Raw genomic sequence first — 120,799 nt, 5'->3', positions numbered from 1 at the left:
AGACTTGACGGTGAAAACGCTAAAGGGTAGTTGAACGCTCCTCAGTGAAAGCGGAGATTGGTGACCAATGACCGTACGTCTTGGCTAATTAAAGATCATAGAAACGAAAAGGATTGAACTTAGAAAGTGACTACTTTCATCACATTATAGCTAGCGTTTATCAATATTATCCGCAGGGTTATCAAAGTGGAGGGGGGTGAATAGGGGTATGCAAATCCGACGATCCGCTACGATTTGATAACCAATCCGTCAGTCCGTTAAAAAAAATTGTTAAATCCGAATCCGTTCGCTACTTACCTCGTAAAAAGGTGAAAAACACACTTTGAGCTGTTGTGTGTTAGCTAGGCAATGGCTTTCCCATCGAGCGAATTGCAATCGGTGGGGTACAGTGTCACGGATAAGGCTCGGGGGGACTCCCATATGAAAACAAACGGGGATGCCCGTCGGAAATTTTAAATTTAACCCCTAAAGGAGACCATCTGGGCGTGGCTTAAGCAAATTTTGACCCCTAAAGGAGACCGCTCATGTTCATGCATTGTCTCTTTGGCACTTGGTAAAATAGAAAACTAGTTAATGTTGAGGTAATACGGTAAACAAAACAAGTTAAAAATAAAATTTTACTTATGTTTCTCTTCGCGTAATTCTGTATTTCTTCGCGGAACCCTAAACGAGAACTTGGCGGCTTAAAATATTGGCGCTTTGCCTGGAACACAGTAAGCGAGACCAAAATCCTAAATTTACACCCCTAAGCGAGACGACGAGCATCCCCGTCTGTTTCATATGGGAGTCCCCCCCCCCCCCGAGGATAAGGGCGCGAACACAGCAGACGTCGCTGTGCGTTACTATTTCCCTGATGCGTGACCTGCAGAGTCTCGTCCGCGACAAAAAAAATACACATACTCAGAAAACAACGCATTTCTCACGATCGTTCAGATCCACAATCCGAACTTCCTCACAAGCAAAATCCAAAATCCGGACCTAAAAAAATTGACAAAACCGCAAAGCGTTGCAATTTCAGAATCCGCAAATCCGTTAAAATTTTGCTCTAAATCCTAAATCCGGGCAAAATAATTCTCAGAATCCGCCGATCCGTTAGCCTACTCACCCCCCTCAAAGTGGCAACACAGCTTTCGTTCTTGCATAACTAAACATCGAACGTTTCACTGTATATTTCGTTACATGGTTTCGAAGACCTCTCGCTTATTATAACCCTTGAGAGAATTCGTCTGACTCTTATTATCAATCATCGTGAATCTTAACTGCTTTCCATCGCTTTTGCTTAACTCATGTACAAAAGAGAAGAGGAGTTGTTCTCCATGTCAGCCACAACTCCACGGCCAACAACTAAACCCCCTTTTGATTGAAGCTCTACTGGTCAAAGATCATTTTAGTACACACAAGCACGTGCAGCAACTAAGTGGGTAATACTCGTATTTCTCTGTAATTCTCAAAATCGTGATCCCATTTCAGACCGAAAGATTGAGACATATTTCTTCCTACAAAAATATCTCAAATAGATTTCCCAGTGAATAACGAAAAAGCTCGATAATTAGAAGACTAAAATCATGTCTCCCTTTTCGCTTGCACGCATGCGCATATAAGTTCTTAGTTCCATTTAACCCCTCTCCCTTTTGTTGCTTTTTTTGAAATCATCGACATTTTTAGGTGTACAAAGGCTATGAAATGGCCCAGAATATAGAGGAATCCGCATGAAACATCTCCGAAGAGAAAAATACGGTGACTCGCGGTCCATCTGTTTCTCAAGTGTTTTTTTTTTTTTTGTTTGTTTTTATTTTTATGTTTTTGTTTTTGGCTGTTTTGTCAGGGAGATTCTAGCGTAAAAACAATAAGTCACTTTAATTTTGGACTGACTCACGAAACATGTTATAAATGTTTCTTTTCTTAAATATTATGTAAAATATTATTTCGCCGAATACTGCAGTAGTTTGAGGTTTTTTCTATCTTTTCCTTCATAGTGAACGACATATCATACCATACTTCATTTTACGTATGATGCACGATCCTCGCAGTAGATAGCGCTATTTATGCAATAGCGAAAATCAGACCTGAAAAAAATCAGGCCTGTACGGGACTCGAACCACTGACCTCTGCGATACTAGTGCAGCGCTCTACCAATTGAGCTAACAAGCCAACTGGGAGCAGGCCGTTAAGTTGATTCGTAATAAACCCGTGAAATTGATAAATCAGATACAATGAATATATGAAGTTCATATATTTTGAACGGCGGTATTAGATACGATACTAGTGCAGCGCTCTACCAATTGAGCTAACAAGCCAACTGGGAGCAGGCCGTTAAGTTGATTCGTAAATACCGCCGTTCAAAATATATGAACTTCATATATTCATTGTATCTGATACTTCATTTTGTTATACTATCAACAATTTTATCTTTTTCCCAGCCTGTGATAATGTTGACAGACACATTAGTCATTTTCCAGGATCGAGGCAGTCACGTCAGCGCCGAAATACTTGTTTCGGCAAAGCTACAACCTCGGACAAAACCTGTTGAGACACCTTACAAAAATACCTATTTTTGCACTCACCCAGACAAAAATGCTTACCGTCGCAAAATTCAAAGATTGTTTCCCCCCCCCCTCCCCTATTGCAATTTTGTTTGCGGTGACACAAGAAATGCATGCTTGAGTTGTTAAGCCTCAACAACATGGTACAAGGGGTGGGGAGTGGGGCAAGTTTGTTCCTTTTGGAAGCGATTGTTGCATGGCGGGAAATTAAAAATTACATTGAAATGTCTCAACAGTTTTGTCCGGGGTTGTAGTTTAAAGTCGCGTTACTACAGAAACCGACAAGAAACTGTGGTTACGCCAGCAAAACAGATAAACTGATAGGAATACTCAAAAAGGTGCAAACTAGCACGCAGTTAACCTGTGGGAAGAGTTGCGAGTGCGTCCCACGTGCTTCAAGGGATATCTGCGGGAGTCCAGCCGACCCTCCTCGTTTCCTTCTAGGGGTCGACAAGGATCTTTTTCATGCCAAAATCCACGCAGACTTCGAGAAGCCTAGCAGGATTCTGTGATCCAGTGCAAATAAAAGCGTACTCGCAGCTCAGACTAAAATGCATCCCGTGGAATAAATCGAGTGCCACCGCCCACCGTCCCAAAAATTGAAGAGACCAAGAACCTTTGTTTCCTCCTTATTAAAATGCAGCACATTTTAGAATAAACTAAATAATTAAGGCACCTGATTGGTTCTTACCTCTGATCTTTAGGAGAACAGACGCATAGATAATTTCCTCACTAAAAACCTTTTACTTTTCGCAACTGGTCTGTATAGTAATAGATCAAAGAAGACGTCAAAATATGTTAAGAACATCAGTTCATACAACATTTGTACGTCGTATATGACTTTAAATATCTTATGTTAAATATCTTATGTTAAATATCCTATGTTAAATATCTTCCCAAAAGAAAGTACAATAAACAAAGGTGGGTGCAATCTGTAGCCTTTACAAATCCTTTACTTTTTTTCTGTTGCTTTTTTTTTCTTCCTTCTTATTTGATGACATCTACAAGTATACTCGCATTTTGCCGATTTCATTTTGTTAATGAACAGAGTTGTAAAATAGCCTACGTGTAGCCGTATTCTCACTCAGAGGAGAAACGAAAGGAAGGGAATGACGTTCCCTCCCTTCCGTTTCTCTAAGGGGGGGAGGGTAAGGTTGCCCTAAGGCTAGCGCGAAAAAGAAGGGGTGCGCCAGCAGAGGTTTCATTAACGTTTTCTCTAATCAGCTGTCGACGGCGAAAAAGGCGGCTGTGCCGTAAGGCAAAACCCAATCACCAGAGCCTGCTCGCAGACCAAACAGACGGTAAGAGGTCTCACAGGCAGCAGTAGGCCAGCGGTAACCATATGGTATGAAAACCCCTGGGTGCAGGAATTGAACTCACCCACACAGAGCATCTGTTGTTCATTTAGGTGTTGTTGGTATTGTTTCTTTTTTTTTTGTTTTTTTGTTTTTGTTTTTTCATTCCTCTTAATGAAATGAAAAAGCATCTTCGTAAAAAGAAAAACCTATTCGGCATTCTCTGGCGGAAGGACGTCCCTTTAAGTAATGGAAAGATTTTATTGCTAGTGTTGCACACCGCTTTAATCGCACGAAATAACTAAAACAACAAACGGTAACGTTCTCCTCGACTGTCGTTTTCACCGCCTTGTTTTTCTCGTACGATCCTTTTCTTTTTTTTAATCCCATAATAATCACCTGGGCTAGTCCCAGTTACTCTCGTCCTGGTTGCTACACACTCCCCCCCACGAAAAAAATGTCGTCTCGACATTACAGAAGGTATACAAAATAAAACACGACAAGTCATCCTGGTCATAACTTGGGGGAGGGGGGGGTGTTAGTTTCCCGACTTCAAACTGCATACAGCTCAATCATCCGGAGTGCTTGTTGAGTTTCTGTTTGACAACGATAAGGGAACTAGTAAGAATTCGACACAGTTCTGTGCGCCTAAGATTAATATGTGGAGCGATCAGATGCGACAATAGCAGTGTTCAGTGCTGGTGTATCCATACGGGCTGTGGTATATACTGCAACTGCGGGATACACGGGATTTATGGGGTGTGGTAAGGTATGAGGCAATGGCCGATGGTCTGGTAAGGAGATGTAACTGGGGGGGCCTTAGATTGAAGTTGCTACTGGCTGTAGACGTGTATACTCTGGTTCTCCCATTTGACTGTAGGTTAAAGTCACCGGAGGTCGCCACTCCCTTCGTGGTCGCGTAGCCGCTCCTGGGTGGTCCTCCGAATCTGATTTGTCACTTACTGCGGGGTCGATATCAGGTGAATCGTGGTCACCTGAATTTGGCGCCGACGGGCCCCTACTATCTGCATGAGGGTCAGATTGCTCGCTGGAGGGGTTATCTGACCCTTCGGTATAGCCTTCACTATTGAATTTATCTTGGGGGTGTATGACCGGGATTTCTGATATTATTTCCTCAGGGGACGCCGTCTCGTAGGGGGTCAGGTGGCACGACGTGCCAATTAGGTATTCATCATCAGAGCTCTGCCCATTGTCTGCAGGTGGGGGTGTCGATTGAGATCTCAGTTGCGTGCTTCTGGGCAAATTTCGCGGGCGAGTTGAAAGGGATAAGGCATCACACGGAAGGAGCAGGTTACTATGCAGTACTCGCTGTTTTCCACGGGTATGTTCCGGTTTTACTCTATAGACTGTACTATCAGATATGTGTTCATCAACTACGTATATCTGCTCTTCCCAGTATGAGCGAAGCTTTCCAGTTCCTCCTCTTTCGGACAGGTTTCTAACGAGGACGCGATCACCAGGGCGCAGGACCGCAGCAGAAGCCTTTCTGTCATAATACGCTTTACTTCTGGTTGACAATTTCGTAGTATTCCTTGAGGCAATGTCATAGGCCTGTTTCATGCTTGCTTGCTAGGTCTTCACATAGTCTGGGTAGTCACCGTGATGAAGGCTATCATCCAATTCGAACAGCAAATCAATCGGTAATCGCGGAGAACGGCCAAACATCAGATAAAATGGAGAAAACCCAGTGGTTTCGTGTCGTGTGCAGTTGTAAGCATGGATGAGCTTGTTCAAGGAGTCTTTCCAGTTCGCTTTCTTTTCCTCTGGGAGGGTCCTTAGCATCGAGAGTAAGGTGCGGTTCATGCATTCTACCTGGCCGTTACCCTGGGGACGGTATGGAGTGGTTCGTGAACTAGAAACTCCACTAAGACGCTCGAGGTTGTGGAACAATTTGTTGTCGAACTCACCACCTTGGTCATGATGTATTCGCGCTGGGAAACCAAACCTCGGGATAAACTCATTGTATATCTTCTCAGCAGCCGTACGGGCCTTTTTGTTGCGTGTTGCATAGGCCTGGGCGTATTTGGTAAAGTTATCGACGATCAGTAGCACGTATTCATATCCGCCTTTGCTCTTGTCCAAATGTAGGAAATCTACGGAAATCACTTCAAATGGTGCTGAGGTCGTCAGGGGGTGCATTGGCGCTTTAGTGAGTGTGTTTGGTTTTTTTTTTTACATATGATGCACGATCCTCGCAGTAGATAGCGCTAATTAAGCAATAGCGAAAATCAGACCTGAAAAAAATCAGGCCTGTACGGGATTCGAACCACTGACCTCTGCGATACTAGTGCAGCGCTCTACCAATTGAGCTAACAAGTCAACTGGGAGCAGGCCGTTAAGTTGATTCGTAATAAACCCATGAAAGTGATAAATGAGATACAATGAAATATATGAAGTTCATATATTTTGTACTGCGGTATTAGATACATATGATGCACGATCCTCGCAGTAGATAGCGCTATTTAAGCAATAGCGAAAATCAGACCTGAAAAAAATCAGGCCTGTACGGGATTCGAACCACTGACCTCTGCGATACTAGTGCAGCGCTCTACCAATTGAGCTAACAAGCCAACTGGGAGCAGGCCGTTAAGTTGATTCGTAATAAACCCGTGAAAGTGATAAATCAGATACAATGAAATATATGAAGTTCATATATTTTGAACTGCGGTATTAGATACGTATGATGCACGATCCTCGCAGTAGATAGCGCTATTTGAGCAATAGCGAAAATCAGACCTGAAAAAAATCAGGCCTGTACGGGATTCGAACCACTGACCTCTGCTATACTAGTGCAGCGCTCTACCAATTGAGCTAACAAACCAACTGGGAGCAGGCCGTTAAGTTGATTCGTAATAAACCCGTGAAAGTGATAAATCAGATACAATGAAATATATGAAGTTCATATATTTTGTACTCACTTGTACGCACTGAATTTGGTGATGGTATTGTTTGGTGAATGAAGATGCATGAAAATTGGAGCGAAAACCCAATTTTTCCAATTTTTGTTGATATATCCAAATTATTTCGTTACTCCCACCGACGCAGCCCCAAACAGTTTCTTTCGAAACTATCAGCCTTTATTCATTTGTATTTTGATTGCTGGGACTACTAACTTTTGTCTTAGCATTTTTCAATCCACAGCATTCAGAACAGCGGACCATGCCAAGCCTCAAGAAACTCACAAAGGAGCTACGCCAGGAAATCGTAAGTTATCTTTTCCCTTTTCCCCCTATTAGTAAAGATCTAGCATTCACCAAACAATACCATCACCAAATTCAGTGCGCCCAAAATTCTTTTTCACGTAACATCATGAGAATCACCATTAGAGCTATGTGCCAAAAACGTAATCACCTCACCGAACAAATCCTACATTTCCGCTCTGAACTTTCCAAAATCTGTCCAGCAGTTTTAGTACAATCTATCCGCGCCAAAATTCAGGAAACTAAGTTTACATGGGAAGGAAACTATGTTTACATGGGAAGAGGGTGCCCCTAGGGGATAGGGTTACCCTACTTGGTAGGGTTGAAGATACCGAGCGTTTACATGGTAATTTGAAACCCTAGGGGCGAGGGCTGACACTATAGCCAGGTCACCCAGCAAGGAAAACAACAAAATGACGGCGGGAGACAAAGTTTTGGCGGTTAATTCGATTCTTACGGCACTCGCTTCTTTAGTTCCTTCTTTTCAACTTTGCGCTTTGTTGTTGATATCTCTAATGGCTGAAAGACAGCGTTTACAACTGGCTAGCCAGCACATTTCAGCCCAATATAACATTGCTATGAATGACTGGACATAGCTCTACCCCTAGGGATAGCCCTAGGTTTTGCGTTTACATGGGCTAATGGCGGCAAAACTCGTCCCTACACAGTAGGGTCACGCTACCTTTCAGGTAGGGTAACCCTACCCCTAGGGTCATCCTACCTCACATGTAAACACGCAGTATAATTACAATAGAGAAGGGTCACCCTACTAGCTAGGGTAACCCTACTATGTAGGGGCACCCTCACTCATGTAAACAGGCCCTTATTCGAAACTTTTCAATCATTTGAACCAAATTAAGGCCCAAAAACTTGACCAACTTATCGGTCCCCAAATCGCTAACCACTCGTCACCAGAAAACCTCAAAACTGTAGTTACCATTCCAGAAAACCTCTCACTTTCCGATTCAGAAAAAATCCGTCCTCAGTAAGGGCTTAAATTTCGTTCCCATTTCTAAAACAACGGACGAATTCTCAATTAAACAAGACGTAGAAAAAATTCCTTCGCCGCGTTCAATTAAAAGCCTTTTTTCACAACAAAGAGGATGATTCTAACACCTCGAACAAAGACACTTAGAAAAGTCTAAATGGACTCCCCCAGAGGGCCAATTCGCATCATTAGACTTTTTTATCAAAAAATGCCGCCACCATATCAACAAACTCAATTTCAAACGTATTACCAAATTTTCTAATCTCTCTTCTGAAGAGTGGTCGGTTCTAAAAAGTCTTAGAAAACGCAAAGACATAGTTATCAAAGCGGCCGATAAGGGCGGCTCAGTCGTTGTTTGGCGCACCGACCTCTACCAAAAAGAAGCTTTGCGGCAACTTTCTGACACCTCTTATTATCAAAAGATCGACAAAGACCTCACTGCCAGCAATCAAAACTCCGTCAAGAATACGATCAACCAACTCATAACTAAACAAGAATTGCCGGCCACAGCAAAAAATCTCATCATAACCACTCCTAGAACTTCTCGTATTTACTTTTTACCTAAAATTCACAAACCTAACAACCCGGGTCGGCCCATTGTCTCGGCTTGCAGTTGCCCTACCGAACTTATCTCCAGCTATCTAGACAAAATTATGGCTCCCATCGTCAAAACTTTACCATCATATATTAAAGACAGTCAACACGCTCTTCAAATTTTTCGAGACTTTAATTTCCTTGGCCAAAACAAACTTCTTTTCATCATGGATATTACGTCTCTTTACACTGTCATTTCTAATGGCGAAGGCCTTCTGGCCCTTAAACATTTTTTTGATCAACGTACTGTTAAGGAACCTAAATCTGAAACGCTACTACGCTTAGCCGAACTAGTGCTCACACTCAATTGCTTTTTATTCGGAAACAACTTCTTCAAACAAACCAATGGTGTAGCCATGGGCACCAAAATGGGACCTAGCTATGCCAATCTTTTTGTAGGTTTTGTCGAACATCAATTTTTCAGCCAATACAACGGGTCCAAACCTGAACTCTACGGTCGCTACATCGACGACTGTATCGGCGCTACCTCCTCTACCAGAGAGGAGCTCACTAAATTCATAACCGCAGTCAATTCTTTTCACCCGGCTCTGAAATATACTTGGGGAAATTTCTGACAATTCTTTATCCTTTTTGGACGTCAAAGTTTCAATTGAAGGTAACCGTTTATGCACTAGTGGGTATTACAAACCTACAGACGCATAATTACTTGTTATATTCGTCTTCGCATCCATCTCACGTTAAGAATTCCATTCCTTTTTCTCAGTTTCTAAGACTTCGTCGTTTATGTAGTGATGACTCTGATTTCCACCACAAATCAGAGTCAATGTGCCAGTTCTTCGATAAACGTGGTTACCCTGTTTCCGTCGTTCAAGCGGGTTATCACCGCGCTCAACTTATTGATCGACATTCAGCACTACAAACGTCGCATAAGGAAGATTCCGACCGCATTCCATTCACTCTCACGTTTCACCCTCACAAACACTCAGTTAAATCCATCATTCTTAAAAACTTTAAATTACTTCAAAACGATCCAGAGACAAGCACTATCTTTTCGCAGCCTCCGCTCATTTCATTCAAACGCGACAAAAGCATAGGCAATTTTTTGGTCAGAAGTTCTTTTCAGACTAATGACCAACCAGGCACTTTTAAATGCGCTCGTGCACGATGCAAAACGTGTCCTTTCATTCACAGCACTGATAAAATATCGGGACCTAAACGATCCATTAAGATCACCGATCACTTCACGTGCACCTCCGCCAATGTAATCTATTGCATAACTTGCACTTATTACAAAAAGATATACATCGGCGAAACAGGCAGAAGACTAGGTGACCGATTCCGAGAACACCTTCGAGACGTGGAAAGGAATGACAAGGACACATCGAAACCAGTCGCTAGACATTTTAATTTACCTAATCATTCTAAGCAACACATGGCAATCTGCGGTCTTTCCTTGCACTTAGGTGGCACGGAAAGCCGTAAAAATCTTGAACAAAAGCTCATCTTTCAAACCGGTAGTCTAAATCCCACAGGGATCAACGAACGCTTTTCATTCCACTAATTTATTCATGTTTTTCTCGTTGCCATGCTCCCACCAATAACGTAGCTCCATTTTCTGCCTTTAAAAGCACACACAACTCACAATTCCTCTATTCGCTCCGACGAAGGGCTAACGCTCGAAACGTCAGCTTTTGTAATCATTACGGTGGCTAATTTACCATTTCAACTTTGTTGATATATCCAAATTATAATGATCAAGTATATCGAAAATGCAAATTCAAAATATTTTGGCTATTTTTGTTTTCCGACGGCATTATTTTCGTAACGCGCTGAGAGGTTGCTTGACACGCACAGATACCGACATTTCCAACGCTTTCCATGCATAAGCATACCAGTAGACATTTCGTAAAGATGGGCGATTTTGAATGTGTGTTCTTTTCGGCAATATTCTAAGAAAGAACGTAACCTTTCTGCTCGAGACAAGAGCGTCAGATCTATTTTATTGTGAAGAATTGTTCTTGCAGCACAAAAGAGTACTTGCATGGTTTGAATATATCAACAAAACTGAAATGGTAAATCGGCCACCGTAACGATTACAAAAGCTGACGTTTCGAGCGTTAGCCCTTCGTCGGAGCGATATATTGTTATTGTTGATATATCCAAATTATTTCGTTACCCCCTCCGACGCAGCCCCAAACAGTTTCACGTATCACGTGACCCTCCCAGGCACGCCGGATTGCCCTACTTCAAGGGCAAATTCTTCACCTAAACTGTAAACATCACACACTTTTATTTTCGTAATTGCTTAGATCATCAATTGTCCAAGCTGGAAAAACCATTGAAATGAATCAAAACATGGCCGCTTGTTTGCTTTTTCCCGCTATTTTAGGGGTATTCTCCGTTATTTCGCAAAATGGTGAAAATTGTCAGGTTTGATTGATGGCTCACAAATACAAAAGCAGACAATGATATATTTTTATGTGTGTACATAAAGATCTAGGTTTCTACTTTCACTTAACGAAATATTTTTTGTTGGCTTGAGATTTTGGAGAAACACCAGCATCATGAATTCACTACATTTTTGGCACGGATTTTTGCGCTTTTTTTGAGAAAAACTTAAAACTAGTATAGCTCCCTAAAAAAATTAGTATCTGGATAAACCGTTTGGTCTAGATTGTAGGCTCATTGTGGGCAACAAATGAGCCAAATTTGAGCGAATTCAGTGGGGGTTCGTGTAGACTCGTCTGCATGGTTTTCAGGTGGACACGTTCTTAAGTGTCTATGTTTTTAACTATAAGCTAATGGAGGACACTAAAAGATTTATAAGTCAAATACATTTACATATCTAGATAATAGTTATTTACAGTAGATAATTAGAAAGATTATAAATTTATTTAGTTAAGCTTTAAATTTCAACAAGAGTCGAAAGGTCGACTTTTCTTCTGTTCTTCTTGAACGAATTTAGAGTTTCTATCGTTCTTAGGTGTCTTGGTAACTTCGACCAATTGAGAGGTCCCATATATTGAATAGAATTCCTTTCGAATCTTAGCAGTTCGAAGTCACTGTTCCGTAAGTTGTACTGAGTTTTCTTTATATTAAATAAGTCAGAAATATTCTCGGGTACGAGACTGTGCTTAACTTTAAACTTTTAAGTGTCTTGCAGGCGCCGATTGTACAACGTCGGTAGTTTGGCGCGACTTAGCAGTTCTTGATAGGACGCTGATCTAGTTTTGTACACCGCCTTCAGTGCTCGCTTCTGAATCTGCTCAAGCTTTCTCGGATCCGACGCATTACAAAAGTGCCATACTAGATGACAGTAGGTTAGATGGGGCAGAATTGAAGACCTGTAAAGTGATAGTTTAGCATTACAGGGTATCAAATTGCGTAGCTGCACTAGGAACCCTACTTTTTGACTGGCCTTAGAGCATAGATCACTGATATGACTAGTAAAACTCAATTTTTCATCGATTTGAACCCCTAAAAGCCGTATTTCCCCCATTCTCTCGATAGTATGACCGTCAACAGAAAAATTTTGATTATCGTTGTCTTTGTCAACATTTCTCGGGTTGATCGTTAATAGCTGGAACTTTTCTGGGTTGGTTGAGAGATAGTTGTTCTTGTACCAGGATAGAGCTTTCTCTCCATGGATCTTGATACTTTGCGTGACAACGTCATGCTTCTTCCCCATAACATACATCTGATGGTCGTCGGCATGCATGCTCAAATTAGCATTATTTATATGGAATGACATCATCTTGGAACAAATTCCACAGAAGGGGGCCAAAGGACGAGCCTTGCGGGCAGCCAAGCACCATCCTTTTCCAGTCACTTGTCACTCCTCTTATTTTCACTCTATTGAGCCTATTGTCAAAGTATGATCTAAGAAGGTTGAGAGAATTTTGTCCAATGCCATAGGCCTCGAGTTTTTTTTACGATTAGAGAATGGCTAAGATAGTCAAAGGCTTTACTCAAGTCAGTAGACAGTATGTACACCAGTTCCTTTCTGTCAACAGCTGATTTCCAGTCTTCCACGAGTCTAAGTAGAGTGGTCTGACAGCTACGATGTCTACTATACGCTGTCATTCTCTGATAGAGAGTTGGATCATAGTGCCCGGTGATTTGCTTACTGAGCATATGCTCAAATGTCTTATTTACGGTAACAAGGGACATGATGGGACGATAGTTCTTCGCCAGCTGTCTGTCACCTTTTTTAAACACTGGCGCCCACTCTCCCATTTTCCACGCACAAGGCCATCGCCCCAGCTCGATACAGCTGTTGTAGAGAGTCATTAGCGTTGGGGTAATTCCACAGGCCGCGTTCTTAAGGAGTTTAGGCGGTGCTCTTTTAAGTTCTATGTTCTCTGGCGTTCGGTTCTTCGCAAACAGTATGGCGTGTTTCCTTTTATTCCTTATCGCCTTTTTCCAAGTTGAGGTCATGTAGGGTACGTCCTTTTCACACGTTTTCTTTTGATAGGGGCGTGTGCGTTCACACTTATCGTCTACATCAGTGAATATTTCACCCACATGCCACGGTGCTTCTAGAAGTTCGTGGTTGAGCTGTTCAAAATCAGTGTTTCTCGTCTGCCTGTAGGTAGTTACCTTCGTTCTGCGCTTATGAACTTTCTCTTTCATTTCTCCATATGCCATACAGTGATCACTTAGTCCTGGATCGTACGTTGCACTTTTTACAAAAAGTTCTGGGGTATTTGAGAGCAGAACATCGAGAAGCGTTTGTGAGTGAACTGATATTCTTGTTGGTTTTGTTATCAAGCACTCCAAGTTGTTAAGTTCTTGAAGATCAGTTAGAATCCTTCCTTCAGCACTGTCAGGTCGTAACCTGTCCGTGTTTAGATCACCAACAATGACGATTGTTTGTTTTTGAAAACATAGCCACTGACGGATGTCGTTGATTTCTTCCTCTACTTTTTGAAGATATTTGTCCTCGGGTGGCATTTTTCTGCCTTTCCTAGACGGTCTAGGCGGCCTATAGACAGCAAGTAATGCTATATCAGTTCTCCCTATCCTGGATTCGACAGCGACAGCCTCAAGCGTTTTGTATGCTCTCGGTAGTGTTAATTTCTTTCATGGAATATGGACCACTGACGAGTCGACAACTTTAGAAGTTTACGGAAACGACCGTATATCGGATAATCAACGGTTTATTGATATAACTATTCGATCTGAAATCAACAAATTTCACAACAGTTATTTGTGGTATTCACTTACGTTGAGATCCCTAACAAATAAATAAAGAATTACCGTAGAAAACTCAAACCAAACCTACTACTGTGGCGGGTTTCCATAAACTATGAACTACTGAACTGAAACTGCGGCTTGAATTACCGAACTCGGTGAACTTAAACTCCTGTATCTGGTAAGCGGCTGATTCACATTTTTTCTAAACGTGCTATAACTAGACAGGAAACTAAAACCAATCAAAGTGTAAATTGTTCCTAAGTGTCAATCAAAGTTTGCCTATTGTCCGTTAATAATTAATTCCGTTGAGGGAACAGAATAACAGAGGAGAAATAGACAATGAGTCCTCCGCCACCTTTTACTCTGTCTTTCCGATACATGTGATATCCGTTTAGGGTAAATTGGCTATTAGGATACGAACTATCGATCTTAGTCTCGGATATTACCAGGATGTACACATTCAAACACATTCTTTCGTTTTCGTCGAAGATACGTATATATAGGGCATTTATCATGCCTCACTTTACTTATTGTAGTTCTGTTTGGAATAGCTGTCTCAAAGAAGATAGTGACCGGTTAGAGAGATTACATGAGAGGGCCCTTAGATACGTGTTAATGACTTTTCCAACGGATATGATAGTCTATGTTATAAGATTGGTTACTCATCAAGTTGTAGACGGAAACAAGAGATGCTTTTAATCATTTTTAAAGCCCTCTATAACAATATGCCTCAGTATATTCAATCTTTATTTCAAGTAAGAGAAAATAAGAAAAATATTAATTATCAACTTCTTACATTGCTGCTAAGGCTTGGAATGCATTACCCGATAAGCTAAGATTAATGGCTGAATTTGGCCCTTTCAGGAATGAGATAAGAAATCTAAGTAATTTGTAATTTTATATCACCATCATTTATATCATCATTTATATTTAGGCTTATATAATTTTTAAACTCTGTAATTTATATTCATACATTTTTCTCGGTATATTAACATCTCTATTGCTAGAGGCCTAACAAGCCTCATTTGCATCCGAGTTTAAATAAAGTCATCATCATCATCATCATCATCATGTGAGCTTTTATCCAACTACAGACCCATATCACTACTTTCAGTCTTCAACAGAATCTTCGAATAAATGATGTATACTTGCTTGAAATCATTTCTTGAAAAGTTCAGTATTCTTTATGATTCACAATACGGTTTTCATGAAAAGCGGTCCACTTAACATGCTTTTTCGGAAATTACCAATCGAATTCAAACTAATATGGACAGAAAGCTTTACACCTGTGGAATATTTATTGATTTACAAAAAGCTTTTGATACAGTCGACCACTCAATACTTTTAAAGAAACTTGAACATTATGGTATACGAGGGATTGTGAATGACTGGTTTGCCTCCTACCTTACTAGTCGTAAACAAATAACTGAAATTGGCTCCTTGAATATATCTAGGAAAGCGACAGTATTATCTGGGGTCCCCCAAGGATCAGTCCTAGGAAAATACAATACAATACTTTATTATTAATTCTCCCCATGGGGTTTTTCAGAATTAATTTACAATGTGTATATATAATATAAATAAAACTAATGGTACAAATACAACAACTTACACGCACTTGATATAGAAATAACTTAGGGTTACTACTACTAAAAATAACAATCATCACAGCTAACACTACAAAATATTCTATAGTTATATATTAAGATGCCAGTACCCTATTTCTTCACTAATTCTGCCTTTGCATGCTTTTTAAATGATCTTAGTGATTGAGCAGTTCTAGTGTTGTTACTGAGGCTATCCCACGCGTTTGCTGCTCTATAAAAGAAACCACGCTGGGCAGCCGCTGTTCGGCAGTTTGGCAAGTTTAGATCTTCACTATTGCGGAGATTGTAAGCGTGAAAAGTTGATCGCTTCCCTGTTTTACAGCTAATATATGCCGGTACTAAATTGTTAATACATTTATACATCATTGTCACGTCACGCGGTCGAAGTTGCTCCTCTATAGTTAGCCAGCCAAGAGCTTTCAAGGCCGGTGTAATCTGATCGTATTTCCTTGTGTCGGTTAGTATACGGGCGGCAAAATTCTGCATAAGTTGTAGTTTATGGATAGTCTGTTTGTAAGTACCAGACCATACAATAGAACAATAGAATAGCTGACTAACACGATAGAGTTAATCATTATGTAAAGAACTTCTTTGGAGAACAGGTGGCGAACCCTACTTATTTTACACAAACTAGATAGCAAAGATGACGATAATGATGAGATGTGATTATTGAATGTTAAGCCAGAGTCCAGGGTAACACCCAGGTCTTTGGCGGAAGAGACAGGGTATAGTTGCTGTCCAAGAAAGGGTACAGTGACGTCAGGTAGCTTTGATACAAGCTGCCGCGTTCCAAAGAGCACAACTTTAGTTTTATCCGGGTTTATAAGCAGGTAATTTGCGCAACACCAGCCAGCAATACTTTCAAGATCCTCGGCGACTTGTTTTAGACAAGAGTGGATATCTTTAGACGCTCACAATAAGTAGATCTTAGTGTCGTCTAGATAGGATTCGATGTTACTGAACTTAGTTACCGTTGGAAGGTCATTCACAGAGAGTGTAAACAGCATCGGGCCTAAGATGGACCCTTGAGGTACCCCATGAGTTATCGTGAGGGGATCCGACAATGATGTTCCCATTCGAGCACACTGCCGTCTATCTGACAGGTAGCTCTTGAACCAGTGGAGTGCCTTCCCTGAGGTGCCGAGCAGTTGGAGTTTGCTGAGCAGGGTAGAATGAGAGAGACTATCGAAAGCTGTACTCAAGTCTATTAGGACCGTTGCAGTTATTTGCTGGTTCAGTATCCATCGCTCTAAAGATGTCGTCCGTTACTAATGAGCTCAGCGTTTCCGTTGAGTGCAGAAATCGGTTTCCACTTTGATGTTTGGTCAATCGATAATGCAATGTCAAGTAATCATTGAACTGACGCATGGCAATTCTCTCCGCTACCTTAGAGAGGACTGGCAGTAGTGAGATGGCACGGTTGTTACTCGCCACCTCATGATCACCCTCTTTTGGGTGTGGGACTACTTCACCCTTTTTCCACGCTAACGGAAACACGGAACTTGAGAAAGAGTAGTTTATTAGGTCAGTCAGCATTGGAAGAATGTGCTCGAGGCAGTCCTTAACCGCCGAAATGGGAACTTTATCGAAGCCCGGTGCCTTATTGGTAGGCATGTCTAAGACGACTTTTCGCACATCGTCAGACGTGACTGACTGGAAAGCGAAGTATCCTTCCTCATCCCTTTGGGCCTGTTGTGAAGTCAGCGTGGCCTGCTGCGTGGGTTTGTTGTACTGTAGGCCGTAATTGTTGGCCAGTTATATGGACTTCTTGGCTGCTTGTTGTCCAATCTGGGCCTCTGCTCTTCCTTGTTTATATAAATGATATTTGTAACAGCTGTAACCGTATAAAGTTTTATCTATTCGCAGACGATACGAATCTTTTATATGCAGATAAAAACTTAAAATCCCAGGAATCTACAGTAAACGATCAGCTCTGTAAGCTTTATGACAGGTTAATAGTAAACAAATTATCTCTAAACATTAAAAACTCTAATTACGTTATTTTTCGACCAAGACAAAAAATGTCAAATAGGAAGTTAATTTAAAAATATTCAATCATCATAACAACAACAACAATTTAACATTTATATAGCGCAAACTACTATATAGATAATCAGTCGCGCTTTACAATCAGTTAAGGTGAGATCGGACGTCAGAATTTATCAGGCGCACTATGCAGCCACTTCAGTCCATGTATTGATCTCACCTTCCCTCCCCAATTCACCCTAGATTAGACACTACACAAAGATAGACCACAACACCGGGCACTACGTGCCCTACTCTTTTCCAAGAGTGCGTGGGTTCTTTAACGTCCTACAATTTTTATCACATATAAGGGTTTGAGAGACGGGACCTCCATTTATCGTCCCTATCCGAGAAGACTATAGAGTCTAACCATCTGCAGATATTATTACAAAGGCAGCACTTTCCTCTCAGTTATTTAAAGACCCTGAGTGTTGGTCCGGCCGGAGTCGAACTCTCGACCTCCCGCACAACAGTCCAGCGCTATACCAATAGAGCTAACCGGGAGGCGGTTAGACCAACTCTTACACGTCTTTGGAACGTAAAATTATGCTAAATATTTAGGCGTGCTTATCGATGAGAACATCTCCTGGAAACAACATATTTTACACATCGCCTCTAAAATAAGCACAATGACTGGTATTATTGCTAGGCTAAAACATCTCGTACCACTTAATACTTTACAACATATATACAGATCAATGATTCAACCATATTTATTGTATGGTAGAACAGCGTGGGGCCGAGCAGACAAAACTCACAGAAACAAAATCCTATGTCCTCAGAAATGTGCCCTTCGCCTCATGTTCTTCTGGGATTATAAAACTCACGCAGTACCCTTCTTCATTTCTTCCAGTCTACTACCTCTAGATCTTCTTTACTTCAAGTCAGTTGCCATCTTAATGCATGATGTCTCAAATAACACATCGCCACCTCAAATAAGCAATTTATTTGATTATCAACATAATATTCACTTACACAACACAAGATCATCAACAAGAGGCAGCATTTTTCTTGGATACTCTAGATTAGACAAGCAAAACATGTGTTTTTCAAGAAACGGTGTTAGAATCTGGAATAACCTTTCTGATGAAATTCGCCGGTCAAATGCCGAAAGCGAAATTTAAACACAACATTCACAATATGCTCCTACAGAAACTCTCGGAAGCAATTGAGTATATTGATCTACAGGACTTGAATAGGCCGTAGAAATTGAACTAATCTGCGTTATCCTTCCAGCTTCTAATGTAATCTGTTTAATTCTCCTGTGAATCTTTGTCTTTCCCATATGTTATATTAGTCAATATTTAATTATTATCATTATTCTGTTCTCCCTTGTTATTCTTTTGTATCTCAATAAACTCTGTTTTCTTGATTTCATTATCTGAAATTAGTATTGTAATTAGTTCTGAAATTAGTATTGTAACTATTCCTACTTAATTCTTAGTTCTGTAAGCCTATTATAATGTATTGTATGATAATAATTAATTCTACTTAGTATTGTAATTGTAATTCCACTTGTATAATTTGTATGTTAATACGTAATTTAATGCGTCAACCATTGCTCGCCTCGAATAGCTGTAGCTAACTGGGAGCAGTGGTACTTCATGTTTTGTAATTTGTCAATTTTTCTTAATAATAATAATAATAATAATAATAATAATAATAATAATAATAATAATAAACACGCTACACCAATAATCAAATCATGGCAAGGAGGAATATCTAATAACGTGGACGGAACAGGGACGGAAATTGATCCTGGCTGAGGTGAGTTTAGGCTCGATTAGCAGCCGCTGTTCGGGAACTGAGGCCCGCACTCCATACCGAACCCCCTTCTCGGGGAGGAACGAAAAAGACCAGACTCGAGAAAGTGGCGGAAATCGGGCCTAAGGTGAGTGTCGTATGTAGAAAAGAATATCGAAAAACTGACTCAAGCAGAAAATTCAAGCTTTTATAAAATTATGACGTTAAAAATGTTTACACCCTAGCATCATCTTGCATATTATCTCCGGTTGTTACTTATGACATTTCCTATGGTACCTTAAAAGAGAAATTAGATAAAAATCAAGAGTTTTCCGAGTTAAAGATCATTTCCTTAATTTCTATGACTTTCTGTTTGATTTTGCATCAATACCTTTTCTAATGAGAAATTAGCTGTTAGTCACCCTCAAGGGCTAATGGGTTCATTTAAAAAGCTGAAATTGAATCTGCCACTTGACCAGAAAAAAACTCATTACTAAACAGGTAGATACAAAGCCTTTACCGAAAGGCAGGTATATCCAATATTATTAAAAACTAGATCATTGGATAATGCAATTCAAGACTTTTTATTGGCTTAGCCATTATGGTATATCAGCCAATATACCATAATCTACAAATATGGCAAGCGTACATGTCAGCTTAAAATTAAAAGGAAGCTAAAAATTTAATAAAATTTAATAAAATTTAATAACTTAATTTAACGTTTTTCATAAAACAATTATTCCACTTGCTCTTGTTGGATATGAGATGATTATAGCTAACGAGGCGCTACGCGCCTCGTTGGCTATCTATCATCTCATATCCAACGCGCGCTAGTGGAATAATTGTTAATTCGACAAGAGAGATCGAAGACCTCTCCACAATTGCACTTAAAGATTATCATTCCAACTAAAACAAAAGATTCCCATCTTTGACTGAAACAACACGGGTAAACATAAGAAACAAAGATCTACTCAATCTACCGTCTCCTCAATGTTAATTCTTTACATTGATTTTAGATTTGTGAGTGAATCTCAGTTCAATGCGGTCCAGATTAAATAATGTTTAAGGGAAGTGGTGTCCCTCTGTAAACGAAAAACAATGTAGTTCGTCTCGGTGCATCAAAATAAATATTAAGAATTGTCATTCAAATTGATCATCTATGATCCTATGAAGCTCTCTGCAACTGAAAACTTAAAAATTTATTCATATTTTCCTTGTCCACAAGAATGTCCAAGAATGCCTCATCTTAACTATTTTCTGGCAACAATTTGTCCATGGTCTTTCCGGCTATGCAGCAACCTCATAGAGATTAAAAAAATTTCTCCTGCTCGAAAAATCTTCACGAAAATGAGCTCTCGTCTGTATAGAGATTTGTACACAAAGAAATGGTTATCTACTGTATCTCCAAGTAGACGAAAACCATAAACACTTAAGCCGACGGACAATTTAAATAGATTGTCGAGACACAATTACACAACTGTCGTTGTTGCACCTGATATCTTGATTAACTTTTACCATGTCTATTTTTATATCTACACTTTCCTCTAGTCAATGAAGCAGGTCATTGTAGTCGATATATTTATGTGAATCAGACAAGAATCTGCTCGTGTGTAATGACAAAACCTACCCCCATGTGTATATGAAACCAGTATTCTTTTATCAGTAAAAGTGTGGTAATAAAAACAATTTCTCTCGGCCGGAGGCGAACGCAAAGGGATCTGGGAGACTGATTCTCTCCGCCGAGAGAACAAAAAATGAGCCTTTCGCTTTTAAACCTATTTTTTATCCAGCTATGAGCAAACCTTTGCAGGCACCTCTCCCAACAGCTGGGCTTCAAATTTAGCCACAACAACAATTTTGAAGAGGGACAAATATTTACAATAGTACAAAGATCTATTTAAGACTTGTCTGAAAGGGATATTTAACTTAGTGAGCATAAAGCCTCTGGGGTTCCACCAGAAATCCCATTTGCTGGCATAATTTTATAATTTTGGAATTGGAAAATCACGTACAAGCTACCAGTGGCTGCAACATTGTCGCATTTTCTGTCCCAGTCTCTTTCAAGTTGTGATCATTTTCCATCATAGTTGGAGCATCGCTTGTTTTACGAACAGTCGTAGACGAGCCACGCTTTGCCGGCTGACGTCCAAATAAAGTACATCTGAGAGCTCTCCTGTACGAGGGAAGCCTCCACGCGTAGATAAAAATATCCAGGGCCACTTTGATGAAAAGCATTAGATCACTGATTCGTAGACCGATGTGAATGTTAACATTTTCCACCGAGGTTCTTGGTTTCTTGAAGAGATAAATGTACAGGGCAGTATTGTGCAGCGAAGCAGACACTAACAAGATGGCTGTAAGATAAAATGTCATGATGGTAAACTGGCGTTCATTGTTTCTTCTCTTGTAGGAATTTGCTCTCCTGAGGGACTGGTTCACGGAAGCTGCTCTGCGGAGAGTATTTCTTCGTTGGAGATGCCGGTTAAAGGACGTGTATAATAGTACCTGAACAACGATTAAGATAATAGAGAACAGAGAAGGGTGTAGGACAAGGTCTACCAATAAAAATGTGTTCAATTCTATCCCCGTAAACTGCAGCATACAAAAACCCGTGATGTAAACGCTGCTGACAACAAGGGAGCAGAGAACTCGATTTCTGGACACCAAGGTCTTGAATTTGTGTGGGTAGGTGACCGCTATATATTGACATACAGAAAGGGCGAGAACTACGAAAAATGAAACACTGATCGCTATAGTAGAAATAATTCCGCCAATCCTTTGAATTAACTCATAAACTGCACCAGGCCTTGCGTTGAGGTTGGAGAAACCAACTACGTAAAAAATTGCAAAAAAAGGCTCGACAGTCAACCCCACGAGCAGGTCGGATATCGCGAGACCCACGATAAAGGATGTCATCGGGGTGCGAAAACACCGCAGAGGATCTTTGTAGATCGCTGTTAGTAGAAGAGCGTTGGATATCACTGTTATAGGCGACAAGATGCATAATATGACGGCAAGAGCAAGTTCTACTTGTCTGTATAGGCGCACCTCTGGGGAAATGTCAGATAAAATATTTTCACTTACATTTTCAAATACGTTCGTATGCGAACCATTCATGACTGCTAAGCAGTTCAGTCCAGATAAACCTCAAATATGACAAAATTAACTCAAAATCCTTGGCTGTAGCTGAAGATCCAATCACTGTCGAAAAATAACCTTGTTCATTTGAGAGGGCTTAGATAAGCACAATACATTTTCCGCCAAAATATTTAGTTCACCTGCCATGTGAGTCACACAATGTCAGCCAATACTTATCAAATGGCCTGCAGGGTTTTTATATTACAACAGAGCTGAATAATTATTTCCTCTGTCTGATCTCCGTGGCACAATTAACTTTGATGGCTCCGGCGAGAGAAGTATATTCCCCCAAAAAAATTAAATTGACAAACTTCGCTTCACTAAATATCGTCGATCACAGTGCGTTGGCAGGTGCTCTGACGTAGAGAACGAACACAATATGTAGATGTAGAGAGCATGACTTAAGTCTTGCACTGGAAGCTATGATGTAGGTGTTCAGCAAGTCCGGTCAATTTTCTTAAATACAGCTCGTCTCTTCACTGGAGTCTACAAAAAATTAAAGAGGAAATATCAAGTCTTTGGCTGAAGTTAAAATAAAACGATAGTTATTTGCTATTACACAACGGTCACGCGTTCCTCTTCTCAAAGGAAGGGGTCGATGATGTTTAATATGAGCAGATAACACGTTAGGTATATAAACAATGTCGCTCCGATAAACTCGTTTTATTCGCATAAAAATGATTTATGCTACACGTTTACTCGAACTATAACTCGTTTAGAACTTATTGTTATAATGTACGTGAAGTATACACACTGATTATGCGGTGATTTAAGAAGGAAGGGCATTAAATACTGTCTCCATTGGTAGCTGCATCCACGCGTTCGAAAATTTGAGACCTTTTGAAATTGAAATATAGGAGACGAAGTTCGGGGAATACTTACAACTTCCGTTTCAGAGAGAATTGAAAATCAAGATGTTTTCTACCCGCTTGAGATGTCGATGAGGTGATTGAGATGTAGTTTGAAAAGAAATAAGTACGTATTGGGCTTTTCCTACGTGATCAAGCTTTGTATATAAAAGTCTGCTGAGGAAGTTAAACGAACAATGTGACGTAAACGTAAAGTTTACTTAGCAGTCGCTTATAAATCTCCCCCTCACCTACCCCGCAGGAACGAAAAAGTCTTGGTTCACGACCACTCAAGTCTTTCAACGAAATGAAGGGATAAACATCAATTTTGAAAAGATTGGTTAACAGCGAAAAAGGCTCCAGTGGTGGTTCACTATTCATATGTGAGAAGAAAGCACAGAGTCTTGAATGGTAATGAATTAAATTTTTCTGTCAATGAAGGCGGTGGCAGCGCTCTTTATCACAATAGTGAAGAATACAGCCTATGACAGGTGCCATCACGAGTGCAAATTTCAAAGGTTCCCTGATATCTTTATACTTAATTGTGCTGAAACTTTGTTTTTTTTTTTTTACCAAGGCTTCGGCAAATCATAGCATTGTCGGATTTATCGATGGTGTTCCCATTTACCTCGAAATTTTAGATAGCCGCACTTCTTTATCTCAAATATTCTACGAAACTATTAAATTACGCCGAAGGAAAGTTAAAATTTTCTCTGAGCGTTAACGATTAGAGATCGATTTGTTGTCATAGCACCAGCCACACTGTAAATTTTTCACGTTCCATTTTTTTTCCTCAATAAGGTGGTTGTTTCGAGTTCGTTCATTTTACTTTCGAAAGGTTTCCTGCTATTTTCGTTTCCGATTGACTTTGGTAAAACTGCCATTCTACGTTTGTAAATAACTTCTAAGAAAAATTTCTGTCCACTGTATGACAAAACAAACAAAGATTCCCAAATTACTTGCCTAACATGATTAAGAACAGTGTTAAGGGCATGCGAAATTTACCCTCGTTCATACATGTCAGCGGGTTAAGCGTCACTTCTCCGGCTGCAAATAGACGTGTTTGAGATGAAAGCGACGTCGACGTCTTTTAATGTTTGTTGCGTTAATCGGGCACTGTTTGCCATGAAACAAGGTATTTGAACTGAGAGCCCAGCTAAAATAACTCACCACTGATTACAAAGACTGAGAAACCGACGTGAAAAAGACGGATCTCTCCTTCTGAACATCCATAAACTTATATCAGCGGGGATTTCGTTTTTCGTCGCAAACAGTCATATTTATTTTTAAGGCTTAAGGACCTCATAATTTATTCGAGCCGGAATAGATCATTTACCGAAAGCAATATCTAAGTAATTTTGCAAGCGGAAACTGTTTGTCATTCGGCAAAATAAAGTACAGAAAAAGCTTTCAAGTAGTTTCTTATTTCAGATCTACTACATGCAATGTCAAGTCTGTGCGCAAAACGAAATGAAAATCAGTAAACCATACTGGATTCAACGCATTTGGTATCTTTTTGTCGAAAAAAATTTAAGGGAAAAGCGTGACTTCTATTGAACAATTGTGGCATTTGAGGTTCACAGTATGAAAACCGAGAGCTGTCGTAGCGTAGAGGGCTTCAGCGAGGGAAAGGAAATAAGTGTATTCTATCTCTGCAGTTATTTTTGAATTTTTTTCCCCTTTACTCAATTTTTTTTTGTTTCGGCCATTTCTCCGTCCAGTGCTATCCCTTGCAGTGTTGCTCTTCATCCCTATGCTCTCCTGTTTTTCCCCTTCTTTATTTTCCCTTTTACTAGATTTAGTGTGTTTTGTTAGGAGGGAAAGATCGTTTGTTGTGGGAGAGGGGGTTGGGGTTAGCGCAAATGGAGAGGGGGTCATACCATTTCATGGATTATACGTACACATGTATTTAGTTACAAATTAAGGCTGTTTCGATCTGGAGCAGTTAATTGACATAATTTGGGACGATTTCGCGTTCACTGTGTAGTTGATGAAAAATATAAAAAGTTGATTATTTTCTTTGAACTTTTTCTTCCACAGATAGAACGAATATTTATCAATTTTCCTCTGGAGTGTTGCTGAATGGGTCTAGAAGTTCATCTCGACTGTCCGTGGCTTCGCAGACATCTACCACTTTTCATTAACAGTGAGATGAAGCTAATGATATGAATAACAGTCTTTTGAGGGCCGCGAGACTCGCTTTTTCACCAAATGACGCAGCAGGGTAATCATGTCATCATCGAAGGTAAATAACACTTGCTGAACACCTCCGAGCTGGCCGATAAAAAAACATAAGTTCAGTAACAAACACATAACAAGGGTACGATAGCTTTCAGTGTTGGGCAGAGTTTCTCAATAAATATAATCGAGGGTTTTTAGTAGGACCGGAATTGAAATAAAAATATAAACATTGGTAGCTCTCGAATCCTCATACGAAGCCTCTGTCTTGCTTCGATATGACAACTAAGACGTGGAAATTGCCTTCAAATCAGGGAAAAATTAAAATGGTCCTTAGCCCGTTCACGTAGAGCAAAAAAAAAAAAAAGCAAGAGCTAATCTGACGAGGAAACGAAGCCACTGATGGAAAAGATTAGCAATGATTATGAAAGAGCGCAGTGCATTAGCGTGAACAAGAGCGAAGCTGAAGGAAAGTTAAAAGCACATGTTAAATTTATCAAATAGAAAAAAAAAAGAACATATTTAGGCGCAGCAATTTTCTAAATTTTTTACAAGATACAAGCACTAATATCGCTTCTTGATCAAAAGGGGTCAAATTTTAGCAAAACTCTTACGTTTCTTGATAAGCAAATGTCGCAGCTTTTCCTTGGAACGTATTTTCTCTAAGTAATGCATTTCCCGTGAACCATCGACTAGTGACAACTTAAACGAAGTCAATGTGTAAACTGCTTTTTCACCTACTTCAGTTCCTATTCTGACGAGACTTATGTGTCAAGAAACTGTCATTCAACTGCACTTAGGAGAGATATCAACAGATCATTTGACAACAGAGGAGTGCATTAATCCATTTGGTCACATAGGCTTGCATCGTTGTTCAATGCGTGGTGTCAAACTTTATGGGACACAATTATCTGCTACGTCCATGTTAAGCCAAACCAATTTGTCGGCAAATGGCAAAATACGAAAAGAAGTTTTATTTTGACTTCGGCTCATGAATCGAATATTCATTCATCCCACGCACTATCGACAGAGAGAAAAAAGATTTGTTAATTGTGAAAGAAGATCAAGGCAGCGTCTTCTTGGTAGGTGATAATAAATCACCTACCGCGAAATGAAAATTACAGTTCGGAATTTTCAAACTGAAATAATATTCAATTCTGAACTATTATTTATAACAAAAGCACTGTATGCGTCATAAACATAGCGAAAACGTTCACTCCTGATGGTTAATTTAGATTTCTACATTGAGGTTAGTTTATGGACCTAATGCTGTTTCGGCAATTATTGTTTGCGATTTTTTTTTTCCATAAATTCAAATTCTGCATCAACTCAAATTGTGGCTCGGTCAAACGAACAATCATTTCTTGCCTGATAAAACAATTGTGAATTTAGCTTAAATAGAAAACTGCCGAAATAGTACCCAGCTGCACCTGGTTCATGTTTATCACGAAATGGAGAAAAGGAAAGATTTGGACTTCGTTTTCTAATCGGGTGTCACTTGTCACTATGAACTCCCTACGCGAATCATTAAGATTCTTGTTCCCGCAAAATTAAGCGAACATCGTCATACTGGAATCAAAGACTTTTTCGAGTGTGACAAAAAAATACAAACACTGAAAAAAAAAATACAAACGCAAGAAGTATCAAACTCGAGGGACCTTCGGTTTAGTTTGGAAGTTGACAAGTTGATAATGTTCAAAAGAGGAACTGCTTACATTAGAGTCAAAATCATTCTTTTTTTCTGGATACTTATTGATTCAAGCTCCCACGCTGGGCAAAGTTTATAGTCATATTCTGAAAGTAAAAGCTTACTTAAAAGATCACCATTAGAGTTTCTAAACTTAGTAAAGCTGAAAAACAAACTGTAAACATTACATGAATAGCAACCTAAAGTTTCCTTACCTCACCTGTTATCGTTGTTGAATAAGAAACATCAGATGATAGCCGCTAGATTTGCACTGTGTACTTTTAGCTACAATTCCTTTCATTTATAGTTCATGCTACAGCACAGTATTAATACAAAGACAGAACATCAAAAGGACACATGGTAACACCTCCCAGAATACAGACTAACGGCGTGTGCTTCGAAAAACTTTGCTTTGCAATCAATACACTGGCGAGCTTTTAGGAAAGAAAGCATCGGAAATGTCTCGAGCATACCTAAATGACAGAAAGACATCATTTATTCGTGGTAAACATGTCATTCATCGACAACCGCTGTGCCTTGATCACATTTGATTCATATCAAAAACGACCACATGCTAAAATCAGAGCATTTTTTACTCCCGGTAATAAAAACTAATAGCACGAAAGATAATTAAGCAAATTTGTCTGTTTAAAAAGCATCATTTTTGCCACCGTCTTGAATGCAGTTTTTACTATCTGCAAGTTACCACAGCAACAACACATAAGAATGGTTCTGAGTCTATTCTGACGCAAAAAAATTTCAAATGACTTAAAAAACTTTATATTATGGAGCCCCTTTATCATCATGCTGCTCCAATATGTTTTTTTTTTCTTTCCTGAAATTCAAATAAAGGCCGTCTCCATTGTGGATTTCTTCTAATAATATTCAATTTTCTGTGGTGGTATCTTGTAAGATAAAAAAAGAATTAGTTTCCTTAAGAAAAGTCAATCTGCCGAACTCTTTAGATTTGAATACAAGATTTTAACTGTATATATCATTTATCAGCATTCGGAAACGCGGCTGATGAACATACTGTCTACGGAACTCATTAGTTTGTACGAAAGCTTATCTCCACATAAAACTAATTGCTTCGAAGACATTACATAAATCATAAAGACGTTTTAATTAAAAAATGTTTGGAACAGCCTACGTGCCTAAATGTTTAAAATGTAAACTTCCCAACACATTAAATTTGGTAAAACCAGTAGTTCTTATGATGGTCCTCTAAAACTACAAATTCAAATAGCAAAAATACAAAGATAAAATACAATTAAAAATTCATTAAAAATTTCTCCTCGTAGTAAAATTATCAATTCTGGAGTTCCGATCTATATATATCTTGTATAGTTGATTTCTAAATTTATAACTGAAGGGGAGTGAGACGCTAGTACCGTCTTGGTTGTTCCATAGTCTAGTGTCACTTGCAAGAATTGAACGTTTGCTGGTCTTGGTGCTAAAAAAGGCGTGGAAAAGTCCTTATTAGTTGTTTCGTGTGTGTGTGATAATGTCAGGAAATTTCCCAAGGATAATATTATACATAATACACAGTGTCCTTTGCTCTATTATATCACTAATGGGGATCCAACCTAACCAACTGTTCTTTTAGTGCCTGCGTTTAAAATTACCTTAGCACAACGTTTTTTAATTCTGAAGAGCCTTCGTAAATTATCAATCTTAGTATTTCCCCACACTGAACAACAATATTCGAAAATTAGTTTAATTAAAGCGTTGTATAGCAAATTCCTAAGTGATAAATTTAGGTACTTTTTGTCTCTTTCAAGAAGACTTACCCTAAAATTTAATTTAGTGATCATGCAATCTATATGGCTATTCCAATAACAATTAACAATTGATAATAAGCAGCTTTTCGTGGACGGCTCTTCGATTTCAGTGCCTCGCAACGAAAGGTTAAGCGATGGGTTTGTGCAGTAGGAAAGTTTTTGCTTGGTTCCAACAAGTAGCTGCTTTGTTTTCTTTGCGTTTGGGACCATCTTGTTTAGCGAGAACCAGTGATCCGCTTTGTTGAAACTTCCCTGAAGTCCGTGCTGGATAAGCAAAGAATTAGAACTAGCCATCCAAATTGCAATCAGGTATTGCAAGTGGAAGGTCATCGGTGTATAACAAGAAAAGGATGGTACCCAAAAGGATGGTACCAAAAGGATGGTACCCAAAAGGATGGTACCCAAAAGGATGGTACCCAAAAGGATGGTACCCAAAAGGATGGTACCCAAAAGGATGGTACCCAAAAGGATGGTACCCAAAATAGAACCTTGTCGAACGCCTCTAGTAATTGGTGGTACGTCAGACAGCGATCCCATTGATACAACATCGCTGTGTTCAATCGTCTAGGTAAGACTCAAACCAACGCAGAGATTTATTATCAATGTGGCACATATTGACTTTTGATAAAAGAAAGTTGTGATCTACCAGATCAAAAGCTTTACTATTGTCCTGCAGTTCCTCGCCGACACGTTCTTTCGAGTCCATAGCTTGAGCCAGTTGTCAGTAAGACTCAAAAGTGCTGTTTCACGAGAATGATAACGTCGATATGCTGAATGTTTACTTTGTAAGAGCGTATTAGATGTTGAGTAATCAAGGTGCGATCGCGCAACATGCCTCTCCTGAGGTTTAGATATTACAGGCAATATGGAAATGAGACAATAGTTGCTTTATCATGGATTGAGTCGTTCTTGTGGAAGTGAGTCAGCTTCGCTCTCTTAAAGTTGTCGGGGAAAGAACCACTTGCAGTACTAGCACTGTAGATGTGGGTAAGAGAAGGAGCGATAGCATTCAAAGCTTGCTTTGAGAGTTTAATTCCAATTCCCTCAAGTCCTGTGGCTTTATTATCAGGAGTGTTCTTGGGATCTTCAACCACCTGTTTCACGCTAATTGGCGGGGTGTGGAATACGGTTGAATTATTGATGCGACTTTACGAAATCAGTGAGTCGATGATTTTGTTTGTTAGTATCCACTAATGGGATAACCGTATCTGCTTTTTGTTGGATATTGGTAAAATGTTTATTGAAGGTGTTGGCCATTCCCTTAGGATAAAAAATACTTTATCTTCCGCCTCAATGAATGAAAAATTGGAGGGTGCAGATTTAGTTGGAGCAATCCTTTTGAGAGTTTTTGAGAGTTTCCTTGGATTATTCATATTTTTGGAGATCTCCTACCTCACATAAGCCATCTCGGCCTTGGCAATTGTCTTTACCACTTAGCTATGTAATCTTTTGTACATTATACCTGCGAGAATGTTTGATTTGGCACGTACTTTGAACTGGTCTCTAAGGTGCAAAAGCTATAAGATGTCATTGTTCATCCACGGCAATAGAAACTTATGTTTTACTCTTTTCTCGACAATGGGGGCGTGTCGATTCATCACATCGTTGAAAATCCATTCCCAAGTGTCGAGCTTTTCATCTCAACACCTACAACTTCCTCTCTAAGAAGCGAAAGATGTTATTCTTCTAGTGTCTCTTGGAGGGTAAATAATCGGTTTCTGTTCGGTAACGTAAAATTCGGAGCGGTTATTACATTGTGTAAAAAAGGAAGTTAGACTCAATTATTGGTCAAAGGATGTAAATATAGAGCGTTTTCACTCACGTGACCAAATTTCTTTATCGTCATGGTAACCGACTTCATCCGCCATGTTGGTGTTCCATGATAATCAGCTCTGAGTATTGTGACAGGAAACATTTGGAGCACATTTTACGGTTTTGAGAAGACAATCGTGTAATATTTATATTTTCGTTATCACAGTTCTTTGCCTTGTCATTAGCTGTGGGAACAAAACAGGGAAGAAGTGGTCTAACGTCGATAAAGTAATGTTTTTTCGTGTCCCACGTGTTCAGTATAGTCAAGGAGAGTACAACGAAGAACTTACTTCTGAGCGAAGAAGAATGTGGATCTGTGCGATAAGTAGAGATGACTTAACTGATGATATTTAAGAACGCGATAGGGTCTGCAGCCGGCACTTCGTTTCAGAAGAAGCTGCGAAAGATTGGGATCGATTCAACGTAGATTGGGTCCCTACCCTCCATCTTGAGCATTCAAGTATGCAGGTCCATTGCATCGGGCAACTATTTTATTTTCACTGTAATAAAGTGGGTATTCTTTCTCTCCAAAAATTTTTTAACTGTAGATGTACCTTAAGCAGTCTAAAATTTAGGAAACATTTTCAATACACCAGATTTTAAAGACTGATATAAATGGTTTCTCATTTTAGGGATATCAAATTGCATTGTTTCAGGGTGTATACCATAGGCAAGGCAGGAAGCAAAGGTGGCAGCAAATACTCCACAGTCACTGCTATTTGTCTGTTGTTGCACAGGGACAACTTGAAGTGCTAGTAAAATTTGAACGTCCAACAAGATTGAGTACCTGCTCTTGTACTTCATTTAGAATAATGTTATGATACAAACTGTCATACAGGTTGACAGTGCCATCTTCGCACCCAGCTGAGCTTACACATACCCAATGGGCATTGCCAGTATGCAGAATCTGAATAAATTCCCCAATAACCTGACTAAGTTTCTAAATATACAATGAAATATATGAAGTTCATATATTTTGAACTGCGGTATTAGATACATATGATGCACGATCCTCGCAGTAGATAGCGCTATTCAAGCAATAGCGAAAATCAGACCTGAAAAAAATCAGGCCTGTACGGGATTCGAACCACTGACCTCTGCGATACTAGTGCAGCGCTCTACCAATTGAGCTAACCAGCCAACTGGGAGCAGGCCGTTGAGTTGATTCGTATAACGATCTCTACTGCGAGGATCGTGCATCATACGTATCTAATACCGCATTTCAAAAGATATGAACTTCATATATTTCGTTGTATACTTATCACTTTCACGGGTTTATTACGAATCAACTCAACGGCCTGCTCCCAGTTGGCTTGTTAGCTCAATTGGTAAGAGCGCTGCACTAGTATCGCAGAGGTCAGTGGTTCGAATCCCGTACAGGCCTGATTTTTTTCAGGTCTGATTTTCGCTATTGCTTAAATAGCGCTATCTACTGTGAGGATCGTGCATAATATGTATCTAATACCGCAGTTCAAAATATATGAGCTTCATATATTTCATTGTATATTTATCACTTTCACGGGTTTATTACGAATCAACTCAACGACCCGCTCCCAGTTGGCTTGTTAGCTCAATTGGTAGAGCACTGCACTAGTATCGCAGAGGTCAGTGGTTCGAATCCCGTACAGGCCTGATTTTTTTTTTTTTTTTTTTTTTTTCAGGTTTGATTTTCGCTATTGCTTAAATAGCGCTATCTACTGCAAGGATCGTGCATCATACGTATCTAATACCGCAGTTCAAAAGATATGAACTTCATATATTTCATTGTACTGATTTATCACTTTCACGGGTTTATTACGAATCAACTTAACGGCCTGCTCCCAGTTGGCTTGTTAGCTCAATTGGTAAGAGCGCTGCACTAGTATCGCAGAGGTCAGTGGTTCGAATCCCGTACAGGCCTGATTTTTTTTTTTTTTTTTTTTTTTCAGGTCTGATTTTCGATATTGCTTAAATAGCGCTATCTACTGCGAGGATCGTGCATCATACGTATCTAATACCGCAGTTCAAAAGATATGAACTTCATATATTTTATTGTACTGATTTATCACTTTCACGGGTTTATTACGAATCAACTTAACGGCCTCCTCCCAGTTGGCTTGTTAGCTCAATTGGTAAGAGCGCTGCACTAGTATCGCAGAGGTCAGTGGTTCGAATCCCGTACAGGCCTGATTTTTTTCAGGTCTGATTTTCGCTATTGCTTAAATAGCGCTATCTACTGCGAGGATCGTGCATCATACGTAAGTGCCCATTTAATCAGCGGGCGGCATAATAATTTGCATATCTTGAACTAGTCGGTTGTGATTGGTCGGCAGATAAAGTTTTTAGAATACATGAGATTTCAGCCGCTGTCAATCAAACGGTTGGATGCGTAAAGTAAATCTCAAGGTGACATAAAGCGAACAATAGCAATAATTAACAATAACCACGCTCTTAACAAGGCGTTTAGCAAATTCATTTGCAGCGAATTCTTAGACAGACTGACAGCTCCCGTGAGTCAAAATGTTATCGGACTGAGCTCTGTTCTGCTGTAAACCACGCAGGAAGTGGCTGGAGCACGAAAGAAGTGTAGGGAAAAAAAAAACGAGACGTATTCGATTGTTTCTCCCCACTTGTTGAGTGCTCTAGCCGCTTCCAAAGTACAGTCAAGCCTTCTCTATCTGTTTTAGAATAAAAACTTCGTTAAATTGCCCACGCATGATTTTTAAGTTTCAAAACAAACTTTATTTCCAGGGCGAACAAGTGTTTCATCAGCATGCTCTATAATCTCATAGAGCATGTCCTTTCAACCAGTAACAACGCGCGTTACATCCGAACTTTATTATAAAATGTACTTTGGCTAGTCTATCTGCAAAAACTGGTTTCAAGACTTTCTTACCTCCTTCACCGGTTAGAGACACATTTGTGGAAGCGGGACCGATTCCTTTAACGTTAAATGCACTCACTGACACTTCATACCCATGATAAGGAAATAAATCGTGGAATCCAATTGAGAAAACTGTTTCAATTAGCATCAAGTTGGCGATGATATTCTGCTGATTCTGGTCCTTGAGAAACACGCGATATCCTCTGGTGACACCATTTCTACAGAACGGATCAACATTCTTCCACTCTACTAAAAGGGATGTGCTGTTTATCACGGTGACAGTTAGATTATCAGGCAATGCCGATGGCACTGTAAAACATAAAATCTGCTTAAAACTGGTCTAAGACCCCAGCATTCAACTGGCGTGTCACGTGACACGCTTGTCACCATGAGGAGCACAAGTGACTAAAGATTTCCAAACTTTGCTAAAAACAAGAGAACAAAGCTGATAAATCTGTACCTGTAAGTATGAAACAAATCACTTAAATGTAAAGCTAGTGACTTCGAAATGTTTACCCTTCTCCCTTTCTCATAAAACCAACCACAAACGTGAAATTCTATTTTACAGAAACCAGGAAGGTTGTCTATTGAAAAAAAAAAAGATGGCTTTGATCATTCTGTGTGTAAAAGTCAGAACTTGTCTGAAAAATAACAATATCACAGACAGAGTAAAGAAAATGAGACGTTAATAGAATGGAATGGACACAGTAGTAAATAGTAGAACAGTAACGGATAAACTTAGTAAATTCGGAAAAAGCCGTTGGTTATCTGACGATATTAAAGGATTCGAATGAATCTCATACCGTTTTAAAATGCTAGAAGGTGAAGATATTGACTTGGAATTATCAAACGTGCAATAGTGTATAACTGCTCACCGTCTTCATCTGTCCTTACGTATCTATCGTTTGTGGTTCCCGATCCACCATTCGTCGTACCAGCTACCTGAAGTTTGTACAACCCATATGCTTTCAACCCAGTAATAGTAAAGTTATCTGCATCAAGTCCAAGATCGCGCGATTTTTTATTTTTCGACCCCGGTTGTTCAGACCAAAGTACCCGGTAACCAGTCAATACACCGACATAGCTATTAGGTGGGATACTGTGAAGCCAGGACACAAACAGACTGTTTGAACTCAAGTTGAAGGCGTTGGTTATGTTCGGTCCTACACTTGGAGCTATGAAATGAAACAATGAATCGATAGTAACCGTGGCAGATCACGTAATTCTAAGAAGAAAGGTCTAAAGATACTCACGGTTACTTGATACCTTGCAAAGTATTCAAAATAACTCAGAGGGAACTTTCAAAATAACAAGAAAAGCTGTCAATAAGAATATTTCATTTTTGTCGGGTACCTGCACACTTGGCTCGACCTGGTCGAGTTTGACTAATGGTCGTGGGTCGTGGGTCGTGGGTACAAGTCGTGGGTCGTGGGTGTGGGTGTGGGTAAAAGTCGTGGGTGTGGTTAATACTTAATAATAAAAATAACCATTTAAAATATTAAATATAATAATACATAAATTTTATACAACCCTGTCATTCATTAATTTAACTGTTCTTTCTTCTAGTTATTTTATTTTGTTTATTCAATTTACCCTACTTTACGTCTATTTTTATCTGTTATCTCACTGTCAATGAAATTAGTTTCATTTTCGCGACGGGAAGAGAGATAAATCTTGTAATTACATTAAATTAGTTTCACAACACGATAATTCCGGATCTGTCACCAGCGCGATCGCCGACGAGCGTCCATTGGTCGGCTACTCTGGGATTTGATTTTTCCCTTTTTCTGCTTTTTAGGGTTGTTGTCAAGGGAAATCCAAAGGACATTCTTTTGTTCTCTTGCGGTTTTCAAGCCCCAGACGATAAAACCTTCCCGAGGTAATTTACTTGGGGAAAAATCGGTCACACTTGCAAATTTGAGTTTCCCTAAGACAAAACCCTGTAGTGTGACAACAGCTGATATCGCGTTTACGATCCTCCACTGTCGAGTTACCAGTCTGGCAGAGGTTATGTGTGTGCCTTTTGAGTCAGTCGACTTGTGCACAATCAGTTTTTCTTTGTGTATACAGTGTGTAATTACCAGATTTATCTCTCATTCTTTTGTCATTGATGTTGTCAGACGAGATCTCGGAATTTCTGTTCCTTGGCCCCTGACTTTAGCCGCAAATATAGAATTCACGAGCGCTGTCGCAATTTTAACGTTATAGTACTTCTACTATATGAAATCATTTTTGGTACAATCGTACAAAGCAGCTCAGGTGTCTCGTTAAAACAGACCTCGAAAACGCAGAACGCAGACCGCAGATCGCAGACCGCAGACCGCAGACCGCACAGCTCGAAAAACGTGTACACAGTGTGTAATTACAAGATTTATCTCTCTTTCCTTTATTATCAAACAAGATCTCGGAATGCGTCGCGAAACTGAAACTAATTTCATTTACAGTGAGATAACAGATAAAAATAGACGTAAAGTAGGGTAAATTGAATAAACAAAATAAAATAACTAGAAGAAAGAACAGTTGAATTAATGAATGACAGGGTTGTATAAAATTTATGTATTATTATATTTAATATTTGAAATGTTTATTTTTATTATTAAGTATTAACCACACCCACGACTTTTACCCACACCCACACCCACGACCCACGACTTGTACCCACGACCCACGACCCACGACCCACGACCATTAGTCAAACTCGACCTGGTCATATCTATCATCTAACTCGGATCATTCAACGATTCAAGATGTCATTGCCTAATTTTAAACGGAGAGAGACTGGCACTAATGAAATCCTATCCGGACGGAAGCAGACATCCTTTGACATTCATGAATACACAGAACAAGATTGGTAAGAAAGATCCAACAGGATCTTAATGCCATTAACAATCCACTCAAAATTAAACAATTTTATTTCGTATTTGGTCATCTCGCACGAGTTAACAGAAGTCCATCATTCACGAAAGTAATGAGAGATACTTTTCACCTGTAAGAATAGTCGGTTTGCGGTCAATTCGCCACTACAACAAACTCACCACAACAAAACTCGCCACTACTCAAAGTGAAATCACCACCGGTGACGATTTGACTAAAACGTTATGTGTGAGATTTACATCAAATGAGGGCGAAGATGTAGTAGTATATTGCGAAAAGGGAAAGGTGTGGCGTCTCGGTAATGGAACGCTAAAAGAAATAAAGTATGTCAGTTGATATCATGAAGATTATGATCAGTTTGCGAACGGAGAAACCAGAGTGATATTCGCTGTGTGATTTTCGCCAAGTGATTCCCGCCGATATGATTGAAATCGTATGAAACTTACATCCTAAAAATGCTAAGAGGTCGAAGTACATTGCGAAATTAAAAGCGCGTACAAATGCAGCGAAATTTCTGGCGTCCTTTCTTTGTTTGATAAATCCTTTGTTTTAATTACTTAACGAAAGCAGCCGTCAGATGGAACATCGATGACATGCTCTATATTATTTTAATTAATTCTGTTTGATCCGTTTGCCCTTCAGGGACTCTTAGTGGACGCCAAGTCGCTTTCTGCCGAATTTTACTGTGTTTCCAAGCACTCTTAACTTCGCAACATAAAAACTAAAAGATAGATAAGCTTCAAGATCAATCATTAGATCTGATTGCGTATCGTGTTCATATGAACGATACTCGTGTTAAGGCCCACGTCGGCATTCTTTGTGCTTGAAACGAAAGATTTACCAAACGAAGAAAGGACGTTAAAGTCTGTTTGAGTAAACTTCGTTATATTCGTAGGCGCTTTTTATTCCGCAACATACTTCGACTTCTTAGCATTTATATGATGTAAGTTTCATACGATATCATTCATATCGGCGGAAATCACTTAGCGAAAATCACTCAGCGAGTATCACTCTGGTTTCGCTTTTCGCAAACTGATCATAATCTTCGTAATGGCGACATGTTTTATTTCGTTTAACGTTCCATTATTGAGACGCCGAATAGTCAGAACATTTCCATTACTTAATGTCTAAATGCCCGAACGTCTTCTTTTATAGCGAAGCGTTAAGGATATCATCGCACAAATGAGAAAGATGAGCGATGAAAGTCACTAAACACAGTAAGCTCCGACACTCTTTTTTGTATATTTATCAATAGGGAAAGCCTTCTGTCAATCTATAGAATAGGTATTGCTCAGTGGAAAGACCTGAACAATGTTCAGCAGGTGTGACAGTTTTTTGTAATGTTGACGTGATGTTGATATGTTGACCAGCAGAAAAGACGCACGAAAAGAAACTGTGAGCGAAATAAAAAAGCCTATGGAACAGGGCTGAGAGAGGTTCCAAGTAAGAATGAAATGATTTACAATTACAATTACAGTTTATCACTTATAGAGCGCTATTTACAATGACAGATCAACAGCGCTTTACAATCAATCCTAACCCGCCCATCCCACCCCAGGGGAGGACATCCATCACACAGTAATCTCGTGCGTGAGAAATTAACGTCTCCTACCCTTAACCCTGTAGGAGACGGGACCTCCATTTATTCGTCCCTATCCGAGAAGACTAGAATATCTAACCATTTCTTGATGTTATAGAAAGGAAGCATATTCTTCTCAATTATTTTAAGACCTTAAGTGTTGGTCCGGCCGGGGCTCGAACCCTCGACCTCCCGCACAACAGTCCAGCGCTCTATCCATTAAGCTAAAAAAATTAAAATTAAAAGAATTTGTATAGCTCTCACCTGACTCTGCAGTTTGTAAAATGTTTACTTTAGTGCCAAGTCTGTAGCCGAGAAAGCTGAGTGGAAAGACGCGAACACTGTAATTTGTGAAGGGCTCGAGGTACCTGAGGTCCACATACAAAACTGTGTTGACAGATTTACGTTGCGTTGCAGATTTCCATGAGAAACTGCCCAATTTGCGACCAATCACTGTATAGCCATACAGCAGTCCAGCAGAGTCATATGGAAGGTGATTCAAAGAAATTCAAAGGAATTCTCCTCCTCCTCCAACTGAAGTGATCGTTGGAACTGAACAGAAATCTGTTCAGAGAAAAATGCCTCAGTCTGTACTTGACGACAACTTTTACATATTTGTTGCGAGCGAGGTTTATGGAACATCCATATTTCTCTCCCACTCAGGCAAAAACTTTTCTAAACATCAGAAACATGTTAAAAATTTCAAGTTGTCCTTTGTCCAATAGACGAAGTAAGAATTTGTCTTTTTCACTCCAGCTATCGTTCTAACAAGCTCTCAAGAAGGGGAAGAAGGAGAACCAAATTAATTTTTAAAGGCTTCCGGAAGGGATGACTATTAGAAGAAGCCGCTTTTTAGGGTAAAGGGGACAGTAAAAAAGTTTCTTATGGTCAAAATGAGAATACTAAGTGTACTTTCCATGGAATTGTCACTCAAGGGAGAAGTTAATCGTGCGTCGTGGTTTTCAAAAAAGGAAACCAAATTGCTTTTTTACTAGAAAATTGTTTTAGGTATTTTTGGGGTATTTTTACGGTATATCGTAAAATAAGGCAGCCGTTTCCTTGCGAATTGTTAAAGAAGTCGTGAAAGTTACGAGAAAAAAACTTGAACAAGATATTTTCCCAAGGCTTCTTCTGAAATAGGAATTCAGTTTCTTTGTCCCACGCTCGTGATATATAAAGCCTGGTTCACACATAATCGCAGAAGATCGCGGACGATCGCAGGCGATCGCTGAAACCACTCAACCGAAGATCGAGAATCGCAGCGATCTGTGACAACCGAGTCCATGGTTTACCATTCAGTGGCAATTCAATGTAACTCCAGTCAACCAACATAAACGCAAAGGACGCTGAACTTTTGATAGGTGTTAACATTCTGCTTCTGTTGTCTTTACTTAAACGGAGAATCGCTGCCAGATCAAAGAAGAAACATCGCTTCTTGGTGCATTAATTCTTAAGAAAGAGAGAATTCTTTGCTAAAGCGACTAAACAAACAATCGTATTTTCTAATTTCGTCCATAGACTGTTCCGTATCAATTTCACCTTCCATCTTGTCAAAACACACGCACGTGTAAAAGTTGATAAACAACTGGTTGTCATGGTATCATGCCGCTTGCATAGCATTTTTGGACGCATTCCAATTGCATGATCGCAGAACTTTGTTGACATATGATCGCACTCGATCGCACGAGTAGAACATGGTTCTATTCTTGCGATCGCCTGCGAACGCGATCGCAGAGCTGTTCCCCTATAATCGCAGGCGATCGCTGGCGATCGATTGCGATCGCCTGCAATCATATGTGAACCAGGATATAGGATCTAAAAATGTTCCTAAAATGGCAAAAAAATTCAATATTAATTTCCTTGAGGTGATCAACAACAATATGGGTAGCCTCGAGCAATTTATCAGTCAATACGTCGACCGATAGTCGATCAGAATTCTTGTCGAATGTCGACCGACCGAATCATCTTGAGTGATCGTTAGCCGACGTCTCGTTCGAGTGTCGGTCGCTCACTGATCGACATCAGCCAATTACCGACGGTTTTCCAATCAATCGAGGCATCTTTAAGTCCACATAATCAGTGGTGGCTGAAGCAGCCTTTGAATCATTTTCTGACTTACATTCATCCGTGGCGGAGCAGCTGAGAATCTCTATTCTTGAATTTAACACAGTTCCATTCTCAAAGGTTTCCTGTGACTGCAATAGGGTTTGCCATTCGCTTCTGTAGAAATTGAAGCTCATTTTCGCCGTTACTTTGCCATCACTTAGTTGCCTGCCAATTAAGAAACTACTCTGTTTAGCTTACTAATGAATAAAAGGGGTAAGGTTCTAAAGAAACTGTGGTGCTAGGTCGGTGGGGTACACAACGTAATTTGGTTTTATCAACTAAGTTGATAATGTAAATTGGCCACCGTAAAGAGTTTAAAAGCTTTAAGGTGGCCAATTTACATTTACATGAATTTCTAGTATTTCTAGCATGTCTAAAACAATCCTGGAGACAAAAGCTTTTGTTTCAGGTGTGAATTTACCAAGAGAAGTTTGATACAGGGTGACACTGAAAGGCTCCCGACGTAATGGGAGGTGAGCGGTTCATTTCAGTCCTGAATATGAAACTAACGTCATACAAAGCATCCAGGTATGGCGTTCAATTTCTTTAGACTAAGCTTACCTGAGGCCAGACACGTTAGCTCCTAAAATAATTCCTTTGACAGAGTTGTTCAAGTTGGTCATCTAATGAAGAAAAAGTCACTTAATTTATCATTTTGGCACAGTCAGTTCCTTGGGTGACCTTGAGTTCACAAAATCTTACTCCATAACACTTCGATTATTTAATTTTTGAGATTCTACAGAAATCTCTTTCGCTTTTAGGTGGATAATGCATTTTTTTTGTGTGTAAGTTTGTAGTCATTTATTTTGTCCTTTATTACCTCCTCGTTAGCGCTCTTTTGTTAGGTTTGTTGACGTTTTTCTTTGTCAGTTACACCTTTTCTGCACGTTTCTCAGTCATACTTCACGTAATTTCGCAACCCTATCGCCTTTTTAAGCCAGCTTACGTTAGGTCGCGCTAGGCGCAGTTCTCTGTTCTCCGAAGTCTTCTTCACCTGAAAAGTTGTTCGCTATTGCAGTTAGATATCAGGCGTTATCAGTGTGAGTACTTTTCCGCTTCGTTTCGTTTCTACTCATTTTTGTTTGTAATCTGTTGATCTTACTCAACTTTACTTTACTTTTATTGATGTTTTGAGTTTCGACCTGCTGCTGTATGTTAGCTGTGTAAATAAAAATTCTGAGTTGAAAAGATAACGGTTTCGCTGTTACAGGTAGCTACGAAAAACTGTCAGATTAAAGCCTAATCTTCGACGCTTCTTTACTAAGCTTCGTTAGAAATTTCAAGTACCCTTTCTCAGTAGGGAAATATTTCACTTTTTTCTCATTCGTTTCGATCAATTTCGAATGTTGTGCGGAATTCTGCGAAGTTGCAAAGTGCTTCAGACATTACGGCGATGGTTGATCCTTGCCCACGTTCACTGTGTCGTGACTCCTTATCTCAGAAAATGTTACCACATGCCACATGAGCTCTTCTAGGAGTAACTCAGTTACTGGTTATTTTCTCGTTCAATAAAATGGTTAAAGCGTTATCAGTCACTGGAGATACTACTCTGAGTAAAAATTAATAGCAGATAGAAGAAGCACACCTGCTCTGTAAATTCTTCGATCAAGTGCTCGTGTTCGTCCGACTCCGTATCTGATAAACTTGGCTCCCATGGTAGGTCCAGAAGAACAACGTTAAAGTCCACAACGATAGGAATACGACTATTATCTGAAAAATTTCAATGGAAGATAAAAATACACCACTGCAGAAGTCAGAAGTTTATGAAGAACGTCAATACGTCTGACAAGGGAACACAACAAGACAAGATATCTACTAAAAACGATCGAAAAAATGATTCGATGAAAGTCCGAATGGTAACTCGAAGTTGAACTGTAGAAAAACTGTGCTTTTATGACGCTTTAAAAAAATGGTAATCGAGGTATAATAGCTCACAAAAAAGGTGCAGGCCAAATTAATCCTTTTCTTTCCTTTCCTATTCGTCACATAATTTCCAGAGTGCATTGGTTTTTTGTCACATGGTTGTTGCTGTAAAGAGAAAATGTATCAATCTAAATCAAATAATATGCATTCAATCTGTCACCGTGTGACAGTGGATTGAAAATAAGATAAGGGTTTACCTTGGATGTGGCGCCAAGGAGCATTAAGCTTGCTATTTGAGGGCCTTTTATTCCAAATTGCCAGAACGTCCATTTCGACAGACAATAAAAGTGATTGTGTCGATGATCCAAGAGATATTGTTTGGCGGGGTGGCCTTCTGTCTCTAAGTTCCAAATCGCAACCTTTTTGGAGATCTGATTTAGAGGCATCGTTAAAAACTTTAAGGCCACTATCAGACGAAGCAGGATCCTTCCAACTAAAGGCCACATGGGTCCATACATTTCGCCTGTACCACGTTAGGGTGCCCTTACAAACGAAGTTATCACTTACAACAACTATCTCAAAATATTTTGTCCGCATTCCAACGGCAAATCCTATATAATCCGTAATTTGTTCAAGAGGTTGTGTGACGATGTTTCCAAATAGAAACGAGTAATGGTTAAAACAAGATTCTGGTCCAGTTACTTTGATTAAAAAAGAAACTGAAAAACCTGTAGTGCACCGCGTTGGATTACCAGGACACTCGATTGCCAAATCCGGATTCAGGTTGATTTCACTGGTTCCAGTGACAAAGACTCCAGTGCCCGCGGGTGATCGCATGTTTTTAAGGCCGCCAGGGACTTGTGACGTGATATTGGCAGGCTGACAGGTGATGTTGTCGACTATTTCCGGATAATCTAACTCCCAGAAGTGATTTGCATCCTCAACTGAAAAGGGAATAATATTCTGGAAAAATTGATGGTACCAAAATTTGTTTTAAATTAACCCAATGTTACTTATTTCAAGAGATAATGATAACTATTGTTAAAAGGTTAAAAAATAAAACAACAACAAAAACAATAACAGTTCAACAGCTATCCCACCGTTTCCGCGTGACACCTCAGATATGAGATAAAAGGGGAAAAGCGTACGGTTAGATGCCACTTTTTCGGGTATTAAGCTGGTTTGTAAAAAGTTGTACATCACTTTCTTGCAATTTGATTTGTTACGTTAGACAAAGCTTGAAATCTGTTTGGTTCTTGTGCATGAGAAAAGGTTTCTCATTGGCTGGGAAAATGATGCGAGTTGAAGTAAAAAATGGTGCGATTCATAAATAAATCGCACCAATGAGAGCCAAGTTGATTGCAAAGATCACCGGTTTTTATCAAAATGGATGTAATAATCGCTAACAGATATAATATAATACGTATGATGCACGATCCTCGCAGTAGAGAGCGCTATTTATGCAATAGCGAAAATCAGACCTGAAAAAAAAATCAGGTCTGTACGGGATTCGAACCCCTGACCTCTGCGATACTAGTGCAGCGCTCTACCAATTGAGCTAACAAGCCAACTGGAGCAGGCCGTTAAGTTGATTCGTTATAAACCCGTGATGATAAATCAGATCTAATGAATATATGAAGTTCATTTATTCATCACATCTGATTTATCATCACGGGTTTATTACGAATCAACTTAACGGCCTGCTCCAGTTGGCTTGTTAGCTCAATTGGTAGAGCGCTGCACTAGTATCGCAGAGGTCAGTGGTTCGAGTCCCGTACAGACCTGATTTTTTTTTTTCAGGTCTGATTTTCGCTATTGCATAAATAGCGCTCTCTACTGCGAGGATCGTGCATCATACGTATCTATAACCGCAGTTCAAAATATATGAACTTCATATATTCTATCACATATAATATTGAAAGGAGAAATTCCTTTTGATCAATTTGGAGAGTGGAGGGGTTACGATATTCACATCGGGATGTTTTGTCTTGTACTTTTCTACTGGAAAGACTGATTTAATAATTCCAAGATAATGAAACGAAGAAGAAGTTGGAGTAGAGGAAGACTGAGAAAATTACCTTCGACTTCAAATTGCAATTTAAAACAATTTAGCAATTCTGTTTTATCACTTCATGGCTACTTACAATCTGAAACTACAATGGAATTGTTGGGAGAAATTCCTTTTTTGTCACTCCAGGAAGTGAAAGGATCCATGAAAAAGCATATGAATGCATGTACATGTATAGGGATAAGTGCAGAGGGCTCGTATCATTTGGGAATCAAAATATGATACAGCAAAGCTGTTAGCAAAGTTACAAGCACAGCTGTGAAAAAAAATTTAAAGCATCCTAGGGCTAACCCTTTTACTCCCAGAAGTGATTAACCTGTATCTTCTCCTCATGATGTATAAACGTTATCTAACAAACAGGTGATGAGAATACTTGAACTTATCAGGTAGAATTGTTTGTCTTAATCTAACACTGAAGTCTTGTAACTTTCCTACAAGGAAATGTGAAGCTACATGTAAAGGGGGAGGGATTAATAAATCACACAATGGAAGACAATTGAAGCCAAGTCTTGCATTGTGATTGCACTTGTAGAAGACAGAGTGAGTTGACTTTCATCATTTCATTTTTCAGGTTTTTGTTCAAGACAGTAGTGGGTGTGATTTTGCTCTTTTACTTTACATGTGTGATAATAATGTATTCCTCATCAGAAGCAAGGCAGCTTATGATTTATTTACATCCTTGTAAGTACATATACACAGTAATGTAAGGGAAAATTTTATAAAGGAAGTTGATTAAAAACTATTTTCATCGGTGATTTGAAATATGTAATGTATATGATGAAGATGTTGGTTGTTCACAACTTGTTCAGTTGTATGCACAGGGAGGAATTCTTTCAAGCAATATCAAGGCCATTAATTCTTGAGGCTTGGGAATGACAAAACAAAAGCACCAAGTGACTTCATTGCTTGTGTGTAATCTCGCACCTGCGCACAAGAAGTCCCCTCTAGAGATTGGACCTACGTTTTACATAATCCGGCAAGAAAGAAACAGCATCGTAACTTTCTTTAATTTTTTCATTATTTCTTACCACTCCTTTTTATTCCTTCTGGTTGGTTCTTTCTTTTTTTTGTAGCTGTTGTCGTCTTTTTCCTTTTCATTAAACAAATTATACTCGATTCAAAGATTAAGTCTCTTTTGTCGAAGATCTCTGACTCAGAAGACTAATATGGATGAAAGGAGCGAGAAATTCTTTACAGAGCAGAAGGCTCTCAAAGTCACTTTTGGACAAACGTTGGAGCTGAGACGAGTGCTAACTGGTCTCTGGGTTAGTTAAGGAACAAATGAAGACTAACGGGGATCTTTTATTTCAGAGCATACTTCCCAACGACTGAACTTAAAAAGAGTTGTTGTAATACGGCCAGACCACTTGTCAACTTTGAGTGCTTTGTTGAAACAATCTTAAAACTTAATAAATGTTCTCTTCGCAATAAGTATGAGGAAACTCAAATTCAGTGATATGTCATTGTTAACAAGACTAAGAGATAAAGAATGACTCGTATTTCGTCCATTCAGAAAGCTGGATGAGGTTTTTTCAGGAGAATAGATCGCTCCGCTTCAAAGCGTCGGAATTATTCTTTCAAAAGATCTAACTAACGAGGTTGCGCAAAGATTCACCGATCAACATTGCGTAAAGAACATACCGTTCGATGCCAATGTACGAGGCAGAAAAATTGTGTAGATACTTGCACACACCTGACGAAAGAAGAAAATGAAGGGGTTTAAAAACAAAACTTTGTGGTTATAAGCCTAAAATTGAACATCCCAAACACTTACCAACGACCTAAGAATAATCATATTTTCCGTTTCAAATTCTTTTATGGGAAGAATGCTGAAATAGATTACAGAACGCTTAGTATCGTTTTCATTCACTCTAGGTCCAAGGAGGGAATCCATTGTGCCATTAAGATAATTAGTATCCTGTAGTGAATAATTAGTTACGCCATTATTTTTAATTTGTTGTGCCGCTGTGTATTGTTATTCATAAAGAAAATATTTTGAAGACCTCTTGGTTTTAGCATAAAAAGTTCTCTCTAGTGTAAACAGGTTTGCCTTTTCTCTTTATAGTCGGCGCAAAGAGTGAAGTTGTTAAGTAAAATAATTTGGAGAAATGATGATTAGGCATTATCAACCTCTACTTAATTTTTAGTGTTTCAGATAACTATTACTTATAGTCATTTTAATATTCATTTCGTTATTCCAAGACAAAAAGGAGAATTTTTTTCTCTGCAAAATCTGAAACTGAATGTGCCCAATTATACCCCACAATACACTTACCAACAATCATAAGTTGCTTGGAGAATAATTCTCTTTTCTAACAATGGAAGAGAAATTCACAGAAAGAAAGAAATGCACCGGCTAGAACAGTTGAAAATAGGCTTTTTTATCTGGATCAATTATTTTCTATTTTTTTTTTTTTTTTTATTATTTAATCAGAAAATTTGTCTTAACAAGGCAAAGATGCGAGAATCACAGAGAAAAGAAAAAGGTTGCTAGGAACCAAAGGTTCGCTCTCATCTCCATTATTGGGGATCTAGATAAAGGTTAAGCTTTCTTCTTTCCAGAGTTAAATATCAAATTTACTTTCTCTGCTGGAACATCTTAACGCCATGAAAGAAGTCACTCGACTATGGAATATCATGACTTAATGGTACACTACTGAAAAAGTGATGTGCTGCTCAGGAAACGAAGAACAATTATTCAATGTACTCAGAGACTTCGGTACTCCGTGATCTACAATCTTAAACGAAAACGTTGCCAGTTACGTAAGCAACTCGTGATTAGCCTATTCTTTTGTATTCTAATTCCTTCATTAGTCAGCCAAAGGCAACTTTCTACCGCATACAGGCAAACCAACACACCACATTCAACCGATTAACAGAATAGGGTATTGATAAAATGACCCTGTGGCTGTTTTACGACAGTTTCTTGAACCCCTGAAATGTTTCTGGTAGAAAACTGCGATGTTCTCTCAACAAAGTTACTAAAAGATAAGACAAAAAAACCGTGAAACCAAAAACAATTCAACTGGCGTTCTACTAATTGTTTGTTTTGATTTAGAACTAACCTAGATCCAATGGGGTACAAACATCTCATGAACTTGAAGAGCCATTTTAACAAGTGTTCCTTCTAGCTCATGGTTTCTTAATATAAATACTTAACAAATGTATTCAACGTTGGCGTACTTTTCTGTGGAAAAAGATCGAGGATGATGTCTAATGTGGTAAACGAGTGTGTCACTGATGTACTTACCACACTTTAGCGCCTTCTGTGATGTGTAATACGAGACTGACGCAGGTTAACATGAAATTTGACATTATCTTTGCTTTGTTCCTCAATCGTTTATCGGACCCAGTCAGTTCAGATGGGAAAAGAAACTCTTAACCATTTCGTTTTTCATTTTTTATTCTCCATAATCTCCTTTGATCTCAGCGCCTATCACTTAGTAGACATGGTTAAAAAATAGGAAATTTAGCGATGGACATTCCACTGTTTCCGGAACGAATTGGAATATGAAAAGTTGGTTTTTGCGGAGGGAGGAAAACCGGACGACCCGGAGAAAAATCCTCGGAGCAAGGACGAGAACCAACAACAAACTCAACCCACATGTGACGCCAGGTCCGGAAATCAAAACCGAGCCACAGTGGTGGGAGGCGAGCGCTCTCGTCACTGCACCATCTCTACTCCCCGAAAAATGATCTAGTCAGACTTGTCCTTTCCAGTTGCGGTAACGCTACTGCTCACGCATTCGGCAGATAAGGAGATGAGTGAAACAGAGAAAGTTTGACCGCGTCAAAACCTTCGCGTTCGTTAATAACTTTCTTCGCTACATCCCCTTTCTAAGAACGCAGGCAACATTAAATTCAGAATAATTTTTGTGCAAGAAATAGCACGTTTATTTTAAAAATGATTCTAACTACTCAATTGACATCAGGATTTAAAAGTTTACATCCATTTTAAACGACTACCAACAGTGGTAATCTAACATTAATATGAACATGTCTATTAGCCATTTAATAATCTTCTTGTAACACTTTTTTCACTTCAATGTTACCGCTTCCCTCACTGTTTTGCCCTCGCGTCCATTTTTTAAGGCAATTCGCCCCTTAAAATCACGTGTCTTCAGACATCTAACTCGTATCCTGATCTGTGCATCAGTTGGTCCTGACGAATTCCCTGAAAAAGAAATTAAAAAAATCTTAAAAATGATGAAGAAAGAAAAAAAAAGAAATTTACACCAAAAAAATGATATAGTGATACAGAAGTTTACAAGACAAATAAAATAACAAAATATAATAACAAAACAAAGCGAAACGTTTCAATTCAGGTCACCACATTATCTATTTAAAACAAACTGAGGATTCGTCAAAGAGGAAGATTTTTAAGACATCAAGGATATGAAAGAGTTCTTTGATCCATGTCCCAAGAAACAACGTGTACATCGCACATCAAAGCCAGGAAGATTTTCAGAACACTCTTATAAAAACTGCGCTTCTAATTGGAACCGGTTCTATTTCTTTTCTTTCTTTTTTCACGGTGTACAAACCCACGGGCCGAGACGTACATTTGCTAGATTTCGGCGAGTCGTTACAACTCCCAGTAGATTTTTTGGATTTTAAACAATTTAGAATACTAGTGAAGCACAGAGAAAACGTCTGTGCAATGGGTGAAATAAAATAGTTAAAGTAAATTAGACACACGAAAACTTTCTCTAGAAGCAAGCTTGCGGCTTGTATAAATTTCTGGGGAATACCAGGTGAAAAGCTGAAACAACAATTTGTAATATTGAGTTATCGGTACACAGAATAGTCCTTTTTACAGTTGTGGGCTTCGTGGCCAAGTCTTTGAACAGGAGTGAGGCTCAGGGTGACTTTGTTATGATAGAGATGTTGCTGCTTTTCAAATGCAAATTACTTTGTTATCATGCTGAGTAGATACAGGTCTCTATCACAACAGGGTCACCCTTAGCCTCACTCCTGTTCAAAGGCTTGGCCACCAAGCCCACAACTGTAAAAGGGACTATTACATTTTTTGGGAGAAATTTTTCTCCAAACAAGACAAGAAAAAATTCGTATTGATTCTCCTTCGATGTACGTTTTATTTTCACTCCAAGAAATAAACAATAAGCGATAATGCAGTCATTCAGAGGAAAACTCAAGAAAACTATTGTACCTCAACTGTTACCTAAACAAAACTCCACTGTTTGAAAGGCCATAGATAAAAATTGCTAGTTTCACGAGCGCAAGAGTTCCGAGTGTTCACTTAAAAAAAAAAAAGTATTCACCTCAAGATCCCCGGCAGCTTTTGTGATTGGTAGATCATCTTGTGACCATAATGTCCATCTAATTCAATGAATTTGATAGGACCTGCATCAGCTGGCCGCGAGACCTTAGCACTTTCATACAACTAGATCATAGGAAAAACACAAAAATAAATTCAACATTTTACATAACAATAGTGACAACTCTAAATGTTTAGTTTACTTACGCCTATAGGTTCTTAAGAATGCAAAGTCCTTGGCGTATTCCGCCGCAAGTGTTAATGTGCTGGTAAGGGTTACTGTGTTGCCTTAAGGCTAACTCCAAGGGTGAGGGGAATACGTATGAAGTAAAATGAAGAACTGTTACACAAGGTCAACAAACAGCTGGAGGGTGGACAGGCCTAATAATCAGAAACATGAGCAATTCTCCTATTTACCTTAAATGATCTAATGCGCTTAAAAACATGAAAAACAAAGGCGTGCGCACCAAAACCGGTTTGACTGGAGGCAAGACCGGCTTGAGTAGCCCGGAGTTTTGAGCTTTCCGCATTTCAAAGCAACAACAGGATGTCGGTAGAGCCTTTTCCCTTGGAGGGTTAAAAAGAAGAAAAGAAGAAAAGAAGAAAAGGCTCTGCTCGCAGGGTATGAGTTCAGTTTCTCACTCTGGTAAATCCTGTCTCCATTGCTTACCTTTTTTCCTAGTTCAAACGATATGATCTCATCACTTCTATCATGAAGGATTAATATCGGACAATAGACGTCTGCTAACCTAGACAACAAAACAAAAAGATACACTAAATTGTTTGAACCTGGGATTACACGTGATAATGTAGTCTGATCGTTCGGCTGAGTGAAGTCCTGAGGTCTATTGTCGATAGTGGTGACTCCCAAAGGAGCACAGTACAATGAATCTGCAGTAAGGAAAAGCAGAATGACAACTCTATTGACACAAGATTAATTTTGAATAAGACTCAGAGTTCCATTTTAGATCAATATCCTCCGACCACGTAGCAGTATACTTAAACAGGTTTGCAACAAACAATTTTTTTGATTCATAGTTTCGATCAAGAATTTATTTATATAACTGTCGACATGTTTAAGTTCCTACATTATAGGAGGGTATTGCTGAAGCGAATAGTGTGTAAATGATCAACTTTGCATTTTGTCGGTCGCCTAAAACGACAAAAAGGCGCATTACAACATACGTATGCTCGCGTAAACCACTGCACGCGGATTGCAGTTTATACTGTACGCGCGAGTACACGCGATTGAAGCGCGCGTAATTCCATCTACTGTAATTACTGCAGTACATGCAAGCGATACTGTGTGTCGCTAAATTAGAATACAGTATTCGCATTAGCAATGAATGTGCAACAGCGTATCTCTAAGGGATAGTAGTGTGGCTATTACCATTCTGAACGAGGTAACCTAAGAATTACCCACCTCTTATCAGTGCGAAATACTTCTTTGACTTCATCTAGCACGGTCTCATTAAAATATGGAAGGAATCTGAAAGGCTACCATGAAAAAAGTTTTATTTACCAGCACTTGATCAAAAACAAAAAAGGGCAAAAATATTATCCATCTTGATTTTCTCCTCTATCCGAAAAGACTTTGGGGACAATAGAGAAAAATGTAAGATGTCGCTTGAGCCTGATGATTCCTTGCTCAATACCTTACACAAGCAATGACAATATAAATAACGCCTTGTAATCAAAGACCATTTAGAACAAAGATGATGACAAAATAATACTATATCATCCGCCATAATAATATCTTCTTTTTCTAACACACAAACGGCTGTGCATTTCCAAAGATCATTTTCCAGAGACATCCATATTTAAATAAAGGGGGTAAGTTTCTAAAGACGCCGTGGTGCTGCGTCAGTGAGGGTGTGACAATATAATTTGGTTTTATCAACTGAGTTGATAATGTGAATTTGCCACCATAGGAGAGTTTCTAGAGTTGTTGCGAGCGCGAGACCTTTATCAGAGCAAATGTTAAGACAGAAGAGAATGAAACAATGACTAAAATTGTCATAGGTGTTACGGGATGGGAAGAACCACTCAAGTGATGAGCACTGCAATGCACAAAAACACTTGCATTCCTCCTTAAAGGCCACCTAAATAACCCTTACGCTCCCAAGATCTCCTTATCGATCCTCCCACACACTGCCTCTCAAACATTTGTTATAATTTTACCGCTTGAGAATTTGGTGTCAAATTAACAAATTCCATCGCTGACATTTCCTTTTTTTTTTCATCACCTTTCTGCTCAAATTGTATTTTATAATCCAATTAGGAAATTACTGTTTGGTCTTTTTAGGGAGGGAAAAGGTTCAACAGTGCACTTAATTCCAGACAAACCCTCAGCCCTTGTATGGCACAAATGGCCACGAAAACTTCAGGCACGCTTTTTCACTTTTGCCAGAGGTTTCAAAACTTACTATAGTTATTGGATGGTGGACTGCTCCATCCCAAATATTGTTAAAAGGTGCTTCAAGAATGACTCCTAATGGTGGAGAACCTGTAAGAAACAACACCTTATATTGTATATTGTATACTGTACCATTGTGTACTATATATTCTCAGCAGTGTTATTCCACCTTTATATATACTATACATAATTATATACTATAATCAACGTTTTGTCCATGTCAGTGAAACTCTATCATTGTAGGAACTTCTTGCATCAGCTCATAACATGACTTTTTTGTGTGTTCAAAATCACATACATGGCTAAAGGTAAAGAATCTGATCCTACCAACGTGTCGGCCAACGCATCGGCCGACAGTTGACCTACAGTCGGTAGACTGTCGACCAACTGTTGGCCGACGCGTTGGTAGGATCGGATCTCCTTAATCTGCTTGTGCATGGGAACTTCACTCTGAAACTTAAACAGTCCAAAATACTGTAAGTAAATCTTAACACTGCGGGAATGTGGTCCTTCTTTCCAGGAAATCAAGATTAATACACCTGTAGATTTTGTGACTGCACAAGAGAACAGATTCTAAAGGGAAGTCCCTTGCAAAGAATGAAGGCTGCTTTATATTTAAAATCAAGGATCCCCGTGACATAGGGTATTAACATGGCATAAACTCTACGCTTTTCCACCAGTTACAGTGTTTATTGTGGACTAACCTTCTTCACATAAAGCTTTTGCAACTCCACCAGCTACTCTAAAATAAAAAATACACAAGATGAAACAACACAAATGAATGTGACGTGGTACGATGTGCATGTAAGTTCTCACCTATTGAACTAATAACTGATAGTGCCTTACAAGAAACACTCCTACAAAAACTTTGTCTCAGCAAATCTAAGTTGCTGGTAAAACCTTGGTGGCCCAACAGGAATATTCATCAGCCCTAGGAATCGCACAGCACTTCAATCCTGCACTGGTAGTTGCTAAAAGCTTTTTCAAACACCAATATGCTGTCTGAAGTTACATTTACCTTGCTGGGACAACTTAGTACTCTAAAGCACAAGCAGAGCAATTTTTACTCTGTAAGAGTATTACAACCAGTAGTTCCTCTTACCCTGAACCTAAGGAGTGACCCCAAATGTACAAAGGTGCCTCAGGACTTTGTGACCTTATCCACTTCCAAGCAGCAAGACCATCCTCAATGAGTCCTAACAGTAAACACTTTTGATTAACAAACAGGTATGCTGTTCTATTCAACTCAAATGGATGTTGATATTGTCATCTATCAGGACCATTCTATTTAAAGATTTACTGCCTGTTATTGAATGATCAAAAGTAATCTTGAAAAGTGACTAATTTCTTTCTTAACAACAGTCTTCTAATTAAAAACCCTACAGTATAAAGTAGAAATGTTTTACTATACTAAGAACTGATCTACCATGATAGCAGTGATGCAATTTCATATCTCAATTTTAACAATACCATTTTCAGATGGCTTTCCTTCAGAGTCACCAAAACCTATCAAAAATAACCAAAAGAAATGTTTCCATCATCAGTAAAAAGAAAAAACTATTCATAGAAATTAAAAGTAACAAAAAAAAAAAGGCGGCAAAGTACATGTAGCTGAGTACCACTATGATTCTTTGTACTGAAGTGCTGTTGTAATATTTTGATTTACCCTGTACACACAGCAGAGGATACATGCATCTTCACTGTAAACAACTCTGCTACTGCATCAGATTGAGAGCAAAACTACTCAGCTGATCATGGAGAAAATTTGGTACAGATAGATTGCCATAAAAATTTCTTTGAAAAGTTGACATTCTGAATATTTTTCATCAAGTATATTCAGGGAAAAATGTTCCATTAAAGCCTGCTTCTCTAACAAATTGTGTTTTCAACATTCCCTCTCATGCAGATAACAAACTATTTATTAAGACACAATTTTTTTCAAAATCCTCCACCTTAAGTGATCCACAATTCTCATACATGCACACACATCTAAACCTGCATTTTATTGGATTGTGACAATTAATTTTGTCAAACCATAAAATCAAATGCCAAAACAAAACTGTACCTCTATAGTCAATTGTTACCACATGATAACCAATGGAAGTCAACAACTGCAGGGACATAGACAATCAAACAAAACAAAAAACTTAGTGTTACATTATTAAGACATAACATTGCAAAAAATTTACAAGGTATCTTTTTTTCAATATAAATCAGGAGAGCTGTAAATGAAATTAAAAAAAACTTTGGTATTTGTGTGGTTTTAAGAGTGTGTTTTAAAAAAGTCATTTATTTTGTGATTTTAGTAATACATGTATGTCAATCATAACAACCTTATAAAGTCCTACTCTGTGACCAGTCCCTCTGAAAGGAAAAAAATGTAATTATCAAGTATATTGAATATTTATTTCAGGTACACATATGTGTACTAGATCAAAGACTTTACAAACAAAACAACAAAAAAACAATGGTTGATGGTCAAGTACTGTTGCAATCATTCAATCAGTTATGAAACTGAACACACAAAAAAGGAAAACATTATTGTACCACTTCAGATACTAAAGCAATAAATATATCTTATTGAATGTTTTGTTGAGTAGTGTTGCTGCATATTTTAACAAGTTGTGCCCAATATAAAAATAAAAATTGCTGGCTCTATAACCTAATTTAGAATCTGCTTGGAAACTGAATTAACCAATCAGACAATGTGTACTATGTTCATTTACACATAATTATGTTATAGAGTAGTTTGGTACTACAAAATTCATTTTCTCATATGATAAGTAAACTACTCTGTGCGAAACAACTGAGGTTTCTTCCCCTTAACAATCACACCCCAAAAACTGGAATCGGATACCCCAAAATGGTGATAAAACATCTCACATTAATTTTCAAAATCTCCTTCAGAAAATTTTAGTCAATAAAATAATAAAGTTCTGGACCCGGTTGTTCAAAGGATGGATAAATTTATCCACTGGATAATCTTATCTGGTGGATAAGAAGGCTATCCACTGGATAATCATCCAGCGGATAAAAAGTTGTTGCAGAAAGCACGGATAGCGAGGCGTATAACTATCCAATGGATAACTCGCTATCCAGGCAGTTGCCATGGTTATAACCCAGGCGTTGCACTAACTGTTCGCTCGCGCGTGCTGGTGGTGAGACAACATGGCAGAAAATGTAGCTCCTTTTCCCTGGCAAAGTGCACTAGAAAGCTGAACTTTACACCTGCCGAATGTGCAGTTATTTTTGAAGAGGTGGAAGAAAATATGGACATTACTAAGAGAAAATTTTTCTTGACACTTTCAAACAAAAACCAAACTTGAATATGGGAGGAATTAAGGACTTGCATTACTGCAGGAACAGCACAGTTGCAATTTGTTTGGGGTGCGATATCGTTGGCAACAAGGCCAACAATGTATTGTATCGTCTCTTGTCCAAAACGATACTTGGATCTCAATTCAGCGTCTGTATATGTTTCTAACGGATCGAGCTGGCAGCGATAAATTCTTCTCTTTTTTCAATGTTGATTTTCAGGCAGGTTACAGCAAAGATGTAACTGTCGGGCAGCCATTTTGTTTGTGTTTATCCAGTGGATAAAAATTTATACTGCCTACCTAACCATGGATAAATTTATCTGCTGGATAGGTAGTGGACAGTGCTATCCATGCTTTGAACAACCGATATGATGCCATGGATAAAATTTATACGCTGGATAGTGATTTATCCAACAGATAAGAAGTTATCCATCCTGTGAACAACTGGGGCCTGCATTCTTTCACTGATCTATTACGTGTACATGAAAATTTACCAACAATGTACTAACCTTGTAAAACCATTGCCATGAAAATAGAGAAATACTGGGCTTCCATCACTGAGGTGGGAATGCTTGTCAGTTTTGGCATCTTGAGCCTTATCAGCATTTTGACTAAGAATATTCCTAAAATATACAACAACAACAAAAACAAATGAAAGCATAATCATAGACCACCCATATTCTTCTATTCAGCATTAGTAGTAGACCTTATCAACAATAATTTCTAATTGAAACCTGCTGTTGATTGAGAAATAACAGCTTTTACTTTTCTTGTGTTATCAACTCCTAATTTCTGGAAAAGTCTGCATTACACTGTCTCAAGGGAACACCACTGAATAAAAGTAATGCAGGCACACTCACTGTAGAACATTATGAAAAAAGCAGTTCTGCTGAAAGAAACTGCTAATTCTTTAGGTCAGGTTACAGTCATTATTCCCTTTCCTGCCACTACAAGATGTTTAGAGAAAATATTTCTTTCTTACAGTAAAAGAATTTTCCCTCAATCTGGATTAGATTGTATTGCCTTAAACTGGTTTGAAGCCATGTACATGATTACAGCCAAATCTACACAACTTTAAGTTGGTGCAAGTGTGTCCCAACACTGATACAACAACACCTATATTCATCCCATTTCCCCTTCCATGTGCCATGTGATAAGTTTTGCAGAAAAGACTGGCTAAATACTTGTCAATGCTACTACAAAATTCTACAGCTATGTTGAATTAAAGTATAAAATATCTTTTCACCCTGTGAATATCATGAACTGTATAACTTGATTAAAACAAAGAAAACAACAACAAATCAACAACAACAAACAAAACAAAACAAAAAGAAACAAAACAAAAAATCTTACCATGCTCCTAGTTTACCAGCAGGACCAGATATATAAAAATGTACAGTACTATCAGGTAAACCAAATGAACTAGGATCAGCTAAATTTTCAAATGGACTCTTCCCTGGGTGACAAAAGAGGAAAAAGAAAGTTACCAGTACTACAGAAAAAAAAAAAAACATATCATGCACAATTCCTTGAATCAAGAGATCTCTACCTTTATTTGTATGTAATCCCACTGTACAAGTATACTGTACAAGACCAAATAGAACAAACCTTGGTCATTACAAAAGCAGTTCTGATGTAAATCTTAACATTTCTATTTGTACCTCAACATCTCATAACCCTTAACCTTCCAGAAGTGATCAACAAGTAACTCCTCCCTAAATAAAGCCACACATTATCCAGCCAACAAAAACTTATCAAATATATACAAATTTATCGAATGAAGTCTTACACTGCTGTAAAAAGTAAAATATTTCACAAATCCAAGCTTTCCCCTGATGATGCCGTTGATAGGCAAAAGCTGGGATTTGTGAAACATTTTACTTTTTACAGCAGTGCAAGGCTTCATTCGATTAATTTGTATGTATTTCAACAATGCCGCTGAAGGACAACATGAACAGATTATAAAAACTTATCAGGTAAACATTGCAGCAGCTGGTGGGAAAATCAAAATCAGATCCCAGCAGTTAATGGGTTACAGTGAAGTCACTTCAGCAGATTCATATGGTTCATTTACATGTTGTATAAAAAAGTTAATGGCATTATATTGAGTTTGATTGGCCTTGATATTGCTTGAAAGAATTCCTCCCTGTGCATACAACTGAACAAGTTGTGAACAAGCAACATCTTCATCATATACATTACATATTTCAAATCACCGATGAAAATAGTTTTTAATCAACTTCCTTTATAAAATTTTCCCTTACATTACTGTGTATATGTACTTACAAGGATGTAAATAAATCATAAGCTGCCTTGCTTCTGATGAGGAATACATTATTATCACACATGTAAAGTAAAAGAGCAAAATCACACCCACTACTGTCTTGAACAAAAACCTGAAAAATGAAATGATGAAAGTCAACTCACTCTGTCTTCTACAAGTGCAATCACAATGCAAGACTTGGCTTCAATTGTCTTCCATTGTGTGATTTATTAATCCCTCCCCCTTTACATGTAGCTTCACATTTCCTTGTAGGAAAGTTACAAGACTTCAGTGTTAGATTAAGACAAACAATTCTACCTGATAAGTTCAAGTATTCTCATCACCTGTTTGTTAGATAACATTTATACATCATGAGGAGAAGATACAGGTTAATCACTTCTGGGAGTAAAAGGGTTAGCCCTAGGATGCTTTAAATTTTTTTTCACAGCTGTGCTTGTAACTTTGCTAACAGCTTTGCTGTATCATAGTTTGATTCCCAAATGATACGAGCCCTCTGCACTTATCCCTATACATGTACATGCATTCATATGCTTTTTCATGGATCCTTTCACTTCCTGGAGTGACAAAAAAGGAATTTCTCCCAACAATTCCATTGTAGTTTCAAGCAGAGAAGTGTTGCAAAGATAGAAACATATCGATTGTGGTTAAATAACATGAAATGAAATAACATGAAATGAAATTTAATGTCTACAAGAAGCAGATGCTGTCGAGAATTGAAATTTAGATCACAGGAATGAGAGAGTTAGATGCAATCAAAGCAAAATTAAAGTTTTAATCTTGGATAATCATAACAGTTACCTTATCCCTTAAACACTCAGCCCTGCAGTGGCAGGTAAAATATTGAAGGGTGCCCCTATCATATAAAAACACTCTTTTTAAGTACTGTGTTAGACCTCAACTGTTAATCAGACTTTGATATTTACAATCTTGTAAGTTATAACATACCACATCAATGCAGATAATACTAGCTTGCATCTCTCACACTGCGAAAACAAACCCTCTCTCCCCCCTTGTTCCCTTTCGAGTCTAGCTGAGAACAAATGTTCAAATTGTTACCTGTGTAACACTGGAGACTCTACTTATTAAGTTAATCTTTCGCTCACTTTTAGATTAATTATATTACATCGTAAACCATTTTGTTGTTATCATTATTGAATTTATAAACAAATTTAATATTTTAACATTATTAATGAAATTTTTATAGTAAATATTCTGAGATACAATGAATATATGAAGTTCATATATTTTTGAACTGCGGTATTAGATACGTATGATGGATGATCCTCGCAGTAGATAGCGCTATTTAGGCAATAGCAAAAATCAGACCTGAAAAAAATCAGGCCTGTACGGGATTCAAACCACTGACCTCTGCGATACTAGTGCAGCGCTCTACCAATTGAGCTAACAAGCCAACTGGGAGCAGGCCGTCAAGTTGATTCGTAATAAACCCGTGAAAGTGATAAATGAGATACAATGAATATATGAAGTTCATATATTTTTTTTTCATATATTTTCCATATTTTTTTTTCATATATTTTTTTTTTCATCTTCCCGTTTCATGCCCGAATGTAAGAAAAACTCATGCATTACATGCATGTAAACCAGCTTTTCCACCATCACAAAAAAAAATATATATATATATATGAACTTCATATATTCACTGTATCTCATTTATCACTTTCACGGGTTTATTACGAATCAACTTGACGGCCTGCTCTCAGTTGGCTTGTTAGCTCAATTGGTAGAGTGCTGCACTAGTATCGCAGAGGTCAGTGGTTCGAATCCCGTACAGGCCTGATTTTTTTCAGGTCTGATTTTCGCTATTGCCTAAATAGCACTATCTACTGCGAGGATCGTCCATCATACGTAGTAAATATTCTGCTATAAATATTATCAAATGTAACCTTAAGCTTTATATAGATTTTATTAATTAGGTGTCCCTGATTAGCAGACCACTTGTGGTCAGCTAGAAGAGTTTGGCACATTAATAAAGTTGATTGTATTGTTCTTGGTAAGAGGGCAACAAAGGGAGGGTCTCAATCCCGTTTCATGCCCGAATGTAAGAAAAACTCATGCATTACATGCATGTAAACCAGCTTTTCCACCATCACAAATTTAAAGGGAAAACTCCAATCTCTCCTTAACTGTAAAATTCACGCATTACGTCCTCATTTTGGGTTTAATCACACGTCACGTCTAAACCCTTTGCCACCCTCTGGCAAGTTTTGAATGAGCCAGTTGCGAGCTTGAAATGTTAACCTGTTTTCCTTCTTTAACTGACACCACTATAACAGTACTTTTACAAATTCCAAACCACTCCAGTGGGCAACCCTTTCTCCAACTATCATCTTTGGATTTGCCAAGACCCATTTCAAAGCACTAGTAATACTAACTATGGATACATGCAATTACTGACACGCAAAGCTATTGAACTTACCAAACTAATGCAACGATTCCATGCAGCAGCGAAGACACCAGACCCCTGTGGGTTCAAAGAAACATCTGATGTCGAACATACTTAACCTGTTCGAAGCAAATAGCTTGTTCTTTCGCCTGAAGCTGAATGCAAAAAAGTTGTATTATCAAACACTTACCTTTCGAGTTCTCTCCTTTCGAAGCCCTCCTTCGGTTTATTGTCCTCATCTTCCTGACTAGATGATGAAGTTTTCGCTCTCCGTCTTATTTCTTCAAACATTCTCTTTCTATAAATAGTGGCTTCTAACGATGCTCTAACTACAGTCGACGATGTTTTCATAACAGCATCGACCACTTTCATAAATGGCTGCTGGATTAATATTCTTTTGTTTAAATTTAAAATAGCCCTTCTGGCCTCGCTTGAGATAATTTATTCTATTGAATTTTGTACTTGAAAACGAGGCCAGAAGGGCTAATTTAAATTTAAACAAAACAATATTAATCCGGCAGCCATTTATGAACTGGTCTATGAGAATCTGAGAAGCACACATTTGTGGGTAAAGCATTCATGTTAGGTCCATATCATGTCCCAATAACTAATACATGTTAATACTGAGTATTAGTATAATTTCAGAGCTGAACAAAGAGTTTCCAGCAATCTGATTGGTCGAGCGGTTCCTTATATGACGCTATATAAACCGCTCCGCGCGGTTTATATAAAATGTTAAACTAAAATGTTAATAAATGTTACTAAAATGTTATGATTTTAGAAATTTCTCTGTTGTTCAGCTCTGAAATTATACTAAAACAATTATTCGCCTCAGGTTCGGTGAATATTGTCAAATAATCCCCTCGACTTCGTCTCGGGGATTAATTGCCGATGTTCACCTCGCCTTCGGCGAGTAATTGTTAATTATAACCTTCATGTATGTTGCAAGATATGTCCTATGTAACCTTATTCTATCAGTCACCTTTATTCTACCTCACTAATCCCCATCTACCCTAATTTACCCATGGATCTACTACCTTTACCCCCATATACCCTTGATTAACCATCTTCTACCGCGTTAACCCTCATCTACCTTAGTTAACCTATGTTCTACCAAGTTCACCCTCATCTACCCTAGGTAACCCATGTTCTACCACGTTTACCCCCATCTACCCTAGGTAAACCATGTTCTACTACGTTTACCCGCATCTACCCTAGGTAACCTATGTTCTACCACGTTTACCCGCATCTACTCTAGTTAAGCCATGTTCTACCACGTTCACCCTCATCTACCTTAGGTAACCCATATTCTACCACATTTATCCACTTCTACCCTAGGTAAATCATGTTCTACTACGTTTACCCGCATCTACCCTAGGTAAACTATGTTCTACCAAGTTTACCCGCATCTACCCTGGTTAAGCCATGTTCTACCACGTTCACCCTCATCTGCCCTACGTAACCCATGTTCTACTCCGTTTACCCTAATCTACCCTAAGTTAGCCATGTTCTACCACGTTCACCCTCATCTAACCTAGGTAACCCTCATCTGACCTTTGGCACAGTAATTTCTCGCAATTATCGGGTCGATTGCATTTCGCCAATTTTTCTTTTAATTTGCCTTCCTCTAACTTAGAACCCCATCGCTTATTGACATTATCCGCCATTTTGTGAGCGACTTTTGGGTCAGTTTGCTCGTCCGACTCAAAGTCTTCAGCAATTTCATTCAGCAATGCGTCAGAGCTGCCCAGTTTTGGCGGGTCGCCATTGGGCGGGAAATTAAGTTCCTCAAAATATGACTTCTCAGGGTCTGAATCCCCACTATCACTCCTGCTATTAGTTGTAGGAGATGTTCTCCTCCTTTTTAATGGTGTAGCATGGTCTTCTGGTGCGCCAGCTAACCGTTTCATTGCGTTTTTCATGGACAACATGGTAGAACTCATTTGGGTCATGGCTGACAATACATCAGCAAGCACTTTGCCTGTACTCCGGTGCGAAGAATTTGCTGTCTCGTTTTCTTCAGAAAGTAAGTTTTCTTCTTCTACCGGTGAAAGGGGGTCCCTTCCACTCATATTATCGGCAGTCATCTAGTTTTCTCAGTGTTCAGCAAAAACCGTCCGACCTTCCAAAAAGGATCGTACACAACTGATCTTCCCCGGCTCGTGCGCCTTCTCACGTGACTCCGCAGCGACCAATCACCAATGACGAGACAGAACCCATGTTCTACCACGTTCACCCTCATCTACCCCAGGTAATCCATGTTCTACCCCGTTTACTTCCATCTACCCCTCGTTAGCCATGTTCTACCACGTTCACCCTCATCTACCCTTGGTAACCCATGTTCTACCCCGTTCACCCCAATCAACCCTCATTTACTCATGTTCTACCAAATTTACCCCCATCTACCCTTGATTAACCATGTTCTACCACGTTCATCCTCATCTACCCTGGGTTAGCCATGTTCTATCACGTTTACCCCCATCTACCCTCATTTACTCATGTTCTGCCCAGTTTACCCCCATCTACCCTTCATTACCCATGTTCTACCACGTTCACCCTCCTCTACCCTAGGTAACCCATCTTCTACCACGTTCACCATCATCTACACTAGGTAACCCATATTCTAACACGTTTACCCCCATCTACCCTTGGTTAGCCATGTTCTACCACGTTCACCCTCATTTACCCTAGGTAACTCTTGTTCTACTTCGTTTACCCCCATCTGCCCTTGGTTAAACATGTTCTACCACGTTCACCCTCATCTACCCTAGGTAACCCATGTTCTACCACGTTTACTCCCATCTACCCTCATTTACTTATTTTCTACCTAGTTTACCCCGATCTAGCCTTGATTAACCATGTTTTACCACGTTCACCCTCATCTACCCTAGGTAACCCATGTTTTAACACGTTCACCATCATCTACCCTAGGCTAGCGATGTTCTTTCACGTTCGCCCCCATCTACCCTTGATTAACCATGTTCTACCACGTTCACCCTCATCTACCCTTGGTAACCCATGTTTTACCACGTTCACCCTCATCTACCCTAGGTAACCCATGTTCTACCCCGTTCACCATCATCTACCCTGGGTAACCCATGTTCTACCACGTTTACCCCCATATAGGCTTGGTTAGCCATGTTCTACCACGTTAACCCTCATTTACCCTAGGTAACCCATGTTCTACCACGTCTACCCGCATCTACCCTAAGTAATCCATGTTCTACCACGTTCACCCTTATCTACCCTAGGTAACTCATCCTCCACCACGTTCACCCCCATCTACTCTAGGCTAGCGATGTTCTTTCACGTTCACCTCCATCTACCTTTGATTAACCATGTTCTACCACGTTCACCCTCATCTACCCAAGGGTAGATGGGGGTAAACGGGGTAGAACATTGGTTACCTAGGGTAGATGAGGGTAAGTGTGGTAGAACATGGGTAACCTAAGGTAGATAATGGTAAACGTGCCAGAACATGGGTTATACCTATTTTAAATGAGGGTGAACGTGGTAGAACATGGCTACCTAAGGGTAGATAGGGGTAAACGTGGTAGAGCATGGGTTACCTAGGGTAGATGAGGATGAACGTGGTAGAACATGGCTAACCAAAGGTAGGTGTGGGGAAGCATGGCAGAACATGGGTTACCTAGGGCAGATGAGGGTGAACGTGCTAGAACAGGGCTAACCAAGGGTAGATGGGAGTGAACGGGGTAGAACCTGGGTTACCTAGGGTAGATGGGGGTAAACGTGCTAGAGCATGGGTTACATAGGGTAGATGGGGGTAAACGTTGTACAACATGGGTTACCTAGGGTAGATGAGGATAAACGGGGTAGAACATGGGTTACCTAGGGTAGCTGGGGGTAATCGTGGTAGAACATGGCTAACCTAGGGTAGATGTGGGTAAACGTGGTAGAACATGGGTTACCTAGGATAGATGGGGATAAACGTGGTAGAACATGGGTTACCTAGGGTAGATGAGGGTGAACGAGGTAGAACATGGGTAACCAAGGGTAAATGGGAGTAAACGGGTTAGAACATGGTATACCTAGGGTAGATGAGGATGAACGTGGTAGAACATGGCTAAGCAAGGGTAGATGGGGGTTAACGTGGTAGAACATGGGTTACCTAGTGTAGATGAGGGTGAACGTGGTAGAACATGGCTAACCTGGGGTAGATGGGGGTAAACGTGGTAAAACATGGGTTACTTAGGGTAGATAAGGGCAAACGCAATGGAACATGGGTTACCTAGGGTAGATGGATGTAAGCGTGGTGGAACATGGGTTACTTAGGGTAGATGAGGGTGAATGTGTTGGAACATGGCTAACCATGGGTATATGGTGGTAAACGTGGTTGAACAGGGGTTACCAAGGGTAGATGAGGGTGAACGTGGTAGAACATGGGTTATTTAGGGTAGATGGGGGTAAACGTGGTAGAACATGGGTTACGTAGGGTAGATGAGGGTTAATGCGGTAGAACATGGGTAATCGAGGGCATAGGGAGGTAAAGGTAGGAGAAGATGGGTAAATTATTGTAGATGGGGGTTAATAAGGTAGAACAAAGGTAACTGATAGAAGAAGGTTACATAAGACTTATCGTGCAACATACATGAAGGTGACAATAGTTATTATTAATGTATATTAGTTATTGGGACATGATATGGACCTAACATGAACGCTTTACCCATTTGTGAGGCGACTAGAGACGAGTGTGAAATATGGATATGTTGTGTACGCACCACCAAAATATCTCGTAGTCAGGGAGCATATGTCGTGAAATTAAGTCCCGTGGGAATTTTGTGAAAAAGGCAAGCCACCTATCTAGATGTGTTAAGGGGATATTAAAGAACTTAAAAAATGATGTCGGAAGTTTTTTGACCCGCACCGACGGCTGCTATGGAGGTTTAAGATGTGATGTATGTGTTCTCGCATGAAAACGAGGCTGCACAGTAAAATGCTTAAAAACCACCGTTAATGGCAACAAGTCGTTCCCATAATTACTAATAGAAAAGATTTATGTGTATCTGATACATTTAAAAAGCTTAAAGTAATAAATGACCATGATAGCATGATAGCATGGAAACGAGGCTAAAGCTTGAAATGCCTTAAACCTTATCAATATGAGAGGCATGGTTCACCCAAAGGAACGAAATATGTGACTGTTGCATTGCGAGGACTTTAAGTACACTTCACACTGTGATCAGTCTCTTGACTTTGAGATTCACGAGATATCTGATAAAAGTTGATTATGGGACACCTGAGTGGTCTCGCTAAACCGTACCAATGTCGCTCTTTTTTTTTCTATTTTGTAAACTGTAAGTAGCAGCATGGTATATTCCCGTTATTTACTCGTATAGAAAAGTATTAATCCACAATAAGGTTAGACAGATGAAACTGCCTGTATTCTTGATCAGCGGCCTTCAACATAAATTTAGAGGTCCACCGTCATATGATACAGTCCATGTAGAGTAGCTAGTGTTTCCACGCTCTTGTCTATTATGGCGTACACCCTTGGTTCTGAATTTGTAAAAGCCAAGGAGAACCTAGATTTTAATTTATGTATCATCTGTCATAAAGAAAAGAATGAAAGTCTTTTTGAAAATCCTACTTCGTACGAGAAAGTTTTGAAGTTCAACGCAGAATGGGCTTTGTACGGTTCATTCGCTCCGACGAAGGGCTAACGCTCGAAACGTCAGCTTTTATAATCGTAACGGTGGCCAATTTACCATTTCAACTTTGTTGATATATTCAAATTATTTCGTTCCCCCCACCGACGCAGCACCAAACAGTTTCTTTAGAAACTATCAGCCTTTATTCATTTGTATGGTAAGTTGACTTATTCTAAAACATGGCGAAAGCTGCAAAGTATTTCGGCGCAGGAACTTGCATCAAAACATGCCTCATGGCACCGATCGTGCTACAAAGGTTGTGTTCACACTGGAATGCTTAATTAAGAGAGCGAAGGAAAGGTATTTCCTGGGTAGATGCCAAATGCAAAACAGTTACATTTCTATCTTATTACAAATGGCTATTTTCAAGTATACGGTAATTTTACTGGTTTTGTTATGTTGTAAAAAAGTCAGTTTACAAAAAGAGGCTGAGTCCAACTCCGTAAAAAATACATGTATTGAACTTGTTTAATTAACCGCAAACAAAGGTTGACAAATTTGCGTCAAAGAAAGCTAAAAAAACTGAATTAGCTCTGAAAAACAAAACAACTAAGTACGCGAAGTATCCATGTCAATTTTCAATGTCAAGGTTAGAGTCCTTTGAAGACGGTTATTTCACTCGATATGGGGCTCTATCAACCTGCGAAGAAGTTGTAAATGGCTCGCCAGGAATTAAAGCATATAATTTTACGCTCCGGCGAACTACATATAGTAATGGCCCAGAGAATGTAGATGGTAAGGATGCAATTCACACGGAAGTTCGAACGGGAAACTGGGCACCGCATTTGCAGTCTCTCGAGACATTCACTAACTACTTCTTCGCGCATGACATGATCAACTACGCTCGAATGGTTCCAGTGTACTCAGTAGATATGCAGATGTTAAGTAAATCAGATCCCGAGGTTTATGAGGAGTTTCAGCAAGGAAACTGGGGGTTGAAAAAGAACTCTCGTTTACCCTTCTGTGCAACTGAGGTTTTCCTTGTCTTCTCCTTTACACATAGTTACGACTCTGACGGTGATTTAGAACGCGTACCATGGTCAACTAATTTCCAGGTTAGATTGCAAGCTAGAAGCTTAGTTATGTAACTCTGTATGCTGGTGCATTTCTATAGTGGGACACAATGGCGAAGTTTATGGGTCGATACAAAGATATGTTCCTGATGTTATTTTTCGGTAAGGTAAGCAGATATCTGCATGTAATAATTTTAATAACTAGGCTGCTTATTACGCTTCCTAGCTCATTTCTGTTAATCTAAGATATTACCTCCTTGCTACTTATCTGCAAAAAATGCTGTTGGGCAATGCAAACAACCAACATACCCAAACTCTGCCTAAAGATGCAGATTCCAGGAAGGTAAAACAAAGAGAGAAGTCAGAACAAATGGTGGCAGCCATTGCAGAAACGTTGACTTCGAATTCTCGCCTCGGAATACTAGGCTTCGTGGCTTGGCCTGGGCAATAATAAAATAAAAGCGAGTCGTCTAATTTCGCTGCAAGCGGCGACCTAGCGATAACATCACTGTTTGTAAGCATCGTTTACTCCGCCATTTTGAATTCTCAGGTGGATTACCGCTGTACACCCGTTCCCCATTAGAGAGTTTTAGATCCGAGTTTACCGCGAACCTCTCACCGCGGTTTGCGGTTACCCGTTTGCGGCTGGACGTTCAAACATAATTCGATTTAGTAAAGTTTAGGAAAACTAAATCCCAGGACGCTGAGAGCCTATCGAATGATGTAGTACATACAGGGCTGTGTGATCGAGGTATTATCAATCCCAGCACCCCACTGGACTCGGACTTACTTGTAAAGAATTACACGACCACACTCTCTCAAGTTCTTGATCGTCATACACCTTTAAAAACCAAAACAGTGCGGGCTAGGCACAAGGTGCCTTGGTACTCCAGTGAGATAGCTGAGGAAAAAAGGCAACGCCGAAAGCAGAACGGAGATGGAGAAGAACACGATCACAGGAAGATTTGTTGGCATTCAAGAAACTTAAGAACCACGTCACTTATATAAGCACACGGGCTAAGCGTGCTTTCTACTCAGACTTCGTTAACGACAATAGTCAAGACCAAGGCAAGCTATTCAGGGCTACTCGATCATTGTTACTTCCGAGGAACGAGTTGTGTTTTCCAGAATACACGGACAATTCAATCTTAGCCAATGACATTGGGCGGTTTTTTGACCGTAAGATTGCAAAAATTCGGGCTGAGCTTGATGCGTGTACTCTTTATCCCGGAGCGGTGTCTGAGGATAAAGTGTTTACAGGGGATAAGAAACTTGATCATTTCAATACGTACTCTGTGGAAGAAAAGCTGCCAACTCGATCCTATGCCGACCAACTTAGTGGTCGGCATGTCTGATACGCTTCTCCCCATCATCACTAATGTCGTGAATTCAATGACATAGCCCTTGTAGCCAATAATGATCAACTGGAGAACGTTACCAGATTTAAGTATCTCGGAGTGATCATAAACCAGCATCTTATTTGGCATGACCATATTGAACAGCTACAAAGTAAAATAGCAAAGAAACTAGGTGTGCTAAAACGAATCAAGCATCTTCTCCCAGTTTATGCAAGGACGATCCATGTGTCAACAATGGTCATTCCTGTTCTCGAATATGCAAGTATCGTGTGGGGTGATAAAAATAACAAAGTTTTGATGGATTCTATTCAAGTTCTTCAGAATAAAGCAGCTAAGCTAGTACTGGATCGAGCGACACATTCCTCTTCAATTCAAGCACTTCTTGATATGAACTGGATCAATCTATCATCCAGAAGATCAATGCAACGGTGTCTTTTTATGCATAAACTTATAAATGACAGTGAAAGAAACAGTATGATTACTCGAGGCACAGACTATCATTGCCATAACACGCGCTCCAAGGCAACTACTAGATCCGTTAGATCAAACACAAACTGGGGTCTACTCAGATCTTTCAATAGTTCATTGACAGACTGGAAATCCCTCCCAGAAGACATGAAATGTCTACCCTATGATGATTTTAAAAACTCATTGCTTAAATATTTTAAATAGGTTCCGTTAGTGTGTCATCTCTTGCACATCGATTTTATTATTTTCTGTTCATGTCATATTTTAGATATTTCATATTTCATATTTCAACCGTGAGTTTTTACTTATTAATTACGTGATTACTTATTTTATACATTGTTAATTTTGAGGGCCTCACTGAAAACCGTTATGGCGAGCTGGGCTCCCTCTTTAATATTTTTTAAAGAAAAGAAAGAAAGAATTCTTCCCTTTCCTTGGGACATTTTCCATTTGATTGGAAAACGGCCCTCGTGGATCCAAGACCGAAGAAGACTAAGCAAGAGACTTCCCTATCCAATTTAAGACCTGTGAGTAATCTACAATACCTCTCTAAATTAATCGAAAGGGCAGTGTATGATCAGATGACTGATCATGTTACTCAGTCGGGCTTGTATCCCACCTTCCAGTCAGCCTATCGACTGGGTCACAGCACAGAGACTGCCCTATTGAAGATACAGAACGACATACTAGCTGCAATGGACAATCAACGAGTTACTCTTTTGGTATTTTTAGATCTGAGAGCAGCATTCGACACGATTGACCACCAAGCGTTGTTGAATCGCCTGTACGTCACGTATGGAATTACGGGTACCGCTCTTAAATGGTTTCACTCGTATTTATCAAACAGGAAACAGCGAATCCTGATTAACGGGAGCTATTCGAGTAACTTTGATTTGCCTCAAGGGGTACCTCAGGGGTCATGTTTAGGCACCTTGCTCTTCACACTATACGCAATTAAGCTCTTCGATGTTGTTGAATCCCATCTCCCTAATGTTCACACACACGCTGATGATACACAGCTCTATATCTCATCTAAGCCAGATGGCTCTGCTACCGAGGCGGCTGCTGTTGATGCCTTACAAGCTTGCATCAGGGATATAAGAACCTGGATGGCCCAAGACAAACTTCAGCTGAACGCTGCTAAGACCGAGTTTCTTATTATAGGTACACGCGCACAATCAAATAAGGTTACGATAAATGACTTGCAAGTAGGTGAGGTAAGGGTTTCTGCTGTCTGTTCTGTCAGAAATCTTGGTGTTTGGCTTGATGCAAACATGAATATGACCACACATATTAACAGGACATGTCAGGCTATTTATTACCATCTATACAACATCCGGCGTATTAGAAAGTATCTATCATATGACACTAGGAAGTCCATTGTACAGGCTATTATAATGTCACGATTAGACTACTGCAACGGTCTGCTATATGGTACACCCGCTGTTCATCTTGGCAAGCTGCAACGCCTACGAAACGCGGCAGCTCGACTGGTATGCACTGTATCCAGATATGATCATATCTCACCGTCCCTGATCAACCTGCGCTGGCTTCCCGTCAACCACAGGATAGAATTCAAGATAGCAATGTTAGTTCACAAATGTATCTACGGCGACGCACCACAATATCTCTCAGACTTGATAAAAATCAAAGTGAGTTCGCGGTATCAGTTGAGATCACACCGGGGCATACTCCTAATCGATAACACCTACAGAACAAAAAAGACACCCGGGGTTAGGGCGTTCGAACATGCTGCGCCCAAAGTATGGAACCGAGTACCTCTGGAAATTAGACAGTGTCAATCGTTGGATACTTTTAAAGTTTTACTAAAGACACACTTTTTTTTATTTTAGCTTTCTATTAGTTCTTTTATTAATTCATATTTTACCTTTATTGTTTTTCCGAAATTTTTAAATTATTATTATTACTACCATTATTAGGATTAGCCTCATTGCTGTAAGATTTTTAATGTTGTAATGCGCATTCGATCATATCTTTTATTGCATGTTAGACTGCGCAATACAAGAAATAAACATTATTATTATTATTAGATTGGCGGTTGATTAAAGAAGTGGATTCTGGGTTATAAAATCCAAAATGGCGGCAGCTGCAAGGTTAGTGTCTATTTGTTTGTCACAACTCCTAACATTTTCCGACAAGTGTGATTTTAGTATTAGTTTTATGCATTGGAAAACAAATTTTTGGCATCAAACATTGTGTCCATCAGGAAAAACTTTGATGATATCGTCGACGTGATGCTGTGGCAAGACAGCAGTGATGACTCAAGTGGCAGCGAAGATGACTTGGATGAACTTTTGCTGGAATTCATGTTTCCACAACAAGACGATGCAAACTAGCCCATATTAATCTCCAGGATATACCTGATGTTCAGTGCGAGGCCATTTTAGGTACACATTCATTGCTTTTGGTCTTTTCTTGAACGGCTAAGTTTTTGTACTTGTAAACCTGACTTCAGCAAGTTCTGTAAGCTAAAAATGCTCACCCTCAATCTCAGATTTTCAAAACGAGATATGGAAAAGCTCTGGGATACTTTACCACTGCCAGCCAATTACATTTGCAGTCACGGGACTAATGCTACCGGGATGGAGGCACTGATGATTCTTTTAAGAAGATTGACATACCCTAATTGATGATGTGATCTGGTTCCTGTTTTCGGCCGAACGGTATCAGAACTGAGCTTGATATTTAACAAGGTAAAAATGTTGCTTTGTTCATTCATCATCCCTGTAGAAGTTGCCTGTATTCCCCTTTCACTTTACCATTCTTGAATTTGACTAGGAGGTGTACAGAGTATTACAGTACATTTTGTGTTTGTTTTCTTGATTTTTGCTTTTAGAGGGAAACATTCAACTCATCATATTCATTGGAATAACTCTTCACTGATAATAATAATAATAATAATATTTATTAACTTATATTGCACAGATATCAATATGATAATTCATTTTCATCGGCACATCACAATTCAAATTACAAATCTAATTATCAAATCCCTAGTCACAAATGAAGTCAAATCAAATGTGGGTTTTTAGGGAGAGGGGAAAACCAAAGTACCTGGAGAAAAACCTCTCAGAGCAGAGTAGAAAGAAAACCATAAAACTCTGCCCAATTATGATGCCAAGTCCAGGAATTGAACCTGGGCCACATTGGTGGAAAGCGAGTGCTCTCACCACTGCACCAACCCTGCTCCCCACTCTCTTTGCAGTTAGAGTCATTAAAGTGATATTCCCACATGTGGTTCCAAACAACCCACCCCAATAAAAATGATAAAACAAGCAAAAGAAAAAAACACAAGAAAACAATACACATTCACACTGCTGTACTTTCAATGGATTTCAGACTGTGGGTGGTATCTATGACAAATTTCACCACCTCTTAGATAGTCTTGACTTGGTATGGCTTGATCCTGAGGCTTTGCCGAGACTGTCCATGAAAAAATAGCTCCTCTTACTGGGTGTTGGGGTTTTATCGACGGGACCCCCCGACCAATCGCTCGTCCTGTCCGTAATCAACGACTTATGTTCAGTGGTCACAAGAGAACACACTGCTTAAAATTTCAGGTATATAAAAGGTGTTGCACAAAAGAAAGCAAACTTCCTTGACCAGACAAAAATATCAAAACAAAGGAGTCTCCTGTGAAGGCACTCCAAGCAGTAATGCAGGGGAAGGGGTTGGGTTCCCTTTTGCTATAAGAAACCCATCTAATAATTATTATCCTTGTTAAGGATTATTAGAGCACCTTTTTTTTATTTGAATATGCTTTTTTACATCTTAATTATTGGGGGCATCCCAGGTACAGTGCATTAGTACTTTTGGCTGTCTACTTCTCCACAACTTCCTTATAATAACAATTAATTTAATTTACCATCTATTTGTAATTTAATGGAGTGACTTTGTAATAAATAAATATAAATCTGGTTGTACTCTTTAAAGATCTGTAAAGGAGGGTAGATAAAAAAGGAGAGTATAAAATCCAATTCAATAAAGGTTGCTTTGGAAAAATCTAAAATTCACTAGTTCCAAACCAATTTATTGAGTCAGTTTGCTAGACATAACGTCTCGTAGTCACGTTCGACGCACTAAAAACTACTATAAAACGAATACAAGAATTGTAAAAACGTGTAAAATGGTATATAAAAGTCACTTGTAAAAATGTAGCGGAATTCCAAATCGATTTCGATCAATTACGATCCTCATCAGTAGTACTCCGCCATGTTTAAAATACTCATAAATAATTGTTCATATAAGTGACTCTGAAATGTCCACACTTCTTCCAGGCTTCATGTAAGCGGTCATGATGTATCAATCACAGCTCGTGGGATTTGAAAAAAGTTCCATTCGTTCTTGGAGTTCATAAGCGAGTCTTCGTTCACATTATTTATCCTCACTCCTTCAGTTATTTGTCTCAGCATCGCGTCATTGTGATAAACCCCCGTCACATCCATTCGGAACTGCTTTACCTCTCTATTGTGTTTCTCTTTACAGTGTTTCCACAATGCAGATCGTTCTTCCTTATTGTTAAGTGATTTCGTATGCTCTTTCCCTCTGGTATACGCGCTCCTGGCTGTTTCCCCTACGTATACGCTGTTACACTGGATACACTTAATCTCATACGTCACACTTTCTCTATCACACGGTCCTTTTCCACCTGTGCTACACACTGGGCAGTCTTCTCGTCCACACTGTCGCGGTTTAAATGGGTCGGACTTTTGGAGTAGTCGTTTAATGGCGATTCCGGCTTTCTCCACCACTTTAATATTGAAACCTTGCTGCTTTATTTCTGTCTGGTATTCCTTCCGTAACCGTGAGTTGGGCGTAGCTGGTACAAAAATTACTGATTCATTCCCGCCGCGTTTGTACCAGTTGGATTTCCTTTCGCTCTTTTCCTTTTCTCGTTCCACCTTTCTCCACTCCTTGGGTCGATGTAACGGTCTTTCTCCTTTTCGCTCAGCTCTTTGTCTCGCTCTAAAAGCTTTGAGGGCCGAATCTACAACCTCATATCTGAATTTCTTGCTGTACCCCGAGTATTGCATTCTCGAATGCAATACTCGGGGTACAGCAAGAAATTCAGATATGAGGTTGTAGATTCGGCCCTCAAAGCTTTTAGAGCGAGACAAAGAGCTGAGCGAAAAGGAGAAAGACCGTTACATCGACCCAAGGAGTGGAGAAAGGTGGAACGAGAAAAGGAAAAGAGCGAAAGGAAATCCAACTGGTACAAACGCGGCGGGAATGAATCAGTAATTTTTGTACCAGCTACGCCCAACTCACGGTTACGGAAGGAATACCAGACAGAAATAAAGCAGCAAGGTTTCAATATTAAAGTGGTGGAGAAAGCCGGAATCGCCATTAAACGACTACTCCAAAAGTCCGACCCATTTAAACCGCGACAGTGTGGACGAGAAGACTGCCCAGTGTGTAGCACAGGTGGAAAAGGACCGTGTGATAGAGAAAGTGTGACGTATGAGATTAAGTGTATCCAGTGTAACAGCGTATACGTAGGGGAAACAGCCAGGAGCGCGTATACCAGAGGGAAAGAGCATACGAAATCACTTAACAATAAGGAAGAACGATCTGCATTGTGGAAACACTGTAAAGAGAAACACAATAGAGAGGTAAAGCAGTTCCGAATGGATGTGACGGGGGTTTATCACAATGACGCGATGCTGAGACAAATAACTGAAGGAGTGAGGATAAATAATGTGAACGAAGACTCGCTTATGAACTCCAAGAACGAATGGAACTTTTTTCAAATCCCACGAGCTGTGATTGATACATCATGACCGCTTACATGAAGCCTGGAAGAAGTGTGGACATTTCAGAGTCACTTATATGAACAATTATTTATGAGTATTTTAAACATGGCGGAGTACTACTGATGAGGATCGTAATTGATCGAAATCGATTTGGAATTCCGCTACATTTTTACAAGTGACTTTTATATACCATTTTACACGTTTTTACAATTCTTGTATTCGTTTTATAGTAGTTTTTAGTGCGTCGAACGTGACTACGAGACGTTATGTCTAGCAAACTGACTCAATTATCGAACACGTTCCTGGCCTCGGCCCACAAAATTTCATCACAAACCAATTTACCAAGCCAAGCAAAATGACCTCAACTTCAGCCAGGAACAATATATAGGATGTTGTAATACAACTCTATATTTCATTTACAAATATTTGTTTCATTTACTCTTTAGTTTGTTCAAGCCCCAAATGGCATGATAGCCCATATGTTTGGTCCAATAGAGGGTCGCCGACACGATGCCTTCATGCTTGGGGTGAGTGGCCCGTCAGCTAAACTGCGTCGTATTGTTCAACCCAATGGAGAGCTATACGCTATTTTTGGAGATCCTACCTATGGCATTACTCAGAACATTATTGCTCCATTCCGTCAAGCACACCTTACAGATGATGAGCAGGAATTCAATTCAAGAATGAGCAAAGTTCGGACGTGTGTCGAATGGGGTTTAGGCAGAAGCTGCCAAAATTTTGCTTATTTAGACTTTGAAAAGGACTTAAAGATCCTTTTCCGGCCTGTGGGTAAATATTATTTAGTTGCATGTATTGTTATCAATTGTCACACCTGTTTATATGGGTCACAGACAACCACTTATTTTGATTTAGACCGAGTCACCGGCTACTTAGCCATGTTTGTCAACAAATACTTCAAAAATATAACTCTTAAAATTTTTATAGCCTACCCATTTTTCAATTCAAATAAATCTGATAAAATATAGCGCACACTTGCCTTGAGAGTTTTAGAAGAAAGTATATATCAACACGATTTCTGTACCGCGACGGATCAGAACTGATTCAGAAACGCTTAGCCATCTTCAGCCGTATCCTAATAAAAATTAACCTCGCTCCCAAACTATTATCACGTGGTTGGTTAAACAAAGATGGCGGCCAAGCGCAGCCTCGGACAGAGTGAATGGTTTGCATTCTTTATAAAGAAACCACGAACCGGAACAGGAATTTCGAATAAATTTTGACTTTGCATTCGTTTTCTCATAAACCCATTGTGTCGTTTTTCGCTTAGTTAAGAATATAAATTGCAGAAAACAAAGCGACCCATTGCAATGATTCAGATGAATCTTCGCCATTCAAGCCAACTGAAAGTATATCTGAAGACATAGATCATGCCTCGTCATCTCCGCAATCATCCGAGACTCCTGAGCCAGACAGAGGGTCATTAGCCGAAGAAATGAAATACTTTATTCAGGCATCATTTGGAAATTCAGTCGACAAATCCGTGCACTGTCACAGTTTTTACACATGTCAAGGGAGCAGATGCAGTTCCGTCACTCAAAGTGAAACTGAATGAATCGATTACGAGCAAGAAGCCAAAAAGATCGCTTCCAGCAACAATGCATCCTCGACAAAAAAACTCTCTTTCTACGAAAAGACGGGTTTGAACTGGTTAGTTTATGTAGAAGGTAGGGGAATGTTTTGTCTTTTGTGTAGAAAACACGACGCAACGAATCTTCAAAACAAGAGCAAAAAGTTTAACCCTGAACCTGCTGTCCGCTTTAAACACAAGACCGTTGAAGAACACAACTTCACAACAACATAAAGCTACCGTAAGTGCAGAACTTTTTAAGTCGTGTTTCTGTCTTCCAGAAAGAGTTTGAAGAGAAAAATCAAAGGAAGATGTATATTTCAATGCATTCTTGACTCTTTACTGGATAGCGAAAGAAGAAATCACGAACACAAAGTTTACCAGTCTTTTGGAAGTCATAGAGAGAATGGGATTATCAAATATGAAATTCTTTCAGCATCGCTCAGGAGGATCAGTGAGAGAAATGTTTCTTTTGATGGGAGAGATGGTAAAATCTGAGGTTGTGAAGAAGGCACAGCAAGCCAGCTTCATGGATCTCTTGATTGATGAAGTCATGGATATTGCCTATAGAGAGCAGCTTGTGTCATTCATCAGATATGTTGACCAAGATACCTATGAAGTGAAAACACATTTCCTTGCTGTGAATGAAATTTTAGAGAGCTCAACTTCTGCCAGTGCAGAAACCATCAAGTCAGTCGTTGTGAAACAGCTGTCAGATTGTGACCTAGATATCAATAAACTATCCGGTTTGTCAACTGATGGTGCATCTGTAATGGTGGGAAAGGAAAATGGTGTTGCTGCTAAGCTTAAGAGAGAAACTAAGATGTCGTTGAATGTTCATTGTATCTGCCATAGATTGGCCCTTACATGTGGGGATGCAAATGACCACATTTCATATATCAAGACTGTTGAAAAGGTTTTGATTCGATTATGGTCTTTCTTCATCAACTCGGGAAAGCACACAGCAGCATACGCGAAAGCCGTTATTGCTTCAGCAGAGTTACATATTTCACATTTTGCAAAGAAAAGGGTTGTAAAGCGCGTTGAGAAGGCTACCTGAACAAGATGACTATCTACAGAGAGCACCGTTGATGGTATTTTTCTTCACTTTGTGCCTTTGATCCAAACTTTGCAAATCTACAGCAATGATAGTGATCCTGTTGCAATAAACTTGATCACTGAAATCAAGTCGAAGAAATTCCTTGGAGCAGTGTATTTACTTCACGAAGTCCTGCCAATTCTGAGTCATCTCAGCCGAGCCTTTCAGAAAGGAAACATATCCTTTGCTGTCATATCACCTGCTGTAGAGTTTATTTTAGAGGAACTGAAAAGCGTGGCCGAAAAACAATCACCTCTGGAATGTTTGAGATCTTGCTGAAGACGGCAGACTGCACTACAGTGGAATGACTCCTCTAAAAGCACACCATGAGACGCTTCCCAGGAACCTGACTTCAAAGTATGACCATGCTCTGCGAGACAATATTGCTTACCGTTTCAAGGGTAGCGTTCCCATTCTGAGTGCTTTCAAAATCTTTGATCCAATTGTAGTGCCACCCAAGTCTGATCAGAGCTTTAGTGAGTATGGAGACAAATAGATCAAGATCCTTGCAGAATATCTGTATCAGCTGGAGACTGGAGAATCAAAGGTCCAGAATACAGAGGAATTGATTTGTGAGTGGCGGAAGTTCAAGTACGGCATCTTAAAACTCAAGAGTGAAGTGCCAGCAGATGTTGTTAAGCCACTAAAGAACAAAGAACTGACATCCCAAACACCTACAGATTGGCTTTTAAATCACATGCTTTCCAATCAATCGACTTACAGACATTTTGTGCCGGAGCTTCTTCGTCTTGCCGAAGTATGCATGTCTCTGCCCGTAAGTAACGCCTGGCCGGAGCGAGGGGCATCGGCAGTCAAACGGCTGAAAACAAGGCTGAGAAGCTCTCTGAAAGGTGATATGTTGGAATCATTGATGCACATTACAATCAATGGGCCAGAAGTACAGGAGTGTGAAAGCCTGATCAAGAAAGCAGTGAGAGTGGCACGTGAAAGCTCGTAGAAAAATTGCTAAATCAATCCCTCCAAGTGCCACTTCCAATAACTGCCCAACAGTTTCTAATGCTGCTGTCCAAGTTGATATGCTGCCACCACTAGCACTGGATGAATACAATGGGAAATGTGATTGGAGTTGAAGATTTGGAGAAAGTTGATTCAATAATCAGCGCTCTTAAACTTTCCGATATCTCAGATCATATGGATGACGCTCAATCTATGACTCAGACTTTGAGTCAGATTCAGACTGAACAGTTGCAGGTTTCATTTTATTTTCAAAACGGTCAAAAAAGCTACAATTAGAACTGCCAGAAACAGTACAGAAATCAAAATTCAAAGTATAAATTACTATTGAACTAGTGGCTAGTGTAATCATCAAAATTTTTTTCAGTAGGAAGAAGTTTGTGAAGATTTTGATGAAGAAATTAGCTATACTTTCATTTGAAAGACAGCGTTCTCATAGCTTTACGGCCACACTGCGTTATATCATGATGTTCGTTGTAAATTTAAGGGTAGGGTTGCAGGTTGGGCCTTGGCAAGTCACATGACAAGCACTCCTGCCAAACTCAAGTACCTTACATATTTGCAAAAGCTCTTAAAAAACATACAGAAATCTGCCAATTAAAAGGTTAACCACCTGAAGTCGTATTGAGGTATCATCAGAATATTTGATAACTTTCAAAGCAAAATCATGCCAAGAACGTTGGAAATCGCATTTCCAAGCTTCTAAATTTCAAATATTTCTGGGGGGGCATGCCTCCAGACCCCCTAGAAATGATAGTCACAGCCGCCTACTATTATATGGGCAGACACCTACTTAAAATCTTATTGAAAGCCCTGCCATCCCGGGAAACCTATCTATCTAATCGATGACCATGTTTACTTGGTCTTTCTTCATATAATTATTTTATTTATATGAATAGCAACAGGAGTGAAATAAAACAAGAGGATATGAAATTTTTGTTTCACTTTATTGACACCCTTGACATAACTTGTGTTCATTGGAGGAAAAGAAAATAAAAGTATGAATATGAAGCAAAAGTAAAAGTTTATGTTGTCAATGTTTTAAGAGCAACTGAAGATAAAATGATTTATTTTTTCAGTTGTCCTCGAAGCATGGAGATTAAGAGCTTCCTTTCTTCAGCTTCATCTTCATACTTTTGTTTCTGAAGATCCAGCTCCATCTTTCTCACTTCCACCTCTTTTTCTTTCAGTTTTGCCTTCTCTTTGTACTTTTCAGACAGCATTTCAATTGCTGACTTTCTGCTTGACCTGGCAACTTTCCTTTTGGTTCCTGAAGAAATAATTTTCAAAAGAAATAAAGATAAAGTGTTGTATTTATTTTTTTAAAAGATCAACCAAAGCCTCCAGCCTCCCTCTCCCCCCAGGGCTGGGGAAGGAGATGGAAATATTTAATCATAATGTGGCAGAAAACTGAGCAACCACGTTAAAATTATGGATCTACTGAGCCCCCTAGATGAGCAGTCAAGCTCTTCAGGCAAACTCTCAATCAAATAGGGTTATACGTATATGTATGTCTGTGTATATATGTATATGTATGTATGTGTATATATACATGTACATATACATTTATTCTATTTATATATATATATATATGCGCATGCTCGCTGGTTTACTCTAGTTTGAGCACTCTGGCATGGCTTAGACGATACCACAAAGGTTGGGTCGTTTGGGGTGACCGTCTCGGTTCTCCCCCATCCTAGGATTAGCACTGCACTGATGAGGCCCAGAAGGCCGAAACAGTTATAAGCTTCTCGGCCTCTTGAGTAAGGTTAAAAGGCTTATGAAAAGTTTATTTTTCTTGCTTTTGCAGCAATTGGTCAACATGGACAGCCAGGAAAGTGAAAATATCAGCCAGTTTACTACCGATAACTCGACAGCGAATCCAGGAGACGTCGTAGACGCAAGCGTGGTAGAAGGTTCACAGTCCTGGGACGCAGACGTGGAAATCGAAATCCCTGAGGTACTGAAAAATCTGGAAAATAAGGGTGTGAAATTTAAGGCCGTGCCTTTTTTGAATGCTCCTAGTCAAAGTAAAATCACGAAGGATCGCTCTATTTATTTTAGCGTTGATACAATCGTCACATCGCAAATAATTCTCGAAGCTTTTGACGCGGCAGAAATCGATATTGACGCTATCACCGGAATCCAGAGAAAGGCGTCCAATAGATCTTGGATCGTGACTTTTAAGAGCCGTGCAGCTAAAGAAGCCGCTCTTGAAACACCTTTTGTCGTGATTGCCGGTCTCAAAGTGTTCTTGGGCGACTGCGAAAATCGTTTGGTCCTCGTCAAGATCCATGAAGCCCCCGCTGAACTACCCGACACTGCCGTGATTGGCCGACTCAGCCACTACGGTCGTGTCCTTTCATTTCGGCGCGACAAAATTGCACAACATATCGAGAATGGAGTAAGAACGGCTCGAATGGCGCTACATCGAACTATCCCTGCCAACATCAACATAGCTGGTGAACCTATTAAAATATGGTACCCAAATCAGCCAAAAGCTTGCCGGAATTGTGGAGCTACTGACCACATGGCCAAAGACTGCTCTGCAGTCCGTTGTTTTAATTGTGAATGCCCTGGGCATCGAGCTCAAGAATGTAAAGACTCGCCAAGATGTTCCGTTTGTTTAGCGGACAACCATTCCATGCCTCAATGCCCCTTCCTGCTCTTCAGCGCGAACGTCGATAGTGAGCCAACGCCACCTAAAACTGAAGAGGAAAAGAAACAAGAGCGAGCCCAGCGCGCCAAGGAAAGAGAAGAAGGGCAGAAAAAACTACAACAACAGAGAGAACAACAGCGACAACAAGAAGAACAACAGAAATTACTAGAAAAGCAGAAACAGCAAGAACAACAGAAACAACAAGATCAAGAGAAACAACGAGAACAACAACGCGACGAAGGTAGAAGAGAACGACCAAGAGAACGAAGAGACGAGCGAGGAGGGACGATCGAGAAGAACGAAGAGATGACCGGAGAGACGACAGAAGAGAGAGAGATAGAAACGATCGAGATTATTATCGCGGCCGCGATGACCGCGATAGATCTTCCCGCCGTGACTACTCTGGCTCCGAAACTGATGATGATGGATGGGAGAGAGCTAAACCCAGGAGAAGGCGGTACAGATATTAATTTTTTATTTATATTCAATGAGTAAGCTTAAAATAATTTCTCTAAATGTGCGAGGACTCGGGTCCTCCAGTAAAAGTCGAAAAATTATTCAAGAATTAAATTATTCAAACTGTGACATAATCCTTTTACAAGAAACACATGTCTCATGCAAAAAACAAGCGGAGGAATTCGAAATACTCTGGCGCGGCAAATGTCTGTGGTCCTTCGGGACTGGCAGGTCTGCCGGTGTTGCCATCCTCTTTTCTCTAAACTTCCCAGGCAAAATTATCCGTTTTTTGACCGATTCCGAAGGAAGAATATTGAGCTTACTCATTGAGTACTATAATTCTAAACTAAATTTAGTAAACATTTACTCTCCCAATACTATTTCGGATCGTAAAAGTTTTTTCTCTTGTCTGCACAATTACTTTCTCCCCCAAGGGGATCTAGTGATCGGGGGAGACTTTAATTGTGTAGACAATGTCCTAGATAAATTAAATTGTTCCGCCATCCTATTGTCTGATCAAAAACTTCTCCGATCCCTTTGTGCTGACTTCTCACTTACAGACATTTGGCGCAAAAACAACCCGCGCAAAGTAACTTTCACCTGGTCTAACAAAGACCATACCCAGGCATCTAGAATTGACCGCTTTCTCGTCGCTAAAGGCTTAACCCTAGTAACGAAATGTAATATTCTTCCATGCGTATACGACCTATCCGATCATGACTTTGTAAAAATTGAACTAACGACTAACCCTTCTAATCACGGTCCTAGAATTTGGAAGTTCAACAGCTCTTTACTCTCAGATGTAGAATTTAAAAACATTATGTCAAAATCGATTAACAACTTTAAGCTTAAAATCCCCGAATTCGCCTCCCTTCGCGAATGGTGGGATGCTCTAAAAATTGAAATCCGCAAAACAAGTATTTCATACTGTATCCGTAAACAGAGAACAGCAAATGCCAAAAGAATCCTAATTACTAAGCAATTAACCCATGCTAAAAACGCTTTACATTCTAATCGCTTAAATAACCCAGGTGTAATTAGCGATTTGGAAAGCCAATTGTCCTCTCTAATCTCGAAAGAAGCCGAAGGAGCTAAAGTCCGCTCCCGAGCACAATGGTTCGAAGAAGGCGAGAAACCAACACGCTATTTCTTCCGTCTGGAGAAAAAACGAGCTGACATGAATAGTTTTGAATCTTTTTTTGACGAGAACGGTGTTCTCAGAAATTCTCAAAATGATCTTGAAAGAATTTTAACCAATTTCTACAAGAATTTATTCACCAAAGATCCTCTTGATATGCGAATTCAAACTGAAATAATTGACGACCTCGAATTTTCACTGACTGATTATGAGCGCAATCTATGTGAAGGCCCTTTTTCTAATAAAGAATTACTTACTGCATTGGAAGGCCTTCAGACCGGCAAGTCACCCGGTTCTGATGGTCTCCCAACAGAATTTTACTCGTGTTTTTGGAACGATTTGAGCGAATCTCTCCTTTCTGTTTTGAACGAGGCCTTTCTTGCTGGCTCCCTCGCGGATAGCCAGTACGAGGGCCTCCTACGACTCATCCACAAAAAAGATGATCGACGCCTCGCAAAAAATTGGCGCCCAATTTCCTTGTTAAACACTGACTACAAGTTAGCATCTAAAATCATCACTGAACGATTGAAAAAAGTCATGAACTCCATCGTGCATTCAGACCAAACGTGCGGCGTGGTCGGCCGCACTATCTTCTCAAATTTGGCCTTACTTCGTGATGCCCTTGACATGATTGACAAAACTAATGAACCAGGTATTCTCATTTCCTTAGATAAAGAAAAAGCTTTTGACCGAGTTGACCACGAATTCATGATGAGAGTATTGCGTAAATTTGGTTTCGGCCCCTCCTTTTGTGGGTGGGTCGAACTATTTTATTCTAAAGCCTTCTCTAGAATCATTGTTAATGGCTCCCTGTCCCCCCCTGTCCACTTAAGAAGAGGGGTGAGACAAGGATGCCCATTATCTCCTCTCCTTTATGTGCTAGTTTCAGAAGTATTATCAACGCAAATCCGTAATTGTAAAGATATTGAAGGTTTCCTGCTCCCCGGAGCAGGGGGCCTTCAATATAAAATATCCCAGTACGCTGACGATGCTACTTGCATCTTAAAATCCGAAAGATCTCTTTCTTCACTTCTCCGAGTCGTATCAAAATTTGAACAAGGATCTGGCGCTAAACTGAACACGTCCAAATCTGAAGCAATGTGGTTAGGAAAATGGCGAACTAGAATTGAATCTCCCTATGGCCTCAAATGGGTCACTAAAATGAGAGTGCTTGGTGTTTACTTCTCAAACGGCCTCGTCAATGTCGACGACGACAATTGGCGGGCCAAATTAGACAAACTAAGTTCGGTTCTAACTCTTTGGAAACAAAGAGACCTGTCTTTTATCGGTAGAACCTTAATTGTAAACACTTTAGGCGCAAGCCGTTTATGGCACGTTGCTAAAGTCATCCCCCCACCCCGTTGGGTGCACGATAGCTTTAAGTCGATCATTTGGCCTTTTATCTGGAAAGGAAAAATGGAAAATGTAAGTCGCGATCGCTGTTGTGCGCCCCCATCCTCTGGGGGCCTCAACGTCGTTAATTTTAAAGCTAAGTGCGCTAGCCTGCGCCTTTCTGTTTTTTCCAGTTTAAGAGATGACTTTGGCACATCCAAATGGCATTACCTAGCTCGATATTTTTTAGGACATAAGCTAACTATTCTAGATCCCCGTTTTTCTTTTCCCACAAATTCTGGCCCCTCTTCCTTCCTTCCTTCCAATTACTACCGGCTTTGTTTAGATAATTTCCGTACCTTGCATCAGAAAACTGGTGCCTTACCTGATTTACTCACCAGTAAGAATTTATATCTTTTGTTGCTTGACCCCGTCTGCGTTGCACCCCGGTGCTCCGGTTTTTGGGCGTCTGCTATGGACCGCCCCATCAATCGTTGGGCCTGGGTGTGGCGCAAGTCTCGCCTAAAGCTAATTGAGAACAAGAAGAACGATCTAATTTGGCTATTGATCCATAGAATGATCCGCGTAAGATATCTCATAAAGTCTTGGGGATACATCAATAATGACAAATGCGCGATCTGCGGTAAACCAGAAACTATTGAACACTGTTTCTTGGGATGTCCCAGAGTTGTGAAAGTCTGGGACTATTTCTCTCCCCTTTTTCGTGTTCTACTCGACTCCCCCTTCTCTATCTCCCCTACCTCTATCTATTACCCCTTTTCCCTAGACCAATCTACCACCAGTATATCCTTATCTAACGGTGTGATTTCTGTGTCTTGATTTCTTGTTTTGAACCGACTTCAAAACAAGACACAGAAATCACACCGCATCATTCCGCCACACCAAGCACAAAAACTCTACCGAACTTAGCAAACACATCTGGACACTCAAGAACGACAACATTGACTATTCTATCTCATGGCGCATCTTATCATCTAACTCTCCCTACAACAGCTCCAATAAAAGATGCAACCTCTGCCTAAAAGAAAAATTCCTGATAATTTACCGACCCGACCTCTCATCACTAAATAAGCGTAACGAACTCGTATCTTCATGCCGACACAGAAACAAAGCGTTGCTACGCAACAACTGAACTTTAAAGTTTTTAATTTTACCGCGCATTATGCAAATCTGCCTAGTATATAAACGATAGTCACATGAATATTCTTTCATTAAACCCCTGAAGAGTGAAGCGATTCACGAAACAGGCTTGTCGGGAAATGTAGTTACGTCCTTTTTTCCTCTCATAATATTTATATATATATATATATATATATATATATATATATATATATATATATATAAATAGAATAAATGTTTGAAAAGAAAATTTGCCCTGAGCGGCCAATTTTCTTTTCAAACATTTATTCTATTTAAGTATGATTATTTGGGGTGTACAGGGTTAGGGTTTCCCTCGTATACAGTATATGTATATATAATATGGATTTCATCAAACATTTTGTCCATTACGAAAAACATCACTTTCCTTTTCGTGGTCCCAGTTGAAGAGAAAATCAACTTCATACATTTATGGTAACCAATTGGTCAGAGAAGTTGGAATAGTAGTTTGTTAGATTTCGCAAATGTTACCTTTTGTAGGAGATTCTTCATGTGACCCGCTACTAGACACATCGCGCGTGGCACCACCTCATGTGCCAGCATCACTACGGCACTCTAAAATGAAAGCAATGGGTTCTATTTAAACTGGTTCACACTACAAACTGTCAAGTAAAAAATTAGACACTTAAATTATATGGTGCTCAATCACAACACATCATGAGCCACCAAGTAAAACATGCGCTTTCAGAAAATTGGGTAAAAACTGTATAAAACAGCAAAAGAAAAATAACACAAAGTGAGTTGTGGTCCTGATGGATCTCACCACCATAAACCCATGCTTGTTTGGAAAAAATAAAATTGAATTTGAAATTAACTTGCTAGTCTTTCCACACCTGTCTGTCGCATCTCCTCCCCTTTCCTTTTATCTTCCTGCTCCCTTTTCTTTCTTGATTCCTTTTCTATCTTTTGCATCTCTACAATATCCCTTCTATATACTAAGATATCCTCACATAACTGCTGTATCTCAGTGAATTCTTCCTCTGTGCCCGATCTTCAAAAACACAACTAACAATAATAATCATCATAACATAGTCACATTGTAGCATGTTTGATCAGTATGGTCAGAGTGCTTTGACGTGGATGGCTGTCCCCAAAAAGTAGCTGTCTGCGAAGTCTGACAAAGTTCTGTTGATAAGTATTTCTGTATTGTCATCTAATAGAATTAAGTAGTCGGTGGAAGGACCTTAACTGCTTGTATCCAAGACCTCCCTAAACCCATTACAAACCAGGTATCCCAAATCCAAAATAAAAGACATTTAAACATCTTGACATAAATGCAAAACCAGTGCTGTTTAAAACCGAAATGAGGAGGGAGGAGCTAATGAGGAAAACTGTAAAAGTTGTAAATTGTAAAATTATAATAAAGGATTGGATTTGCCTTAAATTAAGTTAAATGAACAAATGAAAGCCAGAGTCAAAATCTCAATTTGGTTTTATACTCCATGGCACTATCAAATTGTAAGCTTAAACCTGAAGGCTATCATAATAATAATAATAATCAACTTTATTTAAAGAGGGTAAAACACATAACAGTATAAAACTGACAAACCAGTGGCCCTCTTAAAATATATTACAAATAATTATTGAAAAAGATTAAAAACTAATCAATTATGGAAAAAGATCAAGAGCTAAAAATCTAAAATTACAAAGTTTATAAAAACTATAAGATAAAATGTTCTAATCGTTTATAACTATTCTTAAAAAAATCTAACATGGCCTTCTTAAAACATTTGATAGTAGGTTTCATTCTTATGTCCAGTGGTAAGGTATTCCAGAGGCGTGAGGTCGATACTGTGAAAGACCTACCTCCCTCTGACTCCCGTTTGAATCGGGGACAGACGAGGTTTAGTTGTCCATGTCTGCTTGATCTTTCATTTATGTCTGCATTTCTTACGAGCATTTGGGACATATAAGGTGGACAGTCCCCAGACAATCGTTTGTACACCATTAGTGACCTATTTACTTTTGCCTCATGAAAGAATGGAACACAATCCAATTTCCTAAACAGTTGTACGCTATTCGCTTTAGTGTCAGCTCCGAGAATTACACGTGCCGCGCGTTTCTGAAGTTTAAAGACTTTCTGCAAATTCTCAGCAGAACAAGATGTCCATACGGTTGATGCATAAAGTATTGTCTGCTTGATCATAGCATTATAATAAAGTTTCCTTTGATCAATGGGCAAAAAGCGTCTTATTTTTCGCAGCACGGCAATTCTCTGCGATAACTTCGTGCATAGATTTTCGAAATGTTGGTCGAAAGTAAGCTGGCTGTCAATCGTGACACCTAATAGTTTATGCGAGTTCACTCGTTCAAGTTCAGTAGAATTAACGTTTAACTGCAGGGTGGACTGTTCCATTTTCTTTGCTAACCGTTTACCAGTGACAAGCATAGATTTGGTTTTGGTTTCATTAAGGATCATTCTGTTGTCAGCTGACCAATTTAAGATTTCATCAATATCCGTCTGAAGGCCGACCGGGATATCATTAGGAGCCGTCGTATAATGGGTGGAGTAGCTAATAGTTGTGTCGTCAGCATAAATATCAATCGTGTTTTACATGAAAATTTATTTTCGTGATAGATTGTACATTTTGCCATTTAAGCATCAAAAGAGCAAGCACTGATTATTAAAAAGAGAGGCAATACAAGAAAAAACATATGGACTTGTCGTACATTTTGTTATTAGAGACTTTAAGATCCACTACGGCGAGGCTCTGGTACGGCAAAAGTGTGAAAGATTACTTCCGGTGACGTCACTACTTACAGTTCGAGCAAGGTTTCCCGCCGTAGCACGGCTGTCTGATGCGGGAAACATGGCGAGTTGACGGAGTGTTCACTACGTGAGTAAACTATTGTATTTTTATCGGATCTTTTATCGTTAGAATGGAAAGGGGGCATAAAAACGTTAATTTGTACTATATTTTAAAATAATATGGGTTTTATGACGTTCTTTTAGCAAAAAAAACTTGCTGGAAGTGTTCCGAAAGATGGACAAGTCAGACAAGCACACATCGCAAGCATTATAAGTTAGAAGTTGTTTTTACTTTTGCTCACTTCTAGTCTTTAAAACACTGACGTTTAGCGAAGTTCCATGCAACTTAGTGTAGAATGGGTGACTGCTGGAATATAGGATGACTTGGTTTGAAAGAGAAAACTGTTTTCCTTTCCATTTTGTTCATTTTCTGTCGATTTAAGCTTAAGCTTACAGCTGAGTGAAATCACTTGACTTGGTTGTTGAGTTTGCCCCTCTTTCAGAGCTTTATGATGATAGGCAGTATCTCTCTCTTGAAATTTGCTCCTGAATAATGACAAAAACTTTGTTAGAACACATTAGCATTCATAGAACATTTTTTATTTTAAGGGATTAAGATAAGGTAAACCAATTTTTCACCTTCTAGTGGGATGCTTTGAAATTACAGATGCACTCTTTCGCAAATCTAGGCGCCAGTATATATAAGCTAATGGAAACTCTAGGATATTTTGAAGTCGTGAGAGAAGTTTTTCTCCTGATCTGAAAAAAAAAAGTCGTATAGCTAAAACAAATGTACGCATAATTGTTGACAATGTATCAGACTCAATGTCAAACCCAGCATTTCCACTTGTAACTTAAAAGAGACATTCTACTTTTGCATCTAAGCAGAGGAAAACTTTATGCTTATTGCAGTTTTACCCAATAGCTTTGGTTAAAAATTAAATCCTCATTTTGAAAAGAAGTCGTGCTGGTTAATGCCCAGACAGATGATGACATTCTTTATTTTTCCAGAAATTCCAGTGTCACAGGTTACTGTTCTTTTTTCCTACTCACAAGAGCACTTGATTTCTATTCTATTATTTTTATTAGGAAGTCAATGCAATGGACAAGAGAGCATGATATCCTTCTTTGCCGAGAAGTCCTTGCCCTAGAAGTTTATAAACACAAAAAGGGAACCAAAGAAGCAGGGCGACTGTGGGATGAAATTGCCAAGAATCTTGGAGGGTGCCAAACTGTCAGATTTAAATCTAATTTATCTCAGCGGGCCGTCAGGGAGAGATTTAACCTTATTCAAGGCAGATTCAAAGAAAATGAAAAGACAGAATTGGCTGCATCTGGAATCTCTGTACCAGAACAAGATGAGCTTGATTTACTTCTTGAGGATATAACAGAGAGAGAAAGAGATGGTATTGCAAAAGCTAATGAAAAGAAAGGTCAAGAGAAGGCCACAGCAGAGGATATTAGAAACCAAGCTTTGGAACGGATGGGGCAAACAAAGAAACGAAAATCTGAAGTTGGCCAAGAGTCAAAGGAAAGAAAATCCAGGAGAAGCAGTAATGAGGCTTTCCAGTTTATGCAGGAGAAGGCCAAATCAGACATGGCTTTAAGAGAGGAAGAGCTTAAGACAAGGAAAAAAGAAGAAGAGACAAAAGCTGCTCAGTTCACAACAATGTTCACTCAGCAGCAATCCGTCTTGCAGGCAATGGCCCAACAGCAAGCTCAACAGCAAGCTCAACAGCAACAACATAATCAACACATGCAGATGTTAATGGCACAGCAAAGTCAGGCATTGATCTCTGTCTCAGAAAAACTCTTGCAAAAAGAGTGACTCAAAAGAGTCTGGGATTTTTTTAAGAACAGTTCACTTTCATTGCATTGGAGTTTTATAGCAAGAGGTGTTAGATTAAAAGGGATGTGAAATCACGTACTCCATGTATGATTGTTATTAGCAAAGTTGTGTTTTGGAGGCAGGTACAGGACTGTATTTGAAAGGTGGTTCAGTTTGGATGTGCATGGAAGGTAATGTGCCTTTATTTTATATTTGTCTTTTTTTTAAAAAAAGGTTAACTGGCTGTGTTACGCAAACAATTGAATGAAAAAAATGTTTCTCCTATAGGACATGCAAATTGTTGTGTTACTAGTTCAATTTTCTTTTCGTGGGGACAAGGGGTAAGGGCTTGTTCACACCAGTTGAGCAACCACAACTGCAATAATACCCAACTTTGACATCTCTAAATTGTGACTCAGGCTTGGGCACAAGCACAAAAAACATAAGACATTGCATTCTCCTTGTGCTTACACTTTCCTTTTGTAACTGAAATGCACTAATGTAGGGGCAAGTAATATAAAAACTATTGATTTTAGGGTTGTGCTTCCTTCGGGCTGATTCACCCTTGTTGAGAACTTGAATCTTGTGGCTCTGCTTATGTCCTAGTGAGAGCTAAGGTTAATAGTGTCATGGCATATGCAATTCTGAAGATACACCTATCTGGAAAGTCTAAGTATGTGAGGAACAAGGTGGGGTGCACAAAAAATATGGCTTTTGCTTTCATAAATAACCTTGAATTCAAGTACTTTTGAGATTTTCCATGAATTCAAGGGTCTTATGCAAAATAAGTTTCAAGGTCAAGAGGATCACACAGGAAAAAATCTGAGGTTGTGTTTCCATATAGACATGTTAGCCCATTTCTAAGAATAGCACTAACAATGTACATTTTTCCCACACTACTCAGTCCCAACTTTAAGTTCTTCTTAAAGTCCAGAAACTTGAAGTAACTTATTATGTCTCCAAACAGCCACTCCACACTTGTTCTCACTCTACTCATAGCAGAATTGTAAGCTTCCATCTGTGGGGTTAAAGCTCCATTTTTAAATGGACACTGAAGGTGTACACGAATGGGGTAGGCAGGATCCCCGTAAATACAAAGTGGTTGTCCAGCCAGGCTGAAGGCATACTGATTGAGGTCACGCAATAGGTCAGAATCAGCCAGCATACCTGCATCATGCTTTCTGCCCTCTGCAACAAAATTCATGGAGGCACTCTTAAAGTTCAGTCAGATAAGTGAAACCAAAGTCTTATAACATTTTGTTGAAAGAATATTGAAGCATTGAGGGTCTCAAAGGAATAGTTCATTTTTCTTGAAACTATGACAATTCAGGGAAAAATCAAACTATTCATTTGCTTATTCATGTATTATGAAATATTGAAAATATTAAAGGAAACATGCTTTTCTCTGGAAATAGTCAGCTTGGCTATGAGAGTGAAATGTTTTTATAAGAGGGTGTTTTAATTTCTCATGAAAAAGCAGTTGTATGTTTCCAGGAAGTCTTATTCCATACAATTTCCCACGATGAAAGAGAAAAACAAACCACTTTAGCAGTTGCGTCCTCACCCTGACCCCATGTTCAATTTTCTAAAGAAAAGGCAACTTACCAACAGGGCCATACATATTTGCAATCATTCCATTCGGGGTAACAACAGACTGAAATTTGATTCCATGGACACGTTTGTGTCCATTGTAAAGCAACCTCTGGTTAAGAGTGCCGGGCCTACAAACAGGGCGAACTGTCCCATCAACAAAACCAAAACAGTTATTAAGTGGGCTTCCTTTTCGGTGAACAACTTCAGCAAATCTTTCAAGATTGGCTTGGCTTAGCAGCTGATGATTCCACTGCAGAATGCGATGACTGTGAACTTGATAAATATAATCTAAAACTTGATTAGTTATCGTGCACAATACAGGAACGGGCTTAGCGAACAAGTGGACCATGTCACTGTATCGGCAAGGGTAACACAACCGCTTCAAAAGCATACACAATCCTTCGGTTCCGTCACAAATTGTGCCTTGGTGACAACTTATAACAGCAGGAATCCGTAAAGCCCGAGAAAGTCTTGGGATGTCAGCTTTCTCGAACCGAAATTCGGAGAAACATTCATCTTCGGTCAGGTTTTCGAGGTCGAAACGTGGATACAACTCACACGGCAAGTCCAGGTTTTGTGGGTTGTAAAGGTCGTATAGTAAGAGAAATTCGGCGTCATCGAGGACATTCATGTCATAATAGAGCATTCTAAGCTCTCTCAATTCTTCCCAAGAGACCATTTTTTCTAAACAAACATACAAACATACGTACAACAAAAAAACTTGGAGCAGAGTTTTATTTGTTTATATCGAGTTCGACTTCGCCGTACTGCACAAAACTTAATCAGTTTGAGTTTGGCGGGAGACGGCGTAGTGGGCCCGGTCTCTTTCGGTTGCATCAGCCGTACCAGAGCCTCGCCGTACTGAATCTTAAAGTCCCTATTGTGACTAATAAAAACAGAGGGCCAGACAGAGGGCTGAACATTGTACTCCATTCTGAGTATCAAAAAGCCTACCAAAAGCAAACTTACCTCTTTAAACCTTTCATGTCTTCTTCTTTGTATTTGGTTAAAATCCGATCCATTTTTTCACGGCAGCCTCTTCCCTTAAGCTCGACAGTATATGAATCCGTAGAAAATGCTTTGCTGAGTCTCCCAGCTATTGCTTCCCACTCATCAGGTTTCTCGGGGTTGTGTTGAGCAACTTCCTTGCCAAGGGCCAACTAATGTGGAGCCTCTGGCCAACGAAATAGAGCCATTCTAGGTTTGTTTTTCCATTTAGAAGTAGAGAATATATCAATCAAAGAAAATAAAAGAAATTTACTCTAAAACTAGGTTATCTAGCTGAAAAAAGCTGTACATTCTTACATTAGTTTTTCTTGCAAATTTACGGCCACCATTTTGAATCAGCAACCAAGAACAGCACTTGTTTTCAAGATCCAATAGGATTTATCAAATGAAGGATTTCGCCCGAGTTTATGCCTCTGTTATTGGATAAAGACTTGCTCCACAAAATTTTTGTATCATTACGTGGGATAAAACAAGAATCATATGCTAAAAGCTTTCAGGTAAATAACATACGTGAAAACATACCTCTCCACGTTGAAAACGCACGTCGTGAACGTCAAACGTGACGCGAAAGACTTGTCATGTGACCTCTAGCAGTTAGAGGTTTGCGGTTAACTCGGATCTAAAACTCTCTATTACCAGTTCTAGTAACATCCTAAATTAACGGCGAAATTTTTGGTTTGTTGAAAACATTAGCCTTGATTTAGCCGTAAATTAACGGCGAAATTTTTGGTTTGAAATAACAGTTCTACTCAATCTAGCCGTACATTAACGGCGAAATTTTTGCTTTTAATAATTTTGACACTCAATTTAGCCGTAAATTAACTGCGACATTTTTTGTTTGCAATAAAGATAAACCTCGATGTGGCTGTAAATTAACGGCGAAAATTTTGGTTTGTTAAAAATGTTAGCCTCGATTTAGCCGTAAATTTTAACGGCGAAATTTTTTGGTTTGAAATAACACGTATACTCAATCTAGTCGTACATTAACGGCGAAATTTTTGCTTTCGAATAATTTTGACACTCAATTTAGCCGTAAATTAACAGCGAAATGTTTTCTTCAGTTTGCAATAAAGATTAGCCTCGATTTAGCTGAAAATACTATTTCATCATCAGCCTAGGTCGTGAGGGACTGGTGCGAGAGAGAGTAGCGCAATGCATCAACCAGTTGTGTCGCGCTTTGGCATCGAACTAGCCTCCTGCGTAGACGTTCTTTGGGCTTGTCACGCAATCTTCCTCCCCCTCGAACGTCTGCTGAACAGTATACCCGGCGCACTAATATTCGGATATTTGGAATCCCTGAGCCAACAGGTACTGACACTGAAGACACTGACAAAAAGGCAATTGACTTCTTCACGAAGGAACTTGGTATCACCGTGTCTTCAAACCATATCAGCCGTTCCCACCGTACAGGCAAGAGAGGCAGTACACCCAGACCTATCATTGTCCGACTTCTGCACCCCAACTTGAAAGTTCAAATTTACGTAAGTGACGGGATCTAAAAGCCCGTGAAACCGCGTTTGATATTCGAGAGGATCTGACTCAATCCCGTCGTAACATTTACGGTATCTACATCATGACATCCCAGAAGGTATAATTGATAAAGTTTGGACCATCGATGGAATTATATTTATGAGACCGACGTCTCGTACGTCAGTGATTGAGAAATGTACTACTCTCTCCAAGTGCCGCGAGATTGTTAACAAATACAGATAAGTCAGTTTTACATTTTTGAACCGGTTGTCGGACTATACTGCCCTGCTCTCTGCTATCTGCATGATCGCTTAATGTGCTGGTTGCCATTATTAGTCTAATTAGTTGCCAAATAATTTTTAACTTATAGTTGCTTCTGCTTTACTTATTTATTTGGTTTTTTTTCTGTAACATTTGTAATTTTATGCCTACTAAGTTCCTGTGTTCAGTATGCAAATTTAATGTTCATAATAATCACAAAGCCATCTTATGTGACATTTGCCTAAATTGGACTCACCTGAAGTGTACTCCCTTCACTCCTGATGAATACATTGCTCTGGGTAATACTAATGATACCTGGTTATGCTCGGCTTGTCTTGCAAGAATATTTCCATTCAATCATTTAGAAGACGACATTTAGAAGACGATACTGATTTCTTTTTTGGTTTGTTTGACTTTGAATTTGAAGGAATTCTTGATACCGAATTGCTTAAGCAAAAGATTTTCAATCCCTTTCTCGACGATCCCGAGTCTTCTCATTTGCTGATGAACTCCAATCTGGATCCTGACCCCAATTTTTTCACTGCAAATTCACAACTGCTCTCCAACTGTACCTACCTAACCTCTACAGAATTTAACAAAATTGCTTTTCCTCCTGATACATTTTCTGCTTTTCATGTCAATATTCGTAGCCTCCCGAAACACTTTGATGACTTGTCAGAATATATTCTTTCATTAAAAATGTAGTTCTCTGTGGTAGCTGTTTCTGAAACCTGGTTAAATAGGTCAAATACTGATCTTTTCAACATTCCCGGCTACCTCTTTATTTCTAATCTCAGAGAACATAATTCAAGTGGAGGAGTTGGTCTTTATATCCAGACTGGTTTGAAGCATAAACTTAGAACTGATCTTCAATCTTTTGATGATTCTTTGTATGAATCAATTTTTGTGGAAATTATACAAAGTAATGGTAAAAATGTTATCATTGGTTGCCTTATAGACCTCCTGATGCTTCTTTTGGTGACTTTAATGAGTCATTTGAAGCTGTATTATCAACTCTTAGCTTTGAGAACAAATTATCATATCTTATGGGTGATTTTAATATTAACCTCTTTAATTCTGCTTCTCATCAGCCCACTAATGAGTTCATCAGTCTTATGACAACTAATTGCCTCTTTCCCTTAATCTCTAAACCTACACGTATAACCTCATCTGCAACCTTGATTGATAACATATATACAAACAATCTTGAACTTAGCGTGCACAGTGGTATTTTCTACACTGGTTTATCCGATCATCTTCCAGTTTTTCAAATTACTACCTTGAAATTATCTATTGAGTCACCACGTCACAAGAGATACATACGTATTATTAACCCTACAACAATTCCATCATTTCGGTCTAAATTGGAAGATACTGACTGGTCACCAGTTTATACTGCTATTTCAGTCGATGAGTGCTATGACACATTCTCAAACTTTCTTACTTCTGCATATCGGAAGTCATTTCCTCTTAAGCCTGCAGGCCCTAAATCCCGACGCCCCTCAAAACCTTGGTTTTCTCAAGGTCTTTTTGCTTCTTGTAAAAGGAAGAATGCTCTTTACAAACAATTTAATTTCGGTTAAATCCTACCACACCTAACAAGTTAAGATACAACAAATATCATAACAAATACAATTTTCTCATTAAACTTGCTAGGAAAAAATATTTTCATGACAAACTTCTCATCTCTGTTAGCTCAGACTTGAGGAAGACATGGACAGTTATTAAACAAGTAATCTCTAAAAAGACGCCTGAGCTACATTTTAGTTATATGAAAGACAGCACTGGCACTTACTCAGATCCAACTCAAATAGCTACACAGTTTAATAATTTTTTTGCTAATATTGGACCCTCTCTGGCAAATAAAATGCCATTCGTTCAGTCTTCCCACAGAGATTTCATGACTGGCCATCATATAAATTGTTTTTACATTACCCCAACTTCTCCGACAGAGGTTGCCAATATAGTTTATTCTTTGAAAAATAGTACACATGAGGGCTCTGATGGTCTCTGTATCTCTCCTATAAAAGAGACCACTGATTTAATACCTGTGCCTTTGTCTCATATTTGTAATCTGTCCTTCTCTCATGGTCTCTTCCCCACACCGCTCAAGACAGCTAAAATACTTCCTATCTTCAAATGTGGTGACTCGTCTTTGCTTTCTAACTATAGGCCTATTTCCATTCTTCCCTGTCTCTCCAAGGTTTTTGAGAAACTCTTTTACATTAGACTGTTTGGTTTCCTTGACAAAGTTAGCATCCTTAACCACTTTCAATATGGCTTCAGACCACACCACTTGTAGTGTACAGAGAACTAGCCTACATCCGGGGAACTGAGCGAGAGGTGTTGTAATTAAAGAAGCGAAGCGGTTGTGTTGTGATTGCTGACTTCGTGTCGTTTCATTTCGGTTGCAAACACTACATTGGCGACGAGGATTTGCCTCAATGGCTGAGAGAGCCCTTCCAACGCTAGATCTATCGGGATCTTCATCACAAGTGGCAAACAAATGGAAGAGGTGGAAACGAGCGTTTGATTATTATGCTGAAGGAAAAGGCTTAGATAACGCGAGAAAGAAAACTTCACAGCTTCTGTACTACGCAGGAATGGAGGTACAGGATACTTTCGAGGATCTTGTCGACCCCAATCCGGCGGGTGATGACGATCCATACGCAGTCTGTATTAGGAAGCTCATCATCATTTTCGCTCCGACGAAAATATTCCGTTTGAGCGACACGTGTTCCGGCAGTTGGCGCCAACGGACGGTGAATCGGTGGATAAATTTGTTGTGTGTCTCCGTCGACAGGCAAGAGCTTGTAATTTTGGCGATGCTCTCGATGATAACATACGTGATCAGTTAATTGAAAAATTGTCCGACATGGAATTGAAAAAGAAGCTGTTGGAGACCAGAAACATTACTTTATCACAAGTTTTGGAGAAAACGAGAGCTGAAGCACATGGCAGGTTTAATGGACGTAAACGCGGTCGGACGAGGGGGGGATAAGACAAACGATCAGTCAGCGAAAACGTGCTTCAGTTGCGGAAAAGTCGGACATTTTTCACGGGATCTGTGCTGTCCAGCAAAAGGTAGGAAGTGTTCTAGCTGCTCGATGTATGACCATTTTGCAGTGTGCTGCAGAAACGTCGACCGCAACGTTCCTGAGCCAAGAAGAGGGCTTCGTCCAAAGAGCACCAGCGATAATCGTAAGGTATTCCGAAGACAAATAAACCAAGTGGAAGATTATGGGGCGAGTAGCAGTCAAGAAGAAGAAAATCCTGCCTTTGCGTTTACTGTAATGGAAGAAAAGGAGGAGGGTGTTTGCAAGATGTCGACTGCAAGTAAAGTACCAACGATGAATGTGAGCATTAATGACATTGTTCAGGAAGTTTTGATTGACTCAGGGTCTGTGAGCAATTTGATGGGGAAAGATGATTTTCAAAAATTGTCGAATGCGGGTTTCAAAGGGAGCCTCGAACATTGTTCAAAGAAATTGTTTGCCTATGGTGGCAGAGAAATTGAGGTCGTTGGCCAGTTCAAGGCGGAGATTGCGGTGGGAAATGCAAAGGTAGTTTCCAGTTTTGTCGTAGTTAAGCGTGGGCGTTGTGTCCTGGGGAATGCTACTGCTAAGGAGCTAGGTGTTCTCCACATTGGTACAAAGGCCAGTCTCAGTGAGGGCAGTTGTAATGAAGTTAAGAGTGACTTTGCCGACCAGCTCAAAGCCCAATACCCTATGGTGTTCACAGGAGTCGGGAAATTAAAAGACTTTGAGTTGAAACTGCATGTTAACCCCAATGTACCACCAGTGGCACAAAAGTTAAGACGAGTTCCTTTCGCGCTTCGAGACAAAGTGAAAGCCAAGATCGAAGAACTGTTAGAAGGGGATGTCATTGAGAGAGTGGAGGGCCCCACCACATGGGCTAGTCCCGTTGTCGTAGCACCCAAGCCGTCAGGTGATATAAGACTTTGTGTGGATATGCGTCGCGCAAACGAGGCCATCATCCGAGAACGGTTGGACGAAGTATTAGAAGAACTAAATGTCAGTACTGTCTTTTCGAGGCTGGATCTGCGTCATGGTTTTCACCAGGTAGAGCTGCATGATGATTCCAGGGACATTACCACCTTTGTAACACATGACGGTTTGTTCCGTTATAAAAGGCTAAGTTTTGGGGTCGATGCGGCACCTGAGAAATACCAACACATCATCAGTCAGGTCGTAGCAGACATTGATGGAGTTGTAAACATCGCTGATGATTTGATTGTTCATGGAAAAACAGTTGGGGAGCATGACCAGAGCTTACACAAGCTGTTAGCTAGGCTAGGGGAGAAGAATCTTACCTTGAATGGGGAGAAATGCACCTTTGGAATGGGTAAAGTAGTTTTCATGGGCATTCTCCTTTCAAAGCATGGCATAGGGTCCACGGAGGAAAAGGTGCGAGCAGTGAGAGAGGCAACCCGTCCGTCGTCGGCCTCCGAAGTGAGAAGTTTCCTGGGCCTTGTGGGCTTTAGCTCGAGATTTATTCCTGATTTTGTGACCAAGGCAGAACCTTTACGAGTACTATGTCGAAAAGATAAGAAGTTTCTGTGGGGGAAGGCACAAGAGGAGGCTTTCAACACACTGAAAGAAGACAAGGCTGGAGCATCCATGCTGGCCTATTTTGACCGGGCCACGCCCACAGAAGTCATAGCAGACGCCAGCCCAGTAGGACTGGGTGCGGTTTTGGTTCAGGAGGTAGATGGGGAACGCCGTGCAGTTTGCTATGCTAGTAGAAGTCTTAGTGACACTGAACGTCGGTACAGTCAAACTGAAAAAGAAGCACTTGCGCTTGTTTGGTCCTGCGATAGATTTAGTTTGTACCTGTATGGTCTTCCCGAGTTTGACCTTGTGACGGACTATCAAGCTCTGAAAACCATCTATGGCCCAACCTCAAAGCCATCCACGCGCATAGAACGGTGGGTGCTGCGGTTGCAACCCTTCAATTACAGAGTTCGCTATGTGACCTCGAGGGAGAACATTGCTGATGCTCTGTCCCGCCTAACTAAAATTCCAGCCTCCAAAGGATATGTCCAGGATGAAGAGTATGTGCGTGAGGTGACTATACAAGCAGTACCAGTGGCCCTCCGGATTCAAGAGGTTGAAGATGTCTCGTTTCAAGATGAAGAATTAAAGGCGGTGCGTGAGGAATTGGAATCTGGGTACTGGAGCAAGGTCCCAAAAGCCTATGAACTGGTATCCCATGAAATAGCTTGTATTGGCCAGGTCGTGCTACGAGGAACGAGAATTGTGGTTCCCAGAAATCGAGAAAAAGAGTGTTAGATTTAGCCCATGAGGGGCATCAGGGCATAGTGAAGACCAAGGAACGTTTAAGATCCAAGGTGTGGTGGCCAGGAATTGATAAAGAAGCAGAGAAGAAGTGCAGAGAATGTTTTGGCTGCCAGATGGTATCGAAGAATGTTCCGCCTCCACCCATTAAGCCCACAAGATTACCTGAGAGAGCTTGGCAAGAGATTGCAGTTGATTTGCTTGGGCCCTTACCTACTGAAGAGCACCTTCTTGTGGTGGTCGATTATTTCTCGAGATGGATGGAAGTAGACGTGCTTCCCTCTATTACAAGTGCTGCAATCATCACATGCTTAGACAACCATTTTGCAAGATATGGTGTACCAGCCAGTTTACGAACTGATAATGGTTCCAATTTGGTGTGAGAGGAGATGGAGAAGTATTTGGAGGAAATGGGAATCGTGCATCACTACAACACACCTTTGTGGCCCAGAGCCAACGGAGAGGTCGAGCGCCAGAACGGCACACTTCTTAAGGCCACGAGAGTATGGCAAGCGGAAGGGAAAGATTGGCGGCTGGAGCTCAACAAGTTTCTACTGGCCTACCGATGGACTAGTAACACCACAACCAGTGTTAGCCCAGCGGAGTTGTTTTTCAAGAGGAAATTAACTACCAAGCTGCCAGAGTTTACGGATAGTGGAGAGAATCAGATGGATGTGGTTTTGCAACAAGTGAGAGATCGGGACTCTGAGAAGAAGCAGCAGGCAAAACACTATGTTGACACAAGATATCACGCCAAGGATAGACCCATTGCTGTGGGAAATGCTGTGTTGCTTGAGAAAAAGAGAGAGAACAAGTTGTCCCCATCGTGTGAGAGTCAACCTTATGAAGTGACCGCCCGCCAGTGACCATGCCCCGTACACGTACAAATCGTTTTAAGAACACTTTTATTCCAAGTATGTGTACATAATTTTTTTTTTAGACTAGTTTGTACATATTTATATATAGAGTTTTTCGCATTTGTAGTTTTATTATAATTTCAATTGTATTTATTCCTAGTTCTAAGTAATTGTAACGCAATTCAGTCTACGGACTGCCATGTTCGATGTTCTAATAAACTATCTATCTCTTATCTCCCGTTATGGGGACCAAGTCGTCCTGAAGTCACCCCAAGGAGTTGAGTACAAGAGGAATTTGCAGCATATCAAACGCGTCGTGGGGGAACCAGTAACGGATGCAGAATACTCTACAGAGTCAGGAGGTGATACTCTGGAACTTGCCCCCAGTTCTGCATTGACTGACCAACCCGTTCAAAAGACTACACCTACAGGAGTGACAGTTGCGGGTACTCCGCGGTGCTCGGGAAGAGTTAGCCAACCTCCAAAAGCCTTGGCTGACTATGTACTCTACTGAACATTTCAGAATTCGCTTTCTCTAAGGAACTTGTATAAGGTCATAAACACTGTTGACATTGGTTTTGTTTAGACTAGATATCTTTTGAGCACAGTTTAGTTTATTTGTCCCGTTTTGAAGAAGTCTAGGACTTAAGTTGTTCCGTTTCATTTCTGTGGAGAAAAAGAGAGATTGTAGTGTACTGGGAACTAGCCTACATCCTGGGAACTGAGCGAGAGGTGTTGTGATTAAAGAAGCGAAGCGGTTGTGTTGTGATTGCTGACTTTGTGTCGTTTCATTTCGGTTGCAAACACTACACCACTCTACTACAATGGCTATTCTTGAATTTGTTAACAATGTTTATGAAGGCTTTGAAAATAATGAATGCACCGTTGGAATTTTCTTAAACCTTAATAAGGCATTCAATACAGTCAACCATCAGATACTTGATGACAAATTAAACTTTTATGGTATCCGTGGTACTCCTTTAGCCTGGCTCAATAGTTATTTTACTAATAGGCAGCAATATGTCATGGTCAATGGCCATGTGTCTTCCAATAAAACAATCAAGTGTGGGGTCCCTCAGGGTTCAGTTCTTGGCCCTCTCCTTTTCCTCTTATACATTAAGGATATTTTCCACTCCTCTAGTTACCTCTCTTTCATTCTCTTTGCTGACGATACCAATATTTTTTTTCGTCGTAAAGACTTGGCTACTCTAAAAAACATTGCTAATCAAGAGCTTTCTCATGTCTTCTCCTGGTTTAATGCAAACAAGCTTACTATCCACTCTGACAAGTCCAAATGCATTATCTTCCATCCACGGCGTAAACAGATTGATCTCTCCAAAGTTAACATCTATATAAATAACACTCCTGTAACCCGGCTGGAGAAATGTACCTTTCTTGGAATTATCATTCATGAAAATCTCTTATGGAAACATCATATAATTACTGTCTGTGATAAGGTCGCTAAGGTTATAGGAATTTTACGTAAATCAAGACAATATCTACCCTCGCATACCCTAAAAACTTTATATAATTCTCGTTTCCTACCATACATTAATTATTGTAATTTGATTTGGGGGTCCACATTTGCCTCCTACCTCAACCACTTTATATACTACAAAAGAAAGCCATTCGTGTTATTACATTCTCTCCTCCACTAACACATTCTAAATCTCTTTTTTCTAAGCTCAATATTCTTTCACTCCACTTACTCTACAAATTCCATGTATCCTGTTTTGTTTTCTCATATTTCAATCACCTTGTGTCTGCCACTCTTGCTTCGCGTTTACATTTCAATCGTGAGTTTCATGATTATTCAACTCGCTCTTGTTTTAACTTACACACATTCTTGTGTATGTATCAATTTGCTATTTGTTTCCAAGCCCCAACTATTTGGAATGATATCCCTCTGACTTTCCGTAACAGCCTTACCATTAGTAACTTCAAAAAAAAGCTTAAATTGTACTTCTTGAACCTGAATTAAATTTTTAGCTACCAAAATTGAATATTATACTGAACCTCTGATATACCCGGACCATTGTTTACTACTTAGATTAATCTACTGCTCTTTGTAAATTTGTGAACATTATACTGAACTTCTAATATACCCCGATTATTGTTTATTACCTAGATTTGATTAGATTACATTACATTAGTTTAGATTAGAATACCTTAGATTAGTCTATTGTTCTTTGAAAAATTAGTCTTTGTCTCTGACCGTAAGCCATTTAAGCCTCTGGCTTTGGCCAATCTTAGGAATTCACTTGTATGACACAAACAATAATAAAGAATAAAGAATAAACGAATGAGCACATTCCTTTCCCTTTGTTCAAACAGATCAGACGGAGAGCACGTGGAGATCACCGAAGAGCCAATTGGCGCTTGGATATTGTTCAATAGAAAGCCAACCATAAGCTGTGATAGAACAACCCCCAAGAGGGGGTTTCATTTTCTCGCATTTCTTATTAGGGACCTTTAGCAGTGACGACGAGAACGTGGACGACGACGTATATGACTGTCGTCCACGGCGGGAAACATAAACACTTTAGCACATCGCTTACGTGGACGAGTCCTTTACTGCTAATTTGAAAATGCAAAAATTATCCACCAAAACAGTTTAACTTTTTTTCAGTGTTGTAATCAACGTCAAGTGATTCAGAGCTAAGCTAAGTTTACATACACAGTCGGTATGGATATTTTTTAAAGCCTAGAAATCTTCTTAAAAATGCCAGCTGGTATAAATTACACAACTATAACGAAATTTCCGCGATTTATATTTATAAAAGCATTTATAATGCTACGTACATACCCTCCAGCACTTTTATCATCATCTGCCAATGCTTTCTCTGCTGTAAACTGTAAAGTTCAATCTGCAACTCGAAAGAAATTAAGTTTTTTTTCATCACGGTACCATCAAATTACTTTCGGCACTGTTTTTATTCCCCAACCGACCCTTTAGATTGAAGAAATACCTAAGATAGGTAAGTAGAAAATAGAAAACAGATAAAACATACTCACGTTCTCGTTTAGACGGCAAATGGCGGCAAATGGCGTCCTGAACGAGATGTGGACGACGACTCGTGCTCGATTGGGCATGCGTAGTAGCATCGAAGTTCGTTTTCCCAACTTCCGGTCGTCACGTTCACGTTCTCGTCGTCATTGCTAAAGGTCCCTATCACTCATGGAAAGCAGATCTCAAATCCTTGCTTCAGAAACTCCGAAAAAAATCGTCGGAAAGAACCGTTTTCTCTGCAGTTTTCCGTTAATCCCGCAGAAGAGAATAAGAGTGTTTGGTAAGAGTTCAGTGGATATTGCACACTTAATTGAATGCGCTGTGCACACAGATTTGAGTGTGTTTTCGTCCAGCGATCCGTTTGTCTGCAATAAGTACTACAAGCGGTTACTTCGTTTTGAAAAAGCTAAAACAAATCTGCGATCCCTTCAGGATGAGATAAAGGAAGACTTTAAGAAAGTAGCAAATAGAACGAAACGCTTACGCCGAAATTCCTCTGAAAAGGACGGGGTCATTGAGAACATTGACGTGCCGATCGAACCTACAACAGCTTTACAAGTGCAGCAACAACGATATGCAGCGAAATCACTGAAATTTAAACAATCCCCTACCACTTCTACTTCTTCTAACGCCGAAAATGATCGAACAATACGCGAAAGTTATGATATACTCGGTGGAAGCACTTGGCTAAATGCCCAGGAAACACCGTCAACAAGAGAAAATTCATCAAGGTTCAAAGTTCGCTGCCTTGATCGGGAATGGCGCTGTGATTGGTCTAATTAAACAACCCATTCGTTTCAGCAGACGTTCTTGGGGGAAGGAAGATTGCGTGACCAACCCAAAGAACGTCTGCGTAGGAGGCTAGCATCGAACAGGCGAAGAGGTTTTTCCCTCCGTGTGTTATTCGATTTATTAGCGCGGTCTGTGGTATCATTATAATGTCTGAATTCCTTGTTTCCTTTTGCTGATTTGCAGGAGTCTTAGAGAGGTAATATTTTTGCCCTTCTATCGTATTGAATTGGTTTTTTGTGCCATCTTGTGCTTCCCGCGTTTTTTCTCTAAAGGAACATGGCTACCAACAACGACGATGATTGTGCCACAGATAAGCAAAGTGACCAAGAGTCTAGCGCACTCATTGTTGCGTTAAACAGTATGAAAGCTAGCACCGATTCTGGGAACAACTTGCTAGAAGAACTCGTAAGCAAGAAACGGTAATCCCCTAACGATGCCATCATAACATCTAAACGAAGGAAATCTGGTACGGCTTCACAGAAAGCCAACATAATATCCGCAGACGAGGATGAAAGCGATGGTTCGGAGAAAGCCAATATGCTGCATCAACATGATGCAAGTGAGGCAGATGCCTTAAGTTTATTCGGAGATGATATCGATGAAAGAGAGGATATCGTCCTTGAGGATATGTCGGGTGGAGGAGACTCTGACAACGCTAATTTGTTGTCTGAAATCAGTTCCTTTCTGAGTTGTTCAGAGGACACAGGTCCGTTAATTGCCAGTGGTCTTGCTGACTTGAAGGCCGTTTCCACGGCAGAAAAATCGGGTTCGGAGTGTCAAAAAAGGGGTACGGACCTCACATTTTTGCCCGTGTAAACAATCCGTACCATGTTTTGGGGGATGGGTGCGGACCCGTGTTTTTTCTGGTTTTGGGGCCATAGACGTCTATGGCCCTAAAATCAGAAGAAACACGGGTCCGTAACCGTTTCTTAATTCTTACGTCCGTTTGCGTAACGATTTTCGCTAATGACATGCGCAGTAAAAAACCGTGTGGCTCTGGGGACAACAACGTTGTTGATTTCAACATGGCGGCTGATTCCTCCTCCGCGTGGAAAGACGAAGAAGTGGAGGCATTAATCGATATCTTCTCGGAGAAAACTATACAGTTTAGCTTGGAAAAGGCGAGATGTCCTAAGGACAAAAGTGCCGTGTACAACGACGTTAAAGTGAAACTTGAAAGTCAAGGTATGTAAGCTTAACTTACATATTAATGCTCACAGTAAAATTAATAAGCTGAAGCTTCTGTCAAAATGAGATGCCATCACTAACAGTATTAAACACAAAAGAAAATTATGTTACAGGGGGTTGTGTTTTCTTTTTAACTAGGGATATGTAAGTCAGCTGCAGCAATAACGAGTAAATTAAAGAAGCTTCGGGCAAAAAACAAAACTGAAAAAGATAGCCTCATGAAAAGAAACAATGGAAGTTTTTCGATAAACTGGACCAAATTTTCAAAGACAACCCCTCCATTCAGCCTCAAAATGTAATGGGTACCAGCAAAGAAGAAAATGACTGTGATATACTGGATCCTCGTATGGGTGAAGAAAATGACACTGATGAAGGCGACAAAGAAAGCTATCAAGAAAGTGGTATGTAAATAGGGCATATTTACAGTATTCTTACAAATAGTAATACTATTTGTCTATATAGGGTTTTGGTGTATCATTTATTGAGTAATTCCTAGGACTCCATATTGAAAACAAGACTTTAGTTTGCATACCATTCTCAAACCTTGGTTTGGTCAACAATGTGTGATAATAGTACTCGATGACCTCTTGAAGACGCAAAGAACATTTCTGAAATGAAAACTGCTCAGCAATTTATTTTTTGTTTTTGTTTTTCTCTGTGTGCAGTTTTTATTTAGCATTATGTCAGAGAACATGAAAATCCCTTCTCGGGCATAGACTTTTCAAATGTAATTCATTGATTAACAGTATCTGACCGGGCAGAAGGAGAAGTAGAAATGGGTACAGCAGAAAAGAAAAGAAAACTGACAGGGAAGAGACCTAAAAGCAAGAAGACGAGATTAGAGAAGTAATTGAAACAATGTGCACCAGCTTTGCCCAGTGTTCAGCAGATGAAATGAAAAGGTAAGTCCTGTGATTAGAGATATCTCTGTGACTATTGAATTACCTAATGCTGTTATGGCAGAGTTTTTTTCAAGGCTAAATGGGCTTATAAGGCCATAAATGTTGTGATTTTGTGGCCTTTCAAGTCAAGCCCTGGAAATAGAAATTGCAGAAATTTCAGCCACAACTTTTTTTATGTAAACCACATGAAGATAGATAGCATATTTGTACATATTTGTACTAGTATTTTTGACCCAGCAAGCGATTGACACAGAGAGAAGCTCTGAACATCTACAATTTTTGTAGATATAATTTTGTTAACTTGAAAAGCTCCTGCTTAGACATGAAATTTCCTATAAGTATCAAAGACTCCGTATACGAGCACTTTTTTTCGTTGTTGTTGATTTCGTTCTCTAATGAAGGGGAAATTCACCGTTGACATCACAGTTTGTTTGTCTTTATTTCCAGATATGAAGAGCTAGCAAAACAAAGACATGAAAGGGAATTGCAGTTCAGACTAGACCTCCAGAAGTTGGAATCTGAGCGAAGAAGGGAGGAGCGACAGCATGAACTGAACAGGTAAGGGGACAAAATAGTGCAGCCCCATTTGCAATGACACAACATTATGGGAATTGTGGGAATCCTACATCATCAAACTCCTCCTTTCCTAGTGAAAATGATCAGTCTTTCTACCAGTTGTAGAGAGTAGCTGGCGAGGTAGTTCTAGAAATGTTGAATTGAATGATAACCTTTTTGTTGGTACTAACTTGAAACTAGTAAAGTTGTTAAACCTTCTTTTGTGTTTGGTCAGTTTCAAAAGTTAGAAATGTTGAGGTACAGTGTATGAAATTAAATAAGAAGTAACATAATATTTCTGTTTCAGGTTACTGAGCCTGAGCCTGCTATACGTTAACAGTTCAAATAGGTTAAGCAAGTTCCATTACTTCAAAATTTTTATCCGCTTGTAGGTATAATTACTAACTACCTGTTTTCATTAAAAGCAAATCGTTACAAGTGTGAGTAGAAAATATGAACTTATTTATTTCGCATCGCAAGCTGAAGTTTGGCTTTGGATAAAACACAAGAGAAAAAGCTTTACAGTAACAAAACATGACTACCAAACAAAGTCTTCAGCAAATTCGAGGTATAGAGCACGATTGATGAAAATAGTCGCTCAGCAATTATACAATCTGGGAGTTGTTTGTATGCGATTTCATAAAAAAGTTTTAGACGGTGCCTGTACTTTGTCCTTGACCGGTCATAAAACAAGCAGCAAGGGTATCTCTGATGTCTGAACCAGCCTGGTCTTCGACTTCCGCTCCATCCATGATTGCGACGTCGTGATCGTTAAATCCTTCTTGTAACCATCGATCAAAAAATGGTTCATGTCGCATCTCACAGATGTTGTGAAGTACACACGAAGCTGCCACAACGTTTACAACTCCCTCAACATTCATATCCACTTGCTTTAAGAATCGTCGGAACCTGCCCTTCCAGTGACCGAACGTGTTTTCCACAGTCATTCGAGCTCTGCTCAAGCGGTAATTGAAACGCCTCTGAATACGAGGAGTGTTCCTATTTTCAGGGTAACCTTTAGTCAACCAAGTTAATAGGGGATATGCTGGGTCACCTAATATGACAGGGTGGATTTCTCTACCCAGAATTGACTCTTTCAGATCTGGTGGAAACAAATGGCCACTACACCCAAGGGTGTACACCTCTGAGTTTGAAAACACTCTGGCGTCTTGAACACTGCCAGGCCATCCAACGACAACGTCCCTGAATAAGTAACGATCGTCAACGAGGGCCTGCATTACAATACTGTGAAAGGATTTCCTGTTCACATAAGCCGCATGATTTTCCAAAGGTGTCGCAATTGGAATATGAGTCCCGTCGATCGCGCCGGCACACATGGGGAAACCCCATTTTTTCCTATAGCTAGCAATGATACGGCACAGTTCGTCACCTTTCGCAATCGTGAGATATTTGGGCCTAAGTTTTCTTAAAATAGCTTTGGCAACTTCACGAATACAAATACAAATAAATCCTCTGGAAACGCCAAACAGATTAGCAAGGGATCGATACCCGTCCGTTGAGGCTAGAAAGTACAAGAACAAGGCTACCTTTTTCTGCACTTCAATCGATTTCCACATCAAAGTATCTTAGCGTACAATTTCATATTGCAGTTCATCAATAAGGAACTGGAACGTGTTCCTCGATGCACGGAAGTTTTCAAACCATTCATTGTCAAAGAATGTTTCATATGCGAGCTCGAACCAAGCACTGCTTCGCTTTCGTGGCCAAACTGATCTTTCAACCGTACAGTGAGAGAGTAAGAATATTAAAAAAATTACCATGTACTTCAATTTTCTCTTCCGATAAACTCTTTCCTGTAAGCTTATCCTTTTGTTAAGTTCCATTAACGTCAAGATAGATCCAGTCGATTTCCGTTTGGACAGAAACCACACGAGAACGGATAACTCAACATCACGCGTCGCCATTTTGTTTACAAGAATTACGCGTGTTCGATAACAGCACACAGCTGTACCAAATACTGTAGTCCCATGCAAGAAATTGGTCTGGTCCCCAAAAAAACTGCAGTGTAAACGCAACCTTGCTAACTTGGTACTTATGCCTCTTTTTGTCCGAACCGTGATAAAACACTATCCCTGTAAACGGCTAAAATTATGCGGTCCGTACTCCCTTTTTAACACGTCCGTACCCGATTTTTCTGCCGTGTAAACGGCCTTTTAGTAAATGGAAAATTTAACGCAGAGTATTCTGTGGAGAGTGGAGGCGCGGCGGCCTCATGGTTAGTGCGCTCGACTCCGGATTGAGTGGTCCGAGTTCGAGCCCCAGCCGGGACATTGTGTTGTGTTCTCAGGCAAGGCACTTTACTCTCACAGTGCCTGTCTTCACCCAGGAATTTTAACGGAAATTTAATGCTGGGGGTAACCCTGCGATGGACTGGCATTCCATCCAGGGGGATTAGAAATACTCCTAGTCGCTTCATGCTACAGAAACCGGAGTTAAGCACCGGCCTAATGGGCCACTAGGCTCGTAAACAGACTTTACCTTTTATTCTGTGGAGAAGAGAAAAGAAATTCTCTAGAAATACAAGACTCTGAGTAATTGTGACAACGTGCTTGTTCCTAGAGTAAATGAGGAAATATGGAGCAAACTTTCTACAAGTGCCAAACGCTCAGATATCCGAACTTCAGCATTAGAGGACACCCTTGTTAAGGTGTCTTGTGCCATTATATGCACAACTGATAAACTTCTCGAGCACAGAGAAAAGAAAACCATCCCCAGCTACAAAACACTGAGAAACCCCTTGTTGGATTCTGTTGCCATGCTAGGTATTGTATTGTATTGTATTGTAATCTTTATTTAGACACGATCAATTCATCAGCCTATAAAAATACATATCACATACGCTAACATATTTAAAATTAAAACTACATACTATAACACTAAAGCTGTTTTCCGTGAATGCCGTGCGTTAGACTTAAAAAATGTCATTGATCTTACGTTTAAATAACCCCAGAGACTCTGTGTTCCTTATATCGCGTGGTAAACTGTTCCATAATGTGGCGCCATTGTAGCTAAAGCTTTTTCTGTAATAATTAGTGCGCGGTAGTGGAACATTAAGCTTATTTTCAGAGTCCCTGAGGTCATAAGCAGAGTCACGCCACGTAAACTTTGAATATAGATACCTTGGAGCTAGCCCGTGCAGACATCTAAACATCATGGTGGCTTTATGGATTTCCTGCTGGCGTGCAAGATTTTTCCACCCTAAAAACTCGAGTAGCTCAGTTGCATCAGCATCATAGTTAGAGAATGTCAACACACGGGCTGCTCTATTCTGCAATTTCTGCAGTTTGTCTCGTAGCGTTTTCCCACAGCTACCCCAAACAATGTCACAGTAATCAAAGTGAGGTTTTACTAAAGCTTGGTAGATGAGATGTAAGGTTGATGCTGGGATCAGGTGCCTAATTCGCTTTAGGGCCCCGATACCAGAGGCGATCTTTTTCGTTAGTTTTTCGATGTGACTATGCCAATCGAGTTTATCGTCTATTATTACACCAAGCGATTTTGTAGCTGAAACCTGGCTCACTTGAGTATTGTTCATTCTAATTGTTGGTGAAGCTGTGAGAGTATTCAGTCTCTGCCTCGACCCTATTAGCATGAATTCGGTTTTAGTCATGTTCAACGTGAGTTTGTTCGCTTGTAGCCAGTTGAAGACGTTTTCTAGGTCTTCATTTAGACAAAACTGAACGTTCTCAAGATTGCTTCCCGCATATGTGAGGTGCGTGTCATCGGCATACATGTTTGTACAGAACTGTCATACAAAAGAAGGGATGCTTTAAAACCTTTCTCACATCAGGATTTTCGTCCAGCATGTGCTAGAAGCAGAAAACCAGGGAAACTCCTGTATGGGGATGATTTACCTAAAACACTTCAAGAATTCAGAACTACTAGTAAGGTCATGACCAAAAACAGTTCTGATGCCAGAAACTACAAACAAAATACTGGCCGTCCTAATGAAGACAATAACTGATATCAGCAGAAGCCTTTTCTAGTGAACAGAGGGAGGATTTTCATTCCTCTCACATCAAAACCAACTCAGGGCTCGACTCCCTTCAAGAGAATGTTCACAAAGACACTGTTATCAACTCAGGCAAGTAATTTTCCAAGGTATGTTAGGGACCATCTGTTACCTTATCTCAGGCTGAAAGTAAAGTCCTTTAGAGCTGGCCAGGTATCCTTATTTTATGAGAAATGGATGCAATTGACATCATATCCTCATATTTTGCATACAATTGTAGGCCAAACACTTGAGTTTTCTTCCCATCCTTTTCAGCAATCATATCCTCCCAATTTTATCTGTAAAGACCACGTTGCCGTTGTTGATGCAGAAATTTCCTCATCAAAAGAAAAGGAAGTTATAGTCCAATGTCATCATGAGTTAGGGGAATTCATATCTCCTATATTCTCAGTTCCTAAGAAAGATGGCAATGTGAGACTCATCCACAATTTAAGAAAGTTGAATTGTTTTGTTGAAAACTCACATTTTAAAATGGATTCTGTCCATACCGTTTTGAAACTTGTCGCACCAAACTGCTGGATGGCCTGTTTGGACTTAAAAGATGCATATTATTGTGTTAAGATCCATCCTGATTTCCAAATTTCTTTAAAATTCTCCTACAAGGGCACCCTATACAAGTACACAGCCTTCCCAAATGGTTTCTGCATCTTCCCAAGAATGTTCACTAAGATGATGAAACCCCCATTAGCTTCTTTGAGACAATGTGGTCATATCATATGTGGGTATATTGATGATCTATATCTGCAAGGCAAAATCCAACAGAAGTGCATAGCCAATGTAATCGCTGCCATCACACTGTTTGAAAGCCTTGGACTTGTCCTACATCCAGAGAAATCAGTAATAGTCCCACAACAGCGCCTTGTTTTTCTGGGTTTTATCATAGATTCTATCCAAATGACTATTAGTCTCACTAGAGACAAGATAACCAAGATAAAGACACATTTGGTTTGTCTCCTTAAAAACCCTTTCTCTGTCAAAATCTGTGGTGTGGCAAAAGTTATTGGTCACCTAATTTCCAGTTTACCAGGTATCAAGTATGGAGCCCTGTTTACAGAAATTTAGAAATGGACAAGGTTGCTTCTCTAAAATTAGCCAAGGGGAGTTTTGAAGAGAAAATGTGCATCTCCCCCAAAGCAATTTCTGAACTACACTGGTGGTTATGTAACCTTGATAGCAGTTTTAATACCATATGTTGTCCCCCAGTAGAGGTAACTTTGTATTCAGATGCATCTCTCCAAGGGTGTGGTGCCGTCATGAATGATACATCAACAGGTGGGATGTGGCTACCCACAGAAAGCAGGCATCACATAAATTACCTTGAGTTACTTGCAGCATTTTTTACTCTCCCGTGTTTCCATTCCTCCCTTTCTGGCAAACATGTTAAAATTATGATTGATAATACCTCTGCTGTCTCTCAAATAAACAACATGGTACGTGTCATAGTGAAGAATGTAATTCTCCTGTAGTTCAGATTTGGGAATTCTGCATTTCACACAATATCCGTTGGCTTACAGCCGCCCATATTCCTGGTTCCCCCAAAGAAATTGCACATGGAGAATCAAGGAATTTCCATTCCCAAGATACTTAATGGTTGCTCACCCTGAAATTTTGACTAAGGCCCTCAAGACCCTTAGCTTTAGCCCAGAGAGATATTTATTTGCTTCTCGATTGAATAAGCAATTTCCTATTTTCTTCCTCATTCAGACCAGACCCAGGAGCATCATTCATAAATGCTTTTACTATTTCATGGTCTGATACAAAGCTTTACTGTTTTCCCCCTTTCAGCTGTATCTTACAGGTGCTACAGAAAATCATTTAGGATCAGGCAACTTGTGTGGTAGTGGTTCCCGACTGGCCCACTCAAGCATGGTACCCTCTGCTGACATCTCTCCTCAAACTTCCTCCAGTCAAGCTTTGCCCCTCAAAGAATCTACTGAGACTACCAGCAATGCCAACAACTGTACATCCTCTTCACAAGAACATGTCTCTTCTTATTTGCCTACTGTCTGTCAACAACTTAAAGGACTGGATTCCCTGACCGAGCCATCAAAGTTATCACTGCCTCATGGCGTGAGGGAACAACCGATCAGTACCAGTCTCACCTGAAAAAGTGGATAAAGTTTTGCAACGAAAAGAAAAGTAATGTTCTCTCTCCAGATTTACCAATAGTTCTTGACTTCCTAACTATGCTACATGAGAATGGAATGTCCTACAGCACTGTGAACACCGCAAAAAGTATGTTATCTTCTATCCTTCAGCTTAATACCAGCCCATCACTCCTAATTAGACAGCTGCCCATAGTGAAGCGTTTTATGAAAGGGATTTATGAATTTCGTCCTTCCTTGCCTAGATACACAGCAATGTGGGATCTGAGCGTTGTGTTGAATTATCTTCGTAAAGGTGCATCTGTATCAGAGCTTTCCTTGAAGGAGTTGACCTTAAAGCTGACTTTGTTGTTAACTCTTCTGAGTGGACAAAGGTGTCAGACAGTCAAATTCTTTTCAGTTAAAAATATGGAGCTCTCAGACCACAAATGTACCTTTGTAATTACTGAAAAAGTTAAGCAAAGTCGTGTGGGTACCCATCTTGAACCTGTTGAGTTCTTTCATATCCAGAAGATGAAAACTTATGTTTTATTAAACATTTACAGGAGTATATTAAGAAAACCCAAGTCATTCGAAACGATTCTGGTCAATTACTACTTAGCCATGTAAAACCTCATGGCCCAGCCAGCAAAGACACCATCTCCAAGTGGTGCAAGAGTGTTTTGAAATCTGTAGGTATTGATGTGTCTATATTTACAGCACACAGCACTCGTTCTGCTTCAACATCCTTTTTAGCAGAGACATTCAACATCCTTTTTAGCATTATCAAAGACATTGTTACCTCAGTGGGCTACTCAAATGAGATTACTTTCCAGCGTTACTCTCTTAAACCAGTCAACAATGCATTCAATTTTGGTGACACGATTATGTGTTTGGCTGACACCAACAAGTGATCTTACTCATGACGAATTTTTTTGGTTATGATGAATATATGAAGTTCATATATTTGAACTGCGGTTATAGATACGTATGATGCACGATCCTCGAAGTAGAGAGCGCTATTTATGCAATAGCGAAAATCAGACCTGAAAAAAAAATAATAATCAGGCCTGTACGGGATTCGAACCACTGACCTCTGCGATACTAGTGCAGCGCTCTACCAATTGAGCTAACAAGCCAACTGGGAACAGGCCGTTAAGTTGATTCGTAATAAACCCGTGATGATAAATCAGATATGATGAATATATGAAGTTCATATACTTTACATATATTTTACATAAATCATATATTTTACATAAATCAGATATGATGAATATATGAAGTTCATATATTTTACATATAAACTTCATATATTCATCATATCTGATTTATCATCACGGGTTAATTACGAATGAACTTAACGGCCTGTTCCCAGTTGGCTTGTTAGTTCAATTGGTAGAGCGCTGCACTAGTATCGCAGAGGTCACTGGTTCGAATACCGTACAGGCCTTAATTTTTTTTTTCAGGTCTGATTTTCGCTGTTGCATAAATAGTGCTCTCTACTGCGAGGATCGTGCATCATACATAAAGAATTTTTTCGTAAAATTTGACTCTTCTTTTATTACGAGTCGTGTTAACATTATCATGTTGTATTACACAAGTGTTGCGCTTGCTGACGACTAATAAATCATGGTCTTATAATGTTCACCTAGTGTTTTGAAATACAATTTCTTCTAATTATGCCTCTATTTAATTTAATTACACGCCCACCCCGGACACTTTCATTCCGAGAAACTATCCAACTTCAGAACAGTTCTCTTTCACCACGGTGGAATGCTCTCAGGTTACAGACATTGGCAATACCTAACAACAAAGCTCCAGGAATTGACAAAGTACCACCTCGTATAATTAAAGAGAGTTTGCAGACCATCGCTCCTTGTATCACCTCCATCATTAATGCCTCTCTTAAAAGTGGTGTTTTTCCAGCTTCTTGGAAAACTGCCGAAATTTTTGCAATTCTCAAGAATGGAGATCATGAAGAAGCTAACAACTATAGAGTCTGTTCACGTGATGTCATAGAAATGGTCGAAAACGAGGCGCCGCCATGTTGGAGGAGCGATTCTTGAGATGGCGGTCAGTGAATTGGGAAAATATGCATCTTCGTACAAAACGATTGTGAATTCCAAGCTTATATTTTCCGCTTATGCCAATTCACTGAAAGGCAGTATTAAGAGAAGGTATGTCGAAAAGATCTCAGTGATCGGCATGGATCATTTGCTCGTTCCGGTGCAGAAATATACTTCGGAATGCCTTCCTCCTGTCGAAGCTTGTGATATTTTGTCATATCTTGTGCTCGAGACCAGCTTCTACACTAGGGATCAATTCAAGGATTTCCTCCTGTCGAAGCTTCTGATATTTTGTCATATCTCGTGCTCGAGACCAGCTTCTACACTAAGGATCAATTGAAGGATTTCCGAAGCCTATTTTCCTACAATCAAATGGTTTCTGGTTCTGTTACAAGTGTTCTTCGCCAAATAATCCAAGATAAATTTGTTGTTCTCGCTAAAGTAAGGCATTCGCAAAGGATGAATGACCCCCATGTGCAGCTCTGGATCATAACAACCACAGAAGGAACTGTTGTTTCAGCGCATTGTGCTGGATGTATGGCTGGGCTGGGAGAAAGCTGTTCTCATATCATGAGTGTTCTTTTTTATCTGGAGGTCTGGACAAGATTGAATGGAAAACTTGCATGCACACAGGTAAAATAAACGTGGCTTTTACCTTCTGCAGTAAAACAAGTAGAGTATGCGAGAGTGAAGAATATTAATTTTGCGTCGGCCAAGAAACTAAAAAGTGAACTTGAGAAGTCAATAGAATCTGTCAATTTCTCGAGCACTGAATCAAGTTCTGCAGCTCTTATTCGCTCTCCGGGCTCATTCACCTTTATAGCTTTCCTTTGCATAGCTTCCTGCTCCTCACGTTCTCTTTCGCGTTTTTTCCTCTAGTGGTCCTTTGTGCTCTTTCTTGTTATTGTTCTTTCCTCTCGTCGGATTCCTTTAGCTTGTCGTGCCCCAGATGTAATCTAGGAACCCAGTCTGGGTTTAATCGATCCCATTATTGTGCTGCTTTTCCCGGATGAAAGTGTATACCGCAAACCCGGTAATTTTCTAGAATTTTCTCCGTCAAGTCAGCTCGACTAATGACAGCTAACCACCGAGTTCGCCTTTGGGTGGACAAAATCTCGGTTTCTTCCCCTTGATTGGTAACAATGTTTGGCACCCGACAAAAGCAAAGCCCTGGATTCTTCTTTTTGTGGTTAGAACAGCCAACGACGAGGCAAAACGATGGCATCGCTCGAGAAATTACGTTTTCAAATAAAACAACTTGCCACAAGTGCTATATATTTTCACTCCTCCAACACGGCGGCCATAAAATTTCTCTGAGATCACACTCTATAGACCAATATCGCTACTCTCAATACTCTGTAAGATATGCGAAAGAGCGGCATTAAATCAGGTGTCTTCATATTTAACAACTAATCAAAGAATATCAGCGAAACAAAGCGGCAACAAAAGATGGCATTCAACTGAAACAGCACTGATCTCTACTACTGATTTTATTCCTCGCGTGATCGACCAGAAGAAAATCACTGCAGTCGTATATCTTGATATGAGTAAAGTCTTTGACACTGTCAACCACGTGATTCTTCTAAAGAAACTAAAGGACATTGGTTTTTCATCTTCTGCACTTCAGTGGTTCGAAAGCTATCTTTCTCAAAGAAAACAAGCAGTCCGCATCGACTCTGTATTATCTGATAGATTACCAGTAGTCAGTGGTGTACCGCAAGGGAGTGTACTAGGAGCATTATTATTTAGAATTTATGTAAACGACCGACCAAACATCTGCCAGAATTGTTCAACTGAATGCTATGTGGACGACACAAAGCTTCTATTATCCTTTAGTGCGAATGATTCTGCCCAAGCTATAGAAAGAGTGAACTCTGATCTACAACGTATACGCGATTGGTGTTTCGACAATTCCTTAATGCTTAATCCCGAGAAGACTAAACTGATGGTCTTTGACAGTCGAAGAATGTCTCTTAAAGTTCCAGACTTTAAGTTGTCCCTGCTCGGAAAGGAAATTATCCCCGCTCAAACAGTCAAGGATCTTGGTGTTATTTTCGATCCCACACTATCCTTTGCAACAATCATATCGCTGTGACTGTCTCATCTTGCATGTCGAAACTATCCCAACTAAGTCGCATTAGATTCGCCTTTAACAAAGATCTGCTTGAAACTATAATTAACGCCCTCGTTTTTAGTAAGATGTACTACTGTTCGTCAGTATGGTCTTCCAGATTAGCTTGTAATGTTCATAAGCTACAATATGTTTAAAATTGTGCCGCCCGCATTATTTGCAATGTAAAGAAGTACGATCATATTTCTTCCACGTTAAGTAATCTACGCTGGCTACCGGTAAAATCAATCCTGTACTATCGTGACGCTACCTTATCATTCAAATGTAAAACGGGCCTAGCGCCTGAATATTTGACATCCGAGCTTGTAACAAGAGGCAGCGTATCTGGGCGTATAACGAGGAACTTTCAACAACTCAACATTCCCCTTTTTAAAACTACAACAGGTCAGAGAACTTTTTATTATAGAAGTGTAGCCATCTGGAATAAACTTGACTCAAGATTGAAACTATGTGAAAAACCAGCTTCTGTTAAGAGAGCTTTGAAAAGGTATCTCCTGAATGATTTTTTTATTTCAGTAACCATTCTATTCTTAAAGTTATAAGTAACTTATATTGCATTTAACGTGTTATTAGTTAGTTTTGTATGTATAGTATCAAGTATGTAAATTATGTAATCGTTCACTGAAAAGCCCAAAATGGGGATGTGTTCAATAAAATGTATGTATGTATGTATGTATGTATGTATGTATGTTATAAGAGGGTCTGGATGGGGTTTAGTGTCAAGTGTTATTTGGCCGTTTTTTTTAATGTTTAGTGTTAAAATGGGTAAAATTTTAATGTTAAGCGTTCAAAAAAAGTTTAGTGTTAAGTGTTAAAAGGTATTAGAACAGCGATTTCACTCAATAAAGGTCAATGAAAGTTTTACAGAGAAAGCAATAATATTAGAAAAAAGGACTAAGATTTGTTCAAACTTAGCTCTTATGATAAAGGCGTGCAAACTAGAAACAAAAGGAGAAGAGTCTGCGCAGAACTAACCGAACTGGTCAGCATGCATACTTTGTACTCATGCGCATAAGTTCTGTAGACGTTCTGTGGTCAGCGGTTTTTCAGCAGACTTCTGCATGCAAAATGGCCGCCTCGTCCGCATCGGCGGGAATTGCGGAAGTATTGATCAGCTTTTATAGATGTGGCGAGGAAGATGCTTTTGAGAGACATCGCAGTAGAATTCCAATCGGTATAGACCAAAGAAATCTAACGGACGCCAGGAAGCATGTGATCAACTTTCTTGGTATTTCGCAAATGGCTACGTCGCTGGGTATGGGAAATTTCGAGCTGAAACTGTACCGGCTGGCTAGGAGTGCTCACGGGAAAACGAAGAATTTACGTATCCTTACGCAACAACAGTGGGAGATGGAAGTGCCACTCCTTGTTTCTGACGAAACCCAAAGTGAACTCAATAGTAAGTAGACAACTGATCTGTCGAATTCATAAAGTGCAGGAAAAAGTTTTGAACTAATGATAAATATAACCACAACATATGTATTAGAAAATTGGGGGTTACAAATTATCCTTATTCGATCTTAGAAAAGGATAATTACTTTGAAGGTTATAAGTATGAAATATTAAAGTAAAATTTCCTCTTTTTCATCTTTTTTAAGTACATGTTGTACAAAAAATAATTAATTGGTCAGACAAGAAAATGGTGCTTGTACCGGGTGTGAAGCAAACTCCTAAAGAACCTCTTGGTACTTCAACAAGTTCTTCAGAAGATAAAGATCCAGAAATTGCCATCATAGACAATGAGCCTGGAGCATCAGATTCTGCGAGAAATAGAAGTAGGAAAAGAAGACAAGAATGTCTGGAAGATAAAGAACTAGTTCAAAATATTTTGCGAGACAATAAAGTTGTGAGAAATGTGCGTCAGAGGCATGAATTAGATGAGCTTCAAGCAGGTAAATTTTAATGAAATAGGTGGTTTTTGAATTTCTACTTTTACTTGTACTTTTACCTTTACTTATGTGTTTACTTTTATCTCGCTTAGACTTAGGGAAGCTTGCTGGAAGCTCAGCTCTTAATGAGGTGAAATTTACTTGTGGAGTCTGCAAGAAACCGTATTTTATCAGTACTAAGTCCAGCAGAACCACCCAAGGGAAGGTCAATTACCTCAAAATCAGTAAGTTTAAACAAATATTTTTAATTTACCAATATCATTACTGCAGATCACATGTTTCAGTACTCAGAATAAGAAAAAATAATAATTCCGAGTGTATTTAGGTGATAGTAACTCTGGTCTTTTGTATTCAGCTGATCTTCTAAAAGACTAATGAATGTTTATAATTAAGTTGAACTTCCCTTATCACTTTTTCAATAATCCCCATGGTGGAGAAATGTAAACCTAGGAATACACTGTTCACCTTTGCTAAAAATTTGTCCTTTGTAGCACATTTCAATACGTGCCAAAGAAATTACGAGAAAGCACAGCGTTTAGTGAAAAACAACCACACCCTGGACAGCCTTTGGAAAAAAGGAAATTGTGAACGACTTTCTTCAGCATCAAGCAGCAATTCCATGTCACAAGATGAGCAGGAGGACTTTACTGGTGCTGGTGCCATAGAAACAGGCTCTGACAAGTAAAAACCTTACTGAAGAATATATTGTTGTATAAAAGAACTTTTTTTGGATGAAAATCTAGATTATTATAGAACTCATGCATAGACATGTCATTACCATGTACCAATAGATAATATTTGTTGTACACACAAAGATTGTTTAGCTTTTTCCTTAAATCTCAAAACCAATGTCTTTGACCAGCATTTGTAGTACTGCTGATAGAGTCTTAATGCATAGTTTTTGTTGATATTTTGAACTTAATGAAATAAAGCAGTTAATGTTTTTCAAATTGATGTTTGCACGTGTGTTTCATGTGTAAGAACAAAATCATATTTTGCCAAAATATAATTGCATGGCAGTTAGCAAATAGTGGAACTACTAAAAACAATTGGCATTTGTATCATGATACCAAAAATCCATTACAAAGCTTAATATCTCGAGCATTCTCCATTGCTTGTAGTGTCCCAATGTTATATATGTTCTTCTTTGTTCCCCTTTTGAAATTCCTGATACTGGCTGATACTGTGAACACAATGAACAATGACCAGAAATGAATCTATATGTTGCGAAAACTATAATACATGTATGTGATAATTTCCTTATACAGTGATAGTGTTTACCTAAACGAAGATTTGGAAGAATCCGCAGACTTGTCTCAAAGCCATGATGAGACTGTCAGTTCATGTATTGAATCATGGGATGAAGAAACACATTGTGCTTTTGATGAAGCTGGCTATGTTGACCAGAAAGATTCAACACAGGATCCGGAGAGTCATGTGATAAGCGATGCGAACGTGGATGATGACTTGACATGTTTTAACTTGTGAGTGTTTATGTAACTAGAAAGATGGAGGACAGATGGTCCATTTGTGTTTGATCTTGTAGTTACTATTGGCTCCAACTCTAAGCTTGCGAGTTTTGTTGAGGTTGCTTACGTAATGGGGAAATGTTGTTGCACTATAATTTATGAGAATTGACAAATTGTTAGCATTGGTCTGTGTGTGGTCTTTGCGCATTTAGACGTTTGTGTACGTTTATTCTTCTAGGTGTGTGGAGAATGCCCATCCAGTTGCTATTAAACTCAACCAACTTCTTGAGAAAGGAAAGATCCCGGAAGACTGTCTCTACTACACATTTATTGACAACACTACATCTTTCGCTCTAGTTGATCCTAAGTCTGCTTCAGATTTCACATGGGACCGAGATGTGTGCGAGTTTTTTGACACTATCAAGTATCTCGGAGGTAGTCGGACACGAAATTTTGTGAGAGGGCCTGGTTTCTTTTGAACTGGGAGAGGGGGACTGAAAGAATTCAACACATTTTCTGATTTCAATCTTTGCGGTCCGTCAACAAATTCGTCAAAACGCTTTCAAGCTGGTAATACTACAGCCAGTGGGGTGATAAAACCGCATCTATTGTCCTTGTATTCCTTTGCCTTCAATCGACAAGCTGATTTGCCAGCGCTTGTTTCTACAGACAAGTTGAACGTTATACCATTGTCACAAGCTATTGATGGAACTGCATTAAAACCTGGCCTAGAATATGATTCACTTCAGAAAATGGTGGTTGGGCTAACAACTCAAATAGACCAAAATAATTTCAGCAGCAACTCCATTTCTGATCCTGAGGAAATAAAAAAAAGCTCTTAACAAGCGCCGAAGTGGTCGTAGGTACATCACTGGACAACGGCTCATCAATTCCAGTTGGTGTGTACTATCGCCCCAAATCAGTAACTGGTGAAGAAATCCTCAAATCTATACAAGACACAGCTAAGACCTTGCAAACTTGCCAAATGTGTTTGAAGCTCCAGGCGTCTGTAAGTCAAATTGTATCAAATGATATGCCCTCTTGCTTTAGCAGCTGTGATGAGTGTCTTAAGCTCAAATCTGTTTGCTCAGCCTGTAAACAAAATGGCCAGGTCTCACACATTCCTTCCTTAAGGGCTTGTAACCGGTGTTTAGAAAAAGGACTAAAGTGTAACAGGTTTCTTGCTGCAACGGTAATTACCGATTGTGAAGAGTGTAAC

The 120,799-nt window shown here is 39.6% G+C and overlaps 5 protein-coding genes, 1 long non-coding RNA gene and 3 pseudogenes across 12 annotated transcripts; 5 read left to right on the top strand and 4 right to left on the bottom strand.

Moving 5' to 3' along the window:
• Positions 1-19,360: 19,360 nt before the first annotated feature.
• Positions 19,361-27,500, bottom strand: LOC111327451 (uncharacterized). 4 transcript variants are annotated; one of them, XM_022931640.2, is made up of 2 exons: positions 27,240-27,500; positions 19,361-22,797 (listed from the first exon to the last, which is right to left on the bottom strand). In XM_022931640.2, exon 2 carries the CDS (start codon positions 22,288-22,290, stop codon positions 21,178-21,180), a length of 1,113 nt encoding a protein of 370 aa, XP_022787375.1. In that variant the 5' UTR covers positions 22,291-22,797; positions 27,240-27,500; the 3' UTR covers positions 19,361-21,177. The 4 variants fall into 4 exon arrangements, with proteins under 4 accessions (XP_022787375.1, XP_022787377.1, XP_088580678.1 ...); XM_022931642.2 differs by having other exon boundaries at positions 27,245-27,500; XM_088724552.1 differs by lacking the exon at positions 27,240-27,500 and adding an exon at positions 25,952-26,475.
• Positions 25,271-41,221, top strand: LOC148728670 (uncharacterized). The gene is made up of 5 exons (XR_015988521.1): positions 25,271-25,404; positions 33,348-33,942; positions 37,510-37,571; positions 37,728-37,797; positions 38,351-41,221. It is a non-coding gene; the product is annotated as an uncharacterized LOC148728670 (long non-coding RNA).
• Positions 41,222-47,840: 6,619 nt separating this feature from the next.
• Positions 47,841-60,077, bottom strand: LOC111327486 (lysophosphatidylserine lipase ABHD12). The gene is made up of 15 exons (XM_088724399.1): positions 59,860-60,077; positions 59,703-59,747; positions 57,268-57,377; positions 56,335-56,437; positions 55,491-55,604; positions 53,998-54,028; positions 53,730-53,775; positions 53,135-53,170; positions 52,767-52,860; positions 52,369-52,406; positions 51,675-51,754; positions 50,672-50,745; positions 49,919-49,997; positions 49,253-49,374; positions 47,841-48,144 (listed from the first exon to the last, which is right to left on the bottom strand). The coding sequence occupies exons 1-15, from the start codon at positions 60,039-60,041 to the stop codon at positions 48,123-48,125; spliced, it is 1,176 nt and encodes a 391-aa protein (XP_088580525.1). The 5' UTR covers positions 60,042-60,077; the 3' UTR covers positions 47,841-48,122.
• A 9,398-nt stretch (positions 60,078-69,475) lies between these two features.
• LOC111345670 (uncharacterized) lies at positions 69,476-71,081 on the top strand (annotated as a pseudogene). Its single transcript, XR_015988666.1, has 3 exons — positions 69,476-70,291; positions 70,405-70,585; positions 71,035-71,081. The product of XR_015988666.1 is annotated as an uncharacterized LOC111345670 (transcript).
• A 3,980-nt stretch (positions 71,082-75,061) lies between these two features.
• On the top strand, positions 75,062-77,694 carry LOC111345095 (zinc finger protein 862-like; annotated as a pseudogene).
• Positions 77,695-78,541: 847 nt separating this feature from the next.
• LOC148728669 (uncharacterized) lies at positions 78,542-86,338 on the bottom strand. 2 transcript variants are annotated; one of them, XM_088724496.1, is made up of 4 exons: positions 85,211-86,338; positions 84,849-84,932; positions 83,584-83,726; positions 78,542-78,883 (listed from the first exon to the last, which is right to left on the bottom strand). In XM_088724496.1, the coding sequence occupies exons 3-4, from the start codon at positions 83,684-83,686 to the stop codon at positions 78,681-78,683; spliced, it is 306 nt and encodes a 101-aa protein (XP_088580622.1). In that variant the 5' UTR covers positions 83,687-83,726; positions 84,849-84,932; positions 85,211-86,338; the 3' UTR covers positions 78,542-78,680. The 2 variants fall into 2 exon arrangements, 1 of the variants encoding a protein (XP_088580622.1); XR_015988484.1 differs by lacking the exons at positions 78,542-78,883; positions 84,849-84,932; positions 85,211-86,338 and adding an exon at positions 79,448-79,585 and having other exon boundaries at positions 83,584-83,789.
• Positions 86,339-86,923: 585 nt separating this feature from the next.
• On the top strand, positions 86,924-89,139 carry LOC148728668 (uncharacterized). Of its 2 annotated transcripts, none has more exons than XR_015988483.1 (2): positions 86,924-87,214; positions 87,331-87,627. XR_015988483.1 is itself a non-coding variant. In XM_088724494.1 (2 exons), exons 1-2 carry the CDS (start codon positions 87,177-87,179, stop codon positions 88,952-88,954), a joined length of 777 nt encoding a protein of 258 aa, XP_088580620.1. In that variant the 5' UTR covers positions 87,091-87,176; the 3' UTR covers positions 88,955-89,139. The 2 variants fall into 2 exon arrangements, 1 of the variants encoding a protein (XP_088580620.1); XM_088724494.1 differs by lacking the exon at positions 87,331-87,627 and adding an exon at positions 88,216-89,139 and having other exon boundaries at positions 87,091-87,214.
• Positions 89,140-89,396: 257 nt separating this feature from the next.
• LOC148728667 (uncharacterized) lies at positions 89,397-91,226 on the bottom strand. The gene is made up of 2 exons (XM_088724493.1): positions 90,560-91,226; positions 89,397-90,142 (listed from the first exon to the last, which is right to left on the bottom strand). The coding sequence occupies exons 1-2, from the start codon at positions 91,224-91,226 to the stop codon at positions 89,730-89,732; spliced, it is 1,080 nt and encodes a 359-aa protein (XP_088580619.1). The 3' UTR covers positions 89,397-89,729.
• A 13,008-nt stretch (positions 91,227-104,234) lies between these two features.
• LOC148728666 (uncharacterized) lies at positions 104,235-106,313 on the top strand (annotated as a pseudogene).
• The last annotated feature ends 14,486 nt before the right edge of the window (positions 106,314-120,799 follow it).

The sequence above is a fragment of the Stylophora pistillata genome, chromosome 6 (assembly GCF_964205215.1).
Source record: "Stylophora pistillata chromosome 6, jaStyPist1.2, whole genome shotgun sequence".
Taxonomy (NCBI): domain Eukaryota; kingdom Metazoa; phylum Cnidaria; class Anthozoa; order Scleractinia; family Pocilloporidae; genus Stylophora; species Stylophora pistillata.
The sequence above is the reverse complement of the archived record's forward strand: the minus strand, read 5'-3'. Positions and strand labels throughout refer to the sequence as shown.

What these genes read in the sequence shown, in the direction of transcription:
- LOC148728669 (XM_088724496.1), bottom strand. Translation starts at nt 83,686, where the DNA reads ATGGGGCGGTCCATAGCAGACGCCCAAAAACCGGAGCACCGGGGTGCA. An exon ending in CTTACTGGTGAGTAAATCAG is followed by an intron (nt 78,884 to 83,583) that starts GTAAGGCACCAG and finishes TTATTTCTTCAG; the next exon opens with GAACCAAAAGGAAAGTTGCC.
- LOC111327486 (XM_088724399.1), bottom strand. Translation starts at nt 60,041, where the DNA reads ATGAAAGTGGTCGATGCTGTTATGAAAACATCGTCGACTGTAGTTAGA. An exon ending in GGTCACTCCTTAGGTTCAGG is followed by an intron (nt 52,407 to 52,766) that starts GTAAGAGGAACT and finishes TTTTTATTTTAG; the next exon opens with AGTAGCTGGTGGAGTTGCAA. An exon ending in AAAAGCTTTATGTGAAGAAG is followed by an intron (nt 51,755 to 52,368) that starts GTTAGTCCACAA and finishes TGTTTCTTACAG; the next exon opens with GTTCTCCACCATTAGGAGTC.
- LOC111327451 (XM_022931640.2), bottom strand. Translation starts at nt 22,290, where the DNA reads ATGAATGGTTCGCATACGAACGTATTTGAAAATGTAAGTGAAAATATT.
- LOC148728667 (XM_088724493.1), bottom strand. Translation starts at nt 91,226, where the DNA reads ATGGTCTCTTGGGAAGAATTGAGAGAGCTTAGAATGCTCTATTATGAC. An exon ending in AAATATGTATGGCCCTGTTG is followed by an intron (nt 90,143 to 90,559) that starts GTAAGTTGCCTT and finishes ATTTTGTTGCAG; the next exon opens with AGGGCAGAAAGCATGATGCA.
- LOC148728668 (XM_088724494.1), top strand. Translation starts at nt 87,177, where the DNA reads ATGCGGGAAACATGGCGAGTTGACGGAGTGTTCACTAC. An exon ending in GTTGACGGAGTGTTCACTAC is followed by an intron (nt 87,215 to 88,215) that starts GTGAGTAAACTA and finishes TATTTTTATTAG; the next exon opens with GAAGTCAATGCAATGGACAA.